The following is a 141,515-nucleotide window of genomic DNA, read 5'->3' on the forward strand; positions in this document are numbered from 1 at the left end:
TTATTAAGAACCAGGGCAAGCTTTGTGAGGCACTGTGGCCCTTCATAGGGGTGAGCAGGTAGGTTGTGGGGGTCCCCAGAGAATCTGTCCAGCCTGGGGGGCTTGGCTGCCAACATCCTGGGAGAAGGACTGCATTGGAGATGGGGTCTCAGCTTTCCATATAGAACTAGCTTTACAGTGTCCCTGTTCTCAGTTGGGTAGCCCTGCCTGAAGCTAGGCTTGGTTTTCCTCCATTCAGAGATTCTTTACCTTTTCCCCGAGAAAACCTCTCCAGCCTTTGCCAGGCGTGGGAGACACTGGTGCCCCTGCGTTTTAGATGTCCCCCTGTGACCATCGTTCCAGCTCCTCCCTACCCCCACTCCCCCCGCCGCCTGCCAGCCTCCTAGTTCTTTCTGAGGATTTGGAGCTGGCCCAGGACAACTGGGTTGGATTCTTGTCCCAGCCACCAGCGTGGGCAGGACTGTTGGCTGAGGCACTGAGTCAGTAGCCCCAAAACACCTGCCTCCCCCTTCCAAAGCTCTCGGATTTCTCCATTCTTTGGGCCTTGAAAAAAAAAAATCCTCTTACTGCCATCTGACTGGTTTGGGGAGGCAGCAAGAATAGATCAGGGCTCAGTCTGCCATCTTCCTGGCCGGTTTTCCAACTAAGTATGGATTGGCCGGAGAGAAGAGTGGGACCGAGCATCTCCCAACCTTAGAATCAGCGTCTCGGGGAGTGGCACAAAGGAGGGGTGGGCGGAAATGGCCACTTCTTCTCTGGACTGTTTGCTTTTCCACGGTGAAGTACAGAATCCCCTTTCTGGTTAACAACGTGAACTGTATTGCCTGCGCTCGGGTCCCCATGAGCCTCGATAATCACCAGGTGAGCATTGTGGGGGAGGGAGGGAAAGAGGGGACCCCTTCCTCCTCAGAGGTGGGCAGCAAGGGCCACTTGGCTGGGAAGGCCATCCCTAGGCCCCCGAGTGACAAGAGACAAAGTGGAAGGATCTGACAGGACACCAGGCTGTGTGCTCTCGCGCTGCCCACCTGGTGGTGATTTCCGCTGCCTGGTAAAGGGTAGGATTGAGTGGACTGAAATGAGTGGTTTTCAGCTCCCACTGTGATCAGGTGATGGGTGAGTGGCTTAAAACCCTCTCCCCGCATTGTGAGGCCAGGTCCCCAAACTGCTGCAAACCCCAGACACTGACCTGAGCACTTGGGGGTCTCTCTTCAAGCAAATGTGTCCAGGAGTTCTTTGACATGGCCGATGATTAGAGTCAGGATGTGGCCGTCTGGAGAGGCCCCCACCTGGGCAGAGCCAGCCCGCTCTAACCTGGAGCCCTTCAGCTCCAACGTTCTCCTCCACTCCAAATTTACCAAAATATTTTCTTGGTTTCGTTTTCAAACACAAAGATCTTTAACTTTTTTTTTTTTTTTCCTTCTTTTTAAAGCCTGGGTATGAGGTGGTATCCGACAGTTTTTCCTCAGATGGTGGCCGACTCTCAACAGAAACCATCCGGGGTTGGTCCTTCCGGTTTGAAGTACCATCCTTATCTGCACTCACCTGGGTTTTGAAATAATGCAGATTCCCTGGGAGCAGACTCTGGCAGTAGGATCCCAGGCCTGCTGGGAGACGGAGCTTCAGAGCCTGGCTCCCCCATCTCTGACCGAGGCCCCGAAGTGGCAGAAGGCTTGCTCTCCCATCCCACATCTACTGAATCAGAAGTGGGGCCAGGCAGTGGGTCTCCATTAAACGTCTGGGAGACTGCTGGTGGCCAGTTTGAGCTGCTGATGGAGGACTGAATGTGGCACCAGGCGACTGTCACTGGGGAGTCCCAGCAGAGGCAGGAGGGGGATGTCTGACAGCCGACCGGGGGCTACCTCACTTTCTCCAGCTCTTTTTAACTAACTGTCTGCTGTCAGAGGAGTTGGTCATGGGTTTGTGGGAAGATGACACAGAGGGCAGGGACGGAAGTCACAGCACTGCTCCTGGACAAGGGCCAGGAGCACCTGAGCTCTGCTTGGAAAGCCCAAGGGCAAAGGCACTTGCTGTTCTGGAGGCCTTGGGCCAAACAGGTGGGTTCCCTGCTGCGTGGGTGCTGTTGGGGAGGGCTGTGGTGCAGGATGGGCTGGTCAGAAGCTGCCCCTGGTGAGGGTCACCATCTGCCTACTGCCAGGATTCCCTCTCCTGGGAGGCCTAGCTGCTCAGGAGAGTTCTTGGGAATGCTTTGATGACCTGGCCAGGGCTGTCGGTGGTGGGGTTGAGCCCAGACAGCCAATGTCTTACCTTGCCTGGCGCTCAGAGGAGGTGCCGTGGGGGAGCTGGGAGGATCTGCAAGGACGGGGTGTGAGCCTCAGGCAGGACACCTGGAGTGGGGGCTAGGTCTTCACTTTCCTGCACTCCACCATCTGATTCCTCAGCGTGGTTTCAAAGTGAATGTCGCTGGGCTGGGTTCCAGGCCTGCTGTGGGTGACTGTGATAACTTAGGGTGTTTGGCCTGTAGGGAGAGCTGGGTGCCTGGTTCCAGTGTCCCACCAGAGAGTTCCAAGTAGTCCAGGCTTCCTTCAACCTGTGTGTCACAAGATGGCCTGGTACTAGTTACACTCTCCTGAGCAGCTAGGCCTCCGTTTCCAAGGAATGCCCTGGGAATCCACCCGCAGTGAGGACCTCACTCAGGTATCTGGACAAGTTGGGCGGGAGGGACCTGGGGAGTCTCACTCCTTAGGTTGATTCTCCTTCTTTCATCTCCAGCCCTCCCAGCCTGACTCAGAGGTGCTCTCCCAGCCTGGGTGCCGCGGAGGAAACCCAACAGATTTTTTTCTTTTCTTTTCTGCCAACTCTGGGCCCCACCCTGGGTTATAGGGCTGGGTTATAGGGGTCACTATGAGGTCGCACACTACTTTCTTAGGCAGCCTTTGTCCTCCTGGTGTCTGGAAGGCCAGGTCTATAAAGCCGGTGCTCACCAGGGCGGCCAGTGGGCGGCTCCCACCCTGGACCCTCCCGGGCGGTCAGGGCCTGAGTCAGTTTGGGCCACAGCTTCCTCACCTTGGCCGGAGCGCACCCCCTGGAGCGCCTTCCCGCACGCGGCCCTCACTGGAGGGCGGGCCAGGTCTGGAGCCAGGGCCAGAAGCGATTGCTCCTGGGGACCGGGCAGGGACGGGGCGGGGGCGCCCGGAGCTCGCGAGCCAGAGCGTGAGTTACTCGGAGAGACAGTCCCGCGGCCGCAGTCCTGCCGGCCAGCTCGGGTGGGCGGCGGCGCGGAGCGGGATGGCGGTGCGCCCCCCACCTTTCCGGGGACGCGGAGCGGGGCGCGGCGGGAGGGCGCCCGGCCACCCCGGGCTGCGTCGCCTGGGCAGGGCGGCCAGCGGGGGGCGCCTGCGGCCTCTCCGCCCCCGCCCGGAGCGCGGGGCCCGCCCGCGGCCACTCGGGCGGCCACTCGGGCGGAGGCGGCGGCGCGGAGCCGCGGCTGCAGGTGAGCGCGGGCGCGGGGCGAGGTGGCCGCGGGCGGGGGCTCCGGCCAGGCCCGGTGGGAGCGGGCGGGACCCGGGGACGCCCGGGTCTCGGGTGGGAGGAGGCCCGCGGGCGCGGGCGGGCCCCTCCTGGGTGTCCTTCCCCAGCCTTGGGGTGCGGGACTGAGCGGGATGCCCGGCCACGGAGGCTTGGGGCCCTCAGGTGGGTCAGGGCTTCTCTGGCACCCCCTCCCTCTCAGACACTGCCCGGGGGGCTTCCCAGACGGTCCCCAGCGGCAGGGACTGGGGACGCTCCACCTTGGGATGACAAGACAGAGACCTGAGGGACAGCGGGGACTGCGCTCAGACCATCCCTCAGACAGGATGGCACCGAGGGGCCTGGAGACAGGGGCTAGGGTGCAAGAGCTGCTGTCGGATGTGGGCGGGTGGCCCACGGGGGACGAGCTTGTCCACCTTGGACCTTGGCTTAGCTGGGGGTGTGGGGTCGGACCCCAGGTCTATGAGAAGGTCCCGCAGGAGTGGCAGGCGGAGCTTGGGAAGAGCCACGGGCAGCGTCACCTTGGTGAATTGGGTCCCCATATGTAGCCTCTAGCCCTAAAAGGTGTGCGGCCACTCTCAGGCAGTAGGTCCATGCACCTGGACATTTGAGAGTGGGCGCCCCTGGGCCTGTCATGGAGGACCTGAGCGGTGGGACCTGCTTGCAAATCTTACACATCCTTTGATCATAAGTTAGGAAGGGGGTGGGGGTGAGAGCACTTGCCCAGCAGGGTGAGATCCTGGGTTCAGTCCCCAGTACTGGAGAGAGAAAAAATGTCGGGACTGGAAGCCCTGTTTATGGGGGGAAACCCGTCTCATAGCAAGTTAGTCCTTGGTGCAGTTTGAGCCGAGTACCCACGAGTGAGCCCAACTCACAGACCTGAAGGCTGAGTCCCAGGTGGGCCTGTTAAGTTACCCACCCAGGGGAGATGGCATTGCTTCTGCCCGACCACCCCTCCCTTCTTCCTGTTCCTACCCATGACCTGGTGGCCGTTCGGACCTTTGCTTCCGATCCCACCTCTTGGATCCTCTTCCTCTGCAGCTGAGGGGACAGAACTGCTGATGCTTATGTCAGGCCCCGGCTGAATGCAGCTGGGGGTCTTAAGTGGGCTGCCTGCGCCAGGTGGGGCCTGCCCTCTGAAGGCCACTGGCCTATGGGGAAGACAGAGTGGGCGACCTTGACCACCCACAGCCTGCAGGCCAATCTGTCTACTGTGAACCAGAGGAGAACAGGGAGGGGTCTGTTCAGGGGTGTCTTTGGGGGGGTTGTTGACAGATCATCTTCTTACTTCAACAAGAAGGAAGAAAAGCCATTATTCCTCTTGTGTTTGTTTTAGTAAGTTCTCAAAAGCACTCCTGAGTGGCTACTTGGACTTGGGTTTGCAGGTGAGGTCTGGGGGCTGACGAGAGCTTCCGGTGGAGTCCCAAGGTTGTGAGGTGTTTCCTTACAAATTAGCCAGAAACCTAACAGAAGGGCCTGGGACTCGGTGGCCCCGGTGGGTCAGTTGCAGAGCTTCCCATTGCAGGGTCGCCTCCCCTCCTCCGCTGTGTGTCTGTTGAGATCTGTGGCTCGTGACAGCTGGAGAGCTTTTTGATGGACACAGCCTGGAGACTGGCTAGACGGGGAGTGAGCGACGGCAGGCCCTCTCCTGGGGGTCACCAGGCCAGGGGCAGTGGCACTGAGGTCATTGACAGCTCCAGGCCCCAAGATTTGGGAGCCAGTGTTGCCCAGCCTGGAATTGTGGGGTGGAGCTCTGGTCCCCAGGGGACTGGATGATTTCACCTCCCTGTGGCCTGGGCTGGGGTCAGGGACCTGCCGATCTTGCTGAGGAGGCTGAGTTTGCAGGATCCACCTGCAGGCCCCTCTCCGCTTCCCAGGTGCAGCGGACTGTGTGTGACCCCCGTCCTCTCGCCCCTCCCTCCAGCGCAGCCCTTTCTAGTGCCGTGGCGGACCTCGGTGGGCCCTGCAGCCTGGGTGCTCTGTGGTGAGGGGCAGGACCGGGGACTCTTAGGGCTCCAGGACTTCAAGCTCCGTCTCCAGGGCGTTTACCACCCTCTGCCTTTTGGACATTTGGACCCGGACTGTGACTTTAAGAGAGAAACAGGGCGGCTCTGCCCTACCCTCTCTGTCCCCCAGTTTGCTAGAGGCAGGTGGCTCCTCCGCACCGGAGCACACTATTTGGAAATGGTTAAATGGGGCCCACGGGGTCGAGGCATGGCATCCAGCCAGGGCCAGGTGCAGGGAGCCAGCAGCGGGAGGCCCTGTCATTGTGAGCGGGAGGGCCCTCTTTCAGCAGTGACCACCTGTTGCAGGAGGAGGCTTCCACGAGCAGAAGGGGCCCCTGTTTTCAGTTATGAACACAAAGGCTGCTATCTGCCAGCTCCGGGACCTGGGGAGGAGAGTGCAGGCTGGGGAGGGAGTCCCCAGGCTCCACACTTCCTAGCTGTGTGACATTGGGCAAGCGCTTCCACCTCTTTCCAAAATGGGAATGATGAGGACGTCGATCTCAAAGGCCTAGGATCAGTTCCAGATGAAAGGAGGCCAAAAGGACATGGCGGTGAGATGCAGAACGTGAACTGCAGCTGGAGAAGACCCCTGAAAGCTCCTGTCGACACCGACGTTGATAAGCCTGGATGTGGACCACAGAGCACTGACGTTAGTGCTCTCATCGCTGTTCATGTGGATCCATGTTCTTAGGAAATATGTGCAAACATATTCAGGGGTAAATGGACACAGCCTAAGTCCTCTATGCTCAAGTGCTAAAAAGAAGCCCGTAAGTAGCCATAAAATAAAGAAAAGGAGGCAAAATAACACAAAGAGACAAATCTGGGTAGAATTCAGGAGCGTTCTTTGTACTTAACTTTTCTGAAGTTTTTAAAATATTTCAAATTCAGGGCTGGGCTGGTGGCTCAGTGGTAGAGCGCTGGCCTAGCACATGTGAGGCCCTGGGTTGGATTCTCTCCACCACATAAAAACAAATGAATAAAGTAAAGGTCCATCAACAGCTAAACCGGGGCTGGGATCTAGCTCAGTTGGTAGAGTGCTCGCCTCCCTGGGTCCAATTCCCAGCACCACAAAAAGAAAAAAGAAAAAACCTACTATTGTGTATATTTCAAGTTCAAAGTTGTGATCCCAGCAACTCAAGAGGCTGAGGCAGGAGGATCCTAAGTTCCAACCTCAGAACAGGACTTAACAGTTCATGTCACTTAGAATGGTGCTCAGCCCTCTGTGAATGTCACCTTGTTATTGCTGCTTTGTTACCATTAGCCTCGGCAGATTGACTTGTCTCATTGTCACAATAAACCAGAGGCAGGTTTAGGTTTTCCCCCTTACAGATCACACTATTGAAATCCAGAGAGGTTAAGTGGTTTGCTCAGGGCCACACAGCACTAATAGAAGTTCAGGCACTAACAGAAGGACTGCAGAAGTACAGTGTATTTTGGATGAATAGCCAACATTTGAAAACCACAAGATTTTGCATAAAAACCCAGATTTGTAGTTTTCTTCAGTGCAGAAGGCCAGCACCTCCAGCCGTGTGGCTGCGTGGCAGTTGCTGGCTCATGCTCAGTGACCTCTCCTCCTCACACAGGACCTGGGACTTTAGTTTGCTCCGGTCCTTACCTGGCCAGTGGCCTGACTGATCAGTGTCCGCTGTTGGCGTCCAGGGGTTCTGGGTTTGCCGTCCTGGGGAAGGGACCCCAGGTTCTTCTCTCCCCCGCCTGCTCCTCCATCCAGCTGTGCTCCGTGGCCATGTGAGCACGCAGGGCGTGGGTGTGGGGCTGGGTGCCATGGGGATTGGGGTGCTGCGGGGGCTGGGCCGGGGAGCTTGAGCCTACAGTCTACCATGTCCCGTTGTGTTCCTGGTCCTCGCATCCTGCCCGCAGCCCTGTGTGCCTGGCTCTGAAGAGGGGTACAGGGTGGATCCCTGTGAGGAGGGTACAGGAGGGGCTCCCAGAGGGGTCCCACGGTGGCTTTTGCCCCAGTCTGCTGGGTGAGCCTCTGGGTCCCGAGCCTCTTCCCTGAGCCCCGGGGTCTTTCCCTAAGGACTGGGCATCCTGGGCTTCCCTGGAGGGTGGCAGGGTCCTCTCTGCATGTGGGGCTGGGCTCTGACACAGCGGCTCCCACCAGCCCGGGTGAGGGTGAGCAAAGGCTGGACGTGGGCACCCCTGTGCGTGGGGTGGGCAGCGGCTGGGTGGCCTTGTCTGGGTGCCCTTGCAGATGTGCCCTGCGGTCCCCATCTCACAGAGGCATGTCAGTGCAGGTGGCAGGAGGAGTGCAGTTTGGTGACAGATGGGGACACTGGAGTTCAGAGGCCATGTGACCCTCACAGCTCTCCCAGCCAGGCAGCCTGGTGCCACGGCTCTGAGCGCCCCTGTTGGGAGGAGGAGAAACAGCTTGCTTCTTATTTCTAAATGACTTTAGTATGAATTACAGAAAGAATTCACATTTGGTTCTTGAAAAATCAGAAAATACAGCAGGTGGGGGGAACCTTAGAATCTTGGCTGTTTAAATAACCCGTTTCATATTGACATATGTCCCTGCAAATGACTTTTTTTTTTCTCAAACAAATGATAAGAAAAAAAAAAGTGTTGAGCCTCACAACCCGCCTTGTAGTCCTCTGAGGAGGGTTTTGTGTGTCCCAGGCTTTGTGGGGGTTGGGCTGGAGAAACAAGGTTCTCAGACAGACTTCAGGTCTGCTCAGCCCTCCACCCGGGGGGAGCCCCAGATGACTTCCTCTGTCCCCTGTTGCTGGACATGTAGGTTGTTTCCAGTATCTGTGCAGCGAGCCTGATGCATGCGGCAGCCGGTAACTGCGGTCTCCATCCACTGGGGATTCTTAGGGTGAATAAAAGCAGGTCCATTTCCCCACCGTGGCGCCCGCAGACTGGATGCAGGTCTGCGGTAGGCCGTGTCTGGAGCCTGTCTGTCCCAGGCGCTGAGCTTCCAGCTCCTGGGTGAGCTCTGCTGTGGTCAGAGGGTGAGCTGGGGAGGGGCTCCCAGGAGACAGCGCCACCAGGAGAGGCATACGATGCCGCCCAGGCAGCTGCTCGCGCCTCTGAGCCCTTGTGGGTGAGGTGGGAGGCCCTGGGGAGGGGAAGGTGGCTGGCAGGTGACCTGGAGGCTTCCAGGAGGCGGTGGGCAGGGCCTGTGTCTGTGTGTCTGTCTCTGACTCTGTCTCTCCCCGACTGTCTTCCTCCCCCCGGCCTGGGGCAGGGCTGGCAGGGTTCTGTGCTGCTGGCTTGGAGTCCCCGGGTGAGTCACTTCCCTCTCAGGACCACACATTCCTCATCGGTAGAAAGGGGCCAAAAATGACCTCTTCCCCGTATGCCACTCGGATGAGACAGCAGATGGGAGAGCTCTGTGCTGGCAGGGCTTCCACATTTCCTACAGAGAGGGAGGGGGAGTGTGCTCACCCCCAGACTCCCCGGCCTCAGGGTCTCCAGCTCCTGACTCTGGCCAGCCTGGAGGCATCTCTGCGTCCCCCTCCAGATAGTATCACTGCATCTGTGAAAACTGGCCCTACGTGATGAAAAGATAAGGGCGCTTAAAAAAATACAAAACTTGTGACCATCAGAAAACTGTTAGAACTGATAAACGAATACAGTAAGGTTGCATGACACACAGTCAGCACACAGAATTCAACAGAGTTTCAATACACTAAAAATAAAATATCCCAAAGAGAAAAATGTAAAGACCCTATTTATAATAGCTTCAAAACCAATAAAAGTCAGGGGGAGGGAGGCTGAGGCAGGAGGATCACGAGTTCAAAGCCGGCCTCAGCAATTTAGCAAGGCCCCAAGCAACTCAGCGAGACCCTGTCTCTAAATAAAATATTTTAAAAAAGGCGGGGTGGGGGTGCTGGGGTGGTGGCTCAGTGGCAGGGCGCTTGCCCAGCATGTGCGAGGCACTGGGTTCGATCCTCAGCACCACATATAAATAAATAAAATAAAGTCCATTGACCACTAAAAAATATATTAAAACAAACAAAAAAAAAAGGCTGGGGATGTAATCCCAAAGACTCAGGAACCTGAGGAAGGAGGATTACAAGTTCAAGCTCAACCCAGGCAATTTATCAAGACCCTGTTTCAAAATAAAAAGGGCTGGAGATGTAACTCAGTGGTGGAGCCCCGGGGTTCACTCCCCAGCATGGGGAGGCGCGTGGGGAGGAAGCCAACAGATTCATGACAAACGCTGAGCGTCGCTGTTCATCAGGGAAATGCCCATTAAAAGCACGAGGGGATGTCACCTCACAACTGTCAGAATTAACAAGAAATGAAAGACACGTGCCGGCGAGGATGTGGAGAGAAGGAGACCCTCGCAGGCTGCTGCAAGGTGCCGGGGGCAATGAGTCGGCCTGGCCATTGCCAAACGGCATGGAGGGGCATAGAGCGACTATGTGGTCCAGCTGTATCCCCTCTGGAGACCTCCCCAAATGATTTGAAATCAGTATGTTGAGACGTGGGCGCTTCCGCACTCACTAGCCAAGCCGTAGAATCAACCCAGTGTCCACCTAATAAAAGGTGCTGTGTGTTCGTGGTGGAATACTATTTAGCCTTTAAAAAGAGGGAAATTCTGTGATTCACACCAACATAGATGAACCTGAAGGGCATTTTGCTAAGTGACATGAGGTGAGCCCAGAAGGACAAATGCAGCATGATCTCCCATACACGTCCTCTGAAACGATCAAGCCCAGAAGCAGAGGTATGATGTAGTGACCAGAGGCAGGCAGAAGCCAGAAAGGTGCTTGTGACAAGATGCAGCTTCAGTTGGACAAGGAGGAATTAGGTTCAAGAGCACCATGGCAGCTGGGTGCAGGGACTCACGCCAGTAATCCCAGCAGCTCCAGAGGCTGAGGTAGGAGGATCATGAGTTCAAAGCCAGCCTCAGCAATGGCGAGGCCCTAGGCAACTCAGTGAGACCCTGTCTCTAAATAAAATACAAAATAAGGCTGGGGATGGGGCTCAGTGGTTGAGCATCCCTGGGTTCAATTCCTGGTACCATTAAAAAAAAAAAAAAAAGCATCACAGCACAGCCCACAATGTATATTTCCAAATTTTAAATGTTCTCACCACAAAAATATGGTAAACATCTGAAGTGAGGGATATGCTAATTAGCTTGACTTAATCATTCCACGTTGTATAGAGAGAAATTTGCAATAAAAATGTAACATTGCGTCCAAAAATCAGCAATAGTTTATAAGATCATAATGAGTCAGGGTTCCAATTGTTTCATAAATCTCAAAAATAAAAATAAAATCAGGATCCAAATCCTAATGCACCTAATGAGGTGGTTCTCCACTCTGTCGTCCGTGGCGTTGGGACTCATCTGTCCCCTGTCTCCGTGGAGGTTTGGTGGAAGCAGGTGCCTTTCTGCAGCAGAGCTTCCTGTCTGCATGGCCCTGCCTCCTGAGGCATCCTGTAATGGGTTGTAGGCACAGCTCTGTCTACCTTGGAGATGGCATTACACACTTCTGGGAGGTGGGCTTGTCTTGTGGAAGCTCCTTGTGTAGTCCGCCACTGATATTTGATGGCTTTAACATAATTTATTTTTTTGGGGGGGACTCCAGTTTTTGCCTGGCCTTGGAGGGATGCCGAGTTTGGGGCTGGCTGGGGGACTCCTGATCTCGGTGCATTCTTTCCCCTTATTCCTGCTCTTTCTTCCTTGTAGTTGCTTTTCCTCCTGGTTGGTGTAGTTTTATTAGAGAAAAAATTAAAAAAAAAAAAACAGACAAGCAAAGAGTGATGTGAGCGGGGCGCGGTGGCACACACCTGTAATCCCTGTGGCTCAGGAGGCGGAGGCAGGAGGATGGAGAGTTCAGAGCCAGCCTCAGCTCTAAGGAACTCAGTGAGACCCCATCTCTGATTTCTAAATAAAATACAAAATAGAGCCAGGGATGTGGCTCAGTGGTCGAGGGCTCCTGAGTTCAATCCTTGGTACCAAAAAAAAAAAAAGATGGAATTTAAACAAAAACCCTTCTAAATTCTATCATTTAGTAATAATTCCCAAGATTTGGAATATGTTTTTTTGGGGGGCGGACACGGGCCTGTGCCTGGCCCCGAGCTGCACCCCTAGCCCTATGTGCCGGGCCTGAGCCACTTTCTTCCCTTGGCAGCATCTGTCCCCCTTTCCCAGGACCTTCCGGGAGGACGCCATCTTCTTCCCTGCTCTTCTGAGGGTCACACGGGGCTGAGTGCAGGGAAGGACCGGCGTCTGCCCAGCTGCAGAGTTTTCAAAGGACATGGGCCTCCTGGTTGGCAGGGCGTCGCTCTCACATCTGTTCTTTGCGGATTCTCTGTTACTCAACCCGCCGTGACCCCAGCTGCCCTGGCCCTCCACAGTCCTGTCCCCCACGCCTGGCAGACCCCGGGGCTGTGGGGCCAGCCGCTCCCCCAGGCCGCACCACCCACAGGGTGTGGGCTGCATCCTCCTTCTCCTGCTGGGCCGGAGCCAGGCCGTGGCCATTCAGAGTCCTACCTGGAGGGAGGGCTTCCGGGGAGCTCATTCTGATAGCAAAGGTGCGGGGCTCCCCACGACGGGTCCCTGCTCATCCCGAGCCCTCAGTGGGGAGGGACAGACAGAGGTCCCAGAGGACGTGGGCGGATGCCCTGGAATGCCACCCAACCCCCGGGGGCAAAATCCATCTGAAAGGAGCCTGAGTGACGGGACCACAAGGCTGGGCCTGTCGCAGAGAGGTGTCCCAGTGTGGCGGAGCCTGCTCTGTCCTCGGGAGCTCTGGCTCCTGGCCGCACAGCGGGCTCCGGGTTCTCGTGGCAGAGCCTGGGTACCAGGGCAATCTGGCAGGAGGGTCCCCAGGGCTTCCTGAGCTCGGGTGCTGGGCAGCTGTCCGCGCCCTCTGTGAGCGGCTCAGGTGGGGGACGGGCTGCGTGAGAGAGCGGGATGAGACGGGTTTCTTTGAGGGGAAGAGCCCAAACCCTCCTCCAGCCCAAGGCAGGGGTGAAAGAGGCCCTGGTGGCTGCTGTCATGAAGGTCTTGGGAGCTGGTGTAAGTGACCCGGGGCTCCCCGGCTCTCCGCTGCTGTGTGACATTCCGCAGTTATCCACAGCCTCCGTGGGTCGGCCACAAGGCTCGGCTGGGTGGCCGTGGCGGGGTCCCTGCTGAGGTGGTCTGTGGGCAGGATGTCAGTCCAGCTGTTGGCATTGAAGGCCTGGCATGGGGCTTCCCGGGGGCTCGGTCTTGGGGGGCAGAGGCCTGGGCTCCTGCAGCAGCGCTCTGCCACAAGCCTGCTGAGCGGCCTCCTGCCCTGGCCCTGGCCTCCTCTAGAGGGGACCATCTAAGACTAAGGTGCTGCCGTGACGCTTTTCAGGACCCCAGAAGCCACCCGTGTGACGGATCACAGGTGACGTGGGGACTAGCCAAGGCAGGAGGCTGACCACCAAGAGGGGCCCGGGGCTCCCGGCTCCCGTCCTAGCAGCCCAGTGAAAGGCGAGTGGCTTCTGCATGGAGTTCCGACAAGACGAGGCCTCGGTGGCCCTCCCTGAGTCCCACCCTGTCCCTCAGGTTCCCTGGTCAGGAGCCCACCCGAGAGGGCTGAGAGCCACTTCCTGTGGGAATAGGAGCTGCTGACAGGAGTCAAAACGGCCACTACAGAAAGGGTGGCCATGAATGTCCTCCCCAGGGGGGCCAAGGGGGCTCTGTGGGACTGTGACCCGGTGATGGTGACGATAGGACCTGGGGGGACACTTCCTGGAAGAGGTGGCATTCCTGCCCGCCTTGGCAGGGTGGATGGCCTTGACCCTTTCAGGAGGCAGAAAGGCCTGAGAAAGGCCCAAGGAGAGTCGGGCGGCTGGACAGTGGGTCACAGTGGGACACAAGGTGGCAGACGAGTCGGGCTGGGTCTGGGGGCCTGAGGGGCCAGGACCTGACTCAGGAGGCAGGAAGTGGAGCCCGAGTCTAGAGCACAGTTTGGGCGGGCCCCCTGGCCTGCTGGTGCTAACTGAGCACTTCTCTGTCCCCCACGTGCTTCTCCCTTGGCCCCTGAGTCCCCATGGAGCTGGACTGTGAGGTCGTGACTTCACAGATGGGCTCCCAGGGTCCTGTGCCTTCGCTGAGGCCATCCACTGTGGCTCCCACTCCGGGGTGCTCTTCATCGCCCCTGGGCCAGGGCTGGGGTGGTGGTCAGTGGCCACCCTGATTGCTCAGACCCCTGCCAGGACTCTGCTGGGGTGTGGGGAGCCTGCTCCCCGCCTGGTGGCGGGAGAGAGGTGACTGGTGGGGACCCTTGTTTCCCTCCCATGCCCCTGCCCTGCAGAAGCGTGCCCAGAGTTTGCAAGGCGCTGGGGGGCGATGGGCTTCCTCCCGCGGGGGAGGGGCTGGACATCTGGGTTTGTCGAAGGCGCCAAGCTGTTTGCTCAGCGCTCAGCCTCGTTTGTCCCTTGGCCGACTGACAACTCTGTCCGCCTTGTTTTGCTGCAGTTTTATTCCTCCTGCCCACTATTTCGCAGCCCAGTCTTGGGCACCCCCAGACCTCCCCCTGGCAGCTGAGGCCTCTCTCCTGTGTCTCTGGACCCCATCACTTGCCTTTAGGGTGCCTCTCTGCCTTCTCTGTGCCGTGCCTTGGTGAGACCCTCCCCCAGGCTGGGAACTTGCATGACAGGGTTCGTGCCCAAGTCACTTCTGTGTCCCTAGCACCAGGAACAGGGCAGGGGGCAAGGAGAGGGCTGGGCTATGCCGCAGGCCCTGGCCCCTTGAGCACGCAGAACCTGTCGCTTCCTGATGCTGTAAGGGCCGGAGGCCCCCCTTCTTGGGGGAGCTGGAGGAGAGGGTGCTGCTCTGTAGACTTGGGGTCACCACCTGTCAGGGCTTGGTGATCTTGTTGGGGGCACTTAGTCCCCAAGGAAGCCTTTCCTTTCTCCCGGGAGGGTCAGCGATGAGAGTCTGAGAGCTCAGGCTGTGGAGTGGATGGGGTGAGACTGAGTCCCGACTGGGCTTCTGTCTGCGCACTTTGGCAGGTGGCCTCTCTGAGCCTCGGTTTCCTCTTCTGTGCAGGAGGGATGGTAGCAGGTCCCTCCTCGTGGGGTTGATGAGGGATTATGTGGGCCCATGTGTGTGAAGTCTTGGCGTCCGCTGCTGACCACAGGGGCCCTGGCCTCTGCACACAGGAGGACCTCATGGTGGACACAAGGTGTGGTCTGTCAGGTGTAATTGGGGTCACTTGCTCCCCACCTGGCCATTCCCTGGAGAATCCCCAGCCCCCAGGACTTTGCCTGCCTTGGAGAGGGACAGCTCACCCCTGCTGACCCCCAGCCTCCCTGCTCGCTGCTGTCCCTGGACAGGTTCCACACACCCTGTCCCCCCCCCCCCAAGCCTCTGGGCCCGGCTCACCCCGGCTTTGGCTCTGCACCTGGCTCTGGCCAGACTCAGTCAGGCCTGTGTTCCCGCCGCCTACAGCGAGCGCCACATCATCCAAAGTAAACAAAGGGATCAGGGATTAGTCAATGCTGTTAAAGTGTGATTTACACACAGTCAGGAGTGCACACTGCGTGGCCAGAGCTGTGACTTTTCCTTCTCACACACCCACGTTCCCAGCACCAGCTTGAGACTGAGAACATCGTCAGCCCCCAGAAGGTCCCCTGTGTCCCCTCCCAGTCAGCATCCTCCTGGGGTGAACCTGTCCCGCTCTGTCACATAGATGAGGTGGACTTTTCTGAAGTCTCATGTGAGTGGAAACAGGGAGGAATGAGCGGGTCCTCCGGCTCTGCTCGCTGCGGTGCCGCTGGCCCATGGCGTGGGGGGACCACCTGCTCCTGTCTGTGGCTGAGTATGGTGTACATCTGTGAAACGTGTTTCTCCGTTCCCCGTCGCAGGGCATTTGGATTGTTTCCAGTTTACTGTTAGGACGGAGCTGAACCTTGGGAGGCAGGCCTTTTGTGGGCACATGTACCCACTTCTTTTGGGTAAATGTCTGAGCTGGATTGCTGAGTCACTAGGGAAGCCTATGGTTAGCCGAGTCCACACTGCAGGAGGATTTTCCAGTGTGGAGGCACCGTTCTACATTCTTACCAGCGGTGCGTGGGATTTGGAGTTGCTCCACATTCTTGTCAACACTTGGTATTTCCCTTTTAATTTTAGTTATTCTAGTGGTGTAATGCATCCTTAGGCAGGGTCCCCCTGCCCTGGTCCTGGGAATCAAACCCAGGGACACTCTACCACCGAGCTACATCATTCCCAGCTCTTTTTATTTCATTTTTAAAGATTTTGAGACAGGATCTTGCTAAGTTGCTGAGGCTGGCCTTCAATTTGCAATCCTCCTGCTTCAGCCTCCCAAATCATTGGGATTCCAGGTGTGTGCTACCATGCCCCGCATGGTACCTCCTCCTCTTCCTCCTCCTCCTCTTCCTCCTCTTCCTTCTTCTTCTTCTTTTTTAAAATTTTTTTTTAGTTGTAGATGGACACAATACCTTTTATTTATTTACTTTCATGTGGTGTGAGGATCGAACCCAGTGCCTCACACATGCTAGGCAAGTGCTCTACCACTGAGCCACGACCCCAGCTCTCCACCTTCTTCTTGATTTGTGGGTGATCTTTATATATTCTGGAGAGGAATCTTTGGTCAGATATATCCACTGTGAATCCCTTCTCCGGGTCCAGGGCTGATCTGTCCCCTCTAGTGATGTCCATTCCTTTTCTGTTTTGGAATGCCCAGGCCTGGGAGATGGGTGTTAAAAGGAGGGAGAGCAATGGCCAGGCTCCCTGTGAGGTCCTTCAGCCCCTCCTTTGGCTTCTGGAATAGCCCAGAGCGAATCCGATGCTTGTCTCCCCCCAAGGTGACAGATACTTAGGTCACCTGCTAGTTCCCAGCACAGGGTCTGGCACAGAAAGAGCCTTGCTGTGTGCAGTCCCACTCTGTGTCCGACTAGCGCTGGGCGCCGGGGACAGAGGTGCTGGTGGTATAGCCACCTGCTGGGGGACAGAGCAACAGAGACGCTGTGGTGGGGCAGGCGGGGGCGGGAGGCCCAGGAGTGTCTGACACCCGAGGTGGGATGTGGGCAGACCCAGGCGCATCTCAGCGGGGGTCCCTGAGGACCAGCCGGAGCCCCCCAGCCTCTCTGTCTCGGAGGTCCCTGGTCCCTGCTCTCTGGTCCTTCCTGGTGTCTCACCACGGGGCTCCCCCATGACCCAGCGGGGAAGCGGAAGCCCAGCAGGATGGAAGGGGAGCTGGGCTGATCCCTGGCCTCATGGTGCCCATCTGCGGGGCTCTGCGGGGCTCCACTGTTGGGAATGGAAACTCCAAGGCGGCGCTTGGCCTTCCCCGCCCTGGACGCCGCAGCCAGGCGATGTGAAGTGGGGGTCAGCAGGCTGTCCTGGAAGACTGGGACCTCTCAGGCCATCTCCTGAGCACCCCACTGCACTGTGGGTGGGAAACTGAGCCCAGGAAGCGGAGGGCGTGAGAGGCACGGCCAGGCGCAGGCCCCCAGCCCAGCTGTCTGCCTGGGGCCGAGGAGGGTCGGCCCTGCCTAGAGCAGGCGGCCTGGGGCTCCTGACGGAGATCTTGGTCCTTTTGGTCCCTGTGGTGCGGGGATCAACCGGCCTCGCTCACCAGGCGGGAGCCTACCCGGGCTGCAGCTCCAGCCTCTTGGTTTTTTGTTTTATTATTTTTTTTTTTTTTCAAAATTGTTCCAGCTTCGAGCTTCAAATTTCCGTGAAGTCACTGGAGCCTGGCCTGGGCTGGCAGCTGCCCCGCTCCCGTCCGTCCGTCCGTCGAGGGCCCGGCTGGCCAGGCGGGGAGAGGGGCCCACACACCCCGCAGTGGGGCGCAGAGCAGCCTTCCTGGGGCGCCGCCAGAGCAGGAAGTGGCGGGTCGCTGTGACTCACTCCCGTTAGGTAGCAGCCGGTGGAGGGCCTCCACATGGTGACCCGGGAGCCCTCTGAGGACGTCCCTGCAGGCACAGAGCCTGGCCTGACCACCGAGGGGCACCCGGAGAACCAGGTAAAGCCGGGCGCGGGTGTGGGGACCGCGTGCCGTCTGCCCTGCGGTCTGGCCAGGGGGACGGGCGGGACAGGCCTGTGCCCTGGCGGGTGCCAGGAGCTGAGCGCAGTGGGCCTGGCTGGGATGGCTGGCGGGGGAGGGGGCTGCCCGGGGCTGGCCGGTGGCTCCTGGTCGACAGAGGACCGGAGCCATCAGGCTCTGACCACGGTGCTGCGCCTCGGGCCCCGGCCTCCTCGGTGCTGGGAACCTCGGTGCCCAGATGTTTGTTTTCAGGATGGAGATTCCACGTTTTTTGAGCACATTTCACTCTTTTCAAAGAAAGTAAAACCTGGCAAAGGATCCGACTCAATAAAACAAAACAAAAAAACCCTGGGAGAGTGGAGGCGGGGGTGTAGCTGGCTAGCCCTGGGGGACCGGGTTCCATCGCCAACTCTGCAAATACGAGAAGGAAACAGCTTTTAAACCCCGAGCGTGGCACACACCCAAGTCAGAGGCGCTGCAGCTGCCTCGGGAAAGGGAACGGCCCTCCTCTGTCCCTCCCAGCCCAGGGCCCGGGAACTAAGGTAGACCATCAGGACCAAGAGGGGTCCGTCTTCCAGAACTTTCCATGCCCTCATCAAAGCACACGTGTATGGACACAGGGGGAGCAGGTACCACCTCTCCTGTCGTCTCACCCCTGGCCAACCCTGGGGGCAGTAAAGAGCCTGAGGTGGGGAGGGTCCCTGCTCCAGGGCCTGGACTGGAGGCCATAGTGGGCTTGGAAGGGCTGTCACCCAGCTCTCAGACAGAGGTGGGCAGGCGGACGGTGCCGGGGCGGGGGTCTTGCCGTGTGTGGACGGCACACTGAGAGCTTCAGGGCTTGCATTGGTGCTCGTTAGGGGAAAAGGCCGTGAAGAGGACACGGGTCTGTGACACGGTGAAAGCGCTCTTGTCTGGACCAAGCCAAAGGGGCACTGAATGGCAAGCCCGCGGGCTGGAGAGGAGGCGCGGGCACCTGAGCCTCTGGCTCTGCTGGGGGGTGTGTCCTCCCGTCTCCGAGAACCTGGGCATTCTGGAGTTTTGTGTGGGAACAGGGGTGGTGTGGACAGGGGCGACGGGGCAGGAGTGATGGACCAAAGGAAGACCAAGGTCCACTGCGGTGTCGCGTGGGGGGCAGAGCCACCCTCTGGCACCTGTAGCTATTAGTCTGGCCCATTCCCCGCCTCTTGCCCGTGTGCTGGGTACCAGTCCCTCGGCCCCAGATGACGGAGGTGGACGCAGAGACCCAGGGTCCCGTCCTCTCTCGGATCACCCCGTGAGCTGGTCTCTGAAAGCCTCCCCTGTTCGAGGTCTGGAGTGGGGTCAGGACACCACCCCTCATCTTTGGCAAAGCTGGACAGGGGCCTGGTGGGTGCGGGGTGGTCTCCCGGCCAGGTGAGAAATCAGCTTCCTCTAAGACAGGCCCCTGTGGCTGGCCCAGCGTCCCTCCAGGGCCTCTCAGGTGGCTGGGCCAGGAGAGGGCCCTCCTGCCCCCGCTGGGCACTGCCTTCCTGGCCCTGAGGTCAGGTCCCACGCGTCAGGGACACTGGGGTGGTCTGTCCCTGCTGTCGCACCACGGCCCAGGTCGTCCCGAGGGGCTGGCGGCCTGACCCTGTGCTGCCTTCCTCCCCCACATTCCCGCAGGGAGAGGAGGTGGGCCATTCACACTGAGGTGGTGGCCGCCTGCCCTCTCCTCTGGCCCAGGCAGAGGGCTGTCCGTAACCCGGCTTGAGAACGTTCCAGGGCCTCCAGGGGAGCAGGCAGAGGGGCAGGGGCTGCCAGGCCCTCCTTCCCGTGGCTCGGGAGGGAAGCCCTCCCCACGCTTAAACAGAGCCGCGGGGCCCAGAGCTGGGGTCAGTCTGGACCAGTGAGTGGGGCGGTGCGTGACCACCAGCCGGAGAGCCAGGGTCTCGTGGAGGTCACCAGTCCAGCCCCCACCTCCCGAGACAGCCAGATGGCACCCTGGTCTGATTCCAGTGCCACTCTGCCCGCGGCCAGCAGCGTGTGACGGAGCTTGTCTCGCATCTGTGACAAGGGGCTGCTGGTGGTCCCCAAGGCCTCCGAGGGCCGAGGGATGGAATGGGGTTTATGAACTGCCCTGGCAAAAAAGAACTGGCACCTAGTGGAAGAGCTTTCATTGTCATGGGCTGTCCTCTGCCTTGGCTGGAGCCTGGGAGGCTCTGGGGGACCTGGGAGGTGGGGATGGGGGGCAGGACCTCCCCGGGAGCCTGTGTTTCTTGGGTCGATCGCTGTGTCTCTCTGTTCCTCAGTTGATCTGTAAAACGGGGCTGATGGGCGTCCAGGTGGGTTCAGGGAGCGTCAGAGGCAGGAAAGACGCTTCCCGTCCCGAGAGGGGCCGCACCCGAGCCTGGGTGTGGGGAGCTCCGCCAGCCTCCTCCGTCCAGTGGCCCTGGCTCCACTGAGGAGGGTGGCACAGCACCCTGGCTAGCCATAGGCATCTGGCCCGACCTGCCACTGCCTACGGCTGTCACCTCCTTGACCTGCCCACCTCCCTCTCAGCTCTGTCCCTGTCCCTTGTCATCCACTCTGGGCCAGTCCCTCCTCAACTTGCTCCTCAGACCACCTGGCTGTCCCCTGGCCTCGTACCCTGGAATGTGTCCCCTTTCGGGGTGCTTGAGCCCGGGGAGAAGCTCAAGTGACACCCCACGCCCGCAGCCGCCCCTGGCCGTTACTGGTGCGGGTGCTGGGCAGACCCTCCTCTCCGCTCCTTCCCTGTGCCTCTGTCCCTCTGTCCCCTCTGCCATGCTGATGGTGGGAAGGGACTCCCCCCTGAGGGAAAGGGGCCCAGGGACGTCCTCAGCTCTCAGCCCTGCTTCCCCTGAGGCCCACCTGCGCCCCTGGGCGATGGGATGGTGGTGATTTCAGGGGAGGAGTGGCCACAGTCTTTGGACTGGGTTTGGGGATGCTGAGGTCCCTGGTAGGACTCTTGTGGGTGGTGTCACTGCTTGGCTCCGAGGGCCCAGAGCCCCCATGGTCACAGGGACCCACAGTGACCTGCTTGGGATCTTTTTGTTTTTCGGGGTCCAGGCCTCTCTGGCCCCCCCTCTGGTTCTGTCCTGCCCCAGGTCTGGCCAGTTCGCCCTGCGGTGGGCTCTGGGGCTCAGCCTGGGCCTCAGTGGTGCTGACTGGCTGCGGAGGAGAGCAGACAGGAAAGGGGGGTCCAGGGTGAGTTCTGGCTGGAGCCGAGCTGGGGGCGCTGGGCCCTGGGCCCCTGCCCGTTCCCCGGGTCTCGCTCAGGAGGAGGTGAACTTGGGGCTGGTCACCTGGGCTCCTCCTGTCCTGCTCCGTCCCCCGGAGCCACTGCCCCTCCTTCGGGCCTCAGTGTCCACCTCTGCAGTGGGCAGGCTGGTCCTGCATCCTGGGAAGCTCCTGACAGTGTGGGCGGGGCTGGCCAGGGGCCGGACGGAGCTCTGCCTGCTGTTGGCCCAGCCCTGCCGCCTCCCACACCTGTCTCCCACGGCCCTCGGCGGGAGGAGCCTTTGAAGTCACGGAGGCTGCTCTCATAGGGGCCTGGGCATGGGAAGTGGCCTCCTTTGAAACACCCAGACTCCCGGGAGCCACCCCTCTGTCCCTGAGGAGGGGGTGCGGTGGTGGCAGGCAGGGCCTGGGCCAGGGCCAGCACTTGAGCAGGCCCAGTCCCTGAGGGAAGAGAAGAGGTACTTGGGGGGCTGCCTGGAAGTGGAAGGGAGACCCCTGGGACTTGAAATGTGGACGTGGTGCCTGTTTCCCAGGCCGCCAATCCCTTGTGTCTGGAGCCGGCTGACATAATGCCGTGAGTTGGCACTCGCTGCATACCCTCCTCTGTGAAGCCCTTGAGAGCTAGGAACCATTACCCGGGCATTCTTTTGGTGAGAAAACTCAGGACCAGAGAGGTTAATGAACATGTCTAGAGCCACACAGCTCCTCCCAGATGGATCCTGTGTTCCCACCCACTAGACTCTGCAGACCCCAGCTTCACCCCTGCCCGCCTGGGCATTTGCCTTTCCTCACTCAGCTCATCTGTGGTGTGCCTCCCACCCCCAGCGTGAACGGCACAGGGTCCCTATCTGTCTTATTGTGGCTTCAGCTGCTCCCCTGGGCCCCTTGAGCCCTTGGTGGGCGGGGCCTGGAGGCCCTAGGCAGACTCCCTGTGGCAGGTGGGCCCCTTCCCCGGTGCGGTGTTTCTGGATTGATGAGGAGGTTTACAGCCAGGAGGCGATTTCACTGCCAGAACAGGGCGCGGCGGGAGGACAGGGCTCCTCTCCATCACTCAGGCGAGAGCTCGGGTCCTCAGAGGCTAGTGACCTGCCAGAGCTCAGGCAGACAGGACGGGGGCCCGGGATGGAGCCTGGCCCTGAGTGTGTGTGGCTGCGGGTCTGATGGTCCACCTGGTGCCGTGGGAGGCTCCGAGCTGGGTGTGGGTGCTGCGCCAGCCGAGGCCAGAGTGGGGAGGGGCCGGCCGACTTCCTGGAGGAGGTGGCCGAGGGGGCTGGCTGTGACAGGCAGCAGGAGTCCTCCCAGCCGTGGAGGTGGGAGGCGGCAGGAGGAGGCCGAAGGGTGGGGCGTATTTGGGGAAGCGAAATCAGTCGATCACACACCCACCCAGGAGGCCCGGGAAGCGCTGGAGTCCTGTGGCCAGGGGTGAGCGGGCACAGGGTGGTTGTTCCTGGGGCTCTGGACAGCTGTGGGAGCCCTGGGGGCCGCCTCGGGGAGACCTGGGTTGGGGTACCCGGGCTGCTGTGGCCTGAGGCTCCATCTGTGCCCTGCCTGCCCGGCCTGGAGGCCCCCCTGGAGGTGAGAGCCTGGAGGGAAGGAGGAGGAGCAGGGCTGGGGCCAGGACGTCTGTGGTGGGGCCTCCCAAGCCCCCGGGTGGCTGCAGTTCCGGAAGCCGGGGCTGTGGTTTGGTGGGGAGGCCGGGTGGGGCTCCTTCCCCTGCACAAGGCTCTTCCGGCCCTCAGCCTGGCCTCCCAGGGCAGCCCCTGTCCCCCACATGGCCCTGTCTTGAGGGAGGGCGCAGGAAGCCCTGGCAAGTGGGCTGGGAGCTCTGGGCCAGGTGGTGGCTTCAGGTCTGTTGTGGGGACGGGGAGCCCGGCCAGGCAGTGACGTCTCAGTGGGCTCGGGTGGGCTGGGTGGCGGGTGCCTCTGCCACCCACCGGCTGGCTTCTCTGCTGAGAGGGAAGGGCCTTAGAGGGGCCCAAGGAGCCAGCTGGACAGGGTGAGGAGCTGCCCAGGTCACACAGCTTGGGGAGGCAGATCGGGGACAGGACCTCGGGCCTCCTGGTGTTCAGCCCCGGGCTCTGTCCCCTGCACCGACCTGCATGGGGCCCACGGGGAAACTGAGGCAGGTGGCCATCTCCCTGCGTGGCCCGGCCAGTCAGGAAATGTAGACAGGAGCGTTTAACTGGTTGGCATTTAGAGTCCTTTTCCAGCTGGCTGTCCCCAGGGGCAGGTCACTTCCCACCTGAAGACTGCCTGAGAGGCCTGAGGGGGAGGCCTGGGAGGGAGGCCTGGGAGGGAGGCCTGGGAGGGAGGCCTGGGAGGGAGGCCCAGCCCACTGGCACTGGAGAGCCCTGGTGTGCTTCCCAGGCCCTCTTCTCCAGTGCCCCCTGGCCCTCACCCAGGGAGGCCACGGTCAGGACTGGTCCCCTGGCCCACAAGTAGGGGCCTGGGCCTGTCCCCCTCCCCACCACACAGCCTTCTGGCACAACGCAGGGTCAGGTGGAGGTGGGATAATGGGGCCCCAGCCTGAGGGAGCTCCCCAGCCTGTCAGGAAGGGAGAGGATAGTGGCCAAGTCACCACGGGAGCTCCAAGTGAGCCTGTCCCTGAAGGAAGTCCACTAGATATTCATGGCCAGAAATGAGTCCCGCCAACAGGGCGTCGCTATGACTGATTCAGGGGGTTTCCTGCAGGACTTGTCAGAGCCTTCGATTTGCTAATATGTGCAGGGGGTTCCCCCACCCCCCAGTGCTGGGGGGTCAACCCCAGGGCACTGTGCCAAGGGCCACATCCTCTACCCTTGATTACTTTTTAATTTTGAGACAGGGTCTCCCTCAGTTGCTGAGCAAGGCTGGCCTCAAACTTGTGACCCTGCTGCCTCGGCGTCCCTGGGATCCCAGGTGCGCACCCCTGCGCTGGCTGCACGGGGACCTTGAAATGGGACAGAGGAAGGAGTGCGAGCAGCACTTCCTGTGATTGGGGACTGCGTGGGGGTGTGTGCTCAGTGGCGTCACTTTCCCTGCTGTGGGGCAGAGGGTGGCACAGGACACAGGTGGAGAGTGAGAGGCCCCGAGCCTGGACTGGGAGCAGGGCAGGCCTGAGCTCCTGTCCCAGCAGGAGGGAACTGTAGCTGGCAGGTCTGGACCAGCGGTTGAGGGTCCGGGTTAGGATCCGGGGAGTTGGGGGGAGAGGAGGCCTGGCCCCGCCCACCGCCCACTGGGGAAGGTGGAGAGGGGCCAGGCGGGGGTGCTGCTGTCCAGTTTCTCCCCCTGCAGGGCGCGCCTCGAGGGCCCGTGTGGTGGCTCCTGTCTTGCCGGTGGCCTGGAGCTTGGGGAAGGCTCTGTGTCCCCTGGGATGCCAGCGGGGAGCTCCCCTGGCTGGGGCCAGGATCCTCACCTCCCCCCTCCCTGGGTGGGCTTCAGGACTGCTCCCTGGCCCAGCCAGTGTCACCAGCCGGTGGGGCCACTCATGGCACCAAGAGCCATCCCCAGATGGTGACCCCTGCTCTCTCCAACCAGAGGTCCCCCGGGGCAGAGGGGAGCTGGGCCTGTCCCAGCCCTGCAGTGCCACAGGCTCAGGCGGGCTGCGGGTGACAGGGGGGAAGGGCTGCTCTGGGCCACTCACCTGCCACCTGGACAACAGGGGCCACCCAGACGTGGCCTTCTGTGACAGAGGCAGGCCCAGCACCCTCCTGCAGGACCCCACGGAGTCCTCTCAGGGCCCCGTGTGCTCAGACTGGTATTCTCTCCCCCTTATTTCAAAAGTGGAAACTGAGGCACAGGGTCACGCAGCTCAGAAAGGATAGACCTGGGATTCTTTTTTAAAAAAGAGATATTAAGAATTTTTTTTTTTTTTTTTACACTTGCACAAGCAACACAACAATAGGAATGGAAACTGAAAATGAGAAGTGCCATCTGGCCTCTCTGCCAAAGCAAGTTTTGGTTTTCTGTGTTCCTTCCTCTGTTCCTTCCTCTGTTCCGCTCCGTGGTTTGACTAGGAGAGGTTTCCACAGGATCTCAAGCTGCACAGTATTCCACTGCAGGAATGTAGAGTATGGTTCATGTCGCCTGTTCCTGACAGGTAGACACCTGGTTTCAGCCATTCACTATTATGCAGAATGCCATCGTGAGTCACCTGGCACGTCTGTCATTCACACAGGTGAGAGTGTCTGTAGGTGAATGACTTGAAGTAGATTGGCTATGTCAAAAGGCATGTGTATACAGTGGTGCCTTTGTTAGGAACCCCAACCTGCCTTCCCAGGGCTCGTGCTGACTCAGTCTGGCCCTGGAGGGGGTGTAAGTACCTGTTTCAAACACACGTTTATGGCTGGGCATGGTGATGCCTGCCTGTAATCCCAGCGGCTTGGGAGGCTGTGGCAGGAGGATCACAAGTTCAAAGCCAGTCTCAGCAATGGCGAGGCCCTAAGCAACTCAGTGAGACTCTGTCTCCAAATAAAATACAAGATAGGGCTCAGGGTGTGGCTCAGTGGTTGAATGTCCTTGAGTTCCATCCCCAGTACCAGAAAAAGAAAACAAAAACAAAAACCCCATTTAAGAAATGCAGTCATCTTTGCCAATTGAAGGTTTTTCATGGTAGTTTTGTGTTTATTATTATGGGAGAAAGTCATGTCTTTTCCAAATGTTTAAAAGCCATTTTAATCGCCTTTTCTGTGAGCTTCCTGATCATATGTTTTCCTACTGGGTGATGATCTTTATTTAATTGCAGGAGCTCTTTACATATGAGGGAGATTAGCTTCATTTGCTTCCCTTATCTGTCACCTGTCTTGATTATGCTTTTGTTGGTTTTTTTTTTAATCATGTAGTTAATTGTTTACTTAAACAACAGGATTTATCCGTCTTTTCTCCAGAGATTTTCGGTTTTGTATCAGGTTAGACACAGGTGACACACAACAGCATTATAGGAGTCTTCTCGAGGTCTCTTTGGAATTCCTCCTGTTGAGGTTACTCCGCTGTCTGTCTGACTCCTGGACTGTCACCTTCCAACAGGCTGCTTCAGTAGGAGTTGAGACTCAAATGCGCGTCCTTCCTGCCCTCCAGGTCCCTGGTGCCTGTCTTCCCCCACATTCCGGCCCCCGTCATGCCTCCTGGCTGTGTCCTGGGCAGGCCTGGCACCGTGAGCTCCTGAGAGGCCCTTGACACTTGCCCTTCTGTTCTTCCTTATCAAGGGAAGAGGGGTCAGGAATCTGCTCACTGGCTGAGAAGGTGTTCCCAGTCTACAGAAGGGAACCCTCAATGGTGGAGCTGGCTGAGGGTGGGGTAAATGCAGCTGCTCCTTGCAGCAGGGAGCCTGCTCCATGGGCACCCGCCACCCACAGTGTGCGGAGTCCTGGCTGAGGGGGTGGCGGCAGGGGCCAGGTCTCTGCCTTCGGGAGCTGGTGCCTGCACAGCTAGGTGGCTGCCTGCGGGTCCCTGGTCTGGTGCCTGGCACATAGTAGGTGCTCATGCACATCTGCTGAAGGAAAATGAAGAGGGGAGAATGGATGGCCGACCGCTGCCGGAGCAGGCTTTGTTCACGGGAACTGGCCGAGCTGGCCGAGCTGGACTCCTGTGTTTCATGTTAAAGGAGAGAGGACTTCAGGTCCTGCTGAGCCCAGGGAAGGACGCAGAGGGAGCATGTCAGCTGTAAAGAACAGCTCCCCGCCCCTCTACCTGTAGGATTGGTCCTTCTCCTTCCTTCTCCTTCCGTCCACTCCTGTCCAGTACCTGGTTCTCCACGGAGCCAGTTGGCCTCCCCCAGCCCAGTCTGACCCAAGTGCCCCTGAGCCAGAAGGTGGACGGAGCCCAGGTCGGGCCAGGGGCTGGCTCGGGATCACAGAGCAGGTGGGTGACGGTCCTCAGGTCCAGAGCCTGGGGGCTGAGGCCGAGTCCCCTGGGGGTCCTGCAGGGTCTGGGGGACAGCAGTGCTGGCCCGGGTCACTCACAGTTTTGTCCTTGCAGCCTCGGCCGGACACGTGCAGACTACTGGGTCATCAGTACCGAGGGGAGAGGGCCCAGGTCAGCGGCGGCAGAGCCAGGCCGGGATCTGGGCTCCTCCCTTGGGTGCTGGCCTCCCTGGAGAGGTGGATGCAGGGGCTCCCGTTCCTCTGCCCGGCGCCCGCCCTCCCCGCGCCCGGCTGGCCCACGCCGCTCCTTCCCGCCCTCCGCCTCCTGGCCCTGACTCTGCTGGCTCACCCCCACCAAGGGACAGGGGTGTGCATCCCCTGCTGGGGGCAGCTGCGGGGGTGTGGAGGAAGGGCAGGGGGAGCAGAGGTGCAGAGGCCTGAGGCCAGGTTCTGGGGACAGGGAGCGAGGAATCCCTCCGTCCTGGTCCTGTCGAGGTCGCCCCTTGCTGGGCCTGGTGCTGGGCAGAGCAGCTTCACAGAGTTCAAGGTCTCTGAGGCAGGTGACTCCGTCCCCAGGGGGCTAAGGGCCCAGCCAGCCTGGGGGCCAGACTGTGTGGGTGGGTCACTGGTGGGATGGCTGGCGGGATGTGGGCCGAGGGCCTCCCCTGCAGGCCGCCTGCCCTCACGCCTCCAGGCCCCACTTCCCTTTCCTGAGGCCGCCCTGGCCCCAGGCCCTGCGCAGCCCGGGGGCCTACTGAGCACGGCCAGAGGAAGCAGTGGGCTCCTGCGGGGGCGCTGGGGTGAGGAAGTGAGAGAGTCTGCATCTGGGACAGCCGGGGGTGGACAGGAGCACAGCACCCCCGCGGTGGGCTGGGGGAGCTGCCAGATCAGCCAGGTCCTCTGCAGCAGGGGCTCGTGACACCTGGGGACCCAGCCTAGGGTGCCCCAGCCTCCTGTTCCCAGTCCTTCTCCCAGCTGGGAAAACTGGCCGTCAGTCGGCATGTGACGGAGACCGGGTCCCCCCTGCAGGTGAGGGAGGAGCGAGGGGTACTCGGGGCTTCCTGGAGGAGGGGGCCTTCCGGGATCTCACTGCCCACCTCGCTCCTGCAGGGCAGAAGGGATGGTCTGTGTCTGCTTAGCTCCCCCAACGCCCCTTGGCCACAGTTCTCTCCTGGGCCTCTTGGGGCCAGGGCAAGGAAGGATCTGGCCTCTTCAGATGTTAGGGCTTTGTGGCTATCAGCCCCAGAGGGGGACCGGCAGGACAAGGGGTGGACCTTGGGTGGCCGGTGTGCAAGTCCTACCCCTTTTACCGTCTGTGTGAACATGGGCAGCAACTGAACCTACCTCGGTTCCTGTCTGTGAAATGGGAGCAGGCGTCATGCCTGCGGGGCCGTGTGCAGGTTGAGGGTGGAAAGAGGTGTCAGTGTCTAACAGGAAGACGCTGCTCAGGACCTGGGCTGCAGGGGGCTGAGGGCCACCAAGGTCGCCTGGCAATGTCCCTTTAGGCCTAAGGCTCCCTCTGGGCTCCCTAAGTTCTCCCCCCCCCCCCCCCCCCCCCGGGAAAGCCTCTCTGGAGGCCCCTGGCGAGGACCAGAGAGCGCCTGCCTGCCCCAGCCTCCCGCAGCCCCGGGTCTCCTGCTGGTCTGCTGCCTCAGGTCTTCTGTAGCCTGGCTGAGCCTGGACTGAGGAGCCTGGGGCATGGTGACAAGGCCTGAGCTGGGGCTGCGGAGCCTGGGGCATGGTGACAAGGCCTGAGCTGGGGCTGTGGTGGCCTGGGGCATGGTGACAAGGCCTGAGCTGGGGCTGTGGTGGCCTGGGGCATGGTGGCAAGGCCTGAGCTGGGGCTGTGGTGGCCCAGCTCCCTTGCAGAGCAGGACTAAGCCAGAGTGGGCTGCATCTGCAGGTCACTCTCACTGTGTGCTAAGTGGGTCCCTTGGTTCTGGACACACGGAAGGGCCACAGTGCTTCTGGGACCGAGTAGACCGGGTCAGGGAGCCGGATGTGAGGCCTGGGGCTTAGTTGCAGTGACAGAAACACTGGCTCAAGCTGAAAGGGATCCAGTGTTTGAGGGGCCCTCGGGGGCTTGAGTTTCAGGCCCTGGGGGGTCAGGCCGCTGGATCCCCAGTTCTCCGTTTGGTGTCATTTCCAAGGGGACTTTCTCCTTGTAGGGGCTTGGAGACCTGCTAGCAGCTTCCTCCCTGGGGTAGCAAATGTCCCCAAGAGGATTCTCACTGGAATGTCCTCGGTGACTGGGGCTGGGGTGGGCCTGTGCCGATGAGCCACACCTCATCAGGTGATGCTGGAAGCAGGGGTCCAGGGGCTGCCCGGCCGGAGCAAGAATCGCCATCACGCCGTCCCCTCCTCCATCAGGTGGGGCCACTCTGCCAATAGGTGGTCAGGAGGTATGGTGGCAGTAGGGGTCTCTGGGACCATAGTGCCTCCAAGTGAAGGGGCCCCAGCTCAGCAGGTGGCTTTGGAGTTTGGACAGGACCGTGGGGTAGGGGTGGGGAGCAGCAGGGAGTCAGGGCTTGGCTCCGCCTCAGGTTGGGCCAGAAGAAGTGCCCGGAGCGGGGAGCTGCCCGTCAGGAGTGCGCAGGCCCAGGCTGCGGGGCGCTGGTGGCAGATGGGACAAGGGGCCTCCCCGTTGCCGGTAAGTGGGCGGCTGGTAGGAGAGCTGCCGAGGCACAGGGGCTGGAGACCCTCCCTGGCGGGGCCGAGAGGAGGTGGCTGTGGAGACGCCCTGGGGTGGCCCCCTGCCGTGCTCCTCCCAGCCCCCAGCGCACTGCCCGGCTGGTGGGGGAGCTGGATGAGGTCCCTGGATGGGCTGATCCTGTGCCCAGGGCTGCCCATTGTCCACCTCCTTTCCCACCCACCGTTGCCCAGGAAGTGGCCTCGTTAGAGCCCCAGAGGAGGGCTGGCCGGCCTGGCTTCCCACGGCCCGGGGACCCTGCCTGCAGCAGCTCCTGTCTCTGTGCCCGGCTCCGTGGGCCTGGAAGGGCAGGTCAGCGTCTGGACACGAGGTGACCCAGGGTGAGGGGATGAGCGTGTGGGCGGGGATGTGCGTGTGTGCACCCTCACGCCTGTGTGCACGCACCCTCGGCCGCGGCTCTGTCTGGGAACTGTCTGGAGGATGGGGCAGCCGTCGAGGGCCCCAGCCCCCTGGCGACCCCAGTACGGTGGTCAGTGCTGCTGTTCATGTTTTGTGGCATCTGGTCTGGTCCCCTGGGATGTTTGTGGGGAAGCTTGGGCCGAGGATCTGTGATGGGGAGCTGGTGGACCTGGGTCTGACTCACAGCCCCTCCCCCAACCAGCGCCCACTGTGTGATCCTGAACCAGCCACCGTGCCTCTCTGGGCTCAGCTCGGCTGGCCTCCGCAGGTTACAAAGATGCGCGTGTGGGCAGAGGCCTGGTGTGACAGGGCTGCTGCCGTGGTTACTGCCAAGAGCTGTTTGGATTCGGAGGGGCCGCATCTCGTTCTGCGAGCCCCAGAGCATGAATGGCCGGGTGTCTGGTGAAAGCTCAGGAGACGCCTCCCGTGGACTAAAGACTGATTACGTTTAGAGGTGCATGTGGGGGTTGACGTTCTCCCTTTGGACCCTGGGAGTCCTGCAGAGAGTCAACCAGCCACGTACGGCCCATCGAGACAGAGGTGCCATTAAAGCCCTTTGGGAATGAATGGATGCTCTGATGAGCGGACGGTGCTGGTTCTACTCTGCTTCCTTTGACTGGGGCTTGCAAACCATTTAAATTTATCAGTGGGTCGTTTTAAGAAAAGCAGACTCCAGACTTCCTGCGAAAGCTAATGTCTCTCAGATGCAGGGGGATTCCCTGGTTGAAGCAAGCGTGGGGCTCTGAGCCTGGGCCCTCAGCCTCCCAGTCCCCTCTGGGCCCTAGGCAGTCCCCAAATCCCAGGGCGGCCAGGATCACAGTTGGAACCCCCTGGACCTAGAGACCCTAGACTCACTAAAAGGCCCCAGGATCCCAGGGAGTGTGGGGCTTGCACAAGGACCCAGGGGACAGCACAGAGCCTGGACACAGCCCCCGGCCTGTGCTCCTGATTTATGTCAGAGTTAGCTCTGCCGAAATTCAGTGACCAAGATTTGCACCTGACCCCATGTGCAGAATTCATCGAGGTGGGTCACAGTCCGACATGGGGACAGTAGCAGACCTCAGGAGCAGCAGCATGCTGGCTGCCTGCCCGGTCCCCTCCGTGGTAGGAGGGCTGTGTCCATGCCACCCGCTGCAGTGGCTGCCAGCCGCGTGTGGCTTGGCTGTGGGACCTTTGAAAAGTGGCTTATGCAACTGCAATATTTAGTTTTATTTTTAATTACTTTAAATTCACTTTCAAATAGCCACACGAGGCCAGCGGCTACTGCACGGGACAGTGCTGTCCTAGAAAGGCCCTGATCCCAGCCCGCATCAAACCCCGGGTCTGCTTTGTCTCTGCAGAGCTGAGGACGCGGGGTGTGCCTTCAGCCCGTCCTGGACACCAGGGAGGAGGCTGGAGCATCTCACGCCTGTGTCACCCATGGAGCTGCAGGCTCAGGGGACCTCTGGCCAGCCCGGATTGCCAGCTGGGGAGAGGCCCTGGGCCTAGACCTGTGAGGAGGCCGCGGCAGATGCCCCCAGGCTGCGGGGGCTCCCGAGTGGGCGGCAGGACCACGGCTCCAGAGGAGGACGATGCCGGCCAAGGGGCGCTACTTCCTCAACGAGGGTGAGGAGGGCCCCGACCAGGCCGCGCTCTACGAGAAGTACCGCCTCACCAGCCAGCACGGGCCGCTGCTGCTCATGCTGCTTGCCGTGGCCGGGGCCGCCTGCGTGGCGCTGGTGGCCATCACTTTCAGCCACGGGGTGAGTCCGGGGGTGGTCCGGTCTCTGGGCTTCAGATCTGAGCTGGGACGCGGCTCGTGAGGCCTGGGGCTGGTCGTCATCTTCTCGAAGCCTCGGTCCTGCTCTGTGAAGTGCTGACCATGGCGGTCAGGCTGCTGGGAGACGGGCTGAGCTGGATCGCATCTGGAAGTCTGAGCTGGTTTTAGATCCCACATTAACGGGGCCAAAAGACGACCCTCGCTTTTCTCCACCATGAACCTGGGTTCTGCTGGGGACCTGGTCAGGGACGGCCACTGACCCACGTGCCCAGGCACAGCAGGCGGCTCCCGTCATCCCTGGCCGGGCTCTGGTCTCACTGTTCTCTGCCTCCTCCTTTTTGTTCTTTGGTACTCGGGGCGGACCCCAGGAGCAGTCTATCTCTGGGCTGCCTCCCCAGCCCTTCTGATTTTCACTCTGAGATAGAGTCTTGCTGCATTGTCCAGGCTGGCCTTGAACTGGTCTGAGTCGCTGGGAACCAACCCAGAGTGCGCCTGGCTCAGGATCCTCCGCAGCGCAGCTCCCCGGGCGGCTCCCTGGGCAGACGGCACCGACGTCCTCTCTGAGCCGGGTGCTGGCCTTGCTGCAGCCATGAGCTGTGTGCCGCCGGGGAGCCCCTGCAACGTGGCTCGGGTGACTCAGGAGCAGCTTTCGTTTTCTTTTTAATGAATAGAGATTTAATTAGAAAGTTCTAGAAGAAAGCATCAGAGACTACAGGGTGTCGATCTGTGCAAGGTGGCTGGAACCCTTCAGGCCTTCTCAGCCTGGCCCTCTGTGTCTCTGACTGCAGGGCACTTGTTTCCTGTCACTCCCCAGACAGCTAGCTTTTTTTTGTTTTAAAGAGAGAGAGAGAGAGAGAGAGAGAGAGAGAGAGAGAGAGAGAGAGAGAATTTTAATATTTATTTTTTAGTTTTTGGCAGACACGACATCTTTGTTTGTACGTGGTGCTGAGGATCGAACCCGGGCCGCATGCATGCCAGGAGAGCGCGCTACCGCTTGAGCCACATCCCCGGCCCCCAGACAGCTAGTTTTTGAGGGCTGACTGTATGGCAGTAGGCCTCTGCCCTCGTGGAGCTTAGGATCTGTGCGGGGACCTCTTGGCACAGTGCCAGCTATGCAACTTTCTTCCCAGGCCCGCCCTGTTACCCTCTGCCTTTGCTCCAGCACCTTTCCTGTGCAGGATGCCTGCTTTCCTCACCCAGAAACCACTGTGCACTAAGTCAGGCTCCGTTTCCCTTCTTCCAGGCACTTTCCAAGTGTGTTAGTCAGGTTTCCATGGCTATGACAAAATACCTGAGAAAAACAACTTAGAGGAGGAAAGATTTATGTTGCTCATGGTTTCAGTCCAAGACTGGCTGGCTCCATTGCCTTGGCCTGGGGTGAAGCAGAGCATCATGGTAGAAGGGTGTGGTGGAGCGGAGCTGTCACCTCCTAGTGGCTGGGAAGCAGAGAGAAGGACCAAGAAGGGGGCTGGAGACAGGATGCACTCTTCCAGGGCACACCCCCATATCTTCCAGCCAGACCCCAGTTCCTACAGTCTCTGCCGCCTCCCAACAATGCCGTCCCTTTATTAATGCATCAGTGGGTCGACCTGTTATGATCCAGTCACTTCCCGGAGGTTGGGTGGAGGGTCCTCACGGGGCCTGGGAATGGAAGACGCTTAGGCCCCCGAGGTAACTGGGGAAAGGAAGTCCTAGTGGAGGTGACAACTCAAATACAGGCCTGAGGGGTAGGAAGAACCAGGTGTCAGGGCACCGCCACCCCCGACATGGAGGACCACAGAAGTGAGGCTGTGTGGGCTTCCTGGAGGAGGTGGCCCTCTTTGGAGAGAGCCAAAGCATTTACACGCCTCTTGCTCTGTCCAGGACCCCTCCAGACAGCAGGCTGTCCTGGGCACGGCCTCCTTGGCCTTGGCTGTGTTCGTGGCTCTGTATGTGCTGGTGTACATCGAGTGCCTCGTCCGGAGGTGGCTCAGGGCCCTGGCGCTGCTGGCCTGGGCCTGCCTGGTGACGCTGGGCTACGTGCTGGTTCTGGATTCCTGGAGGAGGGCAGCCTGTGCGTGGGAGCAGGTAACAGGGCGGGGACCGTGTCTCTGGGGGTTGGATGCTCCCTGCCACCTGTGCGCCCCACAGCCCTCACCGGGCAGCGGGTCCCTTCTGGAGAACACGCCTGCGTGGACACCTTGGCCATGGCCTGTCTCACGGGCTGTGACTCGGGGACCTGGGTGGGCCCAGCCCCCTGCAGAGGGAGGGGGCGGAGGTTGAGGCGTGTCACCTGCTGTCTGGCTCTGGCATTTCAGGTGGCCCCTGTGTGGGCAGAGATAACGCCCTCCAGCTCAAGACGCAGGGGGCACCCTGGCTCTCATGCCAGAAAGGGTCAGGCCTGGGCCCAGCAGGACGGCCAGACCTGACCATCTCCACTCAGATGGCCGCAGCAGCTCCCGGCCGCTCACCCACCCGTGTGCCACCCCAGCTCAAAGAGCCCTTTCTCCGCTGGCTCGAGTCCCAGACTTGGGCCTGGCCTGGGTGGCCTCTGTTGCCAAGGGGTGGCACACTGTGACCAGGACAGCCAGGGCTCGGGACCCTCCTGTGGCTTCGGGCTGAGGCCCAGGGAGACCATAAAGACTGAAGGCTCCTGGCTGGGGGCTGCCACTCCCATCGGGGTCAGGGCAGGGGCTGGAGGGGGGCCAGCGTCTTCACTGCCCTTCCTGGGGGAGGGTCCTGGGGGAGGGCCCTGGGGGGGAGCCAGGCTGGGGGTCCCCAGGTCATAGGGGTGAGGTCAGCAGGCGGGAGACCAGCAGGGCAGGCCAGACCTTGCTCCGCTGTCTGTGGCTGAGTCACCACAGGAGAGCCGCGGGGCCATCTGAGGACCCAGGGATGAGGCTGCAGCCCCCCCCCCCCCGGCCGTGCCCAGGCCTAGCCTCCCGCTGCCTGTCCCCAGGTGCCCTTCTTCCTGTTCGTGGTCTTCGTGGTGTACACGCTGCTGCCCTTCAGCACACGGGGGGCCGTCGCCGTGGGGGTGCTGTCCACCGTCTCTCACCTGCTGGTGTGTGCTGCTCTGATGGGGTTCTTCGCGACCCCCAGCGCCTGGATGGGGCTGCAGGTGAGGGGCAGGGGGTGGGCGGGGAGGGGAGGGTGGCTTTTGCCTCAGGGCAGCCAAGGCCCCGTGGGGATGAGCCGAGCCCCAAGGCCTTGGGGCCATGCTGACGGATGGACGGCTGCCCAGAACTTCCTTGGACAGGGCTCTGTCCCTCTGGCCTTACTCTGCTGGCCTAGAGTGTCCCTGTGCTCAGGCCGACCTGCTGGGTTTGATGCTGCTTGAGTGACATCTTGCTCCCGAGGTTTCTCTCTCCCCCGGCTCCGGCCTGGTGGGGCTGGGGAATATCCTGGAGGCTCTCTGGGTTTGTGTGTTGAGCGAGAAACCTTTATTACAGTCAGTGGGGACCTGGAGATGTGTTCTCCTCCTTCCTGGCCTGGGTGTCCGCATGGGGTAGAGGCCAGAGCCCCCGGAGGGCCAGCACGGTGCTCTGCTCTGCCTTCTGCCACCTCCTTGGGTGCTGCCCCCTGGCCTGGGCTCCGGGAGCCGGCTGCCTCCACCTCGCGGGCGCCCAGGCACTAGGCAGAGCAGGGCCGGGACCCTGGTCCCGTGATCCCAGCTACTCATTAGGAGAGTCCCGGCCTCCCTGTCCTGGCCTGCCCCGGGAAGAGTGCTCCTCTGACTGCATTGAGGGTCAGGGATATGAAAGGGGGCATCGTCACCTGCCCAGGGCCCGGGGCAGGGCGGGGGTGGACAAGCCAGCCAATACCGAGCCCTGCCCTGGCCCCCCCAGCTGCTGGCCAATGCCACCATCTTCCTGTGTGGGAACTTTGCGGGTGCCTTCCACAAGCACCAGATGCAGGACGCGTCCCGGGACCTCTTCACCTACACCGTCAAGTGCATCCAGATCCGCCGGAAGCTGCGCATTGAAAAGCGCCAGCAAGTGAGGGCCCCTTCCTCTGTAGCTGACCCCTGGCCTCTCCTGGCTGCCCCCAACCCCACAACACCCCAGTTCTCCTGCTTTCTCTGTTGGGCTGCGTACACTTGGGCGGCTGTGCTCCTGGGGTGCACACCAGACCCACTCAGGTGTCACACAGGGAGCTGCTGGGGACGTGGGAGGGCAGGTGCCTGGCTGGGTTGGTGCTGGACGTCAGTCTGCCAAGAATGAGGGAGGGGCCAGGTGGGCCAGGCCTGATGCCACCCTGCCTGTCCCCGCCGCCCCCCACGGTGCCTAGGAGAACCTGCTGCTGTCGGTGCTGCCCGCCCACATCTCCATGGGCATGAAGCTGGCCATCATCGAGCGGCTCAAGGAGCATGGGGACCGCCGCTACATGCCCGACAACAACTTCCACAGCCTCTATGTCAAGCGGCACCAGAACGTCAGGTGGGCAGCGGGCCAGGGCTGCGTTCCGGGTGGGGGCTTCCTGCCAGGACACTCGGGGCCCAGCCCACCCGGGGATCGGAGGGGGGCCTCTCCCTGGTCTCACTCTTCCCTGGTCTCCCCAGGAGTGGGATCAGGTCAGGGTTTTGAACAGGAGGCTGGTGCTGGGGGAGACCAGGTGTCCCCGAGTGAGCAAATGTGGCCTTGGGAGGGAAGCGTCCTTTCAGGTGGCTCTCCACAGGACACAGCCCCAAAGGAGGCGAAGCCCCCCAGGGCTCAGTGAAGCCCCCCAGTCCCAGTGCCTGGGCTTGGCTGATTCTAAGGGGCCACAGAGTCTTCCTGGGAGTTGGGAGTCGGTGCGGCCCTGGCCCAGGGCTCAGCGCTGGGTGCCAGCACCCCACCCCACTGCCATCCGTCTGAGAGATCACAGATTCTGCCCAGGGAGATGAGGGGGGAAGCACAGCTGTCCCGCCTGAGCCTCAGTTTGCTGACCTGTGGGATGGGAACCCCCCGAGGGCTGGGCGAGGACAAGGTCTTGTGAAGAGCTGGGCGGGAGGTGGCTGGGCAGGAGCTGCCTCCAGCCAGGGGGTGGGTCAGGGGGTGTGTTCCTGCTCAGGGCGTGATCCAGACTCAGGGAGGGGGCGTGCCCTTGGCATTGCAGGGGTCCTGCAGCTGTGGCTTCTGCTCCGTTTTGCTGTAATCTGGAGCCTCTGGAGTCTTCGGGGTCTGTGGCTGGGAGGGTCTCCTGTCCCTGGGAGGATGAGGAGTGGCAGAGGCACACGGTGGGCTCTTGGAGACCCCCATGGTGCCCTGTTTGCTGCCTGCCTCGCGGGGCTGCGCCCTCACGCCCTGCCTGTCCCCCAGCATCCTGTACGCGGACATCGTGGGCTTCACGCGGCTGGCCAGCGACTGCTCCCCCAAGGAGCTGGTGGTGGTGCTGAACGAGCTCTTCGGCAAGTTCGACCAGATCGCCAAGGTGAGCCTGCCCGCCGCCCCGCTGCCTTGGCGGGGAGCCGTGCACTCAGAGCTGTGCTGGGCACAGGGGCAGGGGGACCTGCTGACGTCAAGCATCCCGGCACCCTCTGGTAGAGGTGGGGTCCGGTGGTGGCCGCAGCAGCCAGAATCCTGTGGCCCCAGAGTGTGAGGCTGTGGGGGGGCCAGCAGTGTGTCCCTGGGGATGGGTGGGGATCATGAGCTCAGGTGGGACTCCGGGTGGCTGCCTGGAGGAGATGGCTTCATCCTTCTGCACATAGCCACAGCCTCAGCCTCACCTGGGAGGCCGGGAGGACTGCAGAATGCCTGGCCTCCCCTGGGTCTGCTTTGACAAGATCCCCGGGGAGTCGCCTACACGTGAAAGTTTAGAAACCTACAAAAGAGATCTGAGAAAGAAAGGGAGCGGAGTCCCAGGCAGGGGGACAGCTGGAGCGGAAGCCTGGAGGGAGTGACCGCTCTTTGTGCCCATGGAATGAATGTGGCTGTGTGCATGGAGCAGGGGATAGTCACCAGGATGCAAGGACCTAATGGCTGAGTGAGGAGTGTGACTTCTTCCCAGGATGCTAAGGAGCATGACCAGTGCCCAGGGAGAACCTGGCCCAGCCTCAGGTGGTCAGGGCCAGTTTCCTGGAAGTGGTGGCTGCTGAGTAGAGATGGAAGGGGACGTGGAAGGGGGTGGCTGTCTGTCCTGGCTGCACATGGGAACCACCTGGAAAATCAAACCTGCCAGTGCCCACGCCCTTCAGGGCTTTGAAGAGCCTCTTGGGCCACTGTAGAGGGTCAATGTCCAGAACTGGATGAGAAGCAAGTCTGGCCCCACAGGGTTTTGTAGCCAGATGCTCAGTCCTGGGAGGGACTGCCTGCCCAGGAGGGGCTCCCCAGTGCAGGGGGCAAGCTCCCCACTGCAGACGGTAACCAGCCGCTGGCGGCCTGTGCTGGCCAGGGGAGCTCTGCTGGCTGTTGCATTGAAGACTGAGGACTCCGAGGGTCTGTGTGACCTGGGGCCTTCCTGCAGGAGCTGACCAGCTCTGAACCAGCAGGTGGGGCACCTGGGTGGCACCAGACGTGAGGTGGCACCCCAGGGGCCAGGGTCTGGGGCAGGACCTGCCTGTCCCCTTTGACACAGCCTTCCCTTTCCGAGCGGGCCCCAAGCTGCCCTCATTCATATGGAACAGGAGGCCCTGGCAGGTGCAGGCCTCCCAGCCGAGTGGCCAGTGTCTACGCAGACACAGGCAGTGTGGCCCCAGCCGCTTCCCCTGTGAGTGATCAGAGTCCAGAACTGTTCCCTCCTCCCAAGAGCCCGGGCCTTGGGACCCTGCCTCCCCAGCTTCCAGGTGACAGCCACATGCAGGAGCAGCTGGGGGCCTGTGGTGTCTGCTGAATCCTGACAGCGGGGGCTGGGTCCGGGGCAGTGCCTGGCCCTGAGCCTGTGCTCTCCAGACACCTGCCCTCCAGCAAAGCCACTGTCCCTGTGCTTCTCTGGCCACCCAGTCAGGGCCCCGCAGGAAGGGAGGGGCACACACTCCAGGTGGGTCCCTGGAGGAGGCTTGGTAAAGGGCTGCTCTCAGGGCTGGACAGGTGCTGGGAAAGGCTGAGGAACGGCGGGTCCGTACCTGGGCGCTGGGGTCAGTGGCACTGGACAGTCACCCCCAAGTCTGATGGGTGAGGGAGGGAGGCTGGGCCCAGCACAGGGGCCAGACCTGGCCATGGTGTGTGGCAGCAACAGGCTGGTGCTGGCCAGCCTGCGGGAGAGACTTGGGGTGTCCGTACACCAGCCCCTTGGCTCCTCCCCACCTGGAGCACCCAAGCCAAGGGGCAGAGGGCAAGGTACAGGTGAGGTTGCAAGCGACTGCTCGAGTCTGTCTGAGGCTTCTTCTCAGATCCCCCCACACCCCACCCACAAGGCTGGGGTACCTGTGGCTGCTCTTGCTGAGGGCCTAGGGGGTCTGCTGGCCGAAGCATGACCTCAGGTGGGCCCAAGACAGCTCTCCATGAGCATTTTCCTATGAGGACTCAACCTCACTGTCTTCTGGCCTCCCTCCCAGCCTGCCTTTCCTCTCTGCTCTGTCCCCACTCCCCAGAGGCTGGCAGCAGGGCCATCTCTTGGCTTAACCCACTGACCCTTGACTTGAGGTCCCTGCAACCTCTTCTCCTTCAGGAATCCCTGCACTTTAGCCTTGCTGGCTGCCTGGTTGTGTCTCAGATAACTTCCTGGCCTCAGGGCCTTTGCATGTGCTGGAATGCTCTTCTTCCCGGCCTGGCTCACTCTATCCCTCCAGGTCTTTCTCATGTTCTCTTCTCAAGAGGTCTCTAGCTCCCTGGGCACTTCCTCTCCTTCCCGGGCCTCCCTTTCCCGTAGCTCTTCTCACCCTTGGGCATCCTACAGATGGATCTGTCTGTGTCCAGGGCTCTCAGATGCCACAGCTACAGGCCTCTACTCTGTCTCCTTCACGGCTGTCTCCTATCATCTGACCCAGGGCTAAGTATACAGTAGTGCTCAAACATTACAAGGACAAATGAAACAAAGGCCGCCCCTCCCTAGAGGCCCTGACTAACTTTTGCTTCCACTCCCCGGGCTGGGTTGGGGTTCCTCCTGGTGGGTTCCCCTGTCCCCAATCCTTTGGCTGCTTTGGAGGCAACCCCTGGTGGCTGTGCCCTGCGAGCAGCCCTGGGCAGAAAGGCCTCTGGCTCCCACCAACCAGGCCTCTCCTCGCCCTGCAGGCCAACGAGTGCATGCGGATCAAGATCCTGGGCGACTGCTACTACTGCGTGTCCGGCTTGCCGGTGTCCCTGCCCACCCACGCCCGGAACTGCGTGAAGATGGGGCTGGACATATGTGAGGCCATTAAGTAGGTGCAGGCCGGGCACTGACCTCCCAGGGCAGGACCACCGCTGTTGTACAGACGAGAAACCGAGGCCGGCGGGGGGTGGCTTCCTGGGCAGGCCACAGCAGAGCGTTCAGACCTGGTCCTCTGGCCTCTCTCCCCTTGGCCCCCTGGTGGCTCTGAGCCTCAGATCTCAGAAGCTCAGAGCCTGGTGATAGGAGCAGGAGGCAGCTGGGCCCTGTCTCTCCAAGGACCGAGTCTTAGCAAGGGCATGAAGGTCTAGGGAGACAGTGGAGGACCTTCCAGAGTTAGGGTTAGGACCCCAAGGCTCCATCTGCCTCCTGCCCCTGGAGTTGGGGACCCACCCTCAGGCTGCAGGGAGACTGAGCCCCCGGGGCTCCTCCTGCACCCCGCAGCTCCCCATGAGGCTCTCTGGGAAGCACTGGCTCAGTGGTCAAGCAGTGGAGGCCAGGGGGAGGCCCAGTGGAGGCCAGGTGGGCTGGGTGAACTGCCCAGTGTGGGTGGGGCCAGCTGCCTGTGGCTCCCAGGTGTCAACCCACACCAGTGGACTCTCCTTCCTGAAATCCCACCCAGAATGACTGTTGCTACAAGGACAGTCGCTGGACAGAATCAGCCTGTGGCATCTGTACCTGGGGCGGTACCCCACCGTGTGCCCTTGGGCAGGTCCTGCCCGTCCCATGTGCAGGTCCCCCATGGCTCCCTGTGCTCATGACCGTGGTGGGCTGGGCCCACCCCGAGTCCTGTTGGTGGACACATGGTACCAGCTGTTCCCTGTCCCCCACCCACTCGTCAAAGGGCTGCAGAGGCCCTGCTCCTGTTTGGGGGTGTCACATGAGCTCGATGCTCCTTGTACCAAGTGCTTCCAGGGCTGCTTTTCCCAGATGCTGGGGGAAGGGCAGGCCCTCAGGGCTGACCCCCACGTCCTTTGTCTGTGCTGGGTAGTGGGTGGTGCCTGGGCCCCCTCTGTCCACCCTGGCAGCCTTTTCAGACCCAGAAGGGCCGCCAGGCAGGGGACAGCCGGGGTGGAATGGATGGACGCCCAGGCCCATCAGGATGAGCCACGGTGGCCAGAACATTGGAGTTTCCGTTTCCACTCCTACCCTGCCCTCAGGGCTGGTCACATCTGCTTGTGCCCTCCCAGGGACGGGTGACAGCTGTGTCAGGCTGTCCTGTTCCTCCAGCCCTCCCTGTCCTAGGACCTCCAGCCTCTGAGGGCTCAGGATGCACCCTGCAACCCCTGCTAAGGTGGGGTAACCGGGCCGCTCTGCCCCAGGCAGGTACGGGAGGCCACCGGTGTGGACATCAGCATGCGAGTGGGCATACATTCTGGGAACGTGCTGTGCGGGGTCATCGGGCTGCGCAAGTGGCAGTACGATGTGTGGTCCCATGACGTGTCCCTGGCCAACAGGATGGAGGCGGCTGGAGTCCCTGGGTGAGGCTCACTGGGGCAGGGACAGAGGCCAGGGGCTGACTCTGGGCTGAGGGGGGTCAGGGTGGGGTCAGGTGTGGGGTAAGGGGGGAGTCAACGTCCTTGCAGTGGAGCAGCTGGTCCGCGGCCCGGTCCTGCCTGCTGAGCATCTCAGGTGGGGGCCAGCCCTCTCTGGTCATCTGACTTGGGTCTCCCCCAGCCGGGTGCACATCACAGAGGCCACGTTGAATCACCTGGACAAGGCGTATGAGGTGGAGGATGGACAGGGGCAGCAGCGAGACCCTTACCTGAAAGAGATGAACATCCGCACCTACCTTGTCATCGACCCCCGGGTACGAGGGCCCTGGGCCTCAGGATGAGGAGCTGGGGGGGGCTGGGATGGATGGTCCACGCTGGGGAGATGCCCACGGAGGGAGAGTTCTTTTCAAGGCTGTGGCCAGGTGGGAAAGGGACCAGCCTGGGCTGGGGGTGAGCTCCCTGTCCCTGGGCCTCAGTGCTCTTTGCTATGAAATGGGAATAATGCCAAGGCCTCCCTCCCTAGGGGAGGGGCTCAGCCGAGGGAGGCCTTCCCCGCTGTCACGGCACAGCCTGAACCTTCATACATAGTACTGCCCGTAGCTCATTTTCCTGAGGTTACATGTTCCCCAGTCTCCAAAAGACACCTGTTCAAAAGCGTGCTTTGGCCAAGACTCGGGAAAGCAGGTGGACAGACACCCTGAGGGTCCTGGGCTCTCAGCTGTGCCTGCCCCTGACTGGCTAGTGCCAGCCACCCTTCTCCTGGGGCCCAGCCTGCCCCAGGCTGCTCTCCATGGAGGGGCAGGTGGGGTCAGCAGATGGGCCTCCTTGGCCTGTTAGCTGCCTGCCCCCAACCCAGGTCCTGCTTTTCTGCTGGAGGGAGGATGAATCATCCCTGGGCCTGCTCAGGAATGCCAGCCATGGTGGGCTCTTGCTCTCTGGTCTTGGCTTTGCCTGGGGACAGCCCAGGGGGCACCCAGCATCTACTGCCTGACTTGGCTCTTCCCAGGGTCCCCGCTGGCTTCACCCTGCTGAAGTGCCCTGGCCCCTGCCACATCCCACTCACGTGGAGTTAGTGTCTCAGATCCCTCCTGGTCCTCCTCACTCCTCTTCTGCCCTGGAGGAGGCTCCTGCTCAGTTGTCCTTCCCCGTGTGTCCTCCTCTTGAGTGCCTATGGGCAGGTCCCCTCTCCAGCCCTGCAGCCCTGCACCCAGACAGTGCTCAGCACAGAGCAGGGGCTTACGTGGCTTCAGAATGAACAAAGCAGCGCCCCCACCCCAAGGGCAGCTGCGGGGCCAAAGCTCCAAACCCCCCCCCCCCCCCGCAGGGCTGCCACATTGAGCAAGTAAAACGGTGGGACACCTGCTCAGACCCGACTTCAGGTGAACAGTGATGGCGTTTAGTGTGTCTTGTGCAGTGCGTCTGCGTGATCGGCCACCCCACCTTCTTCCCATCTTTGTTTAATTCTATCCATTCACATAGTTGAAAATTTAAAAGGCATCCCTGGAGTCCCAATGACTTCAGAGGCTGAGGCAGGAGGATCACAGATTTGAGGCCTGGACAACTAGTAAAACCCTGTCTCGAAATACATGAAAAGGGCCGAGGTGTGGCTCATGGTAGAGCGCTTTCCCAGCAGGCATGAGGCCCTGGGTCAGCTCCCAGCACCTGCACCGTGCTCCATCCCTTGTCCGGATGCAGCTCCCCTGGGTGGACAGAGGCTGTTTGCCATATCTGGCATCTGAGGCCTCGGGGGTGGGGGTGGGTGGTGGTGGTCCAGAGGTGGCCTTGTTGGGCCGCCCACAGGTGCCCTCTGTGGGTCTGGAACAATTCCCACACGGTTCTGAACAGACACATTTTGACTTGGGTCTTTAGTATACACTTACTTTTTTAATTCTTACGCTAAGTCAGTGACCTTGAACTTGAACTTGAGTGGCTGGGTGCTGTGTAGGCAGAGTTGCCAACAGTGGAGGGGGTGACAGAAATGTCCCCACCCTAGACCAGTGCGTTCCTGCTTACTGTAGGGCTTGGTGCCTCCTCAGACCCTGGAACCCTCTCTGAGGTCCACCTCGCGCCTGTTCCTTGGGGGCGGGCAGACAGCTGGCCGAAGGGCTTGAGTGTTTCATCCCCAAAGGAGGCTAGACGTTTCCAGGAAACTTGCCACTTGTGGCTTAGCGAGTGTTTGCCGCTCTAGGTGCTCCTTCCTGTGGGTATTGGCAGGGGCCCAGGGGACAGGGCTCCTAGAGGGCGAGACAATGTTAGGAATGTTGGGGTGGGGGGAGGGGACTCTCAGAAGGCCTAAGGTGGCCGGTTGGCTCCAGTGACCTTGGGGGACCTCTCTCTTTCTCGCTTTCCTCTTTTCCAGCCCCACCTGGCCACCTGATTGGAGGAGGTCCCAGTGGGTTGTTTTTATAGGGGGAGGGGCTGGCCCAGTGGCACCAGAGGAGGAGGCAGGACTGGCCCCTCATTCAGGGCCGGCTCAGCACTGGGTCCCTGGCATGGTGCCAGCCCCAGCAGGCACGTGGCAGGTGATGGCCCCATGCTGTGGCCGGGGCCATGCCAGGGGAACTCCCTTGGAAAGCTGCCCTGAGGAGGCTGGCACCTGGGTTGGCCAAGTCTCCGGGTGCTGGCCAGCCCGGCTCTTGCTCCTGCTGCTCCTCTCAGGAAGGAAGGACACGCACTGAGCACACAGGGTGGCACGGCAGGAGCTGCCTGCTGCTCCTCCCGGGTCCTCCCTGGAAGGGGCCCTGGGAGTTCAGGCCCAAGAGTGGCACGTGGCCTTAGGATGAGGACCTTAGCCCTTTCTTTCCCTGCGGAGGGGAGCAGGGGCTGGGCACGGGGTGTGTGAACACCAGCCTTTTCCTGGCCTGGGACAGGAGCGGAGCCGGGGTCCCCACAGCCTGGCCTGACTCTCAGGGCAGCGCAGCGGAGGGACTGTTTTGTCACTTCCCCTTTTGACAATCAGCCAGTGCTCCAAGCAGGGTCACACTCTGAGAGCTGGAGGGTGGGCTGGGGCAGCAGGTGGGACAGGCCTCCTCTGTGTCTGCCTGCAGAGCCAGCAGCCGCCCCCGCCCAGCCCACACCTGCCCAAGCCCCGGGGGGACGCGGCCTTGAAGATGCGGGCTTCCGTGCGCATGACCCGCTACCTGGAGTCCTGGGGGGCTGCGCGGCCCTTTGCGCACCTCAGCCACCGTGAGAGTGTGAGCAGCAGTGAGACCCCTGTCCCCAATGGGCGGAGACCTAAGGTAGGTCCCTCCTATGCAGAGAGCTGGGTTCAGGGCCCGGATAAGGGCCTGGGGGAGCAGAGGCAGAAGGGGCCCTCTCTCCAAGCCTCACTTCTCCAATAAAATGGCCCTGGTCTCCGCCCTGCCTCCTCCTCTGGGTCTGCTGGGGAAGTGCTGGCGTTTAGAGCCTACTGGGGCGGGGGGGGCAACGTGCCTGTCCTTCCGGTTGCCCAGTCTGAATTCAGAATGCCTGCAGCTTGGACACCGGCCCCCACCTCCACCCCTGTGACCCCTGTCCCTAGCTGGCAGTGGTAAACCCAGCCCGTGATGGACCGCAGGCCCAGGTGCTGGGGATAACTGTCCCCGCTTCTCGCTTCCCTTTCAGGCCATTCCTCTGCGGCGCCACCGGATCCCTGACAGGTACGCGGGCTGCCCCCACCTTGCCGCCGTCACCTCCTCCAGGCACAGAGGAGACCCTAACCAGGAAGGCAGCCCCTCAAGGCCCAGCCCAGGACCTCTGTGGAGGCCAAGTCAAAGTATTCTAGCACTTCCGGGTCCCTGGCTCTTCTGAAGAGCCATGATGGAGCGCCTGTTGTGCGCCCACCCTGTGGTGGGTCGGTGTGAGGTGCCGGGAGGGAAGGACGGACCCAGTGCTGGCCTGTGAGAAGCAGAGGTGGCCCTGGGGGCTCTCTCCTCTGCTTCTTGCTGGGTGATGCTGGACCTTCACTTGCCCTCTGGGGGCCTTAGTGGGACTCATCTGTCCCTTTGCCCTCCCACACGAAGCTGGGGACCCCTGTTGGACACCTGGTGATCCCGTGGCGACTCAGCTCATCCACACTCCTGCCTCTGGGCCAGTGGGCGTGGCTCCCGGGGATGATGCAGTTGGGGTGTCTGATTCCAGGAGCGCATCCCCCAAGCGGCGGTCAGAAGATGACTCCTATGACGATGAGATGCTCTCAGCCATCGAGGGGCTCAGCTCCACGAGGTGACGCCCAAGACCTGTGCCTCCCCTTCCCCTTCTCCCATTGAATGGGGTCCTCCTGTGGGTAGGCCCACCTCGTGCCCTGTGGCGGGTGGCCTAGCCCCAGCTCTGGGCCCCGTAGCTCCTTCCCTTTCCTGGTATGGCCTCCCCTCAGGGTATGGCCTCCACTCATCCAGGCCTCCATTTCACGCTGTCACCCCCAGGCCCTGCTGCTCCAAGTCTGACGACTTCTACACCTTTGGGTCTATCTTCCTGGAGAAGAGCTTTGAGCGTGAGGTGAGGGCAGCCACCACTCCAGAGGAACAGGGTTGTCCAGGCCTGGGGTGGGAGCCCGAGCCATAGGGCAGCCAACAAGGTCATGGGAGTGTCCACAGCTGGCTGCTGGGGGTGGGTGGGGGCCCAGGACAGCCCCAGCTTGGGGGCTGCCTCTCTCTCCTATCGGCCTCACTCCTTGACCTGGGACCCCCCACTAGGGGTTTGCCTCGGGGTCTGGAAAACTTGCTCCATCCGAGGCCAGAACTTAGCTGCCGTGGGCCAGGGAGGCCTCAGGGATGGCACGGGCCTCCCCATGAGAGAAACCACCCTGGATTCAGCCTGGGGGGGACCTGCAGGGTCTGCGTTTTGGCCAGTGGTGACTGTGCTTGTGGAGTGCTCTGGGTTCTGGCAGGTCCTGGGCACACATGTCATTACGTAATTTAACTCTTGCCCACATGGGGGCCGCTCCCCATGTCATAGACAGTCTCAGAGGTTCCAGAGCTTGTCCTTAGCCTTGGGTGTGGCTGTAGGAGGGGTTCCCACTCTCGGGGACCTGGATTGAAAGGGAGGGGCCTACTCTTCCCTGGGGCTCCCCAGGGAGGTTACCAGGAAAGGGCCCTGAAGGTGGAGGAGGACCTCAGCTGGCTGGGGACCCTGCCCTCTGAGCCTCGCCCTCCTTACCAGCCCCTGGCGGAGCTGTGACCGTGCAGTGGTACCTGTGTAGAGGGCTAGCACTGGGGTCCGCCACCTGCCAGCTCAGGGACCCAGGCTCAGCCTGCTCCTTTGGTGTAGGGTAACTTACTGACCAGGTTTCTGTCTGTGGGGACGTGAGTTCTAAGTCAGAGGCCTGGGTGGGTGGGGGAGGGAGGCAGGGCTCCCCTCTCCACATACAAAGAAACTGAAATGCCAGTGGGCGAAAGTCATCAAATGTCATGTCCCTGGAGCTCAAGGAGGGGTGTGAGGCAGTTCTTAAGGTATCAGCCTGGACTGGGAGGCACTGGGCCCCGCAGGCCGCCGCCCCTCACAGTCCTGTCACTCTCAGTACCGCCTGGCCCCCATCCCTGGGGCACGTCATGACTTCGCCTGCGCCAGCCTCGTCTTCGTCTGCATCTTGCTCGTCCACGTCCTAGTGATGCCCAGGTCAGTCTGAGTCGGGGCAGATGGCCAAGCCGCTGGGGTCCTGCTGGAGGGTGGTGATCTGGGCAGGACCCAGCAGGGCCCCTCCAGGAGCCTCAGGTGGTCCCTCAGGATGGGGCTGGAAGCACCTGCTGTTCAGAACCCACAGACCCTGGAGTCCCCGCAGCTGGGCCCAGGGATGTGGCCCTGCTCTGGCGTTGCTTTCTAGTCCCCTGTCATCTGTGAAACCTGCAGGCATTTTAGGGTTTGGAGTCCTTGAGGGGCGGATTTGGAAAACATAGGTAACGTCACCTCCCTCTCAGAGGTGGGAGATGGGCCTAGAGGGTTCATGACATCCAGCCAGGAGCAGAGTCCTGAGACTCTGGCTGCTAGCTCTGGGCCCTGCTGGTGGGGGACAAGAATGAGGGGACAAGCCCTAGCGGTTTCTAGAAGGGCAGTTAGGCCAAAGGATGGACTGAAATTGAGGTTTGGGATGCATAAAGACAAAATAGGGGATGCTTTTCTATAATTTTTGTGGGTCAGGGTCCCCAGTGTCACTCGTTTCTTGCATACTTGGCCCAAAAGGCACGTGACGTTGACCTGGGTGTCGTGACTCTGCCAGGCCTTGAGTTTTACTAGCGGGGCAGTCGGACACAGGTTTCAGAGCTCCCCTTGCTGGGTGTGCAGTGGCAGTTGGGGAGGAGCAGGTGACTGTGGCTGGAGGACTGGAGCCCTGGGACAGGCCCTGGGCACATGACCCCTGGCACAGGTTTTTTCCTCCCATCTAGGATGGCAGCTCTGGGTGTGTCCTTCGGGCTGGTGGCCTGCCTGCTGGGGCTGGTGCTAGGCCTGTGCTTTGCCTCTGAGTTCCTGGTGAGTGGCCGAGGCCCTGTGCTGTGGTCTGTGATCACTCGGTCCCCGTGGCCCTTCCTTCCCTCCCTGCCTGGGACCCTCCCAGAAGCCCACCCTGGTGAGCTCTGTTGTCTGCCCCCTTGCTGTGTCCAGGGGCTGGGGGGCTGCTTCTGCCTCAAGGATAACCTCCCCCGCCTGCTAGTGACTCTCCATGGCTCCCCTCGGGTGGCCTGTCCCTCCTGTCCCTGCTGCTAGCTCTGGATGACTTGACCCCTTGTGTCCACAGAGGTGCTGCCCAGCCTGGGGGACGCTCCAGGCCATCTCTGAGCGGGTGGAGACCCAGTCCCTGCTGAGGCTGTCCCTGGCTGTGCTGACCATTGGCAGCCTGCTCATCGTCGCCATCGTCAACTTGGTCAGCTTGGGGTGTGGGAGGGAGGCCAGGGCAGGGACCTGGGGGATGCTTCCTGGGTGGAGGAGCCATCTTTGACCCTGGGACCTTTAGACTCTAGAGTCCTCTAGCGAGTTGCCTTAATGGCTGCATCTGTTTAGCTCCTCAGGAGCTCAGTGGAGGGCCCTGTGAGGTCCTGGGCTCAGAGCTCCTCATCTGGTCCAATAAGGACTCGGGACACCCAGGGCACTTTTGTGGCTGGCTACACAAGGACTTGGTGCTTGAGCCACAACAGTGTCTGATGTTCCTTCCTCCTCCTGTCAGAGGACAGCCTGCCCCACTGTCTCTGGGACTTGCAGGCTGCTGCGGGGATCATGGCCAGCTCCCTCCTCTAGAGCCCTGGCCCCTCCGCCCCGTGCCTGACCCTCTAGAGCGTGGTGTGGGGAGTGTGTCTCCCTCAGGGTCCCTGCAGAAGGGAGCTCCTGGGAAGTGCTGACCCTCCTGTCTGCCTCTGATGCACCAATGATTTTTTCCGATGCCCTTCTCTCCCCAGCCCTCTCTGTACTGTGACGGGAGGTTGCTGTGGAGGGCGGGGAAGCCGCTCACAGGAGCTTAGAGCTGTCTGTGGCACAGCTTCAGGCTGCCTGGGGTGCCCGTGGTGCCTGTGGTTGTCTTGGGTCGGCTTCTCTTGGCCCTGGCAGGTCCCAAGTTTCATCCTTTGGATGTCCCCTAATGAGGACCTGTCTCCTCTGTAGCCACTGATGCCTTTCCCAGCTCCAGCGCTGCCTGGTGGCAATGAGACGAGCCTGTGGGCCACAAGCAGCAGTAGAAACAGAACTGTGTGTGAGCTCCTGCCGGTGAGTGTCGTCCTGGCTCCAAGTGGAGCCCAGACCCCAGGCCAGCCCTTTGGGGTGCTCCTGGCAAGGGATGCAGTCCTGGCATTAAGAGCGCTGGTTCTGAGTCCACGTGACCATGGGGTATGGAGGAGTGGGTCCAGTGTCTCCCCAGAGAGGTGGCGGAGACGGCTCAAGCAGGTGGTGCTGGGCTAGGCCTGGGGACAGGGAGGGTCTGGGTCCTGGCTGCTTGATCTCAGCTGTGAGGGCTGGGCAGGGAGGGAGGGGTGAGCGTCAGCTGTGCTGGTGGGTGTATCAGAGGTCGATGGATGAGGTCCACAGGGCCCAGGCAGGTCACTACCACACCAAGGTCTGTGTGGCAGGGCTAAGACAACCTGAGTGAGACCGTGGGACTCAGGTGTGGGGAGCGGCCATGAGTTTTGAGCAGGTCCCCAAAAGGCAGACAGATTCTTGATGGCAGAAGGGAGGGGACAATGTGAGAACTGGGTGCCTTGGTAGGGTTTCAGGGGATTTGTACCCTGGGTGGGGAGAGTTGGGAGACACAGCCGGAGGGGGAGGTTTGGTCCAGGTTGTGGGGGCAGGAATGCCAGGGAGAAGAGTGTGGTCTTTCTTCTGGGGCCAGTGGGGAGCCACAGCGTGATCTTGAGCAGGAGAGTCCCGTGGACAGAGACGCCCTTGGGGCAGATGAGCTCCAGCAGGACTTGACAGGGAAGCTGACCAGGTGTGCACACCCTGCCCCCACCCTGGTCTGGAGTTTTACTTACCAGTTTTTTTCCTTAAAACAAGCTCACTTGCCACAAGTGGCAAAACCACAGAGCAGTGTCCTGCCACAGACTCTCCGATGTGCGGCCGCTTTTTGTTGAGAGGTGGTCAGGATGAGTCACGCTGCGGACACCCGGCTCTGTGAGCCCACGGGTGGAAGGGACCGGGCAGCTGGGGTGTGTGTTGCTATCCTATTTCCCTTTGGTGACTGCTCTGGAGGTGAGCTTCCTGGTGATGGGACACGATGGGGTGACTTCTGCCACCCTGAGTAATGCCTCCCATCTCCCCAGTATTACACCTGCAGCTGCATCCTGGGTTTTATCTCCTGCTCCGTCTTCTTGCGCATGAACCTGGAGCTGAAGGTCGTGCTATTGACAGTGGCGCTGGTGGCCTACCTGGTGCTCTTCAATCTCTCCCTCTGTTGGAAGGGTGACTGCTGTGGCCCCGGTCTGGGCAACCTCACCAAGACCAACAGCACCTTCAGGTAGGGCCAGATGCAGCCTGCTATAAGGCGTGGGGTACCGCTGCCTGTGTCCCCCGTGGCCTGTTGTGGCACACTGGGTTGACTTGGTCAAGCTGGGGCGTGTCTGCATTCATGGTCCCATTTGGGCTGGACATTTTTGAGAGATGGCAGAGTTTCTGTTTTATTGAAGGGACAGTCACGGCACAGGCCACAGGTCTCCTGTACTCAGAACTGAGAATGTGACTCACTGGGGGATTCTCTGGGGGAAGTGCTAGTCCAGCAGAAGCCACCGGGGCCATCTATTCTGGGCCAGCTTAGGGGTGAGGGGAGACTTGAGTCAGGTCGCCCGTCTTTGAGGCATGTCCTGGATTACCTGTTTCAGCAAGAGCAGATGCTTTTGGTCCCTTCTTGGACAGGTGCTGATGGGGAAGCTGGGGAAAGCTGGGGTGGGGGCTCCCTTGCACTAAGAAGCCAGGAGCTTGGAGACACAGGGAGAGATCTATCTGCCCTGGCCCTTCTGGGTCCTTATGCCAATCTGCAGGTTCCTGTCCTGACTGCCCCCTCCCTCTCACAAGAGAACTCTTGGCTGCCTTCATATCCCAGCACAGCTGCCTCTGGTCCTTCAGGGACGAGCTCCAATGTCCCCTGAGGCCCCCACCCCTTCCCCCATTCCCTGTGCGGCTGCAGCTACCTGCTCACCTCTGCCTGCCCCACACTTGGCATGTGCAGGGCCACGCACACTCATACTTGGGGCCGAGGCCGATGCTGACTCCTACCCTCCTGCATCCAACAGTAACACTGGCTGTTCTCTGAGTGACCTGAAGACCATGATCAACTTCTACCTGGTCCTGTTCTACGCCACCTTCGTCATGCTCTCCAGACAGGTGCACAGGGGCCCTAGCTCGGCCCCTAGCCTCTTGTAACGGTCAGGCAGACAGGGCCTTTGGGGGAGGGGCCTCGAGCATGAAGACAGCAGAATCCTGTCGTACAAGCTCTGGTCCCCAGTCCTGGCCTCCCCAGGTCACAGTGGGATGGGCTGAGCTGGGTTCAGGCTGGGCAGCACTGTGGGCTGGGTAAGGTCAGAGCTGTGCCCACCAGCTCCTTAGGTGGGTGTTGTCCTATGGATGGACACTGTTTTCCATTTGCAGATTGACTATTATTGTCGCCTGGACTGTTTGTGGAAGAAAAAGTTCAAGAAAGAACATGAAGAATTTGAAACTATGGAGAATGTGAACCGCCTTCTCCTGGAGAATGTGCTGCCGGCCCATGTGGCTGCCCACTTCATCGGCGACAAGCTGAATGAGGTGCAGTGGGAGGAAGGGGCTCAGCATGTGGTTAGGAGACAGAAGGTGCAGACACAGAGCCTGGGCACATGTGCAGAGCTGCTGAGTGCTGGTTTGCATTCCTGGGTCTTGGCCTCCACCCCCATGCCCAGGAGCCAGCCGCCTTACTTCCCTGGGTCTTGGTGTGAAAAGTGGGCTGACTGTCCTGGATTGCTGTTAAGTCCAATATATGTTCCAGTGTTAGTGATCTGCATGTTCCATACTGATGAAACATCTGTACTCCCTCCAGCTGTGTGTGCAGAATTTTCTAGATAAGGAAACCGAGGTCCCATGACTTGCTCAGTATAAACCCATCTCGTAATCTAGGGGCCTCAGCCCCAGCTGTACACAAACACCCAGGGTGCTCACAAGGGCATCACATCAGCTTGATTCTCCTGCTCCTTGACCAACCAGTTCAGAATCACCCCGGGTTCTAACAATCCTGGCATACTACCTGCGCGACCAGGGCCAGGAACCATGCTCCGTCTCCCTTTCTGGAAGCCCAGGGGCAGTTTAGTATTGTCTGCATCCCTGTCCCCTTCAGATGCTATGTAGCCATCAGGGCCTGTTTCTTCCCTACCCTGTGCCAGGACTGGTACCATCAGTCCTACGACTGTGTGTGTGTCATGTTTGCATCTGTGCCGGATTTCAAAGTGTTCTACACAGAGTGCGATGTCAACAAAGAAGGGCTGGAGTGTCTGCGCCTGTTAAATGAGATCATCGCTGACTTTGATGAGGTACGCGTTCAGCCTAGTCCTGGGGCTCTGGGCCTTCCTGCCTGCACTAACAGCAAGGTTGAGGCTCAGGCATTCTGAACTCAATTTAAACACGCTCCACGAGTAGCTCTGTTGGCAATGTGTGTCCCTAGCATGCATGAGGCCCTGGGTTCCATCCCAGCACCAAACAACACAACATGAGGCGGCTTCCCTGGGGAGGGGAAACAAAGGAACGTATTTGCCGGGGTGCAATGGCACATGCCTGTAATCCCGATGACCAGGAGGCTGAGGCCTCCAGAAGATCACAAGTTGGAGGCCAGCCTGGGCAACTCAGTGATGCCCTGTCTCAAAATAAAAAGGGCTGAGGATGTAGCTCTGTGGTAGGATGCCACTAGATTCAGAACTCAGTAATGCGAACACATTTGTCTTTCTTGTTTTACTTGGCAAATGCTTTGCCAAGATATTAATTTCTGCAACAGGCAGCTTGCTTAGATTCAGGTTCTTATTGAACAGGCTGATTTCTAGTTGTGCCCAATGCTATTGGCTGTTTCAGAGGACTGTTTGGGTCCAACTCTGCTGGAGACAATTAATCCACCTTCCTAAAGCAGCTGTGTGTTCGATGCTTTAAAGGGTTGAGGAAAGCTGACAGGAATGAAAGGGGTGAGGGAGGCAAAGGGACGCCATGTATAAGACTACACTTAGTTCAGAGCCTCAGAGACATGACCACTTAAGTGGAGAGGGAGGAGGGTCACATGTTCTTTCTTAGCACCTGGGTGCCTGAGGCTGCAGTGTGCCTCCTCTTTGTCTGCAGCTGCTGTTAAAGCCCAAGTTCAGTGGCGTGGAGAAGATCAAGACCATTGGCAGCACCTACATGGCAGCTGCGGGGCTCAGCGTCCCCTCAGGGCATGAAAACCAGGTACTCAAGCCCCAGGAGGGAATGCCATCTTACTACTTAAAGGAGATGCCTTCCTAACACTCCTGTCCTGTGAGGGATGGGCAAAGGAACTTCCATGGCTCAGCATGGAGATCTTGACTGTGGGACAACCCTCTGCCCATAGTGGCCACTGATGGAATTCACACTGATGCTGGGTACACCAATGCCCACAAGCCCGATGGTCGAGGGATCTGTGGAAGGAATGGTGGGGAAGGACTTTGCATGCTCTGTGCCCTGCAGGACCTGGATCGACAGCATACCCACATAGGTGTCATGGTAGAATTCAGCACTGCCCTGATGAGCAAGCTGGATGGCATCAACAGGCACTCCTTCAATTCCTTCCGCCTCCGAGTTGGTGAGCGTCCGGGTGGGCTGGCAGGCTGGCCGGCCAGGATTGGGAAGATGGTGCAGCTCCTGCTTAAGCAAGCCCTCTCAGTCTGCATGGCCAAGCTGCACTGGCCATCACATTATTAAGTTCCTGAAATCCCTCTGATCTGATGAGCCTGGCAGCTGCATTATTATCCTGACCTTTGCATATTGCATGTATAGTTACCTCTGGAAGTTTTCACAGCTGTAAAGAGGTGGCCTTAAAATACACTAAGAACAAAGCAAAGTTATTAAAGCTAACTGGTGACTGCTAGCTCAGGATTGGCCTATTTACTTGTTGTTAAAAGGGAGACTGGCAGGTACTAGAAAAGTGTTAGCAACAAACCCAGACTTCCTGTCTTGGAGAATCTGAACAAGAACAGGCCAGGGCTTGCCTTTCTTACATTCCAAGGGCCATATCACATTGCAGACTGTTTTGTTAACCCTTTCTGTGGTTGGGGGACAACTCTGTGGCTTCCCCTAAGGGCAGAGGCCTGAGGCTTTGCCTCTGTGATCAGCCAACTGTAAACATTACTGGCAGGCATAAACCATGGGCCTGTGATTGCTGGAGTAATTGGGGCACGAAAACCTCAATATGACATCTGGGGAAACACAGTCAACGTTGCCAGCCGCATGGAGAGCACTGGAGAGCTTGGGAAAATCCAGGTAAGAACCCACTGGGGAGCAGGTGACAGAGGGGGAAGACCCTCCCCAGAGCTGAAGTGTCCTGAGCCTAAAGCCTAAGTCTACCACCACTTCACTGTGACTCTTAGCCATCACCTTCTTGAGAGAAAGCAGACATGCATGCTGCTTGGTGATCAACTTCTATTTGTCCCCATCACCATCTCCCTATTTCTGAGGACCGGGCTTTCTTTTCCTTTTCAGGTTACTGAAGAGACATGCACCATCCTCCAGGGACTAGGTTACTCTTGTGAGTGCCGGGGACTGATCAATGTCAAAGGCAAAGGCGAGCTGCGGACTTACTTTGTGTGTACAGCAGACACTGCCAAGTTCCAAGGGCTGGGGCTGAACTGAGGGCTTCTGGTGTAGCCAGAACACACTGGGAAGTCAGTTTCCTGCCCTGAGCCAGCCAAGGAGAGACTTGGCCCTATGCCAGTGGCAAAGGCATTCAAACAGGTTGTAGCCGTTGCCACCTCCTGGCCAATGGCTTTGTGTGGCTTCTCTGGGCTTGCACTAAAGGGTCACTTAGACATACACCAGATCCTGCCTGAGTGACTGCTGGGTTGTGACCTGGGGCAGCAGGTGGGGCCTCTGTGCAGTCAGTCTGTAACAGTGTCTAGGTAGATGGAAGAGGATCACTGGGAGGTTGTGCTTGTGACTTTGAGAACTTTGTTCCCAGGGTGGTATGGAGGTGCTCAGAGGATGACTAAGGCAGATATCCACTTTGGTGACCTGTAAGCATGTGCAAGGAAACTCACTTTTTCTAGGTACTTAGCCAAGCCGCCTGGCATGGGCTGGAGCCGCCCTTCTCCCTAGCAGGGCTGGCTCTGGGCTTGTTTTTCACATAAGCATTCTGGTAAATGGAGTTGACATGTGTGAAATCGTTATGCTGACACGAAACAAACGGTAGAGAAAACCTGTAAATGACACTTGCTATTTCTTGTCATCTTTGGCATGCGTTTGCTTTGAATGGATACATTATTGGGGTTTCATCCTTACTAACGACTTCTTAGACCCTAGACAAAACTCTCCTCCTTCCAGTGAATTTTTTAGTCAATGACTCATGTATGCAAGACTACTGTCCAGTGTCAGTGTGTGGATAAGCTTGGCTGTAGGGACAGAGTTCCAAGGAAAGCAGATCACAGAAAGTAGCAGTGGCACAGGTTTGTCTCTGAACCAGGCAACCTTGATGCAAGCCTTCTGATCAGGTTCAGTAAGCTGAAAGCCTAGAATGGGGGTACAGTCATGTGCTCCTCCCTGACCACTCATGCATTTTTACCTCTGCCCTGCAGTCTTCACCGTATCTTGCTTTTCTTAGTATAGTGAGAACCTGGACAACCTGCAGCTCGTGTCTCCCTTTCTTTAGTCTGCATAGCTAACTATGAAGAGCTTTAAAACCAGAGGATCTACTTTTCATGAGATGTGTCGAGGTTCCTATTCCTGGAAGCCAGCCCCTCATAAATGCTGAGATGTTCTTGCTCTAAACCAAATGAGTCTTGACGCCAGCTTTGTGAAATGGCGTCTTATGGTGCTTCAACTCCACAGGGAGCCAAAGAAGTCTACCTGTTTCAAGGTGAGAAATAACCAAACTGCCTGCTCCTGCTCGGAAATGACTTCACTGCTACCTTACAGCCAGAGCCTCCCTAGGATCCAACACCACTGAGTTTCACTACATTGCAGGAGATCCGTAACTAAAAGTCATCCACAACCCCCTGCTCCCGCCCCCGAAATTATTCATAAAATCTTACTGGAGCCTTCAAAAGATTATACAGGGTTGTAGCAGTGACTACCAGCTAGGTTTACCCGTGACTGGAGATCCTGGATGCTGCTTGCCACCCTTATTGCAGAGCAGCGTATAGCCAAGTGGTGTTGGAGGGGATCAAAATGTAACCTGTCTGCTGTGTTGTCTTGTGGGGCTTTATCTGCCTGAGGAAGGCGGGGGGCTGATCTAATTTGTAAAAGGTGCTGGGGTGGGCTTGTGGCAGTCTGATGTATTGCATACAATCGGAATCAGTATGCATTTGTTATAAGAATTTGCTTTCTGAAGGAATTTTCTGACAAAAATGATGGTAAGGGAAAAAAGCCTTCTTTGACCCTGACATTTCAAGTAAGGGCTGATTTCAGGTGAATACTATACTGAAATCTGTGTTCTCAAAACCTAGCAGTGTCTAGAGCTCCCCTGAAGAATCCAGAAGGTTTTTATTGCTGATGAAAGGTAGACATGTCAGTACATTGGCCTCAAATTTCTACTTTCAATATTCAAGTTACTTTTTTCCTTCAGTAACAGAATCCCCAGACAGGAGTTTTCAATTAAAGTGTTGTGCTCAGATAAGAATATTTTAATGTTCAGGTTGTGACCACAAAAATCACTTGCAGTTTTTTTTTTTTTTAAATCTGATAGGAATAAATATCTTTTCTATGGGTTGAGCACTTGCTTAAAAATTTCTACTAAGGCAGCGTCACTGCTACCGAAAATTAACACTGATGTCTTCTGATTTACTTACCAAGGAAATTTCCCAACAAAACAGATGATCATTACCCACTGTATACTTTGTGTATATAATAGGTCTTTGTATAGAAATTTGCTCACAGTGCATGCAAATAACAAGGATTTGTTCTGTATATTGAATATTTGTAGATCTATAATATTTGCTTTAAATCCTTTATTTTTGTAAACTGCCAGTGATAGGCTGCTTTTCATACATTAAATTAGCAATGTGGAAAACCTGAACGTCTCAAGGTGTTCTGATTCAAAATATCCTTTTGATCTTTAGGAACTTACTTAAGCCAAGTAGATCTAAGTGAAGGATGGTCCAAAATTATATTTTAGAAATAAAACACCTGATTTAAAAAGAAAAAAAAGTTCAAATAGGTTTTTTTAACTTTAACACAAACTAGGTCATGTTTTAACTTCCTCAAGAGAATCAATTTTCCTTTACAAAATGGATTTTCTGAATTTTTACAGAACTCTGTATTGAACTTTATGCTATGTTTTTTTTTTTTTTTTTTTAATTTCATTTTTACAGTGCTGGGGATCAAACCAAGGGCCTTGAGCATGCCAGGCAAATGCTCTCCCATTGAACTCCACCCCAGCCCTAATTGCCTTTTAGTTTAGACAGGTTACATTCAGAAAAATCACCATTCATTTCAGCCTAGTGGCTGGTGATAGAAGGGTGTGTTTCATGGTCTCTGCTTGGTATGTGACCTTTGTATTTTTGATAAAAATGATTATTAGTTTAGGGGCACTGCTGAGGCACAGGTGATCTTTGAGAAACAGGAAATAAACTTCCTTTTAAGTTTGGTAATTCCCTGATCTATTCTGGGATGATTTAGTATCTTATTTGGTTTATCCTTTAGCAGTTCCCAATTACTGAAAAATGAAAAACAAGAAAATCAGTGTTATAAATCTCATCTACTTACTAAGGGGTGTGGGGCACCTAATCACCACACAAGTACATCATTCCCATCAGGTATGAAGGGAGCACAGCACATCCTAAAATTATTTTAAGGATTTGTTTTCATGGTATAATGATGGAAAATCTTCACTGGATGGGGCTATTGAAAAAAGTATTAGCACTATTCTGAAAGAATGCTGCCTAGGTATGCAATAGCCCAAAGCCATATTGCTTCTTCTGAAGGCCACTTTAAGCAAGATGGAATCTGATAGGTTAGGAACTATTGGTCTTGATTTCTTTAGTGGGGAATTAATTATGGAAAATGTGAAATATGAGGGATTTTGATTATTTTGAGGACTTTCTTTTTAAGGGATGACCATGAAAAAGGCTTTCCAAGATTTCCTATCACATCCTCAGATACACTCTGGGAAAAGGCCAAGAGGTAACTTAGCTGATATGCACAGTATTCTTCTCAGGTTCAGCTTTATTACCTAATAGAAGTTCAATCTCTGGAACATTAAAATTAACTGTTCCAAAGTTTAATTAAAAACACAATTTACAAATAGTTAATATCTTCTCAAATGCATTTTCAAGTTCAGAATGAAAAAAAATATATACATAATATATAATCAAATACCAGTGGCTTCAGGTCCACACTCAGCAACATCAGTCTTCTTAGGTTCTTCAAAATCTGAAAGACAATACCACATCACTAAGTTTTTTTCCTTTTAATTAAAAATGGGAAGTGAAGACGAAGCTAGCATTGAGTAGACCTTTGATAGAGAATAGGTGGCATTATTAGGTCATCATTGTAAAGTAAAAGTAGATTTATACCTTAAAATCAGACAGACAAGGTCCTAGTTTAACTTAGTATAGGGCACTTGCCTAGCATGTGTGAGGCCCTGGGTTCTATCTTTAATGACAAAAACCCTCGACATATTCAAAAAATCCCAGAGAAACCTTTCCAATGCTATCTCTAGGGAATGGACTGAGATGTTCCTTAAACTTGCACCTCCCACACTCACAGGGAAACAGGGTACGTACCTTCTGTTAAATCTACGAAGTTGTTCTCTATGATGGGGGAAGGAATGGAAATCCCCATTGCTTTTCGAACTCCATACATGCTTACAATGTCACCTGGAGTTACTTGCTGGGCAAGTTCTTTAAGATTATTGGTCACCTGTTCAGCTAGAAATAAAAATAAAAACAGTTTCAGTCATTGAAAAGCAGTTTATTCAGATAATTAAAAAAATAATAAAAAAATACAACAGAACATGAATGCATTAATGCAAAAAACACACTTTCCATGGTATTCATTCCAGAGTCACTTTATAGTGATGTCATTACTTGGAAGTATTTTCCTTTAAGCAACCCCCAACTCTCCTCTTACTGGAGGTGCTACATACCGAGGTGCATTTCTCTGTATGATGGACCCAAAAGACAGATCATATTGGGAGGGGGTCTGGTGCTCAGCCGCTCATTCTGAGCTTCCTGAAGCTCCCTGAGCAATCTCGTGGTATCATCGAGTTTCCTCTGGAATACTTCAGCCTCTGTAAGGTAAGAAGAACACAACACACTCAGGAAAACGTAGGCATACTTGTGTTTGATCTTATGTGATAAAATGAGTCCAGTGCTTCAAGGCTTAGCTATTTATTGGTTAGACTTCTCCCCTCAAAGAAGTAATGTCCCTCCAATGAAACCAGTACCACAGCCATGTTTTACTCTTTGTTTAACTTGGCTGTGCAAGATCTTGCTGTGGCGAGTGGCTTGGTTAATTTGTACCAACGTGGCATTGGTCTTGACTGACTGTGATGCACAGTATTTCCAACAACCTATGGTCTGCGACCCTCACCTTCAGAGTCAAAGACTTCAATTGGAGCGCCAAAGTTTGTTACTGCTTTGAGTGCTGTGAGCCTGTCATGAGTGCCAGAGTCCAATCGCCCTGCTGGCTCTACTTCTGTAATCTGCTTCAAAAGAAAAAAGGAAGTTATTTGAACTTGCTAAGCTATGAGAGTGCTAAGTAAAAATTAGTAAGATGGCTATGTTTATAGGCAGTTATTTTACTTCGTTATGTCGGAGTTATCATTTTGATGACTACTAAAAATGTCTCCCCAGCATACCATTTTAAAATGCTATTCCCAAATTTTGGCAAAATAAGAGTCCATAAATCCACGTTTTTCTGTAATGTAAGGAGGTCTCATACGGTTTGCAGCATTTGCTTCATATGGCAACCATTCCACAGATAAAGTAATGAGAAATTACCTAAATTATGAAGTACTTTTATCTGATGTCTCTGAGACTCAAAGTCCAATGTTTCGGCCCACCCAGTCCATACACTTGCATCTCTATAGTACATCTTTAATATAAGATGCTTCCTGGGTCTTGTCCAGGACCCAAAACTAGGCTATTGGGATTGCATGGAAAAAACAAAATCTTATGCAGGGTGGATTTTATTTTTGGATCCTAAGACTCAGAGTTTCCATAACCTCAACACTATTTTTGAGGAGTACATCAATCCAGATAATAAGTAACCAAAAGCTGGTGATTCCATTTATGTTTGGTATTGTAGTCCAAATGCAATTTAAAAACCTGACTTCTCTACCTTCATATATACGGGCAGAAAGTGTACAGTGGAGAAAAACTACAACCTGGCACTGGTATTATGGTTTGCCATTTCAGCTGGATAGTCTTTTTTATTTCTTAACCAACTTCCTTTCCCAGTCTTCAAAGATTTTTCACTCTTCCCTAAGCACACGATCTTTCTTGGCTCCTTCCCTGAAAACAACATGGCTGTGTAAATAACAGCTTTATCTCTATTATTCTCTCAGAGAACTCAAGTATGTACAATTTTTTTTTTTTTTTTTGGTGGTGCTGGGGATTGAACCCAGGGCCTTGTGCATGTGAGGCAAGCACTCTACCAACTGAGCTATATCCCCAGCCCCTGCACAATCTTAAATCTCCATTTAACCCAATTTTCTTCCACTTACTTAATTCACCAAAGTCTACCTTTGGCCTCTACCATTGTACTGAGATTGCTCTGATCAAGATTACAAATACACTTGTGGGCCTCCTGTTCTTGGGTTTCCATGGCATTTGATATTGCAAACTCTCTCCCTGCTTAGCATTCTTCCATGGTTTTCCTTCCTGACTCAACTACTGGTCTTCTCTAAGGTTCTGTCCTTCACCTTTTTCCACGTTCTCCCTGTAGTCTCTAATGACTGAAATAAATTCCACCTTTACACTAACAACTTCCAGATCCAAACAACAGCCCAGATTTTCAAGTGCCAGGCCCATACCTCTGGCAATGTCCTCATCACACTTGTCACATCTGAAACCAAATATGACTTCTTTCCCTGTCAAAGTTGTGCTCCTTTTCCTGCACGTCCTATGAATACTATCACCAATATCAGGAACTAGGTAATTTTAATTTTTATCCCACTGCATTTCCCAAATCTTATTCTTTATTTTTTAAAAATATTTTTTAGTTGTCAATGGACCTTTATTTATGTGTATATGGTGCTCAGAATCGAACCCAGTGCCTCCTCACACATGCTAGGCAAGTGCTCTACCACTGCCACAACCCCCCCCCCATCCTTATTCTGTTCCTTTATATTGGTATGCTAGTTTAAGTCACTATATGGCATTTCTAGGATAAGATTTTAGCTTCTCAGCACTATAGAGAAGACTTCATCATGGGGTCCTCACCTACACAGGCTTACCACCTGTCTCCCCAGGGACTGCTGGTCATATTTTCTGAGCTTGCTGTGCACATGCCCTCCTCTCTCAGATTCATCTGTCACATTCACTGTCAGATACCTGCTCCAGATATCTGACCCCACTGCTGGGAGACGCCTTTGCATCCTGCTAGCCCTGTTCAGAGCTACCTGACCAGTGAGCTCCTCCACCCTGGGTGTCCACACCCCATGCACTCACTCCATGTAAACTGGTTTTGATTCCATTGTTTACATGCCTGAATACCTTACAAGTACTGCTAAGCTCCACAGGCCAAGATAAGCTTTTCTACCATAGGTAATACTGAATATTTTTACTTTAAAATATATCACTTAGGTCTTTAAGCTTATTCTTCATTTAAACATTTCTTGAAAAGAATAAAATATAATCACCTCCATTTCTTTTGCTGTGTCAAGTGTCCTAGCCTGGCCTTCATCTTCAGGCAATGACTGTAAGAATAAAGAAAAACAACATTTTAAGAAAAAAAGTATGGATTGACAAATAGAGAAATGAGAAAACAAAGTTTTGTGGCAAGAGAAAAGAAATTAGAGTGTCTATTATTAGAATATAACTTTTTAAATAAAAATGAATTAAATGTAATTAGCATTTTGAGACTACTCTGTGAGTTGTTGTACTTTTATTGGTGATGCTGAGCTCCATGCCTGATCAAAAACCTATCCATATATTTAAGAAGGTGCTTGGTAAATAGCTTATAACTAAATAAATGGAATCTGTTTTTAACAATAGGTTAAGTCTCTTACAAGAAAGGAACTCTAGGGACTACTGGGTAGCAATCAAGTAATATTCTCAGACAGTAGAGAATTATTGTAAAATATGCAAATGTTAACAGAGAATATAGATAATTCCTATAATCCTACTTGTTAAGAGATTATGCACACGTAAACCATGGAAATATGCAGCATGGACATCGATTAAAATTTTATCTTTCTTGGAAAGGTTGTATTGTGATATAACTAATTTCCAATTTCTAAAAATCATAAACAATGTATCCTCATATAAATCTCTTATTTTCTAGGATAAACTATGAAAAGAGGAACAGCTGGATCAAAGGGCAGAAAAATTACATTTTGAAATATATTGCCAAAATCATCAAAGGAAAGTTCAAGGATCACAAGTGCCAGGCCCTAAGCAATTTAGCGAGACCCTGTCTTAAAATAAAAAGGACTAGGGAGGTAGTGTGTGTAAAGCACTCCTGGATTCAATCCCCAGTACTTAAAAAAAAGAGAGAGAGCAATGATTTCCAAGACGTGTAGGGTCCTCTAATTATAATGACAAGAACATTCTGAAAATATACTCTCCTATACACCAGTAGGGACAGATTCTGGTTCTAATTTTTGAGCTAAGATTGAATTAGTCCATATTATGAACTGAGACAGATTATAAGTGTTAATAAAAAACAGTAATAAGGCAGTTTTTACTTTCTAACCCAAGGTTCCTACCACTAGGCTATTAACTGTATAGTAAGGAAAAGGGCATTTCCTATTGTTTTAGTGAACCTAGTTTCAAGCCAGTGAGAAGACTTTCCCCTTTTTTGTTAGGGTACACAGTACCCACTGACTTCTGAGTTGTAAACCCCAGTTTCGAATCCCACATTCCCAAGATCAGGAGATATTACACGTTCTGCCCTTCCCAGGTCCTGGTAGCTGGTGACTCCTTTCCGCTCATTGTCTTCCACCATGGCCTCCACCCAGGCTGGGTTGTCTGGGAGGGCCATGGAGTTCAGCTGTCACACTAGCTAATCCTTGGTTTCATAACATTGAATGACTAATGTTTCTGAGCCAGTAATAAATCGCCCTGTTTCTTTAGCAGCGTTCTTACCGTCTCCAACTCCTGTAGGGTCCTGGAATGCCCTCCTTTTGTTAAAACATCCAGTAAACTATCTGCCATAACATATGGATAATCTTGGCATGTGGCCAAAAACTCATGGATGCTGAAAAAGAGAGAGTTGAGAAAGTCACTTCCACATAAATCATCTCCATTGTTAATCCTTCTGTCATAACCAACTGTTTCCATTAGATGTCCTTGGTTTATACATCATGATATAAAACTTTCTCTCTAGAAGCAAGACTATACTTACATATTTACCAGTAATAAATTCATTGTCACCAGAGATCTTAAACAATATCAAGATCACAGTGAAAATGAAATTATTCTGAAGGCTCTCCAAGGAAAAATAAGACCTCAGAGACAGCTCAGTCCTTGGGGCTTCGTGTATTTCCTTTTCACACCCTGTCCCCTTACAGATATTGTTCACCTCAGAATTTTCAAGTGTACTAAACTGTCCAAGTCACACCTGGGTTTGAATGTCTCACCAGCATCTCAAGCTCATGCACTGAAAGCCGCAATGCTGAATCCCAAGCAATGCTCTAAGGCCTTCCCCTTCTCAGCATGTTTCTTCAGTGAATGGCAACTACATCTTTTAAACTAAGTCTGAAAATGCTGGACTCATGCTGTCCTCTCTCTCTCATACCCCACTTCAGCCAGCTGAGAAATCCTACTAATTACTGATCCTTTCTTAACACCTCAATGGCTACTCCCCTGGCCCATTTCTCATCTGGTTTATGACAGCAGTCTCCCAACTTCTGCCTAGTGGGTGGAATCTATTCTTCACACAGAAGCCACAGGAACCCTTTTAGAATTATAAGCTCACAATCTACCAGTGGACTCTCATCTTATTTAAAACTCCAAGTCCTTGTGACAATCTATTCTCACCTATTACCTCTCTGACCACTTTCCCCTTCACCCTAGCATTCTATCTTCCTTTTTCTTTCTCCAAAGCAATGTCACCATCTGACAGGAGGGCACAGGACTCTGACACTATTCTTTCCCCGTGTGGAATTCCCAGCATCTAGAAGAATGCTCACCATATAGTGGGCATGCACTGCCTATTTGTGGAATGTATAGATGAATAATAAAAAAAAAAAATCTGTTTAAGCTGCTGAAGTCTAAGTATATAGATGGCTTGATCTGAAACAGCCAATCTCTAACTTAGGAACCTACCTATAAAAACAGCAAAACCACACATTTCTGTACAAGTAAACAGACTTTCCCTTTGTCAGAAAACCAAGGAACTGGTTAATCTTTAGTGTCAAGTTCTTTTACATAATAACAGTTTACAAGGTACCAGTGCTGAGATGGAAATATCCAAGCTCAATGCCTCACACTAAGCCACAGTCCTGGTAAATCAGCACCGTATCTCATTATGTTAATGGGATATAAAGTGTTCAGTATCCTAAATAGGATCACAGAAGTTACTGTCCCACAGAAAAATGCAACAAGGGATGGATGAATGTAACTGCAATGGCCTGTCTGGTAGACCACGGGTAGGTGCATGGTAGGCAAACAAGCTTGTAATGGGTTGCCTTAGGAATCAAGTCATCGTGTTCTATGCCTCAGAGCTTGGGGAAAACGTGCCGTGGGTTTCCAAACTGATCAACTGTGGAACATAACTCATTGACACACAAAATGTCACAGTAGAGCAACATGAAACACATCAACATTCTGAGGTAACAAGCTCCTTTAAAATATTTTGTTTCCATCAAAGGAAGGCAATTATGGGTCTATTATTGTCAACTTAAAAAAGTTACTGAGCACATTTTCTACCTTTTGGATAACTTTGTAAGTCTATTCACAAGTCACATATTGTATATTAATATTTTAGAGAAATGTTGTGTTCTGAACATTGATTAACTAGTGACTCACCTGAAATCACTTGGAAGGTCAGAGTCTTCTCCATAGGTTGAGTAGATTAAATCAGAATCATCCTTGCTGATATTTGCAAATGTGGAGTCATAATGTGGGGCATAAGAACTGTAGGGTCCATAATTCAAGTATAACACTGTTGAAAAAATTAAACACATTATTATAATACTATTTTTTAGTTTATATGACAATTTAATTTCTTTAATAAAAGTTTATTCTCTTCTAACTTTTACTACTTCACTGATTCGTATACAAATCTAAGATACAGATGGTAAAATGGTTGTTATATATTATATTATTTAGAGATAATAAGAAAAAAGGCTCACAGCACAGACATGATTTTTTTTCTGAATATTTTTGATCTGTATTTGGTTGAATCCATGGGTATGGCATCCACAGACACAGAGGGATGACCCTACCTGTGAAGTTGCAATTCAAGTGAATTATTTTCCACAAAGGGAGAGGAAAAATAGAAAGAACAAAACTCATTTTGAATACTAATACCTAGTTTTCTAGTTTCTTTTGAAGTTAATGAAATATCTAATTCATATTGCAAAAATACCACCAAGAGAGCTGGTGAATAAAGCAATGAATGGTAATTACGTTTCCTTTCTCTAACTCCCTGAAGCAAGAGTAGAGAAAAAACTTGGCAACTATGTAGAAGCCTCACCTGGGGTTACTTTGTTCCTTTTATCCTCTTTGAACCCCTGCAAGGTATTCACTCCAGACTGAAGTCTTCCAGTTGTCATTCCCAGTCTTACAGGGCAGTAGCCTGGTTCTGAGACATAAAACCAAGTACAATGAAGGAGGCATACATGGGAAAAATCCATAGGGTATTCTGCTGAGTGCTTTCATGTACTTCATTTTGTCTTCACGACTGTGAAGGAGCTGGGTAGCTCTTACTATATTCACTTTTAAGACAAGTAAATTTCAATTCAGAAAGGCAGGATTGTGGACCTGGGACCAAAAATCTGGACCTTTTCATCATACTCCATTGCTTCCTAGAATTCTTTACAATTTTGTTATACTTCATCTTTAAAGATAAGATTTTGCTGGGGAGGGGGAGGGTACTGGGGACTGAACCCAGGTGCACTTTACCACCCTTTGTGTATATGCGTGTGAATATATATTACATATATATATGTATGTATGTGTGTGTGTGTGTGTGTGTGTGTATATATATATATATATATATATATTTTTTTTTTTTTTTTTTTTTTTTTTTTTTTTTGAGATAGGTTCTCACTAAGTTCTGGCCTCAAACTTTCAATCTTCCTGCTTCAGTCTCCCAAGTCGCTAATTATAGGCATGCAGATTTAACACAGATTTAAAAGCTGGGTCTTTTAATGTTAAGAAGATGGAGGGAAAAGAGTAGGAAGGTTAGAAAAGACTAAGTAAAGGAAAAATACCTGGATTAAAAATAAGAGCTCATAATGCATTAAGGATAAATTAATGTCTGTAACAGGTATACTTTTACTGTAATGACACATAGCCTTTAAAAAATGTGATCTTGGTAAACCAGGAATGAAATCCTGTACTGGAACTGGGAATATATGATATAAGCAGAGATCATGAGGAGGGCACCTAGCAGGATGATTTCAGGAGAAAAGTGGTCCCTAATAATTTCCAATAGAAAGAGTGATTTCTCTCCTAAAGCTGGTTTGAGGTTATTGCCACAAGTGATCAGTGGGATGAAAACACCTGTAAAAAACTTCAAACACTGAAATCAGAAGACCCTATCTTCTTGGTGAATCATCTGCAATGTCTTCCTAATATGTACTGGCACCTCCACCGGGAGGGTAAAGCTAAGATAATGAGCAGGCTGTCTTCCACTTTAAACCAGCCAAGTGGCCTCTTGAGAGAGTGGCTGGTTGTGTGTGTGACTCAAGTTAGCTTTGGCCATATCTGATTATGCCCACAGGAGCAGGAAACCAGACTGAGAGCAAAGACTAGACAAAGAAACGGGTACATCTCAGGGAGTCACTTAAATCCAGTTAGCTGCATTTTCCCTTACCAGATTTTCACCACAGCTACACTACAAAGAGCAATGTTTTCAATGCTGTGGCATCTTTTGTGGCCAAAAACCATAAAACTCTACTATGAAAAGTTCACATGAAAGGAAAACATGAGTCTTGTTAAGAAAATGCATTCTGGCTCCCTTTCTTCTAGTGATGTTTAGGGAGCATTGATATTAACAGACTTGCCCACTTAGTCTTCAGCTGCATTAAGCCCTTCCCTGCTTCAGGTTTTTTCACCTGTGGTTCTGACAGTCCGTTACCTGTTCCTTTGTCCCTTACTTGCTTAAATATCATCTCCTAAGTAAGTCCTCTGGGACCCCCAAACACTTGGGAGGAACTTTCTCTTATATACAACATGGCTGATCTATTCCTCTCCAGTCCTTTGTTCATGACAGACAAGTGTGTAGTATTTACTACAGACATCTCCTTATATAATTAGTTTGCATACCCTCCTTCCCCCACCCACAGAATCTAAGGGGAAGGGACCCGTCTCTTCTGTTTTGCTCCCCACTACACTCCCAGCTCCACCTATAAGTCCTAAGACAGTGCTTTGCCACAGTAAAGACTATTAGAGACTATTTCCTAAAGTGTAGGAATTGTGTCATTATCAATTTCTGTATTCCCAATTATCTTTCCTCTAACATTATAAAAATGGGTATTTGTTATATAAATTAACACTAAGTGAAGGCAAGCCATTATCATGAAATGCATGATGTCTAATTCTTTGTAGATAATGATATGGTTGAATTTAGGTTTGCAACTTTAAGATGTTAACCCAGATTACTTTTGCCAAATAGCATAAAGTTCATGTGCAGTCTTGCTGTGATCCTACCTCCTACAATGGGATCCACAGGATGGAGAAGTCCCAATGTTGTTGTTCCATCTGGTTTTCTTCTTTCAAATTCGCACTGCAATGACCCAAAATATTCAAATGGAATTAAGTTTTATCTATTTCCCACATAAAAGCAGCACACTAGAAAGACTTGCTTTAATCAAAGTAACATTATAGGTGTCTATTAAACTCAAATATTGACTTTCACACCTGTCTTCCATGTATATAGGTGTTGACAGGCTTGACAGTTCGAAGGTAAGGACATCTCAGAATTTTAAAGGACTGTGTAGATTATAGAAGGCCACCTCCTGGTTCTCCCCAACTCTCAACAAAGGAGAATACTGCAGACTGGAGAAGGGGAGTGACTTGCTCACTCAGGTCTGAGTCCACTTGGTGCTTGACAATGTGCTCAACAGTATGATTTTAAAGGGCCAGGATATAAATGTTTTCTTGTAAGTTTAAAATATGTGGTTCACTTTCTAATTTTGGAGAACATTAAATTCACTGGAAAATACAAACAATAAAACAATATCCTAGCAAAAGAGGACACACAGTAATCATAAACTTTACAAACATATTCTTTTTCTTCTGAGTGTTCCAGTGAAGAGCTCTATGGCAGCATGAATTAAAAACACAGAAGAAATTTAAAAGCTAACAGTTTTAGAGGCTCCAAGTTGGTGGGGGAAGAAGAGTCCCTTACCTGACTGTTGGCTGGCCGCCGGGTCAGCTTCCCACCAGACTCTTGGACGGCCCGGTCAATCTGCTCCTGTTCCCTTTCTGAGTTGCTGCTTCTCCACTTATCTTCAAGCACATCTTTGTCTTTCCTAAAACACACATTAAGTTAAAAACTATAAGTAAGACAAAACATCAAAATGAATTCCAAATATGAATATAGTAAGTGGAGACATCTGCACCACTGTCACTATTTAAGCTTTGCTCTCTAACGACCTGATAAGTTCCTTAATGATGCACAAACAGGAAGACAGACCTAATATAGTGATTACTTCCCTCCACAATTTTTGTCCAGTGTTACTTGTCTGAAATGTTTTTTTGGGTATATTAACAAAAATGAATTCTACTTCAGATATTACCTTGAAAGGGAGGGAATATACAGTTGTTTAAATTCAATTTTTAAAAATTTAAACAGAAAACAAGACATTTGAAATGGGTAAACCTTAGAAACAACAAAGAAACTTGTCACATATTTACTTTCTTTTTATCCTGATGGGAGAAATCCCAAAGTGCTAATGTGGGCCCTCCCTGAAGTTCACAGTGCGGTGCTGGGCAGTCAGGGCTGTAAGCAAGTGGATATGCCTGCTGTTCAGCCATGCTGGATAGTGCCAGGAGGACCAGAGGCTTTACTGCTCCCACTAGCTGACGTTTAGTGGAAAACATGCACACATCTCAGCGACAGCCCATCTGTCTAGGAAGGCACTCTAAGTGTGCTTATGCTGAACTCCTTTCTCATTAGGAATGAGGTTATAAATACACATTTTTTCCCTGAAATAAACAGTTCTATTTAAATAAATTCCCTGACAATATGAGTTCCTAAAGATTATTTATTTGCTTTAAAAATAATTTAGTAAGAATGTATATTCAGAACTGTTTACTGAACTGTCTGGACAACTCCATTCAGTGCTCTCTATGAGAAGGAGGTAACATCAGATGATCCAAATGGACATTCATACAAAGCAGCAGCCACCGATAGACTGGGACTTATCTTCCTGAGTTAGGCTCGAATCAGTATTCCCTCCCCCCTTTCACTAGCTTGAAAATGACTGTTTAACCTTAATATTCCAAAATTCCTTACTTTTTATTGTCCTTATTGGGGCTTTTAAAGGCTTGTGTTTCAGCATCTCCAGAGTCTTCCCGCTCTCGTAACCAGCAGCCGCTGTCTTCCCCACTCTGGGAGGCCTCTGTTCTATCTTTCTGCTTTCGAGTTTTCTGCAAGTCTGCCATGAAGTCTATGCTCTGCTTCAGGCTCTGGATTCTTTCCTAAAAATATTCAAAAATACTTATTGTATGGCTGTCACTGACTTTAAAAGTAATGCATTGTTTTTCCCCAAGAGTTTGCACTCATCCTATCATTAAATAGGGAAGAAAAATAATTAAATGTAATTACACCATAAGAGTATTCTATTTAGGAACCAGGACAATGAAGTCTATTCCTTTAATTCAGATCATTTAATTTTCAATGTAAGAGAAAGCTTTACAACTTTATTGTACCATTAGAAAGTTAACAGAAGAGTGTGAATTAAGACTAAATGTTCTTTGTATTAATGAAATTAAAAAGTAAATTTTAGCTTAATAGTATATTAAAAAGAGCAAAGTAAAAAAGTATATTTAAAGTTTATATTTAATAGACTGGCCTGTCTTTTGAAACTTAAGAATGATTAAGTATTTAAAACATGGAGCATGTGAAGGAGTTTTATAATCTGGTATCCTACAGGGATCACTCATGACTTTGCCATTTTGCTTTGTGTGAAAATGACATGCCTCTGGGAGAACAAATGGTTGCTAGCATAATTCCTTTCTTAGAGTGCATAATGTTCTTACCTATCAACAAACCTTGCTTCTACTCTGTGAAACATGATTAATTTTCCACTGCAATGATGTGCTGTGAAATTTTCATTGTGGTTAAGGGGTTGAGGTTTCTGGGTAAACTTTAAAGAAGCAAACTTGTTCCTATTGACTGTTCTGCCTTTTAACTCTGAGAGTTGTCACTGGATAAACTACAACAGTAGGGAAAACTTTCACAGAATAATAAAAACTGGAAAGAACTAGAGGTCAAACAAGAAATGCAGCACCGAAGCTCTAAATGACTCACCAAAGGTTACAGAACCAGTGACTAGCATCACACCTCTTGTCACTCATGGGGGCCTCTTCTCATCATGCTATGCTCTACCAATAACGCAGAATGTAGCTTTCCCGTATCTACTGCGAGAATGAAGACCATTCTCAGCAATCAGACTGTCGACATTCCAGAAAATGTCGACATTACTCTGAAGGGATGCACAGTTATTGTGAAGGGCCCAAGAGGAACCCTCCGGAGGGATTTCAATCATATCAATGTGGAACTCAGTCTCCTTGGAAAGAAAAAGAAGAGGCTACGGGTTGACAAATGGTGGGGAAATAGAAAGGAACTGGCCACTGTTCGCACCATCTGTAGTCATGTACAGAACATGATCAAGGGTGTTACACTGGGCTTCCGTTACAAGATGAGGTCTGTGTATGCTCACTTCCCCATCAACGTTGTTATTCAGGAGAATAGGTCTCTCGTTGAAATCCGAAATTTCTTGGGTGAAAAATACATCCGAAGGGTTCGGATGAGGACAGGTGTTGCTTGTTCAGTGTCTCAAGCTCAGAAAGATGAATTAATCCTTGAAGGAAATGATATTGAACTTGTTTCAAATTCAGCTGCTTTAATTCAGCAAGCCACAACAGTGAAAAACAAGGATATCAGAAAATTTTTGGATGGTATTTATGTTTCTGAAAAAGGAACAGTTCAGCAGGCTGATGAATAAGATCTAAGAGATGTCCAGTCACAGAAACACGTCCTGGAGTCAATTTGATATTTCACTGATGCAATAAAAGATCTCTATTGACTTTGGACTTAAAAAAAAAAAAAAAAAAAAAAAAAACGCAGAATGTAAAGTTCCCCCAAGAACATGCATCCTGCCATTTTTATAGGACTTTTAAAATAATCTTAAAACTATTGAAAAAAACACATTTTACATAGACAAGTAACAATATGAGTAGAGAAAATAAAACCTTAACTGATCATCTAGAAGGAACAGTGTAACAGGTCTGTCATCCCAATACTATTCTAAGCTATGATAAATTTTTAGCAAATTAGAATTATACTAAATATCTGGAAAAAAATATTTGTTTTAGTTAATAAGTTACAATCAGTTCCCCATAATATTTCATTAAATATTTTAAAAAATGTTTTTAATAGCTATAAAGTATTTAGTCCTATGTAACTATAATGATTTAATAAACCCTATAACTGGACATTAAGATATCCAAATTTCCACTACTACAAGTAAAAGTCCCATAAATATTATAAATAAATCTCTATAGGAATTTTTCTCTCTCTTTGGGATAAGTTCCTAAAAGCAGAGGTCAAAGGGAATGAGTATTTTTAAGACTTTTGATACTTACTGCCTTCCAGAAAAGTTTTATCAGTTTATACTAGTTATAAAGTTTCTTGGAATCCTTGCCAAATTGAATAGTATCATTTAAAAAACCCTGAAAGACCTCAAAAATCCCCTACCCAATTTTACTACATGTCTAATTTTACTACACACTTAAAAAAAATACCTAGCACCTAAAATAGGTTGGCGCCAGGTATGGTGGCACACACCTATAATCCAAGCAACTCAGGAAGCTAAGGCAGGATCATGAGTTCACAGCCATCCTTAGCAACTTACCAAGGCCCTATGCAATTGAGCAAGATCCAGTCTCAAAATAAGGGCTGGGGATATGCTCAGTGGTAAAGCATCTCTGCATTAAATCCCCAGTACCAAAAGAGCAAAAATGGATTGGCACATAGTAGCTACTAATAAATCATTAAACAACTAAGCTCAGATCACAAAGTTCTAAATAACCTTTTTATTTCCACTTTATATTTTATGAAGCAAAAACTACAATAAGAATATTTCTGAACTTTAAAAAACACAACATACACAAAATAAATTCAATTAGAGAAAAATTTCTAAATTTACAAACAAGTCATAGGGAAAAGTACAATAATTTTACTTTGCAAGCATGTCCTTTTCTCCAAATTAAGCATACTGGTTTTTTTTTTTTTTTTTTTTTTTTTTAAACACAGAAGAGTTTATTTGTCAAAGCTGACAAATAAAGGCTATCTCACGGAGAAAGGCCAAGCATATTGTTTTGATCCCCAATTTTACAATATTAAATGAAGGAGTCTTTGTCATGACTATAGCTTTTACTGAGTGCTTCTCCCAGACATAATTCTATGAGGTAAGTGATATTACTTCCTTATAGGAAAAAGGCCTAAGGCATACCACTTGTAAATGGTGAGGCTGGGACTTGAACTTTGACCTGTCTGATTCCAAAGTCACTATGTTAAGAATAGTACTGTTTGTACTATCATTTAGAACTCTACTCAAGTTATTTATTCAGGAAATCAAAAGAATTATTCATCTGTACATTCTTTATAAAAATAACACAACTACTAATAGTCACTATCTGGGTGTAACTGAAAAAAAAAAAGACAATGACTCTGCTACAATCTTTTCAGTGGACATTCAAAAAAATGTTATCTCTGATAAGACCATTCACAGAAGGATGTGATGGGCTCTCTTGGGCGTACTTTTATTAGTATAGTTAACTCTAACAGTTAGGTCTAAATTTAAACATTTAAAAATCACTGCTGTAAGGATCCCTCCCATTTAGGGTGGAGAGAAGAGTCAACAGGAAACTATAACACAGGATGGGTAGGGCTCCTGCACAGGAAGACATCTGAAAAAAAAGAAGACAACTAAAGGGGGAGAGGGGGGTGGAGAAGAAATGGGGGAGAGAAAGAAAGAGGAGGAGAAGGAGGTGGGAGGGAGAAAGGGGAGAAGTTTACTTTCTGTGCTTCCTACCATCTCAACCCTAGTGAAGTTCAAGAGATATCAGAATCTTTTGCATGTTATATTAACTGCATTAAAGAAAAAAAATGGTAAATCAGAGTTGTTAACAAAAAAATTAGACGTTCCCACCAAAATTCAAAGTACATATTTTAGAAGGAATAACTGGCTGAATGCACTTTTTTACTTTGAATACAATGACAACAAGCAAGCACTGTCAGGTTTTGAAACTTGGAATGTGACTAAGATTCTGAGCATCTTCCTGTAAAAAGTGGAACAAACATTTTATAGTGTTCTTTTCTGTGCAAATTTTGTCAAAGATGTATCACTGGCTCACATCAGAGTTTCTCAAGTCTTTAGGAAAGGGAGGGAACTGATGTTTAAATATTAGGAGTGCAAATATAATCATCAATCCAAATGTTTTTCTTTCCTTAGTTTAAGTGGATCCAAGAATCTCTCAGAGAGAAGCACACAGACACTCAGACATCAGCACACCAAGGCATATTTTTAAAATATAAAACTGTAATACCAGCGAGCACCATAAAAATCAGAAAACCATATGCAAAACACATGGTTCATTTTTGCCATTCCTTAATTCTCCAGGGCCTGTGCTCAAGCTTTTAATTCAGATTCCTTTCTCCCGTATTGTACCTTGCCCACTCACTTCTTTGCAATATCCTTCCTGTAGCTGGCTGTTACCTTTCAGTCTTCCCCTATTCTAGTTCTCACCTGGAATAAGAACATTTATGCTAAGTATCATCTTGGAAATCACAATTAAAACTTTCTTTATGTATGGTGCCAGGGTGGACCCTCAATTTCCTTGAAGTAGTTTCTAAATAGTAGGTTCATCCTACTCAGAGCTGTGAGAAAACCTCAAAGATGAGACTTATCTTACAAGTTTTTCTCTTCTCCCAAAATGCAAAGTGATCAACTTGGCTTATTTGCCAAGGGCTTTCACGTAACTTTTTGTTATTATCTGAAGTATCTTAAATATTTAAGCTCTCTTATGTAGCTTGACAGTGATGGGTCTATGCTTTTGCAAACGTTCCTCCCACCATTCTATGCACCAATTCGTGTCCTTCAAGGTATGCAGAAGCACAGACAATTCAAGTTGTGTGGCTGTGAGACAATTCCAAATTACTTCTCATTTGTTTATTTTGTTTCTTTCCACTAGAAGGGAATTAGAAACAGGACTGAACGCAACATTAGATTCCATCACTATAAAGGGAAACAGCTTTCCTCTGGAAAGGTCTCACACTTTATCCAATCTTATCCTGGAATCCAGTTTGATGTTTCTCCCACAGCAAATAAATCTGTCTGATGAGTAATAATTCAGGAACCTCTTAATTATAAGTGAATGACAATATTTATGTATATCACCTCCAAATGAGAACCTTACTACTTTAAATTTCTTTATTGAAATTTTGTTTCAATTTTTCCTACTTTAACATGATCTGTCAACAAGACAAATCTGTATCCTCATAAAACAAAGGGATATAGATTAATAATTATTTATGACAAAAAGTTTCCTTTACCTGGCTAAGAATTTTCATTCCTGAGTGCAAAAGCTTCTTTGCAGCTTTGTAGTAAATGGTCTCTGGCTTGTTATAAATCATGGCATTAGTACACATTAGTTTGAAGTTATCCTACAGAGAGAATATTAAGAGGGAAAACACATTAGAACAAAACAATTCCTGGCCTGAAATTACCCAGACCTTGCAAGAATTTTAAAAACAACATTCTTTTCTGTCAATGTTTCTTAAAAATATACTCATAGCAAGTTATTAAGTTTTAAGACTCTCCAACAAAGCAAATACTGCTAAATTTGTTTCCAAATCTTAAGCATTTTATAGTACCTCTGTATAAACTTTAGATACAGATGAAAAGTTTAAATAGGTTTTCAGTATAATCTAATGTACACAAAAAGAATGTGAAGAAAACACTTCTATCTCATATTTAATAATATTAGCTGAATAGTTTCACGTAGTTAAAAATATTACTATTAATTTTAAAACATATATTTTAAGTTTCCATTTGGGTATTAAGTATTTTATTTCAAATTCTGACTGAAAACTGGGAAGGGTGCTAAATTACCACAATATTTCCTGTCAAATTCAAGTCATCTGAGCAGAAATGTCAAACATACTATTTTTCTTTTAAGTGTTTTGGATGCCATCATAAATATAATTTGCAAAATATTCTAAAATGCCAATATGAAATAAACTATACAACCTCAAGGAGTTTAAACATGTTGACTAGAGTAGCCAAATTATCAAAACTGTATTTTTGGCTTAAATTGCAAAGTGTGTGTGTATATACACACAAATACACATGCTTATGCTGAAGCACTTGATTCCAGTATTTTTTTCATGTTTAAGAAATTTATGTATCTATAAGGAGATTGATCATGCCAAGGCCCTACTAAGTCAAAATGATAAGAACCCAACAAAGAATTGTCCTATAAACTCCTCCAAATTTTAAAAAAAACATTCAAATCTCACTATTTAATAGCTAATGATGATAGCTTAGATATCACACTTAAATGGAATGAGACTAGGTAGACCGAATTGTATTTAAAGTAAATGATAAGATTGGTTCAAGGGTCAAAATAAATTCGCTATTACATTTAAAATAGACGAAGAATATATGGCCAAGTCTCTAATAACTCAGGATTTTGCTAGATCCTGGACTTCTAAGAATTTGATGAAAGATACAGAGGTAGGTACTCCTCAAGTGTTACATATGTATGTATCTGTATATACACACACATGTACACAAGAAAGAATTTTCATGTAATTTTAGCAGGCTCCTGGTTCCTCCAAACACTTAGCCATGGCTACTCAGAGGACCCCAGAAAAAACTGTGGCTATAGGTTTTCTAAAAAGCTTCCATTCCATCAAGAATTATTAAATATATGTAATAATTTTGGGTCAGGCAAATGAGCAGACACCAGACGACTATGACCTTGGCTAAAACTGTCAAGAAAATAAATAAGCCTATGAAATGGCAAGAAAGTACTGGATCATATTAATGATAACAGGTCTGATCTGTTAAGGTGACTTTATTGATTGATTTGTTTTGTGTTTCTGGAGCAAACCCAGGAACTCACTGAGCTACAATACCCAGCCCAAGGCAACTTTTAGATTCCTTTTTCAGTACCAGGGACTGAACACAGGGGTTCAACCACTGAACTATACCCCCAGCCCTTTAATTTTTGTTTTGTTTTGTTTTTTGAGATAGTCTCTTGTTAATTTGGTGAGGCTGGTTTTGAATTTATGATCCTCCTGCCTCAGCCTCTGGAGTTGTTGGGATTACAGGTGTGTGCCTCAGCCTCTGCATTACGACATTCTGTTGCTCAAAAAGATGAATCTTCCTACACACTTTTCTTAATGTGGAAAACTTCAATCTTAAAAATGCCTTATTTCAGTTATAAAAACCCTGAATCTGCTTAAAAACACTCAGGGGACAAACTTCTACTTCTTCCTGTTATATAGGCAAAAGATCAGAGGAAAACTGTTAACAAATACAAAAAAAATCCCAGACTGTGAAATTCTTTTCTATTAAGCAACAATAGCATCTGAAATATGCTGAAATACACATTTTTAACCTAATTTTCACCAGATGAAACACTGAGAAAAGTTTCCATTTCTCCAAATAAGAGATAATGGATTTCAGGCTTTTCAGAATTAAGGGGAACCTTACCTACACGTTCATATTCATATTACTGTAAAAAGAATTAAATGTTGTTGTTTTCCATAATTTCAGTTGATCAACATGTAAATGAAAAAGAAAAAAGGAAACCAAGTGAGGACAATGTTTACCATTTTCCTCCTGTAAATGATTTGGATCTAACCTTTACATCAAGTGAGCAACACCATGTTTATGGGGAAAATAAAAGTAAAATAGTTATTATCTAAACCATTGAAGTTTGTTGTGGTTCTGTGCAGATTTTAAACACATATGGTTTCTTTTTTTCTGTATAATTAAAACAAAAAGTGTAACCCTGAAGTAAACAAGTACCAAAATGACTTAAATATGAAAAAAACTCCAACTACAACATTGGACATATACTGAAAAAAAAATGTGCTCAGCAAATACAGCAGAATTGAACACAGGGAGCAATTCACTTTCATCAACCTAGAAAATGTAATTAAACTTAGTATTTTTTACATAAGCCAATTTATTCTTTTATTAGAAGACATGCACACCTTCTATGTTTAGAAATAGAAAAACTCAACTTTTGTTAAAATATTAATTTACTTACATTGATTTCAAGTTAAAAATCTAACATCTTTTCATTATAAATGTTGGGGAAATATACCTCAGAACACATTAAAGTCTTCACTAACATAAAAATAATAAATAAAAGATAATAGAAGACTTATTTTCATCTGGTTTTCTATCACCAAGGTCATTAATTCTTCAAGTAGAAAAATGTAGATTTTGAATATTAAAATAAACTTTGTTTTCTGCAAAATAAAAGGTCAATCAAAATCCTTAATATCAGATATGCAAATTTCTAATGATCTCAATTTAATAAAGATGCACATTATTTTGTATCATAGCTTGGTCTATTTCAACAATTAAAACACATATAATTACAATTACCTTTAGTTCTTCTATGGACTGGTAGTCATTGTTCTTGATCTTTTCTTTCATGGTACTAAAATCCATGGGGTGTTTAATGATCATGGAATAACCAGGAGCAATAAAATCAGTCACAGGAAATGAAAAGAAAGCACTTGGGTCTTTTCTGTGAAGATATGTAAAAGGCAATGCTATTTTTTACTTCTACTACAAACAAATCTATTGGTCAATGAGAAATCAGGAAAAAACTTTTTTAGACGTAAGCTGGGCATGGTGGCGCACACCTGTAATTCGAACTCAGGAGGCGGAGGCAGAAGGTTTGCAAGCTCAAGGCCAGCATAAGCAACTTAGCAAGACCCTGTCTCAGAATAATAAACAAAAAGGGCTGGGATGAAGCTCAGTGGTAGAGCACCCCTGGGTCAATCCCCAATACTGCAAAAAAAGAAAGAATTTACAGTATACACTAGTTGTACCCTTAAGACAGAATCTTTCTCTTTAAATACGTAGCCTAAATCAAAGCACCTTCTACATAGAGAAAAAATGAAGCACAATAAATTTCCTACTAGACTAACTGACCAATGTGTCTCAGGCTTTGGGAGGTTAGTGCTGCATATCTTTTATGAAACTATGGGGAAAAGGCAGAAGTAATAATTATGAATGTACATCTGCAATTCTTCATGTTAGTTTTTAAACTAATACGCTTGCATCAGGAAGGTCCACATGTACATATTTTGTAATCAATGGATATGACTTCTATTCTGTGTAAAAAACTGACATTGTTTTAAGATCCTCTTAATACCCTCAAATTTTAAAAACCAGTGTTTTGTTTTTTTTTTTTTTTTGGTACTGGGTATTGAACTCGGGGCCTTGCACATGTTTGGTAAGTGCTTTATTAGGGAACTACATCTGTAGCCCTTAAAACCAGTTTTCTATCACAGGTTTGTATGTTTTTGGTACTGGGGATTGAACTCAGGGGCACTCAACTACTGAGCCACATCTCCAGCCCTATTTTGCATTTTATTTAGAGACAGGGTCTCAATGAGTTGCTTCACCTGGCTTTTGCTGAGGCTGGCTTTGAACTTGCGATTCTCTTGCCTTAGCCTTTTGAGCCCTGGGATTATAGGCATGCACCACCACACCAGCTATCACAGGTTTTTAACTCTGGCTGTACATTAGAATCAGAGCAGCTCGAAATAAATTCCAACAGGGGTGGGATGGTGAAGACTTATCCTAGATCTATTAAATCAGAATCTCTTAAGGAAGGTCCAAGCATTGGTATGATCAAGGCTGAATTCTGGTATTGATATTTGCGTATTAGGAATTGGTATTTCTAGTGTTACCAGGGTTGACAATCAGTATCTTTATGATTAAGTCATTAGGTTGACTTTTTTTACCCTTTTGTACTTTGGCAGATCAGTTTTTCTTTTTTCATTTCACTTCAAATAATAACAACAAAAATGGCTTAAAAAGTCATAACAGCAAGAATTTTTAAAACATGTTTACCCTGTTGCCAGGTCTGCATGATGTATTTTATACCTGATCTTCACAAAAACCACCAAGGTAATGGTACCTTCACTGATAGATGAGGATACTGAGCCTCAGAATAGTAAAATCATTGGTTCTAATCTAAAAAGGATAGAGTTAGAATCTGAAATCAGGTCTATGTATATCTGCCTCTATTTTCCAAAGAATGCTTACACTTAAAAAATGCCAGACTAAAAAAATGATAACAAAAGGCTGGGCTGGGGATGTGGCTCAAGTGGTAGCGCGCTCGCCTGGCATGCGTGTGGCCCGGGTTCGATCCTCAGCACCACATACAAACAAAGATGTTGTGTCTGCTGAAAACTAAAAAATAGATATTAAAAAATTCTCTCTCTCTTTAAAAAAAATGATAACAAAAGGCAAAATATATGAAGTCTGGAACTTACACATCAAAATCTGAGCTTTCCATAGTAGTTACTATTTATAAACGAGTCTTCATCTATGGATAAACTCTTACAACTACCTTACAGAGCAAATGATCTATACTCCCTAAAATTAGACATTTTAATATACAGCCCCACATAGTTTTGACTAAAAATAGCATTACCAATTTCTTTCTTTTTTTAAAAACAGGCTTAGCTCTGAGTCTCAAGAATGAAGTCATCCAGTCACTAAGGCTTAATAAAAGAATGTGGCTCTGGGTTTTAATTCTCAAAATGTTCTGAGCAATGGCAACATGTTTAGACAGACTCTTAAGTAGATTTATTTAGGGTAACATTATTAATCTATGTTCTGGCCTTATGTTACAACAAATAAAACTAAAAGGCAAACAAATATTTTGTAGCCACAACTTCTAATTGGGATAAAATGAATACCCAATACTTACCGGTTCAGTCTTTTGGGATAATAAATGAATGATTTATTCAAAAGTAAAGACTGTTAACAATAAAAATGAGGAAAGGCCAGTAACTTCTGATCTTAATTATAAAGCTAAATAGGTACTGAGATTATAGACCACACTAGAGGCTTTATCTTCTAAAAGTATTTATGATATAGTCTGCATTGACTTATAAGGACAACACAGTGAGATGAAAGGGCAATACAGTAATAAGAAAGTAAACTATTAGAATGCAAGGCCTGTAACTATGAATCTTCTGTCAATAATGTAAATAACTTTGAGATAAAAATTCAAATTCTGAGTAAGGAAGAATGTTAAAATAAATGTTCTAATAGTGAGTTCTTATTTGCCTTTCAAGAAACATTTGCCAGGTGTGGTGGCATACACCTATAATCACAGCTACTTGGGAGACTCATGAGTTGGAGACCAGCCTGGGCAACTCAAGACACTTGTCTCCAAAAAAAAAAAAAAGGCTAGAGATATAGCTCAGGAATAGCTAGCTCAGTGATACAGCACTTGCCTCAAATATATGAGGGCCTGGGTTCAATCTCTAGTATCAAAATCCCCAAACAAGCAAACAAAAACATAAAATGAAAGATTTTAACATTGGTTTAATTTACCTGCAGAAAAAATTTTAAAAAAATATTTCTCTTTTAGTTGTGGTTGGACACAATACCTTTATTTTAATTATTTTTATGTGGTGCCAAGGATTGAACCCAGGGCCTTGTATGTACTAGACAAGCGCTCTACTGCTGAGCCACAACCCCAGCCCTACCTGCTGAAGTTTTTAGAAGGAGTTTCTATATTTAAGAAAGAGGCATCCTATTTATGGTATTTGTTTTTTCTCTTGCACTTAACAGCTGCTGAACACTCATGGCATAGGTGTTCTACAAATATACAAAAGGTACTTCCATCTATTAGCAAAGTGGAAATATCTGAATTATTCCTGGATTTAAAGTTTTTAAAAAATTTTTACTTTGAGCCAAGCACAGTGGCACATGCCTGCAATCCCAACAACTTGGGAAGCTAAGGCAGGAGGATTTAAAGTTCAAGGCCAGCCTCAGCAACTTAGTGAGATCCTGTCTCAAAATAAAAAAATTAAAAGAGTTGGGGATGTAGCTCAGTGGTAAAAGCCCCCTGGGTTCAATCTCCAGTACCCTCAATTTTTTTATTTTGAAATAGGGTATTACTATGTTGCCAGCAATCCTCTTGCCTCGGCCTCCCAAGTAGCTGAGACTACAGGCAAGCACTACCAACTCTGGCTTGAAAGTTTTTTAACATCAAAAAGTACTTTGGAAAAAGAGAAATTTGTTATTAATGGTATTATGTAACCCTTACAAGCTGCCAGTTAAAACAACCAAATAAGAACATCTAAAAGTTCTCATGTAGTATTTCTATTGCCAGGCAAAATATTTACCAACCACTTTAAAAGCAGGTACATTTGGATTTAGGTCACAAAATGTGGCTTTAGAGAATAAAAAAAAAAAAATATGAAGAAGTGATTTGGAACCTCTCTGTTTACCATTTTGATTTCTACTGTATAAAAATGTTGGAAAAACATTTACCTTTGTAATTGTCTCATCAGTTGATTCAAAGCTTCTTGAAGGGGTGTCTGTTCTACTTCTGAAGCAAAGAAGACAGGAAAGGGTATTTTAAAAAGGAAAATTCTAGAGAGTACTATTTCATTTCTATGACTGTGTATCTACATTCATAAATAATATCTTATACAGAAATTCCATTTATCTTAATATGCTGAAGATTTAGAATATCAACGCAAAAACCAAAGCTAATTTAAAGCTCTTATGCGCAAGAGAAAAATAAGAAAACTTTAGAGAAAATTTCATCAACGAAGCCCACTTTCCCTAGTTGTAACAATATCAGGCTTTTTATTCAGAACAAATAATTCAGAGTTATTCCTACCTTCTTGTTTGGCTAAAGAGCTTGTGAGAGACTTCTCAGGGGGCAAGTCTAATCTTACAGGGGTATGACCCTGGAGGTCTTTCTCTGCTTCGTTCTCCACACGGTCTCGATCTCGCTTCTTTTTATCCTCCTAAATGGGACAAAGGTGGATAATTTAGAAATATATCAGCATCAGTACCTTCAAATATAATATAAGTTGTTTTAATTTCAGTGAGGAAAAAAAGGAGAATACTCTTGTTAAGGAAATAATGTATTTTACTGCCATCTACTGGAAAAGGAGAGAATAACATTCAAATAAAAGGATAAAAAAATGCTTCTCTAGGCCAGAAATAACCAATTAGAAAAATAACAGTATTCAAAAAGCAATACAACATACTGAATAAAAAGTATACTAAAAGATGCCCATAACCTTTTGGGACATACCATAAAACATTATTGAGAGTCATAGTAGAAGAGCTGAATAAAGGAGATATACCATGTTCATGAATTCTCTCCAGAGTAATCCATAAATTCAAGACAATACCAATGTAAAACAGAAATTTTCATGGAATTTAACAAGATGAATATATAGTTTACCTTAAAGAGTAGGAGAACAGTTAAATTAGTTTTGGAAAAGGTCACAATGTGTCTTGAAAAAATGACAATGTGGGTTGGACATAAGCATAGGCAAATAGACCAACAGAACAGATTAGAGAGCCAGAAACAGACCCATGCAGATAAGAAAATGTTGGTATATCAGAGAGATGACATTATAAGCCAATAAGGTAGTGGTTGGATAATTAGTCATCTACATGGAAAGAGAAAATAAAATTAGATTGTTTATGCAATACTCCAAAGTAAATTCCAGATAAAGATATGTATAACACAAAGCTTTAGAACTTCAGATAAAAGAGTCTTTAAGACCTAAAAGTAGGAAAAGATTTTCTCATATAAATATGACACAAAAAATAATAAATCTTTAAGGAAAAACTTGATAAATCTGACATTAAAGTTTGGTGCTGCATTAAAACCCATAAACCAAGCCAAAAATCTAGCCATAGACTGAGATAAAGTACTTACTTGAAACACAAATACTCATAGAAGTACGAACTTTTTATTAAAACATTTCTTTTAAAAATCCATGTAAAAAAGGCAAAAGAAAATGAATAAAGGGTATCAGGGGTAATACACAGAAGTAACTTGAAATGTCAAGAAACATAAAAACTAATCCACGCTCCCCCAAACTAAATTAATAATAAACTGAAAAACTAGAAGGCATTTTAAGTCTCTCTGGCAAAAATTAAAATACATGAAAACGACAAGTTTTAATAAAAATGTAGAGAAATGGGACTTTCATACCTTGCAAATGGGTAAGTAAACAGGGATAATCATTCAGAAAGCAATTAGCACTATCTAGCAAAGATTGCAAAAGCTTTTACCCTATTTCTCAACTATTTCTTTCCAAAGCATATACTCCAGAGAAATTTCTTTCCATAACACATTAAATATAAGTACAAGAATATTACTGAGTAGTTTAAATAATAAAATAAGTGGCAACTACCCAATGACACTAAAAGGAAAACAGATTAGTAAATTATGGTATATTTAAATAGCCAGTAAATAATAAACTAAAATACTATATCATCATGGGGTATATTCTGAAAATTTCTGGAGAAAAAATCAAAGTTATGGAATCATGTTATAAGATCAGTTATTTAAAGTTTAAAAATGTCGAAGCACATATTCTGATGGGTTTTTTTTCTTTTTCTTTTCTGGTGGTACTGGGGATTGAACCCTGGGGCACTCTATCACTGAGTTACATCTCCAGTACTTTTTATTTATGAGAAAGGGTCTTGCCAAGTTGCCAAGAGTAGCTTTGAACTTGCGATTCTACCTTAGTCTCTTGAGTCACTAGGATTACAGGCATGTGTCACTGCATCTGCTCCTATAAGCATTTATTCTTTAAAGATGTATGCAGAGCTAATAAAATTATTCTTTAAAAGGCATGTGATGCACACTAAATTTAAGACAGTGGTTTTCTCTAGAGAGAGAGAGGAATGGGATTCTGGAAGGCTACACAGGAGAATTTCTTCACCAATGTCTGTACTCTCATTTCTTTAAAAAAAAAAAAAAGCAAAATAAAAAAATAACAGAAGGCAAAATGCTGAACTCTATCAGTAATTTTGAAGGCAAATGCTAAAGCTGAATGGTTGGTATGCAGGTGTCAGTTTTGGTTATTCTCTCTACACTGCATTTTTGTTTTGGAGATGGGATCTTACTATGTTGTCCAGGCTAGTCTCAAACTGTTGTGCTTCAGAGATCCTCCTACCTCAGCTTCCTGAGTAGCTAAGACTACAGGTATGCACTATCACACACAGCTATTGTACTTTCCATTTTTTAAAACTAAATTTTTTTAAATACTTTTTTAGTTGTACATGGACACAACAGCTTCACTTTATTTTTTATGTAGTGCTGGGGATTGAACCCAGTCAGTGCCTTCACATGCAAGATGAGCACTCTTCCACTGAGCTACAACCCCAGCCCTAAAACTAAATTTTGAAGTAAAATTGTCCCAAATACCCATTTTGTGCTCAAGAGTTCTGAATAGGATCTTATTAACTCAAAAAACAAAAACAAATAAACAAAACACCCAAAACACCCCACCAAAGAAAATAAAACCCAACAAACTCAATTCATCACCACCATCTAAAGGTCTTGATAAAAAAACAGAAGGCTAGGCCTTGTTCTCAGAATTACTGGTCCAACAGGTATAGGGAAGAGCCTGAGGGCATGTGGGTATTGCTAGTGCTGAGAATTACTAACAGAGTTTTGCACTCCATTTTCAGGCTCCAAAGCATCTACCATAGAATATGTAATCAGTTTATATTATACAATACTTCCTATTGTGTATTCTGTACCTAAAAAGAGATATTTTATGTCCCTAGACATGGTTTCAAACTGAATTCATCATGCATTTGATCCTGCTATTAATGTAGGTTGGCTGGCATCTGGTTCTTACAGCCTTACCACATACTCTGTAGCAGTGATTTTTGTTTTGTAAAGTATGTTTCTTTTGCCTAGAAAAACTAGCATAAATCTTTTGTACGTTGGCAGGTTTAGAACATCTAGTCTGTAGAAAAAGACCCCCAGAGACACAAGTTCTTTCCTATTAAATGTGAAATGTGAAGAAAGGACAACTTAAAAGCACTCTCCCAAGGATACAGAACTAGGATAAGGTGCCAGTGCAGAGTCAGCAAACTTTTTTGTAAACATCCAGTTAACATTTAGGCTTTACAGTTCATAAGGTCTTATAACCACTAAACTCTGTTGTTGTAGCAATGTAAGCAGCCATTGACTGCTTTTATAAATACATGGGTGTGGCTTTTTCAATAAAAATGTATTTAAAAAACCAGATAGTATTGCCAGTTTGTTGACCCAAGGTCTAAGAAGTCCAGCTTCATTCTTAAAATACCCTATGACCTTAAGCAAAGTCATTTACTCTTATTTTTTGTAACTGTAGATGAATGGCATCCCTTTTTTTGTTTATTTTTATGTGGTGCTAAAGCTTGAATCCAGTGCCTCACACATTCAAGGCAAGTGCTCTGCCACTAAGCTACAGCCCCAGCCCAATGTCACTTACTCTTACCAGATCTCTTTACCACCCAAGATGGAAATTTCATTGTTGATTATTACTAACCCCCATGGTGGGGTAGTGGAGATTGAACCCAGGGGCACTTTAACTCTGAGCTACATTCCCATGCCTTTTTATTTTGAGGCAGAATCTTACTACTAAGTTGCTGAGGCTGGCCTTGATCTTGCAATCTTCCTGCCTCAGTCTCCCAAATTGCTTGGATCACAGGCATGTACCACAGCACTCAGCTAAAATGGGTATTGTAGCATGCTAGTACTGGTTGGGACCTGGGAGAACTAGCTTCTAATTTACCAACATGTGACTCTGAACGACTTACCCTACTGTTTTAGTCTGTTTCTCACCTATACAAGAGGCTTTGATCTCCACAGGTCTTCTCTAGCCCAAATTCTGATCCCATCCTTCTAATTTTCTTTTTTATGATAAAAATATACTATAGAATCCTATTGTGACTTTCTGTTGAAGTAACACATTCATGTAAAACCACAAGTTTATGCTTTTTTTCAGTTATGTAGCTGTTTTATGAGACCCCAGTACTGGTTAGCAGCTAGTGTATCTTGTTAACTAAATACAGAAAACTAAACAAAAATACTGATGCCATTGTAGAAAAGCTTTTAAAATGGGTTCAAATTCTGGTTTCGTCACAAATAATGGCAAAGCGATGAGATTATAAATAAACCATATCATTTTTTGGAGTCTAATTTTCTCATCTTCAATACAGATGTAATAATTCAGGACTGTTTGAAGAATTAAATAAGATAGTGTATGTGAAATTTTAGTGTGTTATCTAGCATATAATGAGCAATTATTCATTCATGAGGCTCTATTGTACAGATATAGTGTGATAAGTAAAATGCACATGGTTTTGCTCCAAAGTACCTCATAATGTAAGAGCAGATTCAGACATTACACAACTCATTAAAAAAAAAAAATTCAAGGACAGAATAATTATTGGGTGATCTAATCTGGATTGAAGAAATGGGAAAGGGCTTTTGTATACAAGTAACATCCAAATTAGAGCTAATGGATAAAGAATCCAAGCAGATTAAGAATGGAGGGGGTGAGTAGGAAAAGAATTGCAGGCAGAGGAAATATCCTTAGTACATGAAGGTCTGAGGTAGGAGAAAGGAACAATAGCCATATCCATAATTACAAACACAATGTTCTTATTTCAGACTAGATTCTAATTTGTCCATGACTCAGTGGAAAGTTATCTTATTAATCTGTAATACTTATAAAGCAAATTTCTGCTCATAGTATTAGTATCACAACACTTGTTGCACTATATTATAGAAAACGTTTGTCTTTTACTGGAGTTTCCTCCAGTAAACTAGAGGCCCTTGTCTTAGTCAACTTTGCATCCTAAGCTCAACAAGGCCTAGTACATAATATTTACTAAGTATGTATTTGTAATACTAGTTAATTTCAGAAGACAGTATAAAATAGGAACATGATATATACACCTAGCTGAAGTCCTCAGTAATAAATATTGTCCTATAGACTGTCTACTTTTGGAAGCAACAACAAAAGCAGCATCCCCTTCATGTATCCTGTGCTTGAAAAAGAGAGCTACTTTATGTCCCCTGTATACATACGCACACTTGCCCATCTTTACACTACTTCATGAAGTAGCTCACAGCACTTATGACTGTATCCATGTATTTTAAAACACAGAAGTGAATAACGTGGCCGGGCATGGTGGTGCACTCCTGTAATCCCAGTGGCTAGGGAGGCTGAGATAGGAAGATGGAGAGTTCAAAACCAGCCTCAGGGCTGGGGATGTGGCTCAAGCAGTAACGCACTCTCCTGGCATGCGCAGGGCGCTGGGTTCGATCCTCAGGACCACATAAAAAAAAAATAAAAAATAAAGACGTTGTGTCCACCGAAAACTGAAAAATAAATATAAAAAAAACCCTCTTAAAAAACAAACAAAAACCAGCCTCAGCAGTGGTGAAGCACTAAGCAACTCAGTGAGACCCTGTCTCTAAATAAAATACAAAATAGGGCTGGGGATGTGGCTCAGTGGTTGAGTGACCCTGAGTTTAATCCCTGGTAGCCCCCTCCCCCCAAAAAAGTGTAGAATATGAATATCTAATGTGTAAATTTTTTTTGAGTTGTAGTTGGACACAATATCTTTATTTTATTTATTTATTTTTATGTGGTATTGAGGATCAAACCCAGCGCCTTGCACAGGGTAGGCGAGTGCTCTACCACTGAGCCCCAGCCCCTAATGTGTAAATTTAATGTGCAAAACAATTTCAGAATTCCCCTTTAAAAGCTGATTTTAGAATCCAATAAAAATTTAGTTCCACTGCTTTGTAGCTATGCCTCATTTCTGGCCTTAGGTTGAAAGCAGCATTCACTACACAGGTGAGCTGTTGCCTCTATGATGATTTCCCCTAGCTTTCCAAGGCCGAATGAGAAACATATCTCCTTGGACTTCTGGAACATTTTATTCAAACCTCTATTAGGATTAACAGGCTATAAAGTTTATTTAACCGTTGTAGTTGATTCCCCAACCCAACTCTGAACTCCTGTAGAATTCATTCACCCATTCTCCCTTCCTTTTCTATCATCTATCTTCATCATGTGAGCCTAGTACAGTCTGGCTAGAAGACAGGCATCTGAACCAATGGATAAGCACACTTCTGTCACAGGAGCAACACTACTCATCTGCCCTTAGTCTGAGTTCTTCCTTCTTTGGAAGATCTTCTGTGATTAAAAGGACAATCTCAGGAGAGATGCACATTAGAATAGTATTGAGAAAGAGCGAGGATTTTCTGTCAATCTGGGAAAGCCATAATGGCTGAGATCCTGGGTGTGGCAGATGTGACACCAAATGAGTCAATGAATCGCGTTTTGACGGAATTCCCATCCTGTTTAGTACCATCAGTTGTCTGCTGTTCTTTTCCTCACTAGGGATAAGCTACTTTATATTCTGTGCCTCAGTTAACTAAGCAATTCAATGAACTACTACTAATAGTACCTACCTCATGGAGCTGCTTTTAAGAGTTAAAATAATAAAACTACATTAAGAACTTAGAATACTAACTGGCATATAGCAAACACTCAGATGTTAATTTTTATGAGTATATATCCCCTTTGGAACCTAGTATAGTGCTTTAATAAAACAGTACTTATTGGAATTTATTGTGTAGTAGTTTTAAATTTTCATTATAAATTTTACTCTCAGCCTTATAAATAAGAATATATTTGCCAATGCTTTCAATTTTTAAACAATTTAAAAATGACTACCCTTTCTTATTAATTTCCCTAGAATGAGACTAATTTAGTATCTTTAAAACATCTACACCTGCAAAGCCATTAAGACATCATTTGGGTCAGGACTATGCTTTTTAGAAGAGTAGGTGCGTTTCATAAAGGAATGCAGACCTCTCACCTGAGCTATTTCAATAAAATGTTTTCAAAGTACGTCTCCTTCCTCAGACTCTACTCTTTTCAACAGTATTACATACTGTTAACACATTGGTAAGTCTCAATTTTTATCACAATCACTCTTCCACTCAGGAAGTTTCTGACTCCCCACTTCCTACATAATCAACTTCAAATTCCTTACTCTGTCATCTTTACTGTCTTTCAGATCATATTCTATACTCTCCTTCATGTATTCTATGTTTAAAAAGAGAGCTACTTTATGTCCCCTGTACATATCCTCACACTTGCCACCTTTACATTATATGGACTTCATGAAGTAGCCCATAAAGTACAACACTTATGACTTTATCCCATCTGTGAAAATATAAAAGTGAATAATGTGAAAAGAACACTTCTACGATTGGGCCATTTTCCTCAGACCATATAGGGACATCATGTTAACTGAATATGCAGAGGAATACAGTAAATTCTGATTTCTAAAGTACGATTTAAATGCTACTTCCTAAGTCCTCTTGATGATCCCTGTGATTTCCGGAGCTTCAGAACCAGAACTCTGTTTCTGTTAGGGCAGACTTTATTCTTCCACGTATGTGGGGAGAGGTTGTTGTTCAACTCTATTAAAAAGACCTCTTTTTTTTGAAAGTGGTACTGAGGATTGAACCCAGCGCCTCACACATGCTAGGTGAGTGCTCTACTACTAAGCTCTATCCCCAGTCCTTTTTATTTTATTTTGAGAGAGGGTTTGCTAAGTTGCCTAGGCTGGCCTCAAAACTGTGATACTCCTGCCTCAACTAAAGATCTAAGAGGCAGTTCTTGTTCTGTTACTAACAGCATGACTCTGGGCAAGTTATTTAACCATGCTGAGCTTCATTTTTCTTATTTGTTAAAAAAAAAAGAAGAAGAAAATAACATGATCTAACAATTCTACTTCTCTGTATACATTCAAAAGAACCAAATATGGAGTCTCCAAGAGATTTTTGTACAATTCATATACTAGCCAAAAGGTGGAAGCAAACTGAATGTCCACCAACTGATGAACAGATAAACAAATTGTAGTATATCCTCACAATGGATTATCATTCAGCCTTAAAAAGGAAGTAAGTTTAACACATGCTTCAACACAGATGAATGTTGAGGACATTATGCTAAGTGAAATAAGCCAATCATAATAAGATAAATATGATTCTATTATGTGAGGTATCTAAAATAATCAAACTCATAATAACAGAAAGTAGAATGGTGGTTTCCGGGGCTGAACAAAGGGAAAAAAATTGAAAGTTGTTTAATAAATTTGAAAAAGTTCTAGACATCAGCTGCACAACATAAACATACTTAACACTGAACTATACATTTAAAAATGGTCAAGATGGTAAAATTCTATGTGAATAATACAATTAAAAATAAAGAAATTATGATATCAGATCTCTCAAAATTATGGTAAGACAATATATATAAAGCACTCAGTATAGAACCTAGCAATGTAATATGTGCTAAATAAGTAGCAATTGTTATTTGTAAATTATACATGTAATTTTAATAGTCACAATGGAGCTACAGATGTGTGTACACATGTATATGTGTGTGTATATATTAATAGATTTTTAATTTTTTTTTTAGTTGTAGTTAGACACAATGCCTTTATTTATTTATTTACTTACTTATTTTTTATGTGGTGCTGAGGATTCAACCGGCACCTCGCATGTGCTAGGCAAGCGCTTTATGCTGAGCCACAATCTCAGACTTAGGGATATTTCACTTAAAATAATTTTATAAACTCTTCTGTAATTTTTTTCTTTTTTGGTACTGGAAATTGAACCCATGAACTTGCATGCACTAGACAAACATTCTGTCATTGAGCTACAGTTCCAGCCCTTATTTGAGACAGAATCTTGAAAAAAATTGTTGTCCAGGTTGGCCTTGAATTTACAACCCTCCTGCTTCAGCCTCCTAAGTAGCCGGGATTAGAAGAATGTGCTATCATACCCAACAATTGTCATTTTATCAACCTACTAGCCTACACAAAATTTTACGCATTGAACCTTAGTTTTACTTAACTATTCTCTTGTGCATATATTACTCAATCAAATGATATGAACACCTTTTATTCACAAGTGATTATTTTACTTTGTTTTTTGGGGGGTATACCAGGGATGGAACTCAGGGGTACTCAACCACTGAGCCACATCCCCAGCCCTATTTTGTATTTTATTTAGAGACAGGGTCTCACCGAGTTCATTAGGGCCTTGCTATACTGCTGAGGCTGGCTTTGAATTCACTCTCTTCCTGTCTTCACCTCCTGAGCCGCTGGGATTATAGGTGTGTGCCATTCCACCCACTTATTTTTACCTTTTATGAGAATATGTGACTTGAAATGTTAAGTATGAATTTCTACAAATGTTAATTTTTAGTAATGTTGTAAGAATTAATCCTGAGCAGGGGATGTAGAATAATTGGTAGAACATGTGCTTAGCATGCTCAATAATGCCCTGGACTTGATTCTTTGTACCACAAAAAAACCACCAACAAGAATTAAATTATACAATTTTTTGGCAATTGCTCGGCATTCAAACACATAAGGAAAAAATAATTCAACCCACTTCTATAGGAATGGTATCTAGATTATGAACTGATTAAACCAAGGCATGCTGTACTCTTAATGCTCTGGTCAGAATTAAATTCTGCAGCTCTACAGAAAGAAATACTAGTGATCATATCTGTTGAGGCAGTTTAAACTTTAATGTTGTCAACAGAGCCTTCCTAATGAAAAGAAAATCACCACTTAACTAAGACAACTTCGAAAAGTTAGATGGTTTTGTGTTGTACATTTGTGTGTTTCTGTGTGTCCCCTAAACTATCTTATTTTTCTAAGTACCACATTTCTGATTTTTCCCCCTGAGGTTTGGGGGACTGAACCCAGGGCCTCACACAGGCCAAGCAAGTGCTTACCACTGAGCTACATACCCAGCGGTTTCCATTTTTTAATTTTGAGACAGGGTCTTGCTAAGTTGCTGAGGCTGGCTTCATTTGTGATCTTCCTTTTAGCCTACTGAATAGCTGGGATTACAGGTATGAACAGCTACACCCAGATTCCTAATTTTTGGCAGGGTACCGTGCCCTCACTCATTCTTTTCAATTGAAAGACAAGATCTCCTGGATTCCCTATCAACTAGAGTGGCCACGTGATTAACTTCTGCCTAATGAAACAGAAGCAGAAGTCATGTATGCCTTTTAGAAAAGCATTTTAAAAAGAAAAGGTGTAATTTATTCTTTTCATATGCTCTTCTTCCGTTCTACTGCATGCAACTAAGAGTCACCAACTCCTCAGAACCACACTTCATGGGCTGCTTTGATGATGGGTGTCACACAGCTGAGTTTTCAAGAAGAAACCAATGACTCCTAAAGCTCCCTGAAGATCCAGAACACAGCTCAGAGAGCCAACCTCTTCTGGAGACTTTGTCCCTAGGTAACACCAGCACACAAAACAAAAAAACCCCCAAACATACCACTCTCCCCATGACCAGTCTGGTCTAGACAAAAGGGATGACCCAAAAAGCTTCTATAGAAACTATAATACCCCAGAACCTGAAAATGTCCTGTGGTTCCTAGTCTTGAGTCCTGGAAAAGTGGAAATTTGGGCAAATTTGCTTCACTCCTCATCCACCTACTTATACTACATTATTACAGCCAGATGAAACTGTGGATGCAAATACATCTTAGTTTGCAATGGCATTAAAATATAAGGTGGCTAACGATAATCACACAGTTAAGAAAGGGCAGCCTGGGGGCTGGGGATGTGGCTCAAGCGGTAGCGCGCTCGCCTGGCATGTGCGGTGCGCTGGGTTTGATCCTTAGCACCACATACAAATAAAATAAAGATGTTGTGTCCACCGAAAACTAAAAAATAAATATTAAAAAAAAAAAAAAAAAAAAAAAAGGACAGCCTGGTTAGAACACAGAGGGGGAGACTTCCAGGATCCTATCCTGAAGATATCCTTAAAAAAGTGTACAAAAGTTTGTTAAATGAGGCTCAATGCAGCACTTCTTACAACAAATAGTAGTATTAAATAAAATAACATCTAGCACATCCATAAACTAAATATTATGTAGTTATTAAAAATGAGAAAGTTGATAAAACAAGGCTACGAGTTTATTAATAGTGTTATAGCAATAGCTGCCAGAACTAAAACCAAAAATAGATAAAATGGTCACTTCAACTTCTATTTAATCAAGATGACAGCAAGAATAGGGAACAAAAGAGGCAACAGTAGATGAAAGGTGTCAGTCAACTCACTTGAGAGATGGAAGGCAAATGGAGGAGTGCAGAACAGAGAGAGCAAGAAACTGTCTATGTGCAAAGTGCTGGATGCCTATGACAATAGCCAAGATCCTAGGACCCTGGAAAAGCTCTGAACATGGAGACATGAAGAATCAGAGTCTCCAGACCTTGAGATGAGTCAAAAGTTGGGAGAGATGCTTGAGTGAAAGCAGAGAATTTAATAATAAGAGTAGTAAGAGCTTCAGCACTCTTTCCCCTGGTTGCGTTCAGAAATTCTGGCAGTCAGGTAAAATCATACTCCCAGGAAGAGGGAACTTTTCTCTGGAGAAAGTGAGAAACTCAAAGAAAATATCTGTAAGATATAAACATCTGGGGTTATGGCTCAGCGGTACAGCGCTCATTTAGCACATGCGAGGTGCTGGGTTCGATCCTCAGCACCACATAAAAATAAATAAAATAAAGGCATTGTGTCCAACTACAACTTAAAAAAAAAAAAAGATGTAAACATCTGAGGGATTTCCCCATCAAAATATCAGATCCCTATTTGGTCGCTCTATAGGGAAATCCAGCAACTGATAAACTGTGCCTAGGCACAAAGTATTTATCAGCTCGCTCTTCTATGCTATAGGTTTAAATATAAATAGATAATTACAGGACAGTTTTACCATAATAGAGACATAGCCTGAAGAACTTGGGTGATAAAGAAATATGATGGGACCAAAAGAAAACTAAAGGGGAAAAAAGGGAAAAAAAATACTTTAATATCTTCAGAGAAAAGAGATATACTGCATATAAAATAAAAAAGAAGATGTTATTTAAAAAGGACAACAGGTTCTTAGAAATTCAAAATATAAGATTTGAAATAAAATACAATAAAAGAAGATAAACTGGGCTGGGGATGTGGCTCAAGCAGTAGCGCGCTCGCCTGGTATGTGTGCGGCCCGGGTTCGATCCTCAGCACCACATACAAAGATGTTGTGTCCGCCAAATATTAAAAAATAAATATTAAAATTCTCTCTCTCCCCCTCTCTCTTTAAAAAAAAAAAGATAAACTTCAGAGGCTTTCCTTGAAGAACATAGAAATCCAAGAGAGGGATACATAAAAAAATTAAGAGGACTGATTCAGGAGTTCAATATCTAAATGACAAGGGTTCCAGAAAGAGAGGAGAGAGAAAATGAAAGGAAGGAAATTGTGATACTTCCAGGAAGCATCTCTGATGGCATAAATAGCCGTTGTGAAAGTTAAAACACTGATGACAAAAGGAGGAGTATCCCAAAAGTCCCAAAGAAGCAAATATAGGTCATACACAAAGGACTAAGAATCAAAATGGCACCAGACTTTTTTTTTTTTTTTGCAGAGGTGATTGTGGTGCTGCTGCTGCTAGAACTTGAACCCAGGGCCCTGTACATGCTAGGCAAGAGCACTGTCACTAAGCTAACCCCCAGCCCTGTCAACACACTTTTGAACAGCAAAACTGAGAAGCCAGAAGAAAATAGAGCAAAACCTCTCAAATTCTCAGAGAAAGAAATTTTCAATCTAAAACTCCATACCAATTTAAACATTCAACCCATATGAAGAATCTACAGGAAAAGATTAAAGATTTTCAAACATGTAAGAACTTATAAAAAATGTAACTATGTATGCTTTCTTAGAAAGTTTCTAAATCAACACTCTACCAGAGCAGAAAAAGGGAAAAATGAAGAAAGAGGAAGACATAGGTTCTAGGAGACAGGCAAAAGGAGCCCCAGTGAGTAACTAAACCAGTTTTCATCTGAAAAACATGACACAGATGGGTTTTTCAAAGATATTAGTTTGGAAAGCATTAATAAGTGATAAACCAATGAAGCAATTAACTAGTCAGTCAAGATCAGCTCTGTTTTTGTACACTGTACTTATCTCTAGAGAACAATAATTTAAAGTAATTACAAATATTTATTTAACCAATACTTGTGATTCACCAATATGGTGAGAATGGAGGTAGGTGATTGGGGGTGTGGAGCAGTACAAGAATGCAAATTTAAATTCTTCTGTAACATCAGTAAGATATAATAGAGAGGACTGCTTTTGTTAAAAGCCTTGAATACTCTTGACTTTTTAAAACTACATTCATGAATAATTTAATTATTGATAAAAATTAATTAAAAAACAGCTGGTTGCTTCTGGAAATGGAGATGATATAAGGCATTAGGGTGAAGAAAGGATATTTAAAATTATGTCACTTCTGTATTATTAAGTATGAAGGTTATATGTACATATGATTTTTATAATTTGGAAAAGATAATGGAAACTTTAGATAGTACTGTATGTTGACACAGTATAGCTAAAGTCAATAAAAACTGGAGCAGAAATTAATAGATTTAAGAAATTCCAAAGAGAAAATCTCTAAGACTGGGTGACTTACCAGTGTGTTTAACTACATGCAATAAGACACTTTTGTTGTACAAAATCAACCTATGCAAAGATTTACCTTCAAGATACAGTAACTGACTTTACTTTTCTCTTTGCAGTCTTTCTTTGCTGGCTCTCCTCCTTTTCTCCTCCTTTCCACCTTTCTCTTTCCCTCCTTTTTTCCTTTTCTTTTTTGCCCTCCCCCTTCCCTAATTCCTCCCATCTTCTCAGTGGCAGGTTAAACTTGGGAAGTACTCGAATTCTGGAATAATTCCAGATACATACTTGTTTATCCTTGGAAGGAAAGTTAATTAGATTCCATTCAATTTTGAAAGGACTACTTTCGACAAACCTAGAACACAGAGGCTTTCTTGAGTGTGGCTTTTTACTCTTCTTAGATGTTTAAAAGTGTTCTTGGAAGCAGTTGCTCCAAAGCCACTTAAACACCTGAAGCGTGAACACTGCTGAAACTCACTGATTCAATTTTCTACTCTGCCCTGCTCGACCTCAAAACACTCCAGATTTTACAGGCGCTTCAGGTCGCACTGGACACAGAGATGAAGCTGGGTGGGCACTGGACAACTGAGGCAGCCGCGCCTTCAGCAAAGCTGAAACAATGCAACCACTTTACCTTAACTCTTCTCCGTTTTCTCCCCTTTTCTTCCCCGGGAACCTGCTTTTCTCCTTTCTTCCTCTTTTTCCGCTTTCTGTCCTTATGTTTGTCATGGTCGTTTTTGTCTTCGAAGAGGCTGGAGTCGTGCCCCGAGCTGCCGGTGGAGAGCTCGGTGACTTCGTTCCCTCCCACTTTTAGGACCAGCTTCAAAGGCTTCTCTACATACTCTGAAACAAAAGGAGTGCGCCTCGGTTAAAAGGGGGCACTGGCCGTCCAGCGGGGCGCCAAGGCGCAGCCAGGCCGCGGAGCTCGCACGCGTGGGCACCCGAAGCACCTGTTGAATGACAGACCCTGGCCAGCCGGGGCTGCGCCTCCCGCCCGAACGCCCCCGGGCCTCTCGGGGCGACCTCCCAGCTGCCCGCCTGACGCCCGCCGCGGCAGGGGACCCGGTTCGAATGCCCGCCCGCCGGGGGTCCGCCGGGGGTCTGCGCGGCTTCGGGCCGGCCGCGCCCCCTCCACGGGTCGGGGCCTGCGGTGGGACGGGCGGCCCCCTCGGCCCACCTCGGGCGCCCGAGCCTAAGCGATTTCGAGAGGACGACACCGCGCAGGGTCGCCGGCCCCACGGCAGCCCACTCCTCACCCTCGTAGAGGTGTTTATCCGACTTGTGCTTCTTGTGCTTCTTGCCCATGTCCGACCGGGCCCCGGAGCCCGCCCCCCGCGCCAGGCCCAGGCCGTGCGACGCCGCTTCCGGTCCGGGCCAGGCGAGCGGAGGGCGGGAGCGGGGCCCGCGAGACCCCGCGCCGCGAGGCAGGGGGACGGCGCGCGCCCGGCGGCGCGAGGCCCCTCACGAGAAGACAGCGCGCGAGACGGGTCGGAGCCGGACAGCGACAGCGGAGCGGCGAGCGGCCGGCGCACGGGCGGGAGAGAGGGCCCGCCACGCGCTCAGGGTCAGGGCGGCTGTGCATGGCGTCCCCTGGCGGCTGGAGGTGGCTCTGCAGCTCGCAGACCGGGGGCGGGTCCGGGGCGGGGCCTCCTGAACCTCCCTTTTCTCCGTTGCCCTCCCTCTTTTCCTCTTTGCAGTCTCTCCTCCTTTTCTCTCTTTTTTCCTCCTTTCCGCCTTTCTCTTTCCCGCCTTTTTTCCTTTTCTTTTTTGCCCTCCCTCCTTCCCTAACTCCTCCCATCTTCCCACTTTCCCTGCTTCTGTTCCTCCCTTTAGCGGTACCCACCGAACCCCGCCGAACCGAGGCCAGGTCCAGCAAGCCCCGCCCACTGGTGACTGGAGGGTTCTTATTTACAAAACAAAGACTTACCTGACGGCCTTAGGTGAAGGCCTCCAGGGTCTGAATGAAAGACCACCACCACCCGGTGTGGAGCTGTGTTGTTTAGTAAGATCTGTTTGTGGAAATACGTGTTGACATCTGTATTCAAAGGCTGTGGATGGACACCCCGGGACTGCGGACAGTGCTGCTCTCAGGGGGCCAGCGCTGGAGGTGGAGCGAATTATTTTAAACTTTTCTCTGTTAGAAATATTTCTAATGTATATGTCAATTTTTCAAAAAAGGAAAAGAAAAGATTTATGAAAAGCAAAGACAAGATGAAAAGAAAAAACTGAGAAGTTAAATTAGCTGGAATTAAATTAAGCTGAAGAAAATATATCTGCGGGACTCACACCAAGCCAGGGTGCAGACTATTAGTTTGTATACAGATGTCCACTTCTCAATCCGGTTTTAAGTTCTTCTCACTCTTTCTTTTTTCCTTTCTCTCTTTTCATTCACTCTTGTCTTTAGATGCTGAGTCCTCCTGGAGGGCTGGGATACTCAGGTTACTTGATTGACATTTACTCAAATACAACGTATTAAGATATGCTTACCATGGTACATGCAGGGGTGTTGGCTACAGGCAAATAAAATAATGTTAATATCTGTCTATATGACAACCTTGTAAGATGGGAAAGGGAAGTATTTGTCTTTTCTCATTTTACTAATGAGGAAATGGGTGCCCAGAGAAGTCAGTTGCCAGTTAGTGGCAGATTAGGATTCAGATCCAGGTTTTTACAAGTCCTTTTTGTTTGTGAACTTGGTAAGCTGTCTTAACTGGCTTGCACTTTTAGCCTTAGGGTTACCCTGCATATTAGCTCATAATCACTGCCTTGTCTCAAGAAAGGATCTAGGATCAGTCATTTATACCTTAGTAAATGTTATCCTTGGGATCTGGAATGTGCCCCAAAGCTCCTGTGTTGAAGGCTTGGTCCCCAATGCATGAGTATCCCAAAGTGTGGCTGTTAGGAAATAATTTGATCATGAGGGTGCTAACCTCATCAGTGGATTAATCCATTTGATGGATTCATCATTTGAATGGACTACTGGGAGGTGGTGGAAACTACAGGCAGGTGGAGCCTGGTTGGAGGCAGTAGGTCACTGGGCAGATGTACTTGGGGACCATATCTTGTCCTTGGCCCTTTCCTTGTATGCTCTTGTTCTGTTTCTTGGCTACCTCGGGCCATCATGCCCTTCCGCCATGATGTTTTGCCTCACGTTAGGCCCAAAGCAATGGAACCAGCCTCCTATGGACTGAAACTTTTAAAACCATGAGCCAAAATGATCTTTTCTCTTTTAAGTTGCTTATGTCAGTTATTTTTGTTACAGCAACGAAAAGCTAACACAGAAACAATTTGTATTCCTGGATCACCTCTCCCAGAAAGATTTGTAGCTTTATCTTGATTTCCAGTAGAGAAATGGTACGTTTATATTTTAGAACCCTATTGTTGGCAAGTGGCAGAAACCCAATTTGAATTACTTCTAGTAAGTACAAAAGGGATTTATTGGTCTACATGCCCAGCAGGGGCCAGAATGAAGCTGACCTGAGGGAAGATGGGAAGCAATTATTTGGTGCTATTGGTCCTCTCTTTCTTCGTCTTATCTCTGTGTATGTTGGTATGATGGTTTGGATCTTAAAGAAAGAAACTCAGAGCTGGTTCTCTTTTCTCTGACCTCCCCCTGATGGAGGCAAAGGATCGGCTTATCTCATCTACACTACAGAACGAGTCGCATCCCTTTAGAGCAATCTTCCGGTGTGGCAGAATGTTCCCAAAAGTGGAAGGTAAGAGCACAAAGCAGAAAAACACTTCCCAGAAAAAGTTCCTGGATGGCAGGAACCCCAGCTCATCCACTGGAATTCCCAGCCCCAGTCCTCTACCTGGCACACAGAAGGCACTAGAAAACGCTAGTCGAATTGCACTGTGCTCTACCAGGCAGATCTAAGACGACCCCAGACTCCTGCCCCCTGGCATTCATGTCCTTCCATTGAGCGAGGACTTGCTTCTAATCACAGGATACAGCAAAGTCGATGGGCAGCCCCTTCTGGGATGAGGTGGATCCCACTGGCGTCCGTCCTGCTAGCCAGCTGTCTGCATGGCCTTCCCATTTGCATGTTCTGGTGAAAAGAGCCGCCATGCTTGGAGAGGCTGATGTGGCAAAGGCTTGAGGATCCAGCCTGTGTCCTCCAAGGCTCCTGCCCCAACAGCCCTTGGAGAATTGAATCCTCCCTACAACCACCCGAGCTTCAAAGTGAATCCTCCCTTAGTGGAGCCTTCAGATGGGCTCGGCCCAGGCCAACTTCCTGATTGCACCCTTGTGAGGGACCAGGAAGCTATGCCCAGACCCCTGACTCTCAGAAACGTGGACGTTAGGAGTGTCCATTTACTTAGAACATTAAGTTTTGGAGTAACTTTGTTCCACAGTGGTGACAGCTTGGACAAGAGCCTTCCCTCAGAAAGAACTGTGTCCCTGCTGTGGATCTCAGCAAGAAGGACTAAAGTGACATCTCAAGAGCTACCGTTAATGAAGCAGTTGCCTAGGGAGGGCACTTGGCTCAGGTGTTGCCTGTTACCCGCTTCTCTCCTTACCCTGGCCTGTTATCCCCATTTCACAGATGAGGGAACCGGAGCCCCGAGAAGCCAGGTGGTTGATCTAAGATCACGTGGCTTGCTTACCTGGACTTTGAATCCATGCCTGCCTACCTCCAAATCCCACCTTCTAACCCCCCCCCCCCCACCACACTCCTGCTCTTCAAAAACAGGACCAGATCGGATCAGCTCCAACTTCCCTTCCTGTGAGTTTGGTACAGGGTTAAATTACAACCAAGTCCAGAAGAGGATGCGTATGTGTCTATAAGGATGAGCATGCATTGGAAAAGATCAGAAGATTATCTGAACAATGACAGTCATTGTTAATTGATGTTTATGGATTTTCGTGGCTCCAGTGGAGCTACAAGGAGCACTGGACCGAGAGAAGATGGCTGCTTAACCTGATGGAACACTTCTTTAATCAGGGAGCTTCAGGTTTTGTGAGACCTGGGGAGGGGAAAGATTCTGACTTGGTCCCAAAGAGGAGGTCTCAGCAGCAGCAAGATGCTGACAGATTAAAGCTGTGGAGCATGTCTACAATCCCAGCAGCTCGGGAGGCTGAGGCAGGAGGATCGTGAGTTCAAAGACAGCTTCAGCAATGGTGAGGCTCTGAGCAACTCAGTGAGCCCCTGTCTCTAAATAAAATACAAAACAGGACTGGGGATGTGGCTCAATGTTTGAGTGCCCCTGAGTTCAATCCTCGGTACCCCGCCCCCCCACCCCGAACCAAACAGCAGCCAAAAAAAAAAAAAAGATGGTGGCAGAGGGAGACAGACAGAGCCTTCTTGCTCGTACATACTTCCTGGCTGAAGACCAAGAGCCCGATCCTGGGGAGGGGACAGGCCAGCTCTGTACTTGGGTTCCTCCTCCCCAGCATCTGCATCTTCTCTCACTTCCCTTGTATCCTGGCTTGCTGCTGGGCTCTATCTCGGAGGCGAAGGGTCGCCTCCTGTTCTCAGGATGGACTGACTGGCAGATAGGTCCCCAGGACACAGTCCCTAAGCTTTGGATGAATAACTAACACAATTCTGTCGAGTCCTTGCACTCCACCTGCTACCAGGTCAGTCCTGTGGTCCGTGTCCTCTCTGTGACTCCAGGAGGAGGATAAATATATCCATCTTGCAGAAGGTGGAGCTGGGGACAGTAGGGATAGTGACTTCCTAGAGCCACCAAGCTGGAACTGACTACAAGTCTTCTCTGCAGGGTTGAGAAGACCCTGCTGATGTGGTGTCAAGTCACCATCTAACAGATGGGACTCAGGATTGAGACCCAGGCCAGGGAATGCCTACCTCTCTGGAAATAGACAAACCTTGCTCAGGTCTGGCTTCAGACTCAACAGCTCAGTAACCTTGGCTCGTCCTAAAAGGGCTTATTCCCACACTCTGTCTCCTCCTCAGCACAGGGGAGTTTAATCAGGTGTGCTTTGGCAATGAGGAGGTTGTAAGGATGAAAGAAGATAATGAGGTCAGAGCACGGAGTGTAATACCTGGTGTATAGTAAGTGCTGAATAACTGCCACTGCTCATGTTAATTTTTAATTTGTGATTATTTAAGGATGTAATTCAGGTGATGTCATTTCCCTGTGCAATGCTCATGGCTCCCCATCGCACTCAGAGTCAAAGCCACAATTACACCTTGGCTTTCAGGTCTGGCCCCACTAACTTTCCAACCCCCATGGCTGCAACTCAGCTACACTGGCTTCTCACGTGCTTCTGGCTACTTTCTGCCCCAGGACCTTAGTCTCTGCTTCTCTGTATACTTAGAACACTTTCCCCTTAGCTTCTGCCTCCATATCTTCCTGATCTCCACGGTGACACTTCAGAGATGTTTCTCTGAAACCACAGCAGCCCTTTCCTGCCTCTGGGCTCACACTCCTTGGGTTCTCTTTGTGACACTCACATCCTCTGAGGTCATGTTACCTGTCTGTGCACCTGTTTCTTGTCTTCCTCCTCCGCAGGACTCTCAGCACCCTGAGAACAGGGATGAGATCTGTTTCCTTTCTGGCTCTGTCACCTGCACTTACTACAGAGTTAGCTCAGCACAGGCCTCAAAAAATACCTGTTGAATGCACAAACGAATACCTCCCCCTGTGCTGCCACAGTGCCCCTCCCTCCTTTCTCCCTGGGTTCTTTCTGGGACAGAGGTGACGTCTCAGTGGTCTCAGGGAGAGCCTATGGAGGAGAGAGAGGCACCGTGGAAGGCTGGCCACTGGGGGGTGTGGCATTCCCAGGAAATCTCTGCCTGGCTGAGCTCAGAGTTGGCCCCTCTCTAGCCTTGCCTTTCTGCAGACAGCAGACGAGTGGTGTCCAGGGGCCGAGGCCGGGGCTGGCTCTGGGCCCTCAGGAGATCAGCTGCTCTGATGTGCACTGCGTTTCCCCTGCGGTGGGCCTCAGGCCTTGGTGCTCCTGTGGAGGGTCACTCTGGGACACAGCTGATGTCCTGGCCACCTGATCCTGGGGTGGAGAGTGACCTCCCGTGGTGGGGGCAGGCGTGGGGCGTGTGGGCCCAGCTCGGTGGCCTGGTTTCTGGAGACCCCTCGGTGGCCCTTCACTTCATAGATGTCCCTCTGGAGCCAAGTGATAGAAGGGACTTCTGGAGCCAGCTCCCCATCCAGATGGACCCAGAGTCCTGCACGTCACGGGCTTCTGAGCCTCTCGCCCCTGCTGGCCTCGTTCCTCAAGCCCGAGGGGGCAGCAGCAGAGGGGGGCGAGGAACTTCCAAGGTGGGGTGTCCTGGGTGACTGCTGTCTTCCTGTCTGAACCCCAGTTTTGTCCTCTGAGGAGGGGGGAACAGCGGTTGGCAGGGGGTGAGCAGAAGTGGGGAATGTGGGGGCTCCTGGTCGGGGAAGGCCTCCCCGAGGGTCAGGGAGCAGGACAGGCCGGGCAGGACCCGCCCTCCTGGGGACTCGGGGCAGGGGAGCTCTGTCGAGGAAGGGAGGTGGCAGCTGCCCCAGTTTGGCTGCAGGGGCCAGTCTGGGCCTTCATGGTGCCAGCTTGTCAGGGCCGCGGGGAGAGGCCCTGAGGGGCAGGGGCCCAGGCCCGTTCAGTGGGCAGCTCTTTGGGGATCAGTGGCCTGAGGTGATTCGCTGTGACAGGTTGTTGACAGTGCAGCTTCCAGGGTTGCTCACGGTCACTGGCAGAGCAACCCCGTCACCTGCTTTTGAGAGAGCAGAAGAAAGGCAGCAGATGGCAGCCGTCCATGTGGGGCCCCGCCGGGGCCGCCTGCACCGCGGGGTCCTGAGCCGCTGGCTGGCCGCAGGGGGGCACGCCACGGGGCTCCTTGCTGTCAGCCCCGAAATCCACAGGGACCCAGACCCTGGCCGGGACAGGGATGAGCTTGGAGCTTTTGATCAAATCAGAAGGAGGCAACTCGAGCTTCTCCCTCCCTCCACCTCCTCCACCTGGTAACTGTTGTGTGCCTACTATGTGCCAGGGGCACTAGATGCTAGGAAGAGACCCGATCTGTCCTCCCAGAGTCCACAGCCTCGTGAGGGAGACTCATGGCCAATTTGAGAAATAAATTGGAAAATATCTGGAATGACATATACCAAATGTCACAGAAAGTGGTGCGGTTATAAGCGATTGAAAGTTTCTCTCTGGACCCATCTGTGCTGTCAAGCGTATCTGGAGTGAGCCCCTATTGACCGCCTGGGTAGTTCCTGGATTCTGTTGGGCTATTCTGTAGGAAGGCCCCAGGGCACTGTTGGGATTTGGCTCTGACCCCCCTGGATCTGGAGAGGAGTCTCAGGTCAGGTGCCCTAACCGGAGGCCTCGTAGAGCTAGGGGTCAGCTGGGGCGGCCATCAGGGACAGTCTGATTTCAGGAGAGGAGCAGGCCAGGCCAGGGTGGAAGTGAAGTCAGGGGCTCAGTGTCAGCCTGATCCTGTGGCAGTCGCAGGCTGAGTGGGGCCGTGGGACACAAATTGCACCGAGGAGTGGTCCCTCCGTGGGGGGAGGGGCTGACTTTTCATAGTCTGCACCTGCTAGTGGGGTCTGCTCTGGGGTCCTCAGCTGCAGAGGGGACTTGGTTTGTCCCAGGGCCATTCTCCAAAGCAGCTGATGGCTGGGGCCACTTAGCAGCCAACAGTCGCAGCTGCATACCCCTCTGGGAAGGTGGGCTTCTGGGAACATCAACTCTACCCACCAGACAGACAGAGGGATCCACAGGAGCCAAGCTGGGTGCATTCAGGGCAGAGAGACGGCCACCCAGGCTTGGAGCAAGATGGGGAGGAAGATATCACGGAGAAGTGAGGCACAGCCCAGCATGGCTGGATTTTTGCATTCTGCAAGGAGGAGGAACTGGAGGGGGTTTAGGAGACAAGTCAGAGACTGGCTAGAAAGTGTCATGGTCCCCAAGTGGGAGAGGGTGGTGGCTTGGACCAGCCTGGGGGCATGGCTGGTGCAATGGATGCTCTGAGAGTTTAGGAGGAAGATTTGGGGGGTTAGGGGTGCCTGTGAATAACCTGAGAGGCAGTGCCAAGGAGGAAACTGAATGATGGCTCTGGGGCTCGGAGGAGGGGGGAGGCCTGAAAGTAGGCTCTGGGACCTCTGGAGTGAATGAGGGGGGCAGAGTGAGGAGATGGAGCCGGGGGACCTGTAGATGGACTAGCTGGGTGGAGGACAAGATGGAAGCAGAGGAGACTGGAGGAGGGACCAGGGGCAGGCAGAGGATGCAGAGAGCAGGGCCAGCCGTGGAGGCTCTGTTCAGGGCTGGGGAAAGGGGGTTCCAGGGCACAGAGTCACGCCTGCTGGCGCACTGAGGCAGGGTCACCCAGGCCTCGGATGCCAGGAGACAGGTGGGGAGTGGACGCCACTCGGTAAAGTGCGGGAAAACTGGATCCAGAGATGGAGGTGGCTGGGCGTCTTCTAGGAGCCCTGGGCTGGGACACCGGCTCAGGCCCAGGCTCCTGTTCACCTTTTGCTCCTTGGAGTTTGAACTCCCTCTGTAGCAAGTGGCTGTGTGCTTGGCCAACTCCTACCAGACCGTGGCCCTGGGCCACTCCAGGACACCCAGAGGACTCTGAGAGTCGCATAAACTCAGGTACCCGTTGGTTTTCCTCACAGAGCCCTGGCTCTGCCAACACCCGCTGTGGAAACTGGGCACGTCCCTTCCCTCTCTGGGCCTCACATCTCCAGGGCTGCAGAAAGAGGGCTCTGCGGTTGCTTTTAAAGTCCGTTGCCGTGGAGAAGTGCTTCTCCTCCGTCAGTGTCTGAAAAAAAGTCTTATTTTAAAGATTTGTGTGCATCTCAGATTTTTCTTGATTCTGTTAAAACTTAGTTTTAAACTTATTTTCTGCCTAAGCAATTATGTGTTCCTCATAGATATATTTGAAAATACAGATGGGCCTGGAAAGACATTTTAAACTGCTCCTAAGCCCATCCCTTTCTGTGACACGTTGGTATATGTCATTACAGACATTTTCCAATTTGTAGAGTTTGGAAGTGATTCTCATTTCCTCGACTCAAGGATATATTCAGGATGCCCCTCTGGGGTGTGTCCTAGAACCTGGCTACTCAAAGTGTGGTCTGTGGACCAGCTGTATCTGCAGCACATGGGAACTTGTTAGCAATGCAGAACTTCAGGCCCTAGCTCAGAACGGTGGAATTGGAATCCACATTTTTAACAAGATCCCCGGGTGATTCATATACATGTATTAAAGTTTGAGAAGCACCATTTTAGAACATTAGATCATGCCTTCACTTGGTATTCTTGGACAAGAAAAATAGAACCTCTCTATAAAGTTAGAACAGGACACCAAAAGATCTTTGACAGTCACACAAACTCCCATTATTTTTACTCATAAGCCCAAAGAAAAAAGGAGAAGAGCTAAGAAACTTAAAAAAAACCCAAACAACTTATTTAAAATACTTTTAACTATTAAAAATAATAATTAGGGGTTGGGGTTGTGGCTCAGCGGTGAAGTGCTCGCCTAGCACGTGCAAGGCCCTGGATTCCATCCTCAGCACCACGTATAGGTAAATAAATAAATAAAATAAAGGCATTGTGTCCAAGTAGAACTAAAAAATAAAAATTAAAAAAATAATTATTAAAGTATGTTGATACCCATACTTTAATCATTATTTTAATAGTTAAAAGTATTTTAAATAAGTTTTTTTTATGTGTAATAAGAATTGTAATGCAAAGAAAGTACATGTATAAAGGCATGAATTGGCCTGAACATACATTATGTACAAAGATATGAAAAATTGTGCTCTGTACGTGTAATAAGAGTTGTAATGCATTTCGCTGTCATGTACTTAAAAAAATAAAATCAATAAAAAAGCTTCCTTCAGCCATGAGTTATAGTGCTGTCTGCCATGAGTTCAGAGTTAATGAGTCAACAATACAAGGTGTCTTTGCAAAGAAACACACATAAAACAGGTTACATATTGATCAGTTCACAAATGTGTTCTAAGAAGAGGATTGCAGGAATTTAACCCAGTATATCTCCTAGGAGCAACGGTTTGGTATTGGCTAATTCAGTTTCTGAGGTGACTTTATATAATTACTGAGAATAACCAGGTTCAACTATATATTTTTTTAAAAAAATAATGATTAAAAGAGCCCCACACATGCAAAAGTATTATATTATCAAATTCTATACCTTGAAAACAACACATTAAAATTTGAGTCTCCATGGACTAGAAAAGTAAAAATTAAAACTTTTAACTTCAAAGATAAAATGCACTTGAACTAAAAAGATACCATTTTTTATTTCTTATACATAGGAGCTCTGCTTAAGATTTCATCTGAGACAAAGAGTTGCCAAAAATCTTTGAAAACCACTCAATGATAAGATCTCCAAGGACACTTCCATGGCTCTGTGATTCAATTAGATAAAACACTATTGTGATCAAATGTTTTTATTTTTGAAATACCCATATTTCAGCAGACTATAAAGCCACACTGTAGATTAGAGGAGATGTGTGTGGCTGGATACAGTCACCTGGAACATGATGCAGGTGAGAGTACTGAACTGGAAATCCGGATGCCTGGTTCTTTCCCTTGTATTGCTTAGCCTCTGTGTGATAGTCAGAAACTCATCCCTAATAAAGTGAGCTTCAGGCAGGGCTATATCCAGGAGCTCAAACGTCACAAGATTCAGGCATGCTTTGTCTCTTGGCTCTTTGTCTCTACTGTCTTCACTGATCGACTTGCCAATTAAGCTCTAATGGTGTCCAGGCTGTCATCCTTGTAGATTACAGTCCAGAATGAATGTTACTTTGTCTAGTGGGGCATCAAAAGTCATGGCTTTATCTCAATGGACTGATTTAGATCATGTGCCTACCTGGAACCAATCATCATCAGGGGGCAAGGGTGAGGGTGGAGAGGGTGTAAATGGTGGTGGTGGGATTCAGGGACGATTCAAACCTAGCTCACAAGTCTTCTACCCCTTGGAGCTTGGGTGTGAGGCTATTGGCAACTAAACCACCTGGTCTAAGTTGGGATCCCTAAGAAAAATTAGGGTGCTGTTCCCACAAGGTTGGAGAATGGAAGCTGAATAGGTAATACAACCCAGCAGAAACAAAACCAAAGCGATTTCTAAGCCCAGTCTACCAATGTGCCAGAGGGGACTCTATTTGGGAGAGTCCAAGGAGAAAGGATGTACACAACAAGGACCTTTATCTACTCAGAGATGAGTGGAGCCCAGAGGCACCTCACCAACACGGCACAAACTAGGGCTGACAGGCAGATTCCTTGCCGGATAGAGACTTGTTATATTTAATAAACACAATGTGCTTCACGAAATGCTAACACCCCTTGTGAGACTGGTCACCAACAAAGAGCTGGCAGGATAGCTCTTTGCTATGAATTAGTTTCTGATTGGTTGGTTGACACTTGCCCTGGTCACCAAAGAGGCAAATGTGCTCATTTGCTTAGGGAGCTACAACCAGGGAGGCATTTTCTACCCGCTCTTCAGTGCGATCTTGCCTTTCGGAGGCCCATGAGGATCAGACGTGAGGCTGCTGACCTTGTCAGCCCTGAGCCAATTATGCCAATTTTTGCAGCATCGATGAGTTATCTGCATTCGGAACTGCTCTGGGTTTGTCATGACTGGTGTTTAACCGCATGCACAAGCATTTTGGAAGACACAGACAAACGGGCATTTCTTTTTTTTAAATATTTATTTTTTAGTTGTAACTGGACATATATCTTTATTTTATTTATTTATTTTTATGTGGTGCTGAGGATCGAACCCAGGGCCTCACACTTGCTAGGAGAGCTCTCTACTGCTGAACCACAATCCCAGGCCCTGGGCTTTTCTTTACATGGGGCAGAAGAAGGAAAAAGAGGTCCTTCCTTTATTCAGAAGGGAAATGCTCGGAGTGGGATGGGAAGCCTTCTCCTTCCTGTCCAGCTTCCACCCGGGGTAAATTTCCTTCCTCAAAGTCTTCCCAGATGTTCCCATTAGGAAGAAACAGCCCCCACATCTGTGTACCCTTGGTGGTGACTTAGCAAGAGCCATGCCATTGACAAACAGAAGCCTCTACTCTGCCCCATCGTCAATCTGCTCTGCCCACCACAGGCAGGGTGACCATTTATTTTAATTTTTTGAAATGGGATTTTGGTAAGTTGCTCAGGCTGGCCTTGAACTGCCATCCTCCTGCCTCAACCTCCTAAGTAACTGGGATTACAGGCATGCACCACCGTCCCCAGCCAGAGTGACCTTTGAAAACATACATTGGATTAAAATACATGGTTGCCTTGGTCACCCGTTGGTGGCTTCCCAAGCCACTCAGATTAAACCCAATATTTCTTCCTTGGCCCTCAAGAATCCCTGTGACCTGGCCCTATGCCCTCCTTTCTGACATCATCTTCTGCCACTGTCCCCTTTAGTCATTTCCCTTTAGAGATGCTTTGCCTAGTCTAGTCTTCCAGAGTCACAAGATGCAGAGCTTTCAGACCTGCTCTTCCCTGCTTTTAGAATGCTGTTCCCACCCTCTTCATAAAACTGGCTCCTTCTCATCTTTTACCACCTGAGAAAATTTCCCTTTAAGGATTTATAAGATCTTGCACAAACCAGTCCTCTTTTAGTTTCTCTCATGGAACCCTCTGTTCTTTTCCTGTTTCCTTTTAAGGACATCCCGCTTGCAGTCCCAGACTTAATTGCTTATTATCTGTTTCCCCCTTTGATGGAGAACTGGGCTGTGTCTGTCTTTCCGTTCCCCTTTTCTGTAGCCCCTACAGCTATGACTGGGTGGTTTTTCTCATCTAGCACCAGGTTTCCTCTTTCTCTGAGAACAGCATCCTGACTCCCACCCTGAGAGCCTCCTCTCCCCAGAAGGCAGGGAGAGCATCATGTGATTGGTCCAGGTGTGGGCAAGTGACGGGCATCCAGCCAATGAGAACATCCCAGCCTCTGGCTTAGTGATTGGTGCAGAAGTGGGCATGTGACCGAGGCTTGTCTCTGGTGGGAACTTTGCATGAATCACCTTCTCCTGAGGGTGCTAAGCTAGTGGTATGTCAGCCTGGGGGCTCTTGGGCCCTCCGAGGAGATGCTGCCTGAGAACAGGCAGTATAGAGAAAGCAGAGCCAAGAGCCAGTGCCCTGGTGACAGTGCCCTTTGTTCCTCGATCCATCTGAGCCTGAAGTTCATCCAGCTTTTACACTTTTCAATCCAGTGAGTGAGTCCATGAATTCCTCCTTTGAGTTTCATCTTCTTTGAACTGGATTTCTGTCACTTGCATATGAAAGAACATAGACGGATGCGTGTACGCACGCCTGCACGTGGGTGTCCTGCGCAGGCCCTCCATTCACCCCTTTATCCGATGCTCACTGAGTACATCCTCTGTTCATGGAACTGGGCACCGCTGCTTTCCAGAGCATATAGAGGGCTCCAGGACCTTCGGTGGCTGACTCAGAAGTGCCAGGAGCATGGCAAGAAAACCACCTCCTTGCTCAGATGATTTAGGAGCAGTGACCTGCGTGGCTCTTCGCAGGGTCAGCGACCTAATTTGCAGGGTCCAGTGAAAAGTGAAAATGCCAGGTCCTGGGTTCAGACTCATTAAGCAGGTAAAGGTGGCAGCGGCAGAGCACTGAACCAAGTGTGAAGCCTGTCCCTGCACGCGGGCTCACTCATCCACCAGCCCTGGTCCTCAGCGTGGGACCATGGAGGCAAGTCCATGAGGAGGTTATCAATGTACACCCTCATCCAGCCTCTCTAATCAAGTGCTCTGAGGGGCAAGGGCCTGGCTCCTTAGAAACAGAGTCTCTGGCAGAGGCCCAGGTTTGAGAAGGGCTCCCCTACAGCCCGAGCCTGGAGGGGAGCTGGGAGGGCGTGAGTGGCTGTACCATCCATCTGTGGCCCTGAAGACGGTTTGCCTGGAGAGGAAGAGTGCTCCCGGAACAGAACTGTCTCAAGCCTGCGCCTGTGGTGGGTGGGGCAGAGGGAGGGGGTGCTGGGTAAGGCAAGCAGAGCTGCAAGGAGTACGGATTTGGTTAGAAGGATTAAGAGAAAAAGAAGTGTGCCAGAGAAACGTGGCAATGTCCTGGTTCTGAAAACAGATCTGGGGTTGAGTACCAGTTTTGTGACCTTGAGCAAGTCCCTTGACCTCTCTGAGTGCTACTGCATGCAATGCAATATAAATAGCAGTGACGTCACCTCTAGGATGTCTGTGGTGAGCACTGAATGGTATAATGTTCATGAAAAATTCTTTATACTCTATAAAATATAAGCATAATCCATCCGTTCTAAGGTGCAGGCTTTTTTTTTTTTTTTACATTTGACAGCTTTGAAATTAGGATGAATCTTATAATCCACGATCTGACATAATTTAATTGGCAGTTTTTAGTTTTTCTGGGCGACTCAAAAAAAAAAATGATTCGTGTTGCAACCTGTGGTTTCTCATTAACAGATGGGATGAAACGAGAGTTGAAAGAGGGGGTCATTATCATTTCCATCCTCGCTGCCACCCTCGCTCTCAGAAAACAGAAATGACACCACCTGTTCATCGGTGCCCCCTCAGAGCCTGGCATAACTCCTGGCCCAGGTCAGTGCTCGGTGAATGCTTTAAACTTTGATAAGGACAAGTGACAGCAAGAAGGTTTGGCTGGAAGGGCTTTTCACAAGCCAAACCCAACCTCCTCACCTTCCCATTAACTTGGCAGCCTGACATTTGCATGTGGTTTTCCTGCTGCCCAAGGTCCGTCACCCTATTTCTGAGAGCTGCTGCCATTGATGTCATCCAGTGTAGTAAGGTGCTGAGGGAACACACCCTGTCACCTTCTCCTTCCCCCATCGTCCTACCTTTCACCTCCCGCTCTAGGAATAATTCAATTAGCATATCACCGCCCTCTGCCCTCTGCGATCCATCAAGGGATGAAGACCTTACCCATGCCCTGGCACGAAGCCCCTTGGCATTCGCCTTTCTGGTGCACACTGGCAGAACTTCCAAATGCCAGTCTTTGGGTCTCTGCCTGAGGGTGCTCTCAGGCTCCTGGAGCCAGCTCTGTCTTTGTGTGTGGCAGGTCAGAGTGTCAGGGAGTTAGTGCCACCAAGGAGGAGCCTCCGAAGCTAGGAAGGCAAATGGGGGCAAAATTTAAGAAGCTCTAGTCTCAGCTCTGGAGCCGCCCTGGGCCACAGCGAGGGGAGCTGGTTAATACTCCAGTTCCCTCTGAGGCGCATGCTCTTCCCTGCGTCTCACAGTTCCCTGGTGGGGTCCGGCTCTGGGTGCCCGCAGAGGTAAGTGGCTGGATAAATTCCCTCACAGACCCCAGTAGCTTCCCTGGCTCACTTCCCCTTTATCCTACCTGGGACCATTTCCCAGGGAAACCACTTGTACTCCAACTCAGGGCACACTTCTGGGGAACCCAAACCATGGCACCCAATCCGTCCTGTTGTCGTGTGGTTGATGGGACAATGTAGCTCTAGGTACTGGCAGCTGAGTCCCCAGAGGTGTGCGGCAGAACCTCCAGGAATGGAGCCACACTCAGGGAGAGCAGAGCCCAAGGATGGCAGGGTCTGTGAATTCTGTGACATTTTGCTCTAAAGATCATTCACTTCAGTTCAGATACTTAACAGAACCCTCCACTGGATCTCTCGAGAACCTACGTGTATTTTCTTCCTGCAGCCGCTGCGTCTTCTCCACTTTCCACCCTCTCCAAAAATTCTACTGTCCAGAATTAGTCCACTCATTCTCCCAGTTCCCGAGTCTCCTCTGGGATTCACCATCCTGGAAGTTGTTCAGATGTAGGTGGGGGCTTGTTAGGAAAGTTAAGAGGATGAACGTGCGTGGGGTGGAGGGGGATACGCGTGTGTGCGTTAGTGCTTTGGGGCAGAAGTCATCTCACAGGTACAGCCATGTTTTCTGGAAACTCACAATACAGGACAGGAGCCCTCTCCTCTCTGTCTCTCAGGAGACTGTCTTCTTCTTACTTCTCTCTTTCCTCTCCTCTCTCACTCCCTCCTCTGCCTCTTCTTGCCCCAACACAATCATCATTTCTCTGATCCCAGTTCACAGTCTCCACAAAGAATCTGATAGGCTCTGCTCAGCTGCCAATAGATGAGCTTCCCTTGGGCCATGCCTTGCCTCTTGTCCAATCAGCTGTGGCCTTGGCCTGGGGGCGTGGCTTTGTCTGGGGTAGGGGTGGGGCAATGAAATAGCCTGGGTACCTCTACCCATTGCAGATGGCTGTTCCAAAAGCTTCTGGTAGTTTCAGGATGGGAAGGATGACGGTGATGATAATAAGAGGCAATAGCGACTGAGCACTTACTGTATCAAGGGTGGGACTCATCCCCTCTTTTATAATGAAATGTATTGAAGTTTAACAATGCACAGCTCAATACAGGTTTACTTCTATTCTCATAGGGAGGCTGCTCACAGGTGCGATTATCAGCTCCAATATACAGATAGGAAAACTGAGGCTGAGTAAAGTAATCTACTCATCCAACAAATAGGTCTGGGATTTGAACTTAGGTGGTGCAACTCTAGAAGTGCATGCACTACAGCACGCTGCCCCCTGTCACCAAGTCACCTTTGGGACAGGTATGACCAAGTGTAGTCCCTGGCGATGACAGGGAGACAAGCCAGGCGACATTAATTTTCAAGTGCTTGGGGTGCCAGGTGGAAGAATTTCTGCCCAACTGCCCCTCTTGGCCATCCTTTTTTCATCCTGTCCCTGCCCCCACCTCCTGGCCGCTTGGTGCCTTCCTCTGCCTTTCCCGGGCAACCCAGCCGCAGCTGGAGGCAGCCCCTGGGAACCACCAAGTGGCTTTATGATGTGCAGATGGTGTTTCCGCCAAGCCCCTCGCTTTTTATGTCGGTGGCCTCTGGGAGCTGCGCCAGCCCAGATGTCCCTGATCGTGAGAAAACCTCCCCTGGCAAGGCTGGCATGCGATGCCAGGGACGGGGCTGCAGGCCAGCTCTGGCTCGATTCTCTGGTGAGAGGACTTGGCTGGAGGCTTTCGAGGCGGATGATTCTGTGTCATTTGTGTCCAGCCCTGTGGATTAGGATGGTGATCTTCAGAGCCAGGAATATCATTTCTGAGTTTACAAACACAGACACTGCACCACCAGTTCTCCGAGGGACCCTAGATTGATCTTATTTCCTGCCTCCATAGGTGCTGCTTCATCTGACTCTCAAGCTTCTGCCCTCAGAGGGGGTGTCTCCTTGTGACAGGAACAGTCTCATCCTCACCAGTGACAGCTTGGGCCAGGGTTAGGAGCTGTGTGTCTCCTCCATCAGGGCAAACAGGACTTCGCTGACTGCTATCAGACTGGGAAAATAGGACTTGCCAGGAAAACAGGGCTCCTCCATTAGATTGGGGGTTTTCCGTGTTGATAACTGTGTGTCTGTCTCTTCCATTAGGCTAAGAACTCTCCGGGGATGAACTGAGCATTTCCTCCTTTAGACCAGGAACTCCCCAAGAGTCACTGTCCTCCCAGGGCTCAAACAAGACACTGCCCTCAGAGGAGGGCTTGTGCAGGAGAGGGTCCCGTCGATGGTTGACAGTGGGTGGGCAACGTTCAACCTGGATTCTGAAGGCCTTCCCTGTGACCAAACCACCTGGGAAGGGCAGAGATAGTGCCAGCCCAAAGAGGTGATGGAGTTGCATGGGCGGAGAGGACCAACTGAGAGATGGATGCGCCAGGGAGAGAGTCTGCACCGTGACCTGCTGTGCAGCCCTGCAGCTGGCTCAGGGCTCCGTTCTCTGTGGGAGTTCTGTGATCCAAGATGAGTGAATGAACAGAGACGGGTCCTGTCCTCGAGAAGCTCACATCTACTACAGAAGAAATGAACTCACGTCTCTTGGGGCTTCTAGGTGTTGGATATGATTTTAGGCTCTGTCGCATATGTTACCCTATTTAATTTGCAATTTAAATTTGAAAAACAACCGGAGAGGATAAATTTTCTCCTCTTTACAGATGAGGAAACTAAGGATCAATGAGGCCAAGGGACCTGTCCAAGTTCTCAAAGCTGATGAATAAGGGAGCTGACATCTGATCTGAGATCCTTTCACTTCCAGACAGGTGCCCTCTTCCTGGGGGGAAAAATGTTGTCATTTAATTCCTGAGATCCCTGAGACAGATGTGGATGAAGTGCCACGTGAACGGAGGGAGAAAGCTCAGAAATGGTCCTCCGATGGCAGGACACTGGAGATGGGTTTTGAAGGATGAGTAGGAGTTTGCCGTAGAGTGAAGGTTTTGGAACCACAGTTAGAAAAGAAGAGGAAAACTGGCTACTGGGAAGGTTCCCATCAGGGCCGGATGGACAGACTGTTCTGCTCCTCTGGGGAGTTGAGCTTAATCTTACGTGGGCACGTCAATGTGAAGATGCCAGGAAACCTGCTGTCAGCCTCCCATCCTGCTGCCAGGGCCTGCTGGGCCCCTGGGAGGAAGGAGGACAGTGAGGGCCAGCCCTGAGGAGCCCTTTCCCCTGTGGGTCCTCTAATGGGGCAGGGGTGGAGGAAGAGCTCAGATCCTGGTCCTGCATTTGGCCAGAGGAAGTACGTAGACCACAAAAGATGGAGGTGGGGGGTGGTCTCCGAGGCCTGTGGGCAGAGGTCTCCTCTCCCTGGGTTAGGAAACAGGTGGTAGCTTGACATATCCCCTGGTATCTGGGCTTGGTGTCTGAGGACAGGCAGGTCTCACATTTTCCTGGTGTCAACATAATAGGTCTTTAATAGAGTCTTGGTCGTTGATTGATGGTCAAACTTTGTGAATTGATTATTTTGCTAAAACTGGATAGAATGCAGTTGGTTCTTACGGAGCTCATCGGGGTCTAGTTAGAACGGCAGGTTCCGAAGAGGTCAGAGGAAGGATCAGAGGCCCTCGAGGCCTGCGGCTTTTAAGTCGTATGGATGTTTTGATCAGCAGAACCTTAAAATAAGCCTGGGGATCGTATTCTGAAGCCCCGTGTAGGGAGCACATAAAAGCAGAGTAGCTGTTTGGAGCCAGAGGGAGAACCTGAGACCACCTGCTCTGCTCCCTCCGACTCCGTTGGGTCCTTCAGGAGTGTCTGGGGCACCTCAGTTCTCTGCAGCACCTGAACGTCCGGTGCACTCCAACCGCGGAATTTTAGCACCAGAGCAACAGAGTGCGGAGGGGCTGTTCCGCTGTAGCGCTAGCCGTTACTCCCTCCAGATTTCCCACCCAGGCCAGCAGAGCACCCAGGATCCAAGGCCTTGGGCTCCAGGCACTGCCTCCCAGCAGGGAAAGAGAAACCCTGCCTATCAGGGCAGGCCCAGGTCCTTTTGGAAAGGAGAGCAAGCTAAGACCCAGAGAGGGTCTCATTCCTGGTGACATGAGCATCAGGCAGCGTGTTCACAGCAGAGTCGGGTCAGAGTGCTTTGTTTCTGTGTCTTTAGGATCTTTGCTGGTCCAGGGACCGGTCTGTCCAGAGAGACCCTCTCGTGGGCCCTAGTAGTCGGCCATCTGCCCAGGGGGGAGCAATGAAAATCGGATTCTGATACTAAAAGCGGCCGGGATGTCACTAACATCAGGGCAGTGGCCTTCCATCTCTGGCCACGCCCCTTCTGTTCAGGACAGCTCTGCATCAGCTTCCCAGCCTGACCCGCCCGGCCAGCCAGCCAGGCGCCCTCCTCAGGCAGGACAGCAGCAGGTGGAGCTGGGGTGAGCAGGCCTTCCTGTAACCACAGTCCAGGCCCTCTGAATCCAGTGGTTGAGTTTCACGGTCCCCCTCCGGTGGCGCTGGGTCTGTTTCTCAGCCCCTGCCAGGAGAGGCCCGGCCCCTCTCCCAGCCTCCTCCTGGAAGGCTGCATCCACTCCAGTCGGGCCTGCCCGAGATTACCTAGGTGTTCTGGTGACTTCTGAGGGCCTCGCATGAAAGATAACGCCCAAATCAACAAATCTGCCATTGTGGCTTTGAAGAGACTGTTTCAATCACTTTATTTTGTCTTTATGTCAGGTTTGCCAGATGGCTTGGGTCTTTCTGAGGTCCTGTACCGAGGGGGCGCAGAGAGAACTGGTGCAGCTTCAAAGCTCCTTTTTAATCTTTAGCAACATCACAGCGGCTGGGAAACTGCCTCGGCTCCCTCAAGTCTCTCCCACAAAAGAGGCGCGGCCGAGGCTCTAATGAAAGCCAGATAAAGGGATGGCTGGAATCAGAAACAGAGAGAAAAGAGCAGTCGTTAGTCTTTCTTGTAGCTGTTTCAAAAGAAATTCTAAGACAAATTATGGCTTTGGGTGTTTTTCTAAAAGGGCTGAAGCAGGGAGAGGCGCTGGGGGAGGATGCTTTGACCCCTCAGCACCCTTCCCCTGGCATGAAAGCAGAGGAGACTGAAAAAAGGCCGAAATACAACAATAAACTTTCCGCGTGCGCGCGGCGGGGATGAAAGCGGCTGCGGCATAATTATGGGCGCGGGTGCCGGGGCGGGCGGGCGGCTTTACCTTGCCGCCAGCGCTATTAATGATGAAGCCCCCTCTTTCTCTTCTCCAGAAGGGGTGCCTTTGGTCCTCGGGAATGGGGTGGGGCACTGGGCGATGCGGCTGACACCGTGGCCGGCTGAGGCTGTGCGGAGCGGTGCTCTGTCGCTTAAAGGTCCAAGTGCGCCCACGGGCTGCCCTGCCCTGTCACCCACGAGAAGGAGGCCCCTGTGCCCGAGGGTCATCCTCCCACCCACTGCCTTGAAGGTTTCAAGGACTGTGTCTTGACGCCCAGGGAAGGGTTGTTCAACCTGTAATCCCAGGCGCACACCTGCGCGCACACACGCGCACACACACACACACACACTCACACACTCACACACACACACACACACACACACACACACTCTCACAGGGTGGGGAGTGCTACTCATCCGTCCTCCCTCTGGGACTCATGCTGTCTTAAAGCCTTGCTGCCAGCCAAAATGTCAGTGCTGCTGAAATCTTGGGATGGGCCAGGCCATTGTCTCCTCCTGTCCCACCTCTAATCCCACCCCAGGTCGTGTAAGTTCACATGGATGGTTGGTAGCTTCTAGGCAGGGCCTTGAGGGAATGGGACAGCTGAGGTTGGACGGGCAGACAGGCAGGTAGATAGGCAGAAACTGGACAGGGTGGCGGCAGGGATGTGGGGGCCCTGGGGAGGGGCAGGTGGACAAGGCAGGAGTCCTGAGTAGTCTCCCCCAGGAGGGCAGCACTGGCTGGAAGTTGGTGAGGACCAACGGACTCCTGGGAGCCAGGGGTGCCAGCCCCAGCAGGGCCCATGCTGTAGACAGGCAGACAGGTCCCAGGAGGGGAAGGGAGGGTCACACGACTGGTTAGAGACAACAGAAGGCACCCCGTTCCCCTGGAGGAATGGAGTACGGAGGGGTCTTGTGCCATACGGAATCGGAGACAGTCCAGAATCTGCGAGGAGAGATGCGGACGTCTGGTTCCCCTCCTCACTGTACCCCTCCCACCTGTCATTGGAGTGGCCTTCACCTGCTGCCTGGCTTCTGGGCCGTTTCAGGGCAGGAGACTTGGTCCAGATAAGAGCCCGGACCAGGCGGAGAGGCAGAGTCTTCCTGCTTCCTGTGCGCGGATGCCGCAGCTCTTCCCGTGGAGAGCGCTGGGCAGCAGCGGGGTGGGGTGGGGGGAGCCCTGGGACCTGGCTCCTGGGGTTGGAATCTGGTTCCTCCACTTCTTAGCCAGGGGACCTTGGAAAACAAGGTACCCTTTTTGGACCTCACTTTTCTCATCTGTAAAATGGGATGAATTGTACTGACCTCCAAGAGTTGTCATGAGGAATCAGTGAGGTAGCACACGTAAAGTGCTTCGTGTCTGGCCCACGGGCCTCAGCAGAAGTGGGCTGTCACGGGAGTGGTCGTTGGCTTCCCACCTGTCACCGCCATCACTGTCAGCAGCCACCAGGTTGGTAATGCCCTGGGTGAATCAGTCACGCTTGGGGTTTCCAGGGCAGAGGGCCAAAGGACTATCTTTCTCTCTCTTTTCTTGTCTTGTGACCATGAACCCCTCTTTCTTAGCGTCCCTGTGAGGTAGGCCTGGGCTCTCAGGAACCTTCCTCCTCAGGTCCAGTGGCTAGCTTAGGGAAGGTCCTGTGGCCCCAGCCCAGCTGGACTCCTCTCCAGAATTTTGGTGCATGATTTGTTGGGGGGAGATAGTCTTCCAGTTTGTAAAGATGGTGAAGGCTGGAGTCAGGAGAAGACACCGTCTCCAGTGTGCCCAGGAGACGATCGACAGTGGAGGAAATGAGGCCATCATCAAGCAAAGCAAAAATGAGATGAGAGACAGATGGATAGAGAGAATAAGAACATCCAACCCTGTCTGCAATTCTTGCTCTGTGTGTGTGACTGAGCCAATGACTTTTGCATTGAAAGAAGTTTTGGTTGAGTTTCTTGCAACTGAAAGAGTCCCGATCAACACAAAAGCTGGATTGATGTTTTGCTGTTCACATTAGGGTCTTATGTGAACTAAACCATGACAGGAGTGCTGGGGACCAGGTGAAGGTGATGAGCATCAGAGGTGAGACCCGTTGGATGAAAGAACTGGAGGTGCTGTGGATGCTGCAGACATGATTCTTCTAGGGTTGGCTTGATTTCAGGGATTGGAAGAAATGAAAATGGGGGTTGGTGAGCATTCCAGGTGAAGGGCAAACAGAAGGTGCACTGGAAGAATGGAGCTAGTCTTGTTTGGCTGAAATGCCAGGCACTCGGTGAGTGGAGGAGGAAAGACGGTAATGAGGGTGAATTATGTTAGGGTCACAGTGTGAAAGTTTGGGATTCAGGTCTTGGACACTGGCTCTCATGGGTTAGACCATAGGGACCCATCAGAGTACATTTTTTTTTTAAAGTTGAAAATATTCAGGGCTGTTTAGAGTTGGTTAAGATGATGGAAATACTGAAAACGCAAGTCAGCAACTAGATGAAACAGTGATGATCTAGACTTCGAGGGTGGCCAAGGGTGAAGAGGGACGTCAGGGTGGTTGCTGTTTCTGTGCTCAGCGTCTGCTCTCACTTCTTCTGGTCAGAATCTCCCAATTTTCCTTAGAGATGCGATCTGGGTGGGACCCACCTACCTAGGACGTCTACCTAGGGCATGTCCTGTGACCCTGGCCGAAGTTTTGGGCCAATGAGAATCAGCCCTGTTATTTTTTTTAAACATTTATTTTTGAGTTGTAGGTGGACTCAATACCTTTATTTTATTTTATTTTATGCTGTCTGAGGATCGAACCCAGTGCCTCACGCACGCTAGGCCAGCGCTCTACCTCTGAGCCCCGACCCGGCCCCAGACCTGTTATTTCTGTCAGGTGGCTCAGGGAGAAGGACTTCTGTTTCCAGGGGTCTCTTGGCTGACAGGAAGTGAATCTAGACCCCACAGACACCCACAAGGCAGAAGGGAGTCCCACAGGTGAAAACTGAATGACAGATGAGAAGGGAGACCACGTCCTGAGGCCATCGTTGGAACCCCGAGTCAGACCTATCCCTGGACGTCTCGGGCACCTGGGGTGATGCGTTGGAGTTGAGCTTTCCATAACTTGCCAACAAGGGTCCTGAGACTCACGAGGTCGCAGGGACAAGCTCAAGGGACTGAGGAGCTCTGTGCATACTCCTGTGTGCTCAGGGAAAAGCGAGGCGCAAAAGGGAAAGAAGGGGTTGGTCCTGAGTAGCTGAGATGGTGATGATTCAGCTGGCAGGGGCTGGGCCTGGAGCAGAGGCAGCCATTTTTATGGGCAGGTGCAGACTCCCCCAGAATCCCTCAAACTCCCGTGAAACAAAGGTGGCCAACTCTCTCTCCATCGTCAGGTGAAAGAAGCAAATTCCAACAGGTCATGTGCATCTTGAGAGTATTCCTGGGCTAGAGTCAATTCCCTCCGTGGAGCCTCGACACAGACCCAGGCAGGACAACTGGCTTCAGGGCCCACAGTTTACTGACCACCCATCCACGTGCATTTCAGCAACATCCTGCCACATTTTTCTTCCTGTTTTTCTCAGGGTTCTCTGGGAAATTACTTGAACTCGAAGCTTCATACCTAAAAGGCAATTAGAAAAGGTGACATAGAAGGGTATTGATCAGGTTAAAGACCAGGGTTCACACTCCTGGCCCTGCTACCCTGGTGATCTCGGACAAAGACTTAGTTGTTCAAAGAATGGGAGAGAAATCACTGGGAGGCGTTGTTTCCAAAGCCTTCTAGGCAGAAGGACTACCTGGTGGCTAGGTTGAGAGGCCCAGGAGGTGGTTGGTGAGTCTGGGTTTTCCTTCTGGCTCAAATAGATTTCCTTGAACAAATAACCCAATCAATAAATGGGTGAAGGGACTTCACAGAAGAAATATGAATGGACAAGGAATATAAGAAAGAAATGTTCAACTTCTCTGGCAACTAGAGAAATGCAAATTCAAACTACATTGAGATTCTGTCTCAGAAGCTGGGGATATAGCTCAGTTGTTAGAGTGCTTGCCTCGCATGTACAAGGCCCTGGGTTCATCCCCAGCACGAGAGAGAGAGAGAGAGAGAGAGAGAGAGAGAGAGAGAGAGATTGATTTTATGTCACTCCAGTCAGAATGGCAATTATCAGAAATACAAGTAACAATAAATGTTGACGAGGATATGGGGGAAAAGGTGCATTCATCCATTGCTGGAGATGGGACTGTAAATTGGTGCAACCACTCTACAAAGTAGTGTGGAGAATCCTCAAAAAACTTGGAATGGAACCACCACTTGACCCAGCTATCCACTCCTTTGTTTATATCCAAAGGACTTAAAATCAGCATACTACAGTGATGCAGCCATAGCAATGTTTATAGTAGCTCCATTTTCACAATCGCTAAGGTGTGGGACAAATGTAGGTGCCCTTCAAAAGATGAACAGATAAAAAATGTGATATATATATATATATATATATATATATATATATATATATATATATATATGTCAGCCATAAAGAAGAATGAAATTTTGGCATTTGCAGGTAAATTGATGGAGCTGGAGACTATCATGCTAAGTAAAATAAGCCAATCCCAATAAAGCAAAGGCCAAATGTTCTTTCTGATATGCAAATGCTAACATACATTGGGAGTGGGGAGAATAGAAGTTCATTGGATTAGACAAAGGGGACTGAAGGGAAGGGAGGGGGTGGGAATGGGAAAGAGAGTGGAATGAATCAGACATAACTCTCCTGGGTTCCTAAATGAATACACAACCAATGAGACTCTTCATCATGTACAACCACAAGAAGGGGGAGTTATGCTCCATGCATGTGTGATATGTCAAAATACACTCTACTGTCATGTATGTTGAAAAGGAACAAATAAACAAAGAAGAAAAATAACAAGTAGATGACTTCAAGGCAAGTCCTTCAGCCTCTCTGTGCCTCATTTTGCTCGTCTGTCTTGTCAGGCTGATATGAAGATGACTGGCATAGGTTTTCTATCAAGTTTCTGACACATAGTTGGTTCTCTAAAGGTGGTTACTTTGCCACTATTATTGTTTTTAATGGTTTAATCTTATTCTTCAAGGTGCCAAAGCGTGGAGGAGCATGGGGGTGTTTTAGTCAGTCTTCTTTCCATCCCCACATCAAAGAAACCCAAATCAAACTGGCTTTAGAAGAAACAAAAGAAAGTCGGCTCACATATGCCCAGGAATGTTACTGGATTTCAGGGATGGCTAGATCTAGCCGCGCAAATTGTATTTTTAGGATGTAGTCTATCTCTCTATCTTTGGCTCAGCTTTCCATGGCACAGGTTCCACTGCAGAGATGTGAAAGAGCCAATTGTGAGACATTCAGGAATTTGGGGCACTGGTTGTTCAATTCTTGGTAGCATGAAATTGGCTAGTATATTTATATCATGAAAATTGGCAAAGGCTGCAAAACAGGGCTCTCTTTTTCTGTTTTCTTGGGGGAGGAGAGCTCGTTTGCCAGCACATGGCTGCTCCGCCTAGTACCAGGGGGAAGGGAACCCTTCTTTCCCAGGAATTCCAGGGGATGTCCCAGGATGGTGTCTCTGGTCTAGCTTGGATCATGTGGCCACTGTAAAGTAGGACCTGAGGCTGGAGTGCTGGGGTGCAGAGCTACTGGTTGGGGTATGTCTCCTCTAGAGCTAGGAGGTGGGGTCAGCTCTGCCAGAGCCACAGGAGCACCTGGCCTGAGGGTGGGAGAGAATGGTCCCTTCACAGCCAGCACCTGGTGGCACACAACAGGAAGTACTGAGTGCTCTCACATCGACACATTGGCTGGACGCTCTGCTCCAGGGCTTTGTGGGCCGTTAGCTGGGGTAGCTCTGTTCTTCTCTCTCTCTCTCGTTCTCCTCCTGGGACCAGCTAACCAGCCTGAAATGTCCACTTTATGGTGATAGCAAAGTCACAAAACAGCAATCAAAAACAGTGAAGCCCTCTCAAGTCCTGAGGTCAGACTGGACACACCATTCCTGCTGCCTCCATGCTTGGCCAAAGCAAGTCACGAGACTGAGCCCAGATTTGAGGGGGGGTGGTGGTGGATCAACTCTGCTTCAAGGTCTTCACAGTCAGATGGTGAAGGGAACAGGTTTGGAGAAGGGAGACAAAATGGGCAGCACTACAATTGACTCCCTTCCCTAAGAAAAGTCAGGGTGCTGTCAATGCAGAGAGGCCTGGACGTTGGGTGGGTGTAAGAGATGTCCCTAGAGGGTCTCGGGGAGGGTGACGCACTCAGACCTGGGTGGGGCCTGGAAGTGTGTGTGAGAGGGAGGGGGGTTAGAGGAGAGGCCAGCAGAAGCGTAAGGTAAGGACCCGCCTGGGCGCCAGGACACCACCGTCGGGAGCTGGTGACCGCTGTGGTCTCCAGACTTGGGGGAACTGTCTTAATCTCCACTTCCCTGGGAGCTTATTGTGGGCAAGGAGGTGAGTTCCAGTTAATTTATTTGGGAGGTCATGCCAGGGAATACCTATGCGGGAGGGGGAAATGAGCAGCAGAATCCACCGTCTCTGGAAAAGCTCCCCTCTGTGCAGGGCTGGCCCCCAGTGTCAGCGCGTGGTGGAAACATCCTCCGTGGCTGATCTCCGTCTGGTCATGTGGAATGGAACGAGGAGGCGGGAAGGTGCGTGTGGTGTGTCACTCCATCTTCTGTCACTAGAACAGATGCCAGAGCTGGGGACTTCATAAACTTTTGGCGGCTGAACATCAATGATCGGGTGGCCCCATCTGCTTGGCTTCTGGTGAGGGCCTCGTGGTGGACGGCATCACAGGGCAGAACCTCATTCAAGAGTGACATGGTAAGAGGGGAAGCCGAGAAGCTCGGGGGCCAGGCTTGCTGTTTCAATTGGCACCTTGCTGTCACTAGAACTCCAGGGACCAGGGCTGATGCCTGTCGCCGGCAGAGTCCCTGGTGCTTCCCATCAGGCCCCAACTGTTAAAGGTCCCGCCACCTCCGCTCAGCCACGCTGGGGGCCAACCTTCCAGCGCAGTGGACAGGCCATTCCAAACCCTGCACGGGGAACTGGTTCCCCTGCACAGGTCTGCAGGCCCTGGCTACGGTCTGATGCCAGACGTCCCCCTAGATCAGGGATTGAGGTTCTTCCCAGGCACTTCTAGCCAGATCTCTGGTTGCCCGAGAGACAGGCTGGACGTTGCAAGTTGGGCCAGTGTGTGTGTGTGGAAGAGGCCATTTGGTTCCCGGGGCTTCTTGAGGGTTGCCCGCAGAGAGCAGGTCTTCCTTCCCAATCCCTCACGGCTGTCCCAACAGGTTGGCCTTCCGGGTCCCCTCGTCAGTTCCAGGTCTTGTTCCTTCCAGCACACTATTTCTCCTTTGAGAAAAACATTGTCTGCCTCCCTCAAAGAAGGAATGAATGCAGGAGCCAGGCACACGCCTGTAATCCCAGTGGCTAGGGAGGCTGAGGCAGGAGGATCTCCAGTTCAAAGCCAGCCTCAGCAAAAGAGAGGCACTAAGCCACTCAGTGAATCGGGCTGGGGATGGGGCTCAGTGGTCGAGTGTCTATGAGTTCCATCCCCTGTACCCCCTAACCCCTCCCCCCAAAAAAAGAGTGTGGGGAAGGAAGCCTCTTTAACATTTTGAGACCATTTTGATCTATTTTGAATTTGGAGGTGTCTCTCTGGAATAGTTTCAGGTTGGTCAACTCTCTGGTCTTCTATCCAGCCTGCATAAGGGTGGGAATGAAAGTCATGTTATATTTACTCTATTTCTTGTCTTTTCTCGGGCCCTCTGAGGTGTCTGTGTTGTAGCTGGGCTTTTGCAGAGATTCACTTCCACGGGGTCTGAAGAAAATGCTCTGTAGAAAAAAAAATCACCCCAATCCATCCATTAATTGAAAAAGCGCTAACTTGGGTGCTTTGCTGGATGGGATGGTGCTCTTCTAGGATGTCTTTGCTGCCTCGTGGACCCCTCTAGCCTCTTACTGCAAAGAACTGCAACTCTCTGAGGTCATTCTGGGGATTCAGGAGGGGGGTCAATCTGCACAGGGCAGGATCCAAGCGTCAGGGAGCAGGGACAGCGCTTTAGGATGATCGTGGAGGAGGTGGTGGGCCAACCCCTCATCTGTGTGACCCTTGGGTGGGGTGCCCTTTAGGCATGTCCCAGGGTCCTGTTGGTGACCTGTACTAGTGGCCTTCTCCCCTCATGCCACACCAACTCCCCTCCCACGCTGTCTGGATCACTTCTCTAATAAGCTGTTGCCTGGGAATCTGTTATGGGGAACCCACTCAGGTTTGAATGTGTTCCTTCAAATTCATGGGTTAGAAATTGACTTCTCAAATCTTCTATTCGTGGTGTTTGGAGGTGATGCCTCTGGGAAGTAATTAGGATGAGATTAGATAGTGAGGGTGGGGCCCAATTATTTTATTTTATTGAAAACTGTTCCTATGGGTGTGTCATAATGACACCTAATAATGGGAACTGATGTTAAGTCTTTGTACCATTAGCGATTTGTAAGAAGATGGAGACCTGAGCTAGCTCACTTGCCCAGTTTTACCATGTGATACCCTACACCATGTTAGGACACAGTCGGAGGCCCTCATCCAGTGCTGGCACCACGCTCTTGGACTTTCTAGCCTCCCAATTCAAGAGCTAAATAAACCTCTCTCCCCTATAAATGACCCAGCCTCCGATGTTTTATTATAGCCACAGAAAATGGACTCAGAAAGGAGTCAGCCTGGGACACAGTGTGTCAAGACTTGGCTTCTGAGCTAGATGACTCTGAAAGGGTGAAAGTCACATCTGGTGCTGCTTTTCATGTCCCCCCAGGGTGTGGCATAGCATGAGGGGCGCATCAGCTTCAACCACTGGCTGAAGAACCAAAGGACATGAGAATAAAATACCAGGAAGCTGAAGAACAAAGGGAAGGCCGTGTTGTGGCTCAGCGGCAGCGCGCTCGCCCAGCACTCGCGAGGCCCTGGGTCCCGTCCTCAGCACCACATAAAAACAAATGAATAAAAAAAGGTATTGACAACTAAAAAATGAAAAAAAAATAAAAGAATAAATGGAGACTGTGATGGTCAGATCTGCAAGCTCTGCGTCCTTTCAGATCTGTGTATCTGGCCCTTCCTCTCCTAAGCTTCCTGACCTGGGCATCCAACCCACGTGCCCACCTGGCTCCCAGGTTTGAAATATGACTTAGCATCTGTCCCCTCCCCTGACTCCACACCCAACCAGCAACCCACCCCTCTCCTGGACGGCTGGTCCAGGCTGGGTCTTGCTTTATACTGTGCATCTTTCTCGAAGCTCCTCACTTGTCTCCAGCTCCCCCCACGCCTCTCTAGCCCCTTCTACTATCATCTCCAACCTCCAGCTTTGCCTCCCTGTGGTGGGACCTGTGGGCCCCATTGAACTTCCTGCAGCCACCTTGACCACATGGCTCCCTGCAGCAAGGCCCCGGCTGTGGCTCCCTCTTGCTACACAGATGAGATCCAAACTCCTCGTGGTGCCTTAGCAAGGTTCTGCAGGAACTAGTGCCTGCCAAACCCCCAGCCTCCAGGTGGGCACTCCGGAATCCCAGTCTAGGTTGCAAGACCCTCAGGACCACTATGCATCCTCTGTGCTTGCAGGCATGCGCCCAAATGACAAGATCAGTGATTTAGCATGTGTCCCTCCCGTGAATGATCAACTCCCTAGGTGAAGGGCAGAGTCTGAGACTCGTGGCTGTACCCAGCCATGTGGCACTGTGCCCAAGCAACACGGTGACTGGTGAGTCAGCCGGTGCAGGGGTGACTTTTCTATAGCCCACCCCAGAAGAGTGAGTCTGGAGAACTTGGCTCCTCACTCTCTCCCCGACGAGGCGGAACTTTGGGTGCCTGTAGGCCTTGGTGTTCCCCAGGACACCTCTCTCGGGTCCTTCACAGGAAGCGAGAGGAGGGAGAAGGGGCCAGGAGGAGGGAGGGAAGGAGAAGGAAGGAGGCCCTGCTCCATGGCCCAGAAGAAAGGAGCATCTCCAAGTTTCCCACATCTCTCATCTAAGTAGGTCACATGGAAGAACTTGGAGTCCCTGTCAAAGTTTCAGGCAAAAACAATAACTTGGTTTTGACCTTGCTCTCTTCAAAAAGCAAGTTGCTGCTGAGCTGCAACATCAAAAAGAATAAATAATTGTTTTTCTTTTTTGTTGTTATGATATGGATCATCTGAGCGGTTAGTGGTAAGCAAGCGGCTTTGATTCCACCCCGGCTCCCCAGCGCTCCATCCTCTCTTTATGTCAGCAGGCTCCTGTTTCCACCCCAGGACAGCAGACTCCCTTGATTAAATTCATATTTGTTTTAATCTTTCCCTGTGTCTGATCTCAAGCTCAAAGATGGTCAGGGGAAAAAAAGCCGGCTGCCCCGCTGCGGCCACGGGAGGGCCCGTGGCAGGCCCCACGCTGTTCCTTCTGTCCGGTGCGATAAGGCAGCCAGCCCGCGGTGCCCAGGCGGCCCGCGGTGTCAGCCCTGGCCCTGGCACTGCTGGCTGCTGCTGGGATGCCCATGGGGCCCGGGCTGTGCAGAGCGTGAGGAGGCCGCGCCCAGAGGCGGCTGGCAGTGCCGGCTGCAGCCTTGGGCTGGGCTCCCGAGCTGGACTTGGAGGGTCAAAATCCTCCTTAAGATTTTTAAAGTTAAAAAATTATGGATTTCAAGGGCACCAGAGGGGTTCATCACCTGCTCGGTTCAGAGCACTTACCACCTTTTGTCTGGGTTTAATTTTTTTTTTTTTTTTTTAGATGTTGATGGACCTTTATTTAATTTATTTATATGCAGTGCTGGGAATCCCAGCGCCAGGCAAGTGTGCTACTAGTGAGCCCCAGCCCAGCCCCTTGTCTGCATTTGATACCCCTGATCCTGCCATCCCCCGACTCTTCCAGCACAGACGCAGGTTTCTGATGCATTGGGTAAATGTTCTTAAATATATAATGATGCTTCTTATGTAGACGTGTGCTTCTTTTTTTTTTTTGTCGTGGTGAAATACACTGTTAACAAACAACTTACCTTTTGAACAGGTGTATTATTAGACACTGAAAGGTATAGTCAGCCCTCCCTGAAGATGCCAACCACACAGATTTTTAAAAAATTTAAAAATTTTCTAGAAAGTTCCAGAAAGCAAAATTTGAATTTGCAGAGCACTGACCATTGCACTGAATCTAGGCAAATGAAGTGATGTGTAGGTGTGCCCTGAGGTGGCTTCCGGCCTTGTCACAGCCCCTTAGGCTCCCCCCTCACCACCCCTCCTCGCTGGAGCAACGTTCACGTCCAGTCTTGTTGCTGTTCTGTGTGGTTAGGCTACGGTGGTTGCATCCGAACGGAACGGGTACAGACATTTTTGCTTTTTGTTTTTTTTGGTACTAGGGATTGAACCCAGGGGCACTCGACCACTGAGCCACATCCCCAGCCCTATTTTGTATTTACTTAGGGACAGGGTCTCACTGAGTTGCTTAGGGCCTCATTAAGTTGTATGAGGCTGGCTTTGAACTTGTGATCCTCCTGCTTCAGCCTCCCTAGCCACTGGGATTACAGGAGTGTGCTACTGTGCCCAGCTCAGACCTTTATTTGTTTGTTTTGGTCATTATTCCCTACAGAATACACTAAAACAATTATTTACCTAGTACCGACCTTGTTTTATGTATTGTAAGTAATCTGGAAATAATTTAAAGTAAAAGAGAGGATGTTTATAGGTTCTACAAAAATACTACACCATCTTATATGAGGGATTTGAGCATCTGCAAATTTGGGTACCTGCAGGGGATCCAGAACCCTTTGGCTGTATTGAGTTCTGCACAGCGTAGAGTCAAGACCACAAGCTGTGGTCCCAACAGAGTTCAAAACCCCAGCTCTGCCTTTTGCTAGTGGTTACTTATCCCTGTGCCTCTGCTGCAAACAGGATGCTAGTTGTTTCTACTTCATGGAGTTGGCTAAATGAGACAACTAATGAGTTAGTACTCAAAAAGCGCTCAGAGCACTGCCTGGCACAAACCGAATGCTCCGAAGTGTTAGCTTTGGCTGGGTGTGGTGGGACCCCTCCCAGGGCCTCAGGAGTCTGAGGCAGGAGGATGGCAGCCTCAGCAACTTAGCGAGGCCCTAAGCAACTTAGAGAGACCCTGTTTCAAAATAAAAATAAAAAGGGCTGGAGATGTCGCTCAATGGTTAAGCATCCCTGGGTTCAATCTTTGGTACCAAGGGGGAAAGTAAAAGTGTTGGCTTTGTTCATTTTTCTGCTTCTTGCTTTTTATTTTCTCTCTTACTCAGCCCAATGCTGTTGAGAACCACTTCTGCTGCTGCTGTTCAAACATCTGGTTCCTTGCTTTGACCTGCATCTCATAGGGTACGTTGCCTCCATTTTACCATCAAACCCCTAGAGATGAATACCTGGTTGGCAGTGCATCCGTGAGCATCCCGTGCAGACTGGTGAGAGGATCTCTCCCCCACAGAATCAGCACCAAGAAGCTGGGCCTCTGGGTCAGGGGTTGACACACTTTCTGTACAGGGTGAAATGGTAGATATATATATATATTTGACTCCACGGGCCTTTCACAATTTTCTTTGCAGCTAACAAGGTCATTTGTTGTGCTAACGAGACCATATACCATATGCAAATGAGTGTGTGGCTCCAATAAAATTTTATTTACACAAGAACGCGGAGCCTGGAGGTCTGTGGATCCCTGTACCAGGTTGTAAGCACACCTGGGGTTGCTGAGCACTGTCTGTTGCTCTCAGATTGGTGGCACAGTCTATTCTGCCAGCAGTGCCCGGGAGCTCCTGTCTCCCTGTATCCTCCAAAAAGTCACTGACACGGAGGGTAAAGAGTAGCGCAAGGGCTCCTCTCTCTGCCCTCATTCTCTGATGGTCTTTCTAGCATCGTGAGCTCAGGCCATTTCAGATCTCTCGGTTGAGACATTGCCCTGTGAAATTTAAATCAATGTGTACCTGGGACGTTTGAACCATGGTCATTACTTTAACCTTGTGCGAGACATTGTGCTACTTTACATGTATTGGGCCCCTATTGGGCTCCCAATAACACAGAGAAGTAGGTATGAATGAAATTTCCTCTTCCAGATGAGAAACCAATTCTCAGACACAGGAGTGTGTCTTGCCCAACTTTACACAGCTGGGCAAGGTAGATCCAGAACCTGAAATCACATGGGTTTAATGCCAAGTTGAATTCTCTGCCTAATTTCTCTCGTGGGGGGCTCTGTGAGGAGGGCCGGGGTTGGCCCAGGAAGTTCTAGTGGGTGGAGGGAGAATTGGGGGAGCCATGTCAAGCTTGGCAGGAGCATGCGTGGTGCAGACCGGCTGCCTCTTGCTAAGGGACCTTCTCAGCAGTTCCGACTCTCCAGTTTCTAGTGGAAAATCCCCTTCAGAATCAGAACCAGGGGACCCAGGTGTGCAATGAGGGAAACCCTTAGGCCAGAAAGGACATATGTGCCGAGCGTGGAGGGTTTATCTGAACCCAGCAGGAGAGGGGACTGTCTCGGGACCACCCTGGATCTCCCTCTGTATTTGGTACTGTACTTGGCATTTCATGGAGAAAAGGAAACAATTTGCCTGAAAATGAACACATTAAAAGCAACACTTTCTGGCCATTAAAAATTGTAAATCAACATCAACGTCTAATGTATACATAGAAAGGCACAGGAATCCTAAGAGTGAGATGCATCTTTACCCAGCAAATGCTGCACCCACTTGAAGATATGGAACTTCAACAGCACCCAGAAACGCCTCTCACATTCCCTCCCAGAGAGCCCTCACCTCTCAACTACAACCACTCTCCTGGCTTCTAATAGCATGATTTAGTTTCGCCTGGTTGTGAACTTGAACTTATATAGAAATGGAATCATCAGCAGGTGTGCTTCTGTATTTGGCTACAACATTGTGGGAGACTCATCCATGTTGTTGGTTGGGTGTAGTTTATTCTGCTTAGTCTTTAGCTGTGGAAGAAGTGGTTCAGCACACATATGTGCGCACGCGCACACACACGCACACACACACACACAATCACATCACAATTTACCATTCTCCCTCTTGCTGGGCACTCAGGATAGGTTTTTGGCTATGGACATTCTTGCATCTGTCGCACAGTGACCACACATGTGGTTTTCTGTTAGGTATGTCCCCAGGAGTTGAAGAGTCGGGTTCCTGAGGGGTGGCTGCTGAGCTCTAGTTAGATGCCACCAGACATTTATATTCTTATCACACTACCTGTGAGTTCCATTCGATCTAGATCTGATTGCATTAGGACTTAGAACCAGCCTTTGAGTTTTTCAGATATTCTGAATGTCTTTGAGGTTTACCAATTTACCAATTTGAGGGCCAAAAGTCCAGCGGGCTTTCTTTGACAGGACAGCCCTACCTTCTCCTGCTGCCTTCTGTAGAGCTACAGAGAGCATTCATCAATCTCCAATAATGACATTTATGGAGTTCTTTTATTTACCTTATTTTTATTGGTGCCTTATATTGAGTTCTTGCTGTGCACAATGTACAAATAATATGCAAGAATTAGCTGATCTAATTCCTACAAGAGCCCTTTGAGGTCGGTGCACTCGATATAGCTCATGTTTCAGATGAGGGAATTGAGACTCAGGAGAAGTTCCTTGTTCGGGGACACCCAGCTGGTGTTCCAGTTCGCCACTATGAAGGCTCACCGAGTGTGGCTTCAGAGCCTCCCTCCTGGACCCACGTCTCAGACTGCTTTGAGCTTCCTTATCTCGTGCCTTAGCCTCTGGACCACCACCTCTTTCTCCCTGGGCTCTTCAGGAAAGCCACGCTGTCATCGCCCTGCACAGGCTCCTGGTCTCTGAATCATCCACTTCCTGGCTGCTCTCTGGTGCTGGTCTGGACCCCTGTCCCCTGGTGTCCCTTAGGCTACTGTCAGGAGAGCCGTTGCTCCTTGTGCCACAGGAAGTGGTAAAGCAATGGGCTCAGTTACTGTGTCAGAAGGGGTGGCTGGGGTGGGGGGCAGGGGTCTCCACTCCTGTTGCCATGGAGACCGGCCTGGGTGGGGCTTGGATGAGAGCCAGCCATCCCTCTCCGACCCTCCAGCCCCGTGGCCCAGTCTGGCTCTTAACATCAGGCTTCTCTTTCCTTCCCGAGGATTTATATTTTAGGGCTCCCAGTTCAGTCTGGGTTCTGGTTTCATGTAGAAAGGGGTCATGGCAACCCTGAGCATAAGGGGGAGTGGATGAGGGGCGTGTGGGTGGCCCAGAAGCAGGCTGGGATCCTATTCCTCAGGGATTCCCCAGGGCGATTCCTCCAGAGCAGGAAGGGGACCTGGATCCTGGGGTGTGGGAGAGACAGACCCTTCCCACCTGAGGATTTGGCTTCTGCTGCAACCCCCCTCATCCCTCTTCAACAGCCTGGATCTTCCTGATCCTGGATTCTAGCCCTGTTCTCATAGAACAAGAGATCCCGGCCCTGGATCAATGAGCTGGGACGGCTAGGAGTCCGGGAAGGTCCATGGCCGTGACTTTGCCATCTGAAACAAACAGCAGCCACAGGAAGGGCTCAGCACTTTGTCACAGCCCCCTCTGGCAGTGGGGAACACGGGGATCACCAAGGATCACTGAGGATCACCGAGGAACACGGCTGACCCAGGCTGACTGCGCGCAGCCTCCGATGGAGGGAATGCTGAACTTGAGACCTGATGCGTGCGACTCCGTCTCGCCTCTCTATTCCACATTCCAAACTTAGGACAACATTTAAGATCTTGACGTGGTTTCCAGAAATCGCCAATAAAAGAAATTGGCCACGGTTTCCTCACTGTTGGAAGTTTTGTTTTTCTTTATGAAAACTCTTTAAATACAAAGTAAATATGTTGTAAAAAATGTGAGAAACAGCTAAATATATAAAGTAAGAAGTCAGGTTTAAGTGGATTTATAGTTTAAAAAGGCAAAAATAACTTTCATTGCGGATGGCATCCTTTCAAGTTTTAGAAGGTTAAAAAAAATAAAAATAAAAAAAATCACCCTTGGGGCAAACAAGTTTATCAGCAAAAATGTTCGTCTTGACCAAATTCATTTTGGGCATCTTGCTTAGTACCCGAGACAAATTTGAAAATTCATGACAAGTCGAGCACGGTGGCACACACCTGTAATCCTAGTTCCTTGGGAGGCTGAGGCAGGAGCATGGCAAGTTTTTGAGGCCAGCCTGGGCAGCTTTGCAATACCCTGTTTCAAAATAAACTTTTAAAAGGAATGGGGATTTAACTCTGTGGTAGAGTGTTTGCCTAGACTGTGTGAGGCCCTGGGTTCAATGCTCGGTACTGGAGGAAAAAAAATCATGACAACATGGTGACATCATTAGCGCAGACAAGATTGCTTGCAAATAATTTTGAAATAAAAAATTTCTAAGATGTTGAGCTGGGTTGTAGCTCAGTTGGTAGAGCGCTTGTCTAGCATGTGTGAGGCACTGGGTTCGATCCTCAGCACCACATAAAAATAAAATAAAGGTATTGGGCCCATCTACTATTAAAAATATTTTTAAAAAATTTTTCATAGATGAAAATGTAGGCCCAACATTCAATTATGTATGCTTAGGAACTGAATTCTTCAACAAGACTCCTACAGTGCAAGAAGTAAACTCAAAAATCAATCAATGGGATGGTGTCAAACTAAAAATCTTCTCAGCCAAGGAAATAATCAAGAATATGAAGAGAGAACCTACTGAATGGGAGAAAATCTTTGCACCTCAGATAGAGCATTAATCTCCAGGATATAAAAGAACTCAAAAAACTGAACACCAAAAAACCCTCCCAAATAACCTACTCAATAAATGGGCAAAGGAACTGAACAGACACTTCACAGAGAAAGAAATATGAATGGACAACAAATATATGAAAAAATGTTCAACATGTCTAGCCATTAGAGAAATGAAAATTAAAACTACATTGAGATTCCATCTTACACCAGTCAGAATGGCAATTATCAAGAATACAAGAAACAATAAATGTTGATAAGGATGTGGGGGGAAAAGTACACTCATCCATTGCTAGTGGGACTTTAAATCGGTGCAATCACTCTGGAAAGCAGTATGGAGATTCCTCAGAAAACTTGAAATGTAACCACCATTTGACCCAGTGATCCCACTCCTTGTAGATACCCAAAGGATTTAAAATCAGCATACTCCAATGTCACATCCACTTCAATGTTTATAGCAGCTCAATTCACAATAGCTAAATTATGGAACTGACCTAGGCGCCCTTTAACAGATGAATGGAAAAAGAAAATGTGGTCTATATACACAATAGACTATTACTCAGCCATAAAAAAAGAATGGTTTTATGACTTTTTCTGATAAATGGATGGATCTGGAGACTATCATGTTAAGTGAAATAAGCCAATCCCCCCAAACCAAAGGCTGAATGTTCTCTCTGATATGCGGATGCTCACATACATCAGGGGAGGGAAGAATGGAAGTTTATTGGATTAGACAAAGGGGAAAGAAGGGAAGTAGGGAGGGTGGGAATAGGAAAGACAGTGGAATGGATCAGACATCACTTTCCTGTGTACATATATGAATACATGAGCCGTGAAACTCTACATCATGCACCATCACAAGTATGGGGTCCTAACAGATTAAACTCCCTGTATGTATCTCAAAATACACTCTACTGTCAGCTATAAAAAGAATAAATTAACAAAAGGGGAAATTTTTTCAAAAATGACCACTAAAGGGGCTAGAATTGGGACTCAGTGGTGAGGGAGTGCTTGTGTGTGTGTGTGTGTGTGTGTGTGTGTATGTGTGTGTGTGTGTGTGTGTGTGTGTGTGTGAGAGAGAGAGAGAGAGAGAGAGAGAGAGAGAGAGAGAGAGAGACCCTGAGCCTAATTCCCAACATTTAAAGGGAAAAAAAGAACAAGAAGATTGGCACGTGCATTCAAAGAAGTTGTATGAAAACAGTTTGGAGAAACCCAAAGACCCCCCAATACTGAAAATTAGCTAAAAGAAGATGAATGGTGGCCAGACTACCTAATTGTAGTAAGGAGTGGGGAAAAGGAAGACCAGTGACTGATTCTGATCAATTTGTCACCCTGACCGTCATTCCACCTGCCAGTTTACCTGAAACTGTTGAACTTTATCAAACAGGTGAAGGATGTTGGCGGGACCTTTGTGGAGCCAACTCCACACCCATCTCTCAACCTTCAACAGTGCCAAGTCTGGCCCTGCCACCGAGCCACGGCCGGTGTCACTTCTGCTTCTGGATTTTCTGTCAAGATTGCTACGGTTCAACACTTGTCCTGATTTTTCTTTAGGAACTGCATTTCCATGTGGCCGAGTAGCCCCAGTTGGAGATGGAAGGCTCTTCTTTCTAGAATAGTGAAGAAACGATGAAAATTAGAAGATGACTATTTTGCAACCATCAATGAAATGACTCACTCAGGCCAGGGAAACATTAGGTGAGAAGTTGGTAGTGAACTGAATTGTCTGCACAATATCAAGTCATAGGATCCTGCCATCCACTTGCAAAAGCACCTATGTCATTGCATACTGGCAACACCTGGCTGTGGCCACTTTACCCTGAAACAAATTGAGCATCAGCACCAGGAGGAACTCTGTGGCTCTTAGTCTTCTGGTGGGATACCCCTGGGAAGCACATAGTTTCACCTGTGATGTGTTCTGGCCAATGATGCATACATGATCTGTGAAACTCTACATCATGTACCATCACTGCCTCTACCCACACTCACCCTGATTCTGGTTTCCAGAAAAGACAAGATGAAGGGATTAAATGAGACCTTAAAGAAAAAAAAATGAGATAAAAAAATACAGAATGTAGACTATTCCGTAAGATAAAGGTCTGGTGTGGTCAATACAGTTAATGTCATGGGGATCAAAATAGGGCGAGACCGAAGGGATTGTTCTAGACTGAAAAAAAGATCCAAGAGAGAGAGCTGAATGCAAAATAGGGTCTTTGATTGGATCCTATTTTAATTAGCCATAAGAGACACTGAAACAAATGGGAATTGGGTACAGACTGATTATTAGGAAATTAGTGTTGATTTTATCAGATGGGATAATAGCATCGTGGAAAGTATTCTTTTCCTTCTTCTTCTTTTTTTTGGCAATGTAGGTCGATGTATGATAATCCTGTCATAATGTCCACAATTTACTTTCAAATAGTTCAGACAAAAAAATGGATGATGCAAATTTGTTCAGTCAAGTTAGAAGTTGATGGATATTCATTTTCCTGTTCTATTTTTCAGCCTATTTCCAAAATGTCTTCAAAACACTTAAAAAGAGTCATATTCCAGTGCATACGAAAACCTTTAAATCTCTTAATAGTCTGGTCACCAACAGCGAAAATATAGGGGTAGAGACGGACTTGGGGGGAAAATGGGCTCTGCTGTAAAATACTGACTTTACGGCCCCCTGGGTGACAGTAACCTGGGGGAGAGGTGGGTGGCGTCTGGGTGTGGCGGCAATGGGTTGGCCTCAGCGCGGGAGACCCTCCACGTTGGTGGCCCGAGGTCTCCTCTGGGAGCCATTGCCAGGGTTTACGAAATTCATTCAACTCTTTGGCATCTGCACAAGAAATACATGGGTAAAGGTGAGCGCGCCCTTGGAAAATCTTTAAAGACAGAACAACAAAGAAGCCACTAGGCCCGTAAAATCCATGTGGAGTCCGAAGGTTGTCTGCCCTCTCCTCTGCTCCCCGGATTTAACAGCCTCCTTCCTCTGAGGCTGAGGCCAAACGCGGCTCCCCCTTGGATTCAGAAGATGTGCTGTTTTTGACCTTGGCTGCTCAGAAAGGTCTGTGTGGCTTTGAACTAAGTTACTTGCCTCTTGGGACATGGGATTTCTCACCAGTAAACAGACTTTTACTTTTCTGTACTGAGATGCACAGATCTTAACCATTTTAGGCAAATGATTCAGTGGCATTGAGCAGCCTCAGATGCTACAGGCCCCGTCCATGAGCAGAACTTCCGTCTGCCCAGACAGAAACGCCACACCACTCAACAAGGCTTCCCAGTCCCCTCTCACTCCAGCCCTGGAAACCACCTTTCTACCTTCTGTCACTATGGATTTATACCTATTCTGAGTGTTTCATATAATGGAATGACATAATAGGTGACCTTTGGTGTCTGGCTGCTGTCACTTGACATAATGTTTTAAGGTTCATCCAGGTGGTTACGTGTATGGGTACTTCATTCCTTTTTACGGTTGAATATTGTGTGTAGATACAATTGTCTCCTTGATCTATTATTTTGCTTTTTTCTCTCTCAGTATCCGGGATTTAACCCAGGGGCACTGTTTTTATTTGTTTTTAAACCACTGAGCCACATCCCCAGCCCTTTTAATTTATTATTTTGAGACAGTGTATTGCTGCTAAATTGCTTACAGCCTCACTAAGTTGCTGAGGCTGGGCTTGAACTTGCAATCCTCCTGCTTCAGCCTCCCCAGTTGCCTGGCTCCACTGTTTTGCTTTCTGATGGTTCAGTTATTCCAGGAATAATCTGAAACTATTAAATGGAAAATTCCAGAAACACACAATACATAAATGTTTAATAACTTATGGCAGCATATTGTTATGATTATTCTATTTTATTAATTACTGTTGTTAATCTCTTCCTGTGACTAATTAATGAATCAAACTTTATCCTAAGGACATTATATATGTGGAAAAACACAGTATATACAGGGTTCAGTACCAGCTGCCGTTTCAGGAAACATTGGTGGTCGTGGAATGTATCTCCCAGGAGAAGGGAGAACCACTCTACCACCCCTGGTTGATCCCTCCACCTGCTAATGCTTGGATTATTTCCAGCCCTTGACTCTTGCAAATAAAACTGCTGGGAACATGTCTGTGTAAGTATTTGAGTCCCTGCTTTCAATTCTTTTTCTTTCTTGATGGTACTGGGTATTGAACCCCGTGGTGCTCTACCACTGAGCTCCACCCCCAGCCCTTTTTATTTTTTAGTTTGAAACAGGGTCTCATTAAGATGCCCAGAATGGCCTCTATCTTGCCATCCTCCTGCCTCAGCCTCCTGAGTTTGCTGGGATTACAGGCATGCTCCACAACACCAGACCTGCTTTCAATTCTTTTTTTTTTTTTTTTTTTTTAGTTGTTGATAGACGTTTATTTTCTTTATTTATACGCGGTGCTGAGAACCAAACCCAGTGTCTCACACTTGCCAGGCAAGTGCACTACCGATGAGCCACAGCCACAGCTCACAATTCTTTTGAGTACATCCTGAGCTATGGAATTGCTGGATCAGATGGTAAGTATATGCTTAACGTTTTGAAGAGCTGCCAACGTGTTTTTACAACAGTTGAACCATTTTATATTTCCACCAGCAGAATGTGAGGGTTCCTATTCCTCTACATTTTCACCAATACTTGTTCTTTTCCATTTTTTTTAAAGAGAGAGAGAGAGAGAGAGAGAGAGAGAGAGAGAGAGAGAGAGAGAGAATTTTTTAATATTTATTTTTTAGTTTTCGGCAGACACAACATCTTTATTTGTACGTGGTGCTGAGGATCGAACCCAGAGCCTCGCGCATGCTACCGCTTGAGTCACATCCCCAGCCCTCTTTTCCATTTTTTAAAATGTAGTCATCCTGGTGAGTTGGAGTGGTACCTGGTGATTTTGATTTGCTTTTCCCAGGTGACAACTGATGTGCTTATTTCATGTGCTTATTGGTCATTTGTACATTTTCTTTGGAGAAATATCTATTCAAGTTCTTGTCCATGTTTTACTTGGGTGATGATGAACCCAGGGGCAGTTTATCGCTGTACCACATCCCCAACCCTTTATTTATTTTTTTGAGACAGGGTCTCACTAAGTTGCTTAGGGCCTCGCTAAGTTGATGAGTCTGACTTTGAACTTTCGATCCTTCTCCTTCAGCCTCCCAAGCTGCTGGGGTCACAGGTGTGTGGCACTGTGCCCAGCCTTTTCACTCTTGATTGTGAAGCTTTTCATACACCCAAGTTTTAATTTTGGCAAAGTCTATTTTATCTAATTTTTCTTTGGCAGTCTGTGCTTTTCTTTTAGTGGCATTTTGAAGAAATGACCTCAAAGTCATGAAAAAGACTGAAAGTCATGAAAAGTTTTCTCTGATTTTCCCCTCTCTCAGTCTCCTAGTTTCAGCTTTTATATCTACATCTTTGAGTCCTTTTGGACTCCATTCTTCTCCCTGTGGATATTCAGTTTTCCCAGCACCATTCACTGAAGAGGGGTTTTCTCCATGGAGTGGTCTTGTTCCCCTTCTTACCAGTCAATCCACCAGATATGTGAGGGTTTATTTCTGGGCTCTTTATTCTCAACCATTTCCTCATGCCAGTGCCCTATTAGTTGGTTACTGTAGCTACTGAAAGTTATGAAATCAGAAACAGCGAATCCTCTAACTTTGTTCTTCAATATTGCTTTGATTATTCGAGTGAGGACTCTTAAAATTTCAAGATAACACTTTCTGTTTCTGCAAAAACACCATTGGGATTTTGATATAGGAATTGCATTAAGTTTGCAAATTGCTTTGTATAGTATTGTCATCTTAGTAATATTAAAAGGCTCAACCTATAAACAGAGGTTCTCTTTCCATTTCCATTTATTTAGACCATATCTGTTCTTTCAGCCATGTTTTAGTTTCCAGTGCACAAGTCTCTCACTTGGTTAAATTTAATACTGTGTTATTCTTTTAGTTGCTATTATAAATGAAAATTTCCTTTTTGGGTTGTTTATCCCAAGTGTAGAGAAATACAACTGATCCTATAACAGCTGAATTTTTAAAATTTATCTTTAATTTTTTTAGATTTTACTGAATTTGTTAGCTTTAGCTGGTGTGTGCAGTGTATTATCTAGGGCTTTCTATACATAAGATCATGTCATCTATGGATAGAGACTTTTATTTCTTCCTTTCCATTTTGGATGCCCTTCAATTATATTTCTTGCCTAATTGTTCTCGATAGAAATTCCAGTCCTGTGCTGCGCAGACAATGAAAGTTAGCATCCTCATCTTGTTCCTGGTCTAAGGAGAAGAGCTTTCAGTCTTCCATCACTCAATATGACGTGGGCAGTGGGTTTTTCACATAAAACCTTTATCATGTTGAGGAATCCCACCCTATTCTTAGCTCATTGAGTGATTTTTAACTTGAAAGAGTGTTGGATTTTGCAGGTGCTTTCCCTGCATCAATTGATATGATGACACGTTTCCCCCCTTCTATGAATGTTGTGTAAGTTGATAGATTTTTCTAATGTTGAATCTTCTTCATAATCCAGAGACAAATTCCACTTGGTTGTGAGGTAGTGGTTTTAACATGCTGCTGAATTCAGCATATCAAGGGTTTTGTATCAGAGATAATGACCTGTAGTTTTTTTTTTCTTATACTGTTTTTGTATGATTTTGGTCTCAGAGTCATGAATGAATGACCAAGCATTCCCTCCACTTTAATTATTTTTGGAAGAATTTGAGAAGGATAGGCATTAATTCTTGTTTAAACTTTTGGTGGAATTCACTAGTGAAGGCTGGAAAGTTTTGACTGCTAATTCAATCTCTGATGTAGGTCTATTTAAATTTTCAATTTCTTCATGAGTCAGTTTTGGTATGTGTGTGCTTCTATGATTTGTCTGTTTTGCATAGGTCATCCAGTTTACTGGCTTAAAGTTGCTCACAGTATTTTCTTATTTCTATAAAATTGGGTAGTAGTGTCTCCACTTTCATTTTTTATTTTAGTTATTTGTGTCTTTCTGTTGATTTTTCAAAGAATCAATTTTTTGTTTTGTTGATTTTTCTCTATTGTTTCTCTGTGTATGTGTATTTTATATCTGTGTGTATATATATATATATACATATATTAATATATATATATTAACCTCCTTCCTTTGCCTCTAGAACTATAAGAAATACATTTCTTTTCTTTATAAATTATTCTGTCTGTGATATTCTGTTATAAGCAGCAAAAAAAATAGTGGACTATAGCAAGACTGTATCTCCAAATGTAGTCACGTTGGGGGTTAGGGTTTCAACATATATGTTGATTGGAAACATATATAGCAGAATGGAAAATTTCAATTTTCTTATCTTCAAGTTTGTAATTCTTTCATCTGTCTCTAAATTTGACACCGAATCTCTCCAGTAATTTTTCATTTTGGCTATTATACTTTTCAGTTCCAGAATTTCTGTTTGGTTCCTTTTGTAGTTTCTAGAATTTTATTGATTTTTCTCTATTTGTTCATACACTTTTCTTTGGTTTCCTTTGGTTCTTTGTCCATTTTCTTGAGTTCGTTGAACATATTTAAGTGGCTTAAAGTCTTTATCTATGTCTGAGCTTCTTCATGAACAGTTTCTGGCAATATGTTTGTTTTTTTTTCCTATGAAGGAGACA

General features: G+C 49.6%; 2 protein-coding genes, 1 non-coding gene and 1 pseudogene across 4 annotated transcripts; 2 read left to right on the top strand and 2 right to left on the bottom strand.

Annotated features, from left to right (window-relative positions):
* The first annotated feature begins 17,350 nt into the window (after nt 1-17,350).
* On the top strand, nt 17,351-57,474 carry Adcy7 (adenylate cyclase 7). The gene is made up of 26 exons (XM_026392244.2): nt 17,351-17,434; nt 30,961-31,362; nt 33,243-33,446; nt 34,318-34,479; nt 35,207-35,356; nt 35,649-35,797; nt 36,659-36,770; nt 39,509-39,636; nt 40,907-41,065; nt 41,262-41,394; nt 44,128-44,319; nt 44,684-44,718; nt 45,200-45,283; nt 45,484-45,556; nt 46,578-46,675; nt 47,440-47,524; nt 47,790-47,915; nt 48,647-48,748; nt 49,798-49,991; nt 50,764-50,854; nt 51,119-51,274; nt 51,883-52,029; nt 52,820-52,924; nt 53,183-53,297; nt 53,850-53,974; nt 54,194-57,474. Exons 2-26 carry the CDS (start codon nt 31,192-31,194, stop codon nt 54,341-54,343), a joined length of 3,246 nt encoding a protein of 1,081 aa, XP_026248029.2. The 5' UTR covers nt 17,351-17,434; nt 30,961-31,191; the 3' UTR covers nt 54,344-57,474.
* Nucleotides 57,475-57,913: 439 nt separating this feature from the next.
* On the bottom strand, nt 57,914-97,376 carry Brd7 (bromodomain containing 7). 2 transcript variants are annotated; one of them, XM_026392246.2, is made up of 17 exons: nt 97,119-97,376; nt 96,497-96,705; nt 82,177-82,306; nt 81,822-81,879; nt 77,898-78,042; nt 74,825-74,935; nt 69,500-69,684; nt 68,390-68,513; nt 67,690-67,765; nt 65,510-65,617; nt 64,840-64,975; nt 62,956-63,067; nt 61,509-61,565; nt 59,237-59,351; nt 58,791-58,934; nt 58,429-58,572; nt 57,914-58,075 (listed from the first exon to the last, which is right to left on the bottom strand). In XM_026392246.2, exons 1-17 carry the CDS (start codon nt 97,165-97,167, stop codon nt 58,014-58,016), a joined length of 1,965 nt encoding a protein of 654 aa, XP_026248031.1. In that variant the 5' UTR covers nt 97,168-97,376; the 3' UTR covers nt 57,914-58,013. The 2 variants fall into 2 exon arrangements, with proteins under 2 accessions (XP_026248031.1, XP_026248032.1); XM_026392247.2 differs by having other exon boundaries at nt 59,237-59,348; nt 97,119-97,375.
* Trnav-cac (transfer RNA valine (anticodon CAC)) lies at nt 60,248-60,320 on the bottom strand. The gene has a single exon. It is a non-coding gene; the product is annotated as a tRNA-Val (tRNA).
* LOC113185220 (large ribosomal subunit protein uL6 pseudogene) lies at nt 70,618-71,294 on the top strand (annotated as a pseudogene).
* Nucleotides 97,377-141,515: the final 44,139 nt, after the last annotated feature.

Source organism: Urocitellus parryii, chromosome 15 (assembly GCF_045843805.1).
Source record: "Urocitellus parryii isolate mUroPar1 chromosome 15, mUroPar1.hap1, whole genome shotgun sequence".
NCBI classification, from domain to species: Eukaryota; Metazoa; Chordata; class Mammalia; order Rodentia; family Sciuridae; genus Urocitellus; species Urocitellus parryii.

Excerpts from the sequence above, each read along its gene's own strand:
- Adcy7 (XM_026392244.2), top strand. The coding sequence starts at position 31,192 with ATGCCGGCCAAGGGGCGCTACTTCCTCAACGAGGGTGAGGAGGGCCCC. Across the intron at positions 41,395-44,127 it reads ACCTTGTCATCGACCCCCGG|AGCCAGCAGCCGCCCCCGCC; the intron begins GTACGAGGGCCC and ends GTCTGCCTGCAG. Across the intron at positions 49,992-50,763 it reads AAGACCAACAGCACCTTCAG|TAACACTGGCTGTTCTCTGA; the intron begins GTAGGGCCAGAT and ends TGCATCCAACAG.
- Brd7 (XM_026392246.2), bottom strand. The coding sequence starts at position 97,167 with ATGGGCAAGAAGCACAAGAAGCACAAGTCGGATAAACACCTCTACGAG. Across the intron at positions 59,352-61,508 it reads ACACAGCAAAAGAAATGGAG|CAGATTACAGAAGTAGAGCC; the intron begins GTGATTATATTT and ends TTTCTTTTGAAG. Across the intron at positions 58,076-58,428 it reads CTTCGTAGATTTAACAGAAG|ATTTTGAAGAACCTAAGAAG; the intron begins GTACGTACCCTG and ends ATTGTCTTTCAG.